The sequence below is a fragment of the Struthio camelus genome, chromosome W, assembly GCF_040807025.1.
Source record: "Struthio camelus isolate bStrCam1 chromosome W, bStrCam1.hap1, whole genome shotgun sequence".
Taxonomy (NCBI): domain Eukaryota; kingdom Metazoa; phylum Chordata; class Aves; order Struthioniformes; family Struthionidae; genus Struthio; species Struthio camelus.
Window position 1 is genome coordinate 15,726,382 of NC_090981.1, and position 144,179 is coordinate 15,870,560.

General features: G+C 41.2%; 1 protein-coding gene and 1 non-coding gene across 4 annotated transcripts; both read left to right on the forward strand.

Annotated features, from left to right (window-relative positions):
- Nucleotides 1-22,172: 22,172 nt before the first annotated feature.
- LOC104153744 (E3 ubiquitin-protein ligase UHRF2) lies at nucleotides 22,173-119,242 on the forward strand. Of its 3 annotated transcripts, none has more exons than XR_011137303.1 (17): nucleotides 22,209-22,791; nucleotides 46,041-46,286; nucleotides 61,069-61,331; nucleotides 74,428-74,646; nucleotides 83,149-83,258; nucleotides 89,406-89,592; nucleotides 94,818-94,941; nucleotides 95,295-95,402; nucleotides 100,062-100,166; nucleotides 109,497-109,603; nucleotides 112,201-112,363; nucleotides 112,989-113,126; nucleotides 113,947-114,070; nucleotides 114,436-114,596; nucleotides 115,232-115,278; nucleotides 116,865-116,963; nucleotides 118,125-119,242. XR_011137303.1 is itself a non-coding variant. In XM_068924885.1 (17 exons), the coding sequence occupies exons 1-17, from the start codon at nucleotides 22,639-22,641 to the stop codon at nucleotides 118,269-118,271; spliced, it is 2,442 nt and encodes an 813-aa protein (XP_068780986.1). In that variant the 5' UTR covers nucleotides 22,209-22,638; the 3' UTR covers nucleotides 118,272-119,242. The 3 variants fall into 3 exon arrangements, 2 of the variants coding, with proteins under 2 accessions (XP_068780985.1, XP_068780986.1); XM_068924885.1 differs by lacking the exon at nucleotides 115,232-115,278 and adding an exon at nucleotides 89,642-89,696 and having other exon boundaries at nucleotides 89,406-89,525; XM_068924884.1 differs by lacking the exon at nucleotides 115,232-115,278 and having other exon boundaries at nucleotides 22,173-22,791.
- LOC138064359 (U1 spliceosomal RNA) lies at nucleotides 68,637-68,796 on the forward strand. The gene has a single exon (XR_011137605.1). It is a non-coding gene; the product is annotated as a U1 spliceosomal RNA (small nuclear RNA).
- Nucleotides 119,243-144,179: the final 24,937 nt, after the last annotated feature.

Sequence of the window (144,179 nt, forward strand, 5' to 3'; positions counted from 1 at the left end):
TCCAAGCACTGATGCTAAGTCTAATCAAGGTTATGCCAATGGAAATAACAGTAGTTTTCTTACAGTCATTGATGAATAAGTTAAACAATACTGGACCCAGTACTGACCCCTGGGGGACACTGCTAGCTACAGGCCTCCAACTAGACTCTGTGCCACTGACCACAACCCTCTGAGCTCTGCCATTCAGCCAGTTCTCAATCCACCTCACTGTCCACTCATCCAGCCCTCACTTCCTGAGCTTGCCTATGAGGATGTGATGGGAGACAGTGTCAAAAGCCTTGCTGAAGTCCAGGGAGACAACATCCACTGCTCTGCCCTCATCTACCCAGCCCATCATAGAAGGCTATCAGGTTGGTCAAGCATGATTTCCCTTTGGTGAATCCAGGCTGACTACTCCTGATCACCTTCTTGTCCTCCACATGCTTAGTGAGGACCTCCAGGAGGAGCTGTTCCATCACCTTTCCAGGGATGGAGGTGAGGCTGACAGGCCTGTAGTTTCCTGGCTCCTCCTTCTTGCCCTTTTTGAAGACTGGAGTGACACTGGCTTTCTTCCAGTCCTCAGGCACCTCGCCTGATCTCCAGGACCTTTCAGAGATGATGGAGAGTGGCCTAGCAATAACATCTGCCAGCTCCCTCAGCACTCGTGGATGCATCCCATCGGGGCCCATGGATTTGTGGATGTCAAGTTTGCATGAATGATTTCTAACTGGATCCTCCTCAACCAAGGGAGAGTCTTCCTTTCTCCAGCCTTCCTCTCTTGTCCCCAGGGTCTGGAATTCCCCAGGGCTGGCCTTAGCAGTGAAGACTGAAGCAAAGGCGGCATTCATTAATTCTGCCTTCTCTGTATCCTTTGTTACCAGGGCCCCCACCCCATTCAGCAGCAGGCCCACATTTTCCCTAGTCTTCCTTTTGCTATTGATGTACTTGAAGAAGCCCTTCTTGTTGTCCTTGACATCCCTTGCCAGATTTAATTCCAAATGGGCCTTGGCCTTCCTTGTCGCATCCCTGCACACTCTGACAACGTCCCTATATTCCTCCCAAGTGGCCTGTCCCTGCTTCCACCCTCTGTATCCTTCCTTCTTTTGTTTGAGTTTTGCCAAGAGCTCCTTGCTCATCCATGCAGGTCTACTGCCCCCCTTGCTTGACTTCTTGCTCATAGGGATGCACTGTTCTTGAACCTGGAGGAAGTGATCCTTGAATATTAAACCAACTCTCTTGGACCCTTCTCTTCCTTCTAGGGCCTAATCCCATGGGATTCTTCCAAGCAGGTCCCTGAAGAGGCCAAAGTCTGCTCTCTTGAAGTCCAGGGTTGTGTTCCTACTTTTTGCCCTGCTTCCTCCTTGCAGGATAGTGAACTCCACCATCTCATGGTCACTGCAGCCAAGGCGGCCCCCCAACCTTCACATCTCCAATCAGCCCTTCCTTGTTTGTTAGTACAAGGTCCAGCAGCACACCTCTCCTTGTTGGCTCCTCCATCACCTGTGTCAGAAAGTTAGCATCAGTACTCTCCAGGAATCTCCTGGATTGTTTGTGCCCTGCTGTGTTGTTCTTCCAGGAGATGTCAGGGTGGTTGAAGTCCCCCATGAGAAACAAGGCCTGTGATTGTGAGGCTACTTCCAGCTGTCTGTAGAAGGCCTCATCTACTTCCTCTTCCTGATCAGGTGGCCTGTAGCAAACACCCACAACAGTATCACCCATGTTAGTCTCTCCCTTATCTCCAACAGGCTGGAGAGATGGGCAGAGAGGAACCTCATGCAGTTTGAAAAAGGGAAGTGCAGAGTCCTGCACCTGGGGAGGAATAACCCCATGCACCAGTACAGGCTGGGGGGCTGACCTGCTGGAAAGCAGCTTTGCAGAAAAGGACCTGGGGGTCCTGGTGGACAATGAGCCAGCAATGCGCCCTTGTGGCAAAGGTGGTCAACAGCATCCTGGGCTGCATTAGGAAGGGTATCCCCAGCAAGTCAAGGGAGCTGATCCTTCCCCACTGCTCAGCCCTGGTGAGGCCGCATCTAGAGTATTGTGTCCAGTTCTGGGCTCCCCAGTACAAGAGAGGCATGGACATACTGGAGTGAACCCAATGAAAGGCCACAGAGATGATTAAGGGACTGGAGCATCTGACATAGGAAGAGAGGCTCTGAGAGCTGGGATTGTTTAGCCTGGAAAAAAGAAGGCTGTACTGGTCCTAACCAGAAGACTATTGTATATTGAAGAGTTAGTGATCCGCACAACAGTTGACTTGAATATTTGCAGACCTGTGCTGTGCTGTACGTATCACTTGACTGCTGGATGAACCTAGCTGACTAATTGTAACAGAGAAGCCTGTACACAGCTCCCATTTGGTACCTGGTGATTATGCTACCTGCATATTTCATCTTATCTTCAAGTGAAGTAGCATGTTTTCTTATAACATCCTTTTGCTTGACAGTAGAAATGATGAATAGAGTTGTTTACTTCTAAGAACATTCTATAAAAGCTCTGAAGACTACAATGCTGGCAAACCTCACCATAGACAGCATCTGTGCAGCATGCCATGCACTGATTAGAGGCCCATCCAGTGCTGTACAACTCAGGGTTCCCAGCACCTGAAGGGATGTAAGATTATCTATGCTAACCCCTTTTCCCTTGTTGTGTTAGCTCCAATAAATGGTATTTTAATCAATACCTTACGGAGTCTGAGTGCCATTATTACTGGGATCCATGACAAACACCTGCACCGGTGCATTACAAGGCTCAGGGGGGAAATCTTATCAATGTGTATAAATAACTGATGGATGGATCTACTTGCCTTCCCGAGTACCAGGATGGATCATTTTTGCGCTCGGAAAATGCTGTCCTTAAAGACCTGCCAGCTTTCCCAAGCTCCTTTGCCCTTCAGTGCTGCCTCCCACAGGATCCAACCAAGCAGTTCCCTGAATAAGCCAAAATCTGCTCTCCTGAAGTCCCAGGTCTGTACTGTGCTACTCTTTGCTCACTCCCCTCAGTCTTGAGCTCCACTATTTCATGATCGCTACAGCCAAAGCTACCATTGATGACCATATCCCCAACCAGTTCTTCCTTGTTAGCGAACAGCAGATCCAGCTAGGCGTCAGCCCTGGTTGGCCCATCTAGTCCCTGTATCAAGTTATCCCTGGCACCCTCCAGAAATCTTCTCAACTCCTTGTGTCCCCTGTGTTGCCTTTCCAGCAGATGTCAGGGAAGTTAAAGAACCAACCCCCCCCCCCCCCCAAAGAACCAGGGTCTGTGAGTCTGTGATATAGAGACTTCTTCCAGTTGCTTAAAGAATGCTTCATTCATTTCCTCACCCTGATCAGGTGGTCAGTAGCCAACTCCCACCATCATGTCACCCTAATAGCCTCTCCTCTCATCCTGACCCACAAGCTCTCAACTGTACTTTCATCCATCCCATAGAAGAGTTCCATACATCCAAGCTGCTCCTTCACATAGAGGGCCACCTCCCTCCCCCCATGTCTTCCTTGACTATCTTCCTTGAAGAGCCTGTGTCCATCCATCACAGATTTCCAGTTGTGCATGCTGTCCCATCATGTCTCAGTTATTCCAATGATGTTGTAGATTTGTGACTGGATGCGGAGCTCTATTTCCTCCTGCTTGTTTCCCAGGCTGAGTGCTTTTGTGTACATACACTGGAGGTGGGCCCCCTTCCACCCTGTTTTATGGTTCTTGAGGTCTCTCTTGTACCCGTCACCTGACACCCTTTGTTTTCCACCCATGTTCACTGCTTCCTTACTTGACTCTGGCTCATCATCTCCCTCCCCCATCATTCCTAGTTTAAAAGCCAAATCCCTATCATCAACACCAGCTGTGCAACCAGGTGTTGACCTGCAGGATCCATCCCCTTCTCCTCCAGCCTTTCCCCTTCATCAGGAGGATCAAGAAGAAAACCACCTGGCCCCCTTGCCCTTGACCCTTGCTCCCAGAGCCACGTAGTCACTCTTGATATGCTCAAGGTCCCCCTGGCAGTGTCATTGGTGCCTATGTGGATGAGCAGCAGGGTGCAATAGTCCAAGGGCTGGACAAGCCTCCACAGTCTCTCCACAACATCCCAGATCCAAGCCCCCAGAAAGCAACGAAGCTCCCTAGACAGCAAGTCAGGTCAACAGTCAGAGGCCTCTATCCCCTGCAGGAGGAAATCTCCCGCTACTATCAGTTATTGCTTCTTCCTGGTGCTGCTGCTGCTGCATGGTTCAGGCTTAGCTGGCTCTGATATTCTTTCAGACAGAGCTTCTAGCCCTGTGGGGATTGAGGCATGAACCTTGCGTGTAGTGAAGCAAGATTGTTTATTTCATATTTTGTCCTCTCTTATATACCGGACCCTTATTATGTGAGAATACAGCTGTGTTCACTGATTAAACTTGCTTTGCTACATTACTACAAGCCGCATTCTGCATTAAGATTATCTTCCCTCTCTCGTGTCCTTGCCCTAGTTTCAATATGCCCGTCTTGGCACTGACACAAGTCTTCATATTATGCGCATTTTCCCAGGGCTTCTGGCACTGAGGGAATACTTTGCTGCTGCTCCCAGTCGTCTTCCGGTACACATCACCCCCGACATCTCCCCCTTTTTGTTTTAACAAAACTGCATACGCTTGTTGATTGAAGGCGCCATCTATCATTCGTTGCACGCATTGCAGAAGACAGGGAAACAGGCACAAACAGACTAAGATCATCAATAACATAATCAAGCCACTCTTCACAATAGTTAATAACCACCCTGTAATCCCTCATCCTGAGAATACTCGTCCCAGTCAATCATTGTCGTCTAACCTCAACTTCGCTACGCTCTCTTTCAATCTTAATATACTGTCGTGAATAGATTCCGAGTGATCTGACAAATTCATACAACACATTCCTTCCAAAATCTCACACCCGTGGCCATGCACCAATAATAAAAAATCTATAGCTGCACGATTCTGCAATGTAGCATGTGTTATAGAATCAACATCAGTAAGCAGCCCTGACAGTGCCGTTGCAGTATTATTAGTCTGCTTGGCAAGCCAACATCCTAATTTATTTAAAATTGCTAAAGCATTTGCAGCAGCAACCCCAGGAGTAAAAATGTATGCCATAATAATCTCTCCTGGGTTCCAGAAGGTAAAATCATCTCTACAATCTTTTTGAAAAAGATGTGTAGATCGTCTAGTGCGACTTCGTCGTTTTTGTAGAATCATTGTAGAATTGGGCAAATACATTCCCAATGTTACATTACACCATAAAGTTGTGTTGCGATAAACAGCTAAAGTAGCATTAACAACAGTGATTGCCCTTCGAGAGGAACTTCGTCCTGTATAATTGAAATATATACACTGATCCATTTGTACAGAACCTAACAACTCTATTTCTTGTGGTTCCCCAGGTAACACCGGTAGGTAGGGCGTCCAACCATCCCAAACATCGCTCCACCGACTACAGCCCATTAGGGCGGCCAGGGTACCATTACAAACTTGATATACTTTTCCGTCTGTCGGAAGACCCACCAGACAAGTTTGAAAAGGGTTAGCAGCCGAAGCCACAGACAGGCAAACAGTGTCCTGTCCTGTGGCATTGGCTATAGTTACCCAAAGATTAGGTCGTTCGGAGACAGAGGGCCACATCCCTCTGCCTACGTCTATTGTTCCCCCAGATATAACACAAAGGCATATTATCGCAGAAAATAACATGTTATTTCCCAGAACTACGCCGCGACTTCTTCAGATTCTCCGCTATGAAATTGGCGTTGTACGTCGTAGGGCTTAACACACTGAGTAGGGAACCAATGAGGCTGGGTACCTGTAGAAACACAAGCATAACCCCTCCCCCAAGTTATCATAGAAAAAGGTCCTTTCCATTGGCCAGAGTCCAGATCACGGACCATAACTTGTGCTTGTCAAGGCCTTTGCCACTCTCTCTTGAGGAGTCCCATACCCCTCGGTTCCCCCTTTTTGTTTTGAGAGCATCTGTTTCAAAGTACTATGGGCACGTTCAATTAAGGCTTGCCTGGTAGGGTTATGTGGAATACCAGTTAGATGTTGAATTCCCCAGGCTTGAAGAAAAGAGTGAATTTTCGCAGAGACATATGCGGGCCCATTATCAGTCTTAATGGTACGAGGCACACCCATAAAAGCAAAAGCTTGCGTCCAGTGAGTGCAAACATCCCGAGTGCGCTCTCCGCAATGAACACTGGCAAACAGTAAATTAGAATAGGTATCCAGAGAAACATGGACAAAGCAAAAAACACCAAAGTCTGCGATGTGAGTAATATCTGTCTGCCATTTGTTTTAATAGAATTGTTCGAGCTTCGGAATTATCCACTTGTCTTTCTAATGCAGTATTAAGGCGGTCCACGAACTGCACGTAGCTTTCAGTAGTATTCTGCTTGATCATCGCAAATGACTTGGATCCTTTCCCATTTTCATCAGGGAGGTTTAACAAGGCTCTTAATGCCTCTCCTTGGCTTTGTGCCAACACCTCTCGAGCAATACATAGCTGTGCTGTATGTTCCCAATAGGGGCCTTCCCCCAGAAGTACCACGGTGCCTACTCCATACAGTGGATCCCCTTGTTGCTGATCTAAATTAGCTGTAGCCACTTGATCGCAATTATTCCGCCACTCCTGTTGCCATAACATATACTGCGTTGGGGGGGGGGTCAACAAAAGCTGAGCCAGCGTACAACAGTCATTAGGTGTTAAAAAATCATATCATTAAAAACCGACTGTATCAAGCCTCGCACATAGGGAGCGTTAAGTCCAGAGTCCTTGATACTTTTTCGAAGTTCCTTTATTAAACTAAAATTAAAACCTTCCCAGGTGGGGGCTTGACCTCCTCGTAGGAGGACAGGCATTGTGAGGGCTTGAAGGCATTCAAGGTCTCCTTCTGCCAATGCCTGGGCTCGTACTTCTTTCCACCGATCTACTGGAGGTACAGGCGTAACAACCGGCATTGATATAACAGGTTCAGGAGTTTGCAGAGGGAATAGATCTGGTTCTTTCTTAGGGTCTACAGGGCCAGGGTCAAATGGGTCCGCAGATTCACTGCCCCGCATAGGAGGAGCAGAAGGTGTCTTAGCCGCCTTCTGCATACTTTCCTGGTGATTCTGATCTAATGCATTAAATACAAGTTGCCAGGTAGTCAACAAGGAAGGGGCAACAGGATCATCCGAGGTTGCAGCATTCCACAAACGCACCCCCAATGGTATCCCAAGTCCCCTTACTATATATATTACTTGTATTAGCTTCTTCAACATGCGCTGAGATCCAAATTAAAAGCTCCTTTAATTTTTCTGCCTTTACAGATTCTTGCCGTTTTTCTAAAAAACGCTGCATGACCTTGTACACAGATTTATATTCTGCTGATACAGAATTTCCCATGTTTCCAGCTGCTTACCTTCCGTGAAGGCAATTGTAAAAAATGCTGCGCAGCCTCTATCGAGTTCAGCTGGGCTCCCCACCGGATTTCACTCTTCAAGTCCCTGTTCGGACGCCATTTGTGGGGATTGAAGGCACGAACTTTGCGTATGGTGAAGCAAGATTGTTTATTTCATATTTCGTCCTCTCTTATATACCGGACCCTTATTATGTGAGAATACAGCTGTGTTCACTGATTAAAGTTGCTTTGCTACATTACTACAAGCCGCATTCTGCATTAAGATTATCTTCCCTCTCTCGTGTCCTTGCCCTAGTTTCAATATGCCCGTCTTGACACTGACACAAGTCTTCATATTATGCGCACTTTCCCAGGGCTTCTGGCACTGAGAGAATACTTTATTGCTGCTCCTAATCATCTTCTGGTACACATCGCCCCCGACATAGCCCCTCATCTGCTTCCAGAACACCAAAGCTATTCTGTAGATCTAAATTTGCACATTGAGAAGGAGCCTGCCTCCTATTGCCAGAAATCATAAGCCTCCAGCCTTCCCCATCTTAGGAGTCTCCATTTGCTACCCCAATGAGCATCGACTCTGGCTACTCCTCCTTTCTTGCAGTTAGGAGGTTCAGGCTCTCCATTCTGCAGGGTTTTGGAGAAGATCCTGTCCATCATTTTGTCATCCCTAATGCTGTACAATCTGCTGACCTTCTCCTACAGCTCCTCAACCTGGCAAGACAGTTCAACCAGCACAGATATCCTACAGTCAAGGACACTATCTATCTCCCTTAGCAAGAGGCCCCAGGCACCCCTTGTAGCCCAAGATCTGAACAGATACATCCTCCCTCCTTGAACTCTGAGTAGACCTTTGATATGCTAGTAGTAGCTAGTAGTTGCTCCAGGTGATGCTGGGCACCATGCTCTGTGGTGCATCAACACCATTGTCAATCAGCCATACAGAGCCTTTAACCATTTCCAACCTCCTTCTGCACAAACAGCTGTATATGTTCACTACTGTTAAGTCTGGGCCTGAAAGTTATATAGGCTTCTCCCTAGCAGCAGCTGAAAGGGTGCTTGACCCTCCCTAATCAGGAGTCAGCTGAAACAAAAGGTCAAAGCACCCTTTGATCAAGAATAGCTGACAGAGCTTCTTAGAAGCTGCTAGAGTTTGATAGAAGTCAAAGTCTCCTGTAGCTATCCTTTCCTGGCAGCAGCAGGCACCCTGAAGTTCCTAGAAAAGTTCCCAGAAGTCCTCTGATGATCCCAGAAGAAGTTCCCAGGAGATCTAGAAGCAGAGCTCAGAAACTACTGCACAAACTGCTGTGACTGAGGCCAGACTCTTCTCCGTGGTGCCCAGCAACAGGACAAGAGGCAATGGGCACAAACTGAACCACAGGAAGTTCCATCTGAACCTGAGAAAAAACTTCTTCACTGTGAGGGTGACAGAGCCCTGGAACAGGCTGCCCAGAGAGGTTGTGGAGTCTCCTTCCCTGGAGATATTCAAAACCCGTCTGGATGTGATCCTGGGCAATATGCTCTAGAGGACCCTGCTTGAGCAGGGAGGTTGGACTGGATGATCTCCAGAGGTCCCTTCCAACCTAAACGATTCTGTGATTCTGTGATTCTGTGATATGCAACAAAGCTTTTTGTGAAGGTCTTAGACTAATCACCACAGGTAATAGATTGGCCTCAACTCAGAGCATAAGGTTTTATATTCCTTCCAGAGCTTTTTTCCTTTTCAAGCGTTATCAGTCTATGTATAGGAAGCAAGACCCAGGAGATGACTGAAAATGAAAAATAACTTGATATGTGTAAATCTGTGCATCTTCTAAAGCATCAAAAAAAAAAAATGTTTCTCTCTAGACAGTAGTTGAGGTCAGCTCTTTCAGCTAAACTGCTCTGTCCACTTGTTTTTATATGTGATCACAACATGTTGCAATGCAGAACTAGGCCCAGAACTAGGCCCAGATACTTGATGTTTTAGCACAAAGTATTAATTTACTTTGTTGTTGTTGTTGTAGACTTGGGAACAATCCATAACACTTATTTCATATTTATTAATTTAATATTGCATCTTATATGTGGAGTCTCCCTCCCTGGAGATATTCAAAACCCGCCTGGACGCAATCCGGGGAAATATGCTCTAGAGGACCCTGCTTGAGCAGGTGGGTTGGACTAGATGATCTCCATAGGTCCCTTCCAACCTCAACCATTCTGTGATTCTGTGACTGTTGGCTGCTTCTGTTAGCTGTGGTGTAATTAGCTGCAATTAAGGCCTATTGTTGCACTCGGGCCCTGACAGTAGTCCCCCTCCCATCGAGGTGTGTCTTCACACCTTACAAAGACCTGAATTCTGAGGGGGACTTGCTATGAGGTGATTTGGTTGCTCTGGGTTGTCATAGGGCTATTCCAGGGGGACACAGAGCCAGAGCTGGGTCATGATCATGGCAGGGACATAGAACCAGGACAGCGACATGGCATGGGTGACTTGGAGATGGGTCAGAGACATGGAGTCAAGATGAGGCCCCAGAAGCCAGGTGGGGGTCACACCGCCACTAAAGAACCCCCAAGGCCAGGCAGGGGATGGATGTGTGTGTCATGCTGCTATTGAGGAGCCCTAGAGTCACTGGCAGATAGGATATGGGTGAATGGTGATGGGGCAAGGTCCATGGCATTCCACTTAGGAGGAGCCATGGGGGCAAGGTCCTGCACATTCTGAGGGCCACACTCCACAGTGCTCAGCTCAGGGCTCAAGAAGACCTGAGGTAACTGTCAGGGAGCAGCAAGAGCAGGGCTGCTCCATGAGGGAGGACAAGCCAGGAGCCAGGGGCAAGCCCTGCCCAGGCAGTGCCCTCATCCACCAGGATGCAGTCCTGCAGCATCTGAGCAGGGTAGGCAGAGCAGGGTGCTGATAACAGGTTCCATTGACAGTCCCTGACAAGGTGAAATGATGAATCAAGGCCAGCGCCCATTTGGGGAGCCCAGTCAGGATCCAGGGCCAGAGACAGGACTAGAGATGAGACTACAGCATATGTCCAAGGTCCATCCAGAGGTACACAGGTACACCTACTGAAGGCCTAGGCCTGAGCTTAAATGAAGCTCCTGGGCCCATGAGTGGAGGTCTGAGGTGAGGCTGGTTAGGACAATAAAGGCCTATTGGTACACTCAGGGACCTGAAAAAAAATGTTTTAAAGCATATTCTGAAAGACTGTAATAGCAATAGGAGTCAGACTTCATTTCTTGCACATCTCTCAATAAATATAATTTTGATTAGGGGATGTATACAACTCTAACTGTACACTAATATCTGAATTCAGGGTCTAATAAATGTATTTATTAATAAACTCTTATAAAAGAGCATACCCATAGAGGTCAGTAATGAAATGTGAAGCCTTAAGTGCTATGAAGACAAGCCTGGAGTTTTAAGCAATGAATATGGGGAGCCTAATACAAAGTGAACATGACTGGAAACTAACAGATAACAAATGGCTTGGGTTATCTGGCTCTTACAAGGGCCTGAATTATGTCAGGCAGCATGTGAGAAAGGCATTACCCACTTCATCTTACATTTCCTGCTTAGGTGCTGGCCAGTTTTATTGTTGGTTCCTAATATGATATTGTCTTAACTATATTATAATTAATATATGTACGTGTGGCTGTGTGTTTGCATGTATCACATAATTTTCAATCTTTAGAAACAACAGTATCTTCTGTCTGTATTATAATACTAGATTTCTATTCACAAACTGCTGCTGTTATATGCAAATACAACTTTCATTTCTGTTTATAAATTAGCAGTACTGATGCTTTCTATTTTTAGCATTTTATTTCTTCACTTTTTTTAGAAATACTTCAAAGGGCAAAAACCACACTTCAATACCTTAGTGTCCAGTATATCTAGACTAAACTAATTCATCATTATTTGCATTTTCTCTGTCTAACGTATACCCTCTAACAACTATTTCTGGGATGCTGGATGTGGTATCTTTTTTTTTTTTGGTGGAGATTAGAGTAGCCCATCTGAGGTAGGAGAAGAGTTCCATAATAAATAAAATACTCCCACAAATTCCTTAATTCTCTCTCTTTTTATTTCTTTCTTCTTACTTCTTGACTTTGCTTTCCCTCTCTTTACAAGCAAAGAATGTAGACATGCCATTAACTCAAATGGCAATGAACAAGATAATCTCCTTTTCAAGTATATAACATACCTACTGTAAGCTGAAAATAATTTTTATATCACTATCAAAATTTCATAAAGTTGCAATAAAATGTTATCTCTAGTGACTGATGAACAGCACAGGAGAGTACATTCAACAGGTGTTCTATAATATTACTACTTATATAGTAGATGTGGTTATCTCTCTCTTACTGTTTCCAGACTAGTTTCCTCTATTTCATAGTTAAGTACTTGCATATTTCCCAATTTTGCACTTCAAAAATGAGATCTGCCTATAGGGAAGGATTTTAGGGTGCATATGGCTAGCTACAATACTAGCACTTATTTTGGACACCAGTCATTTCTCATAGAGAAACCAAATCTTCTTAGGTAAATGCTGTCAAAAAAAGGAATAGGAAAGGAAGGAAAAAAAGGAAGGAAGAAAAAACTTCTTTACTGTGAGGGTGACAGAGCATTGGAACAGGCTGCCCAGAGAGGTTGTGGAGTCTCCTTCCCTGGAGATATTCAAAACCCGTCTGGATGTGATCCTGGGAAATATGCTCTAGAGGACCCTGCTTGAGCAGGGAGGTTGGACTAGATGATCTCCAGAGGTCCCTTCCAACCTCAACCATTCTGTGATTCTGTGATTCTGTAATTTGAACTATAAGAAACATTAGGCCAGGAGACAGGATAAAAAGAAGACTTGGAATTGAGCAAAAGCAATTCAAAGGAAGGTGAGTACAACAACAGAACATGGCAGAGCTTATGGTGGTGGTTTTTTTAGCCTGAGGTATCAGTGATACAGTATGCAAGACACAGTACAGAGACAGCAGTGACACAATGTTCTGAGAACGCTGGGCTTGATCAACCACCTTTTTACTCCAGTTTTACATTGATGTAATTCCTCTGAAATGCTTGGGTTTTAGCATGCATTTTTGAAGATAGAGTTGTTTTGGGGAAACTTTATTTCCATCCTCTTTGTTTGGGATGAGCAGTAACTTTGTACATAAAGCGAACAGTGTTAAGGTATGCAGGCAGATGACTAGGCCCTGGCCTGAGGTTCAGCGACCTGAACAGGACATGGAAAACTACTGGATGTCACATGAGAAATTGCTGGACGTGACATATAACAGTGTGAAAAGCTGATATAAGTTACAGGCAGCGCTGGGGGGGGGGGTGGCTGATGGCACAGGTGGTTAAGGGGGAGTGATGTGAGAAATGGCCAGACTTCACAGATACCTGGCAGGGAGCATTGGGGCCCTTTTGGGGAGTGGAACCTAATAGCATATAAGGCTGAGAGTGCCTAGGGAACGGCATCAGAAATACCAAATTTGGGTACAGATGTAGCAAAACTGGGACCACTGGGGAAAAAGTAATTAGAGGCAGGTTGTTTATTTGGGAGGAGACTGGGGCAGAGAAAGGGAGGGATCAAGGTAGATGGAAGAAGAACAAGTATGGGAAAATGGAGAGAAGGGCGGGAAAAAGGAGCTAGTCACATGTAAGCAAGCTGATGGTCAGTATGCTTGTCTGGGCAAGTCCTGCATCTAATCGCTGCAGTCTGTCCTATCTTCTTATTAAACTCTATTCCTAACTCTTTTCTGTATGAGCATGCTCTCTATTCTCTGTGTGTGTAAGTATATGTATATTTTCTGCTAGTGAACTTCAAGTTAGACTAGCTGGTGAGTAGGAAGAGCCCAACATCTGGGAAAACCCATGGCCAGTGACTGGGTAAAGGGCCCAGAGTCTGGGCATGGATATTGAATGGACCTAAAGTCCATGCCAGTGTTCAAGGGACCTGCAAATGAGAGTGTCTGTGAATCAGCAGTGAGGGTGTGTGTATGTTCCACTAGCGAACTTTAATCCTGATCAGCCAGGATGTCAGGGTCCTGAGTACACTAATGGGTCTTAATGGCCCTGACCAGCCTCACCTGTGGCCTCTACTCATGCCCTCTACCCATGGGCCCAGGAGTTCCATTTAAGCTCATGTCTGGGTCTTAACTGCATGGCCTATGACTCTATACCTGTTTGTAACTCTGTCTCTTGGCTAGACCTTGGACATATGTTGTAGGTAGCTCATCTGTAGCACTATTTGATGTTACTTCTGATTGGGCTCCCTGGATGGGCCTGGGGCCTGATTTGTTACTTTGGCTTCTCTAGGATCTGTCCTTAGCACCCCTGTTCAGATCCTGTGGGATTGCCCCTTGGTCAGTGAGGGCACTACCCCTGGTTGTGCAATGGTCACCCTCAGCTCCTGGCTTATTCTTCCTTGTGAAGCAGTCCTATTCTTGCTGCTCCCTGGCAGTGAGTTCTTTTAGAACATGTTTCTGGGAATACGAGGGAGAAGAATGATTGGGAGCAGTCAGCATGGATTTGTGGATGAGGGGAGAGCAGTGATGTCACTTACCTCAACTTAATGATGCTTTCAATGCTGTCTTCCACAACATTGTATCCAAGTTATGATGTTACAGACTGAATGGGTGGATAACTAGATAGGTTAAAAAATTGGTTGGATGATTGGGCTCAGAGGGTAGTAGTTAATAGGTTATTCTATCTGGAGACTTGTGACAAGTGGAGTACTGTAGGGGTCTATCCTGGGACCTGTCCTGTTGAACATCTTTATCGATGATCTGGAGGAGGTGAAGGAGCACACTCTTGTCTTGTCTTGGCAACCTGGTCTGAATTCAGTGTTGACCCTGTGCTGAGCAGGAGGTTGGACTAGAAACCTCCTGAGCTCCCTTCCAACCTGAATTCTTGTGATTCTAAAAGGAAATACCATTTTGTGGTCTCTTGATAGAAAACTGAGCCACAAGTCTAATCTGGGAGGCCATCTCTGAAAACATCTACTGGACCAGGTTCTGTAGGGAATGTAGGTAGGTAATACTAGTTTGTGATTCTTGGTAGTTTTGTGCCTAGCTGCTCAGCCTGAATGAAGCATTAAGGTTAACTTAGATCTAGAAATGCCCAGAAACAGACATTTAAACCCTTACAGAACACTTCTGATGAGGACATAAGTACAATTCTAGTTTGACAGCACCTGAAAATTGGTTCTGAAGATCTCCTTTTTTGGATTTTATGCACCTAGTGAAGCAGTCAGACAAGAGTCCTCTATTGACTCTGACCTTTAAATGCAGTATAAGTCAATTTATGTTGAAGTTGGTCCTAAATATGTAACACATTAAAGCTTATTCTCTTTATTGTTCTTTCCAAAGATGACTTAATGACTTATGCTGTGGTTAGTTTAATATAGACATATTTAAACTAGGGTTTTAGTTTTTGGTTGCGTGAAGTACAGCTGTTCAAATATTTATCCAGCTATTTGAAGCCCAGAATAGGCTGCAAAGCCCTTTCACACTGCAGTAGCTGGACTGCTGATATGTGAGCTAACTTGTTTAAAGCAGATGTACCCCATCTCTTGGCCCTCATATGTGTGTGCCCCCCCCAAACCCAACCTGAATTGCATAACTCTCATTGCATTTCTCATGTTGAATTGGATTTATCTATCTACCTACACCCATTCCTATTCCTCTGCTCACCCATCAGTCTTCTTCATTCACACACACTAAACATGGAAGCAGTCAGGATGCCTCCTTGGAATAGAATAGCTTTTTTGTCTTAACATGACTCAATTGTGCCTTTAAGTTTGGCTTTACTCCCCTTTGGAATAAAAAGGCTAGAGTTGGTTTAAAAAAGGAGGGGAGTGACACAGTATGAAGGAATATTCCAGAAGTTCACACCTTCATATTAAAAATGACATAAAGTGAGGCTATGTTCTCTCTTTCAAAGAGAGACCAGTTCTTCTCTTCCGTTTTCCTCATTGAAATCAAAAGAACTAAAGTAAATATTCCCCAAAACTACAAGTCATTTATGCTGTAGAACTCTATTCCAGCTCTTCTGAATCTCCTATTTGGAATTAGTAGTTTGTTTTCTGCATGTATGGAGTCAAAACAGATGTTCAGAAGAAATGCAGTTGGATGAGATTCATAAGGAACTGGCTTAGGTATTTGCATTGTGTGTCTGCATCTGTCTGTTTATTGTACTTCATCCTTCCTCTCCTTGAATAACTTTTGAATCCACTGGTTAATTTTTAACCAAATTTGGCAAGTGGGTTCCTATAACTTCTGTGGAAACATTCCAGAACAAGTGTCACTATTTTAAGTTATTCAGGAACAGGGATCATGCATTAAATTAACACCTTACAAGTATTTCCCAATCTGGACACCATTAAAACTATTCTTTGAAACAGTACAGTAGGGACTGTAACATCTTATGCATGCGTTCAGTGTGTAGATTGTGTACCCATTGGTCACTGTAAGGGCTTCTTCTATGTGTTAGCAGCCCTAAGATAGGCACAATCAGAAATGATACATACTGTGCAATTGTTAATTTTGTGAATGTATTGGGAAGGGTTCTCTTCTGAGACAAACAGTCATATCTTGCATGACTGCATAGTTTTATTCCTGGCCTGTAAGTGACATCCTCTCATTGTTGTAGGATATGGCCTTTGTGGTATATGATTATATGGGAAATGAACAGGCAGTAAATTGAACAAATGAGAGAGTCATGATGACTAAAACATTTTAAGTTCAGAGCTCACTTCAGTCCTAGCAGGTGGAAGACCATGTCAAAAGTCAGCATCTAAGAGCACTATATTGTATATTAGTATACAATAGTCCCTTGGAGATGCATTTGAGCTTGAACGTCCTCTACCTGTATCTTCTTTATTTTTGCATCTGTCAATTGTTATCTTTGTAACATTGCCTCTGTTAGGAAGTGATGGGATGATGTCCATGCCATTAGACCTGGAATGGACACTGACATGGTGATACCAGGATGCTCGATTCATCCGTCTGGGTATTCCCCTGTTAGCCAGGGAACTCCATCCTCCTGGCTGCAGAAGGTGGTTTGACACATGTGGTATGTTCAGAACAACAGGCTTGGTTTATTGTCCTGATCTAGGCTGTAGTGATCAAGCATAGGGCTGCCCCCAGATAACCCCAGACAGCCCTGGGTCACATGACTTGCATACCTTATTATCCCTTTTCCCATTTTTTGACCCTCCCTTTTGCTACCTTTGTCCCTCCCTATCTCTGCCCCAGTCCCCGCCCAAATAAACCACCCAGCTCTAATAAAATTTTCCCTGTTGGTCCCAGTTTTGCTATGGCTATACCCAAATTTGGTATTCCTTCTACCATTCCCTAGGTACTCCTGGCCTTGTATGCTATTACTGATACATCAGGTGTCTGTGAAGTCTGGCTGTTTCTCACATCACTCCCTCTAACCACCTGTGCAATCCAGCCATCCCCCATGGCACTGCCTGTAACTTTTGTCAGGTTTTCCCTCTATTATCTGTCATGTCCATTAGTTTTGTGTAATATCAGAAGAATGAAAAACATTAGTTTCAGCTCAGCAATTAGAACAGAACAAAGAAGATGCCAACTACTATTATAATAGTATTCAGGAAGAGCCTGGTTTAACAGTCTAGTCAGTAGTAGCTAGGTCATGCAGGAGACCTTAAAGGTGATCTGGAATTAAGAGGAGAAGGAAGAGGAAAAAAATTGGAGTCTGTACCTTCTACTTCCTTAGATATGAAAGGAGACCTTGAACAGAATTTTGAGTCATAACATTGATAATCTTTTGACATAATGAAAACTAAATACTTATTCCTAATTTTTTGATCCATTATAATAAATTGCAAGAATTTTACTTCTTATACCTAGGATTTTAAGTTAATATTTAAGCTGCTGAGAAAGATGTATTTTAAGAACTGCAGAGCTATTTACTGCAGAACTTAGGGTCCAAAACAGCTTAGAGCTTGGTGAACTCAAAGGAAAATGTCTCTCAAGAGTAAAACTCAAGGATGCTTTCTCTGTTTTTTGTCAGCTTACATAACTAACTGGCAATGAGGGTAGCATTAGCAATAAAATATAAAGTAGTGCTGTCTCCCTAACTGGAGTATGATCTAAATAATGGTGGAAGGTTGTGGGAGAGGATGAAAAGATTAGCTGAACTAATCCAGAACATTTCAAAGACTGACTATTTTCTGCACATGCCAGAGGCCCCATTCCCTAAGAACTTTTGTGTAGTGGATAAAAAGGAAACTCTATGGCAGACTACAAAAATAAGAGAACTGTGATAGGACTCGGGGAGGGGGTTGGTTGTGTTTTTGTTTTCCTGTTAATTTATATCAGCAAAAGAAACATGCAATAAGTTGGGCACACAGTTTAACTGTTTCTGCTTGTAGCCCTAATGCATTCACCTCACAGAGGGGCACTAGGGAGAGCTTGGTGCAGGCTACTCATGTATGTCACTCTGTGTGTGTGTGTGTGTGTGTGTGTGTGTGGCAGGGAGAATGGTGTCATAAGTAGCAGGAAAAAAATGAACCTGGGACCTCTGGATTTAATACATGAACTAAAAGAAGTAGATAATAGCAAGCTATTCAGACACTATGGCTTTGCCACTACAAGAGAGGAGAATGATGCACAGAGTAGATGTGTACTACATGAAGAGCAGTATTTTCTGATATGTGAAACAATCCAAAAGTTGAAAGTAAGGCATACTTTCTTTGGTTCTTTTACAGAAGAAAACATGTAACATTATTTCAGGGTTTGTAGTGTCAGGGAGCAGCAAGAGCGACTGCTTCGCAAGGGCAGGGGAGCCAGAAGCTGAGGGTGACAGCAAGGCAGGCAGGGGCAGTGCCTTCACTGACAGGGCGCAGTCCTGCAGCACCTGAGCAAGAAGAGCAGAGCAGGTCCAGTGACAGTAACCAGGGTCAGCCACAGTCCAGTGATGGCCAGGCAACTCTGTAGTGACAAGACAGGGCCAAGGTCAAGCCAGGCAGCCAAGTCAGTGGGTCGGGGTCAGTGAGGGACATGGCTGGGTACAGTATACCTACAGTGTAGCTCAGGCAAGGCCCAAGGACGATGGCCTGAGCTTAAATGCAGTCCCTTAGAGAAGGAGGAGCCCCCACCAAAGCTTCTCCCAATTCTTTCTCCCACCTTAGCTGTTTTCCCAGCAGTCTGATCCCAGATTACATGTCTGTACCATATCAGAGCTGCCCTTGAGCACAGGTAGCCAAACCTCACAGAGGGGGGAGGTTGCCAAGTCTGTTGATGCCCTCAGGGCCCTGACAGATGGAGATTTTTTTTTTTTTTACCTTCTACTCTTCTTGTTCCTTGGAAGAGAGATGGGCACATCCAAGTAAAACATGAAGGAAACAACCCTGCAATACACTACAATGTCTGCAAATCATCTAGAGGCTCTCAATCCTACAGTAGATTTGAAAAATAATCCCTTACAAAGATTTCCTGTTTTTTCCCTCCTGGTTCTCTGCTTCTCTTCCACAGCTCCTCCTTCAATCTTAGTGACATACATTTCTTTCTTCCACTGCTTCTTTTTGCTTCCTTTGTTTCATATTATGCTTCTAACCTTCCTTTCATGTGTCCCATATGTTCTTCTCTTTGTCCTCCAAGCTCACCTCTGGCTTCTTCTCTGTCCCCATGATTTTACCCATGTTGATAACATTCAATAAAAATAAACAGTCTCCTGCTGACAAACTGTAAAATATTTAGGTCTATCATCTCCTTAATTTTTAAGATTTCAGAAAGAATTTGAAATACAAAAATAAACAAACCTCCAAATAACGAATTATCTTTATTTATATCCTAGAGCAATCTACCTATGGAAAATTATTCAAATGCCAACAAGTGCAAAAGCCCTGTCTTCCAATAGCTCCCATGCTCCACTCTATATTTTTAAACTACTGACAATTATTATGTAAATCACGTCAAAGCCAGATTATCCTATTTTCTCATATGTGAAAATAAAGCAAAAGCACTGGGTCCACTCTCATCCAAACTAATGTTTTACAAAGATACTGCATTCCCATACCAAAAATGGCATGCATCATGATTTACTTTTTGAACATTTCATCTTCAAACTTTTTCTTAAATATCAAATTTCATGTTTATGGTTATGTTATTCCTCCTTCTGACTTTCTTCTAGTTTTGTCCTAGAAAAACTAGCATAGTCTACTCCCCAATCTCATTTTAAATTTTGTTTTTATATATGTCTTTATACTTCTTTGTCATTAATTTTTCTTCTCAGACCCAATCAGATCTTATTCTTTGCTTTTTCTTCACTACTATTATGTTTTACTATCACTGCTTCCTGGCTCCTTTTCTCTGTTCTGCTCATTCTGTGTTCATTCCTATTAATTCTCTCATGTTCTGCGAGCCTATCCTTACTCCCTTTCAATAGTTCTTAGTCAATGCTTTTAAAATAATCTTTCTTCCTTCTTCCAGCAACCCCCAGAATATCAAGAATTGTCTTTTTCTTATTTCATGTTGCATTCATTTTTCTACATACCCACAAATCCACTCATTTTTTGCCTCCTCCTAGATCCTCTGGCCTTTCCATCTCATCTGTTCTCTGTCTCAAACCTTATCTTTGCTGCCACCTAACTGCATTATTGCTCAATACATCAAATGGCTCAGCCATCTAATCTCCCCATTCAATACTTTCTCTAAGAAATTCGTCTCTCCTACCCTCATTCCAGTCCATAATGAATACTATGCTGCTCAATTTCTTTTATTAGTACATAATTTTCTCAGTAGCATACCCAATCAGGACATTATCAACTTCTAAATAATTAGCTCACTTTTCCTCTAACCTCCTCAATAACTGCCTCTTTTTCACATCCTCTCACAGACTAGCAATAAAATACCTTTTACATTCTTTCTTTCCCTTTATATTCTAGTCTCTAATTCCATTTTGCATGTTACAAAACAGGCCACCTACAATCACTCCATAACCATGTGATCTTTCTAATCAGTAACCCCTGTGCTAGCAACCTGATCTCTGTTTCTTTACCACCCCAACCATATAATGGATTTCCAGATATGATCTTGTAGCAAATTGATCCTCTTTCAGTCTGTCTCCCTAGCAAAAAGTGTTTCCTGTTCCAGAAAGCTGATCCTGTGCTTTCTACATAGGCTCCCACAAAATATTGATCCTATTTCCTCTAACCCAGTAAAACTGATCCCATTTCAAAGTCTCTTCAGAACTTTTTTTTCTCCTCACTCTAGAAAAGGGACACTTTCTATTGTTAGCAGTAGCTTCAAAAGAAAGACTGTGATCTGCAAAACAGAAAACACTGTAAAGGGATTATAATGGGACTGTTCCCTTTACTGTGGTGGTGGAGTGGAACTAGGACAACGCTGAAGACAGCTTGATTTATCTCTTTTTAGTTATGACTATTAACCCACATTCCTACTGTATTCCTCTGCATTAATTATCTTTGAATGTTTCAGGGAACCCAAGAAGGCTGGCACCCAAAGATTCAACTAGATCACATGCACTACAGCACTTGAAACTGAGCTTGTAACACCACCAACAAGCTATAAACCAAACTGAATTTGTGCATCTCTGACACTGGTGTCGTGCTGTAGTAGGTATAGTTACAGGAAGGTGTGTGTTATCTCAACAACAGAGATGAAGATAAAAAGGCAAGGAGCAGATTTCCAGGAGGACTACGTAACTCATTTATTTCAACTGCCTTTGCACTCATAAATCAGGCCTTCAGTAACTCAGCCAAGGCCACAATGAGAATTATATCAGACCTGAAATTAAAATACAGGGATCTTTGCTATCATCCTGATACAAAAAGTCACAAAATCACATATCTATCATTCGGAACCTGTCAGTCTGTCAGTTTGTTAGCTCAATCTCCAAAGTTTTATTACTCAGGCAATAAAGCTGCTGCAAATTCTGCCCAAAAATGTAGGCTTCAATGTTCCCATGTGTAATAGCATCACAAAAACCTACTTCCATAAGCTGGATCTGACTTGGAACAGCATCACATACATTTTTACAGTACCATTTTAATGGTATACATGAAAAGTCCAGACTTTTTCAGTGTTGTGGACTAAAACTACTCTACTTGGAGTCTTGAGCAAAAATGTGGCAAGTAAGACCCATGCATCCGATTTGTGGTAAAAAGGAGGTTTGATGTTTTAGTCCTGGCCCACATCTGCACTTTTTTGATATGATAGGAACAGACAAATCTATTCTGTATTTATTAGGCAGACTCAAATCTGGCTGAATTGAGATTTTGACAGCACTTTTGTACTGGGAAACATTGAGGCCTAGATTTCATTAGTGGATGCAAAGCAGTTTTACTTGCTTTTTATTTATGCCATATCAGGTCCATGCTTTTGTGTCACTGTGACAGCTGACATGCTGAGTCCTTATTCTGTGTCTGAAAGGGAAAACTGGAAGCCCAGAGTAATTTCCTATGTCATCAGTATAATTTGGGACCTCCTTCAGGAGATCCAGCAGGACCCCCCCTCTCAAAGGTTACTTCTTAGGAGGAAGTCCAGCTGGCTCCTAACATCACCAGGTCTCGTGGTCAGAATAGGCCGCAAGCTCTGCAGGCCTGAGACTAGAGACGCTTTGCCTTGTGAGGGAACGAGTAAAAGATGGTCCCGCTTGGCCCCCGTAGAGACGATAACGGCCGCTTCTCTACGTGCGCGCTAACCCATCCCCCCTCAAGTGCTTGATACAACGACAGAGCAGGAGGCAAAAGCCGCTGGCCAGAGAATACTCAAAGGGCGGGGTTGGGGCGTGACTTTGTATAAAAACGAATGCGGACTGAGAGGTGACGATACCTATCCTCCTCCTCCCGCTTTCCGGTGTTGTCTCTTTACGGCGAGGGGCTCTCGCGAGATCAGCGTTGGCGCCGTGACCTCCGTATGAGAGCGGCAGCGACTAGTAAACACTGAGGTTCGGTGATGGCTCCTGGTGGTGTTCGTTAAACCTGGCTGTAGTGGTTCCCGCTAGACCGTCTCATGCTGGCTTGGAGATCTCTCGGTCCCGTTTGTGTGATACGGTGGGTACGCTCGGGGAGTGGAGGAAGATCGGATCAAGTCTCCTTTCCTTTCCACGCCCCTCTAAGCGAGGCCTGCGGGCGGGGAGGCTCGTGTCTGTTCCGCGGGATTTAAAAATCCTGCCTCCATTGAGCCGAACAAAGGAGCGGGAGAAACGTCCGTTCCTCTTCTCTCCTCGCACACCCGGAGAGCGAGGACCACCCCCCCTCCGTGAGTGGCAGAGCTAGCAGAAGGTGCGCACAATGTGGATCCAAGTCCGTACCATAGATGGCACTGAGACTCATACTATTGATGACCTGAGCCGTCTCACCAAGATCGAATGCCTGCGGGAGAAGATCCAGGAGACCTTTCGAGTGACTCCTGACCGCCAGCGCCTCTTCTACCGGGGCAAGCAGGTGAGGTGGAGATGTCCCTACCTGGTGAATAAGGATAGGGATGGAGGGGAGGTTCTCTCCTCTATCTCATGCTCCCCTTTAGCTCTGCTCTCTCTGTGGCTGGGGGTAGAGCTCCTCATCCCCTTCCATATAGGAACCTCTGGCTCTGGCTTTTGTTTCCTCTTGCTAAGCCTAGGAGGTGGTGAGGGGCAAGGAGGGGAGCTAAGCCACCTGGCATGATGAGAGGCTCTGAGTTCAGCTCTGGTTTCTTTCTCCTCTTCTTTCTTCCCCACTTTCCAATGGTAAGTGGGTACTAGTGAGGCCTCTTCTTGTTTTCTCCTCTGTACTGAGGGAGGCACCTCCACCTTATTGCATCTAAGTGACAGGGCAGGCAGTGGGGCATGGAGAGGAGGAAATCCTCTGCTTTCCTCTTATGACCAGGCAAGAAAGTGCAGTTGTTCTCCCAGGATTCCTTCCCCCTTCGCCTGTCCTCCCGGTTCTCTGTTTTCTTTATACCCGCCTAGGTATGTATAAAGAAAACGTTTCCCGCGTGTGCCCTGCAAGCGGTTTCCAAGGCCTAGGTGCCGCGCCAGAGATTAACGGTTCTCGGAGACTGTGGACTCTGAACTCCTCCCATCCCCCCCAGAAGGGGAGGGAGTGAGAGAGACTTACTCATTAGAATCCTTTCTGGAGGTGGGCACGTGACTGTATGGGCGGAGGAAAGGGGGGGGGGGCCTACAGCTGCGGCAGCTTCTTGCCCGCCCTGGCTCCCTTGTATTGAAGCCACGTGAGTTTAGTTTGTGCAGGCATGACTTGTGTGTTTTAGTCCTTTTCGGTGTTGCGATTATCCCTTTACAGAGAAGGATATCAGTTGTATCTGATATCTCAAGAAGTGCTTCATCTAGACCTGGTTCCAACAGTATTGGGGGCTACTGATTAAAAGCTTTCTGTGAGTTGATACTTCCTTTCCTCACCAGTGTAGGGTATGCCTTTATTCAAAAAGGTTGCCTCAGGCTGTATTTTTGCTGTTGAAAGGTGTAGCACTTCAGGCTGTATTATATAAATGAGGTACATACAATGCTTTCCAAAAGGAAACTAATAGATTTCATGTCATGTTGGCTCTGTTCTGAGTGGTCTTGTCACTCTTCCACAAGGAAGATGGGAGCCAGGTTTTGTGAGTGCATATCCAAGTAGGTGGCTGCAGACAAACCCATGCTGCTCTAATATGGCCAGATATGAACAACATCAGTCTTCAAGTTGAATAGTTTGCTTGCTCTTTTCTTATGTCTGAGTCAACATACCTCTTCAGTACAGATCCTGGTGAGTGTTGCAATTTAATATGTGCATGTATGTGTATTGTTAAGGGTATCATCACAGATCATTGGGAGTGTTAAGAAGAGTGATAGGTCAGTTTAGAACAAAATTTGACTAGACTGATGTTCATTAACAAGACACTTTTGTGCTAATAGCTAGGTTTTACTTATTGTTATCACTGCATATTCAAAGCAGTTCTTAACAATCAAGTAGGTGACTCCCCCCCCCCCCCCCCCCGGGGTTTCAGTTCTTGTACTCCTGAGATCACAGAATGGTTGAGGTTGGAAGGGACCTCTGGAGATCATCTAGTCCAACCCCCCTGCTCAAGCAGGGTCCTCTAGAGCACGTTGCCCAGGATCACATCCAAGTAGGTTCTGAATATCTCCAGGGAAGGAGACTCCACAACCTCTCTGGGCAACCTGCTCCAGTGCTCTGTCTCCCTCGCAGTAAAGAAGTTTTTCCTCGTGTTCAGATGGAACTGCCTGTGTTTCAGTTTGTGCCCGTTGCCTCTTGTCCTGTCACTGGACACCACGGAGAAGAGTCCGGCCCCATCCTCTTGACACCCTCCCTTCAGATACTTGTAGACATTGAGATTCCCCTCTCAGTCTTCTCTCCTCCAGGCTGAACAGGCCCAGCTCTCTCAGCCTTTCTTCATAGGAGAGATGCTCCAGTCCCCTCATCATCTTTGTAGCCCTCCGCTGGACTCTCTCCAGTAGTGCCATGTCTCTCTTGTACTGGGGAGCCCAGAATTGGACACAGGACTCCAGGTGAGGCCTCCCCAGGGCTGAGTAGAGGGGCAGGATCACCTCCCTCCACCTGCTGGCAACACTCTGCCTAATGCAGCCCAGGAGACCATAGCCCTTCTTGAGCCAGCAATGTGCCTTTGTGGCCATGCTTAACTTGTTCACCAGCACTCCCAGGTCCTTCTCTGCAGAGCTGCTTTCCAGCAGGTCAGCCCCCAGCCTGTCCTGGTGCATGGGGTTATTTCTCCCTAGGTGCAGGACCCTGCACTTGCCTTTGAACTTCATGGGGTTCCTCTCCGCCCATCTCTCCAGCCTGTCCAGGTCCCTCTGAATGGCAGCACAGCCTTCTGGTGTGTCAGCCACTCCTCCCAGTTCAGTATCATCAGCAGACTTGCTGAGGGTGCACTCTGTCCCTTCATCCAGGTCCCTGAGGAATAATTTGAACAAGGCTGGACCCAGGACTGACCCCTGGGGGACACTGCTAGCTACAGGCCTCCATCTTGACTCTGCACCACTGACCACAACCCTCTGAGCTTGGCCATCCAGCCAGTTCTCAATCCACCTCACTGTCCACTCATCCAGCCCTCACTTCCTGAGCTTGCCTATGAGGATGTGATGGGAGACAGTGTCAAAAGCCTTGCTGAAGTCCAGGGAGACAACATCCACTGCTCTCCCCTCATCCAGCCCATCATAGAAGGCTTGGTTGGTCAAGCATGATTTCCCTTTGGTGAATCCATGCTGACTCCTGCTGATCACCTTCTTGTCCTCCACATGCTTAGTGAGGACCTCCAGGAGGAGCTGTTCCATCACTTTTCCAGGGATGGAGGTGAGGCTGACAGGCCTGTAGTTTCCTGGCTCTTCCTTCTTGCCCTTGAGGGAGATGAGGACTGGAGTGACATTGGCTTTCTTCCAGTCCTCAGGCACCTCTCCTGATCTCCAGGACCTTTCAGAGATGATGGAGAGTGGCCTAGCAATAACATCTGCCAGCTCCCTCAGCACTCGTGGATGCATCCCATCGGGGCCCATGGATTTGTGGATGTCAAGTTTGCATGAATGATTTCTAACTGGATCCTTCTCGACCAAGGGAGAGTCTTCCTTTCTCCAGCCTTCCTCTCTTGTCCCCAGGGTCTGGAATTCCCCAGGGCTGGCCTTAGCAGTGAAGACTGAAGCAAAGGCGGCATCCAACAACTCTGCCTTCTCTGTATCCTTTGTTACCAGGGCCCCCACCCCATTCAGCAGCAGGCCCACATTTTTCCCTAGTCTTCCTTTTGCTATTGATGTACTTGAAGAAGCCCTTCTTGTTGTCCTTGACATCTCTTGCCAGATTTAATTCCAAATGGGCCTTGGCCTTCCTAGCCCCATCCCTGCACACTCTGACAACGTCCCTATATTCCTCCCAAGTGGCTTTTCCCCTTTTCCACATTCTGTAGACTTCCTTCTTCTGTTGGAGTTTGGCCAAGAGCTCCTTGCTCATCCATGCAGGTCTCCTGCCTGCTTTGCTGGACTTCTTACTCAGAGGGATGCACCTGTCTTGAGCCTGGAGGAGGTGATCCTTGAACATTAACCAGCTCTCCTGGACCCCTCTTCCTTCTAGGGCCCTCCCCCATGAGATTCCTCCAAGTAGGTCCCTGAAGAGGCCAAAGTTAGCTCTCCTGAAGTCCAGGGTTGCGATCCTACTTATTGTCCTGCTCCCTCCTCGCAGGATCCTCAACTCCACCATCTCATGGTCACTGCAGCCAAGGCTGCCCCCAACCTTCACATCTCCAACCAGACCTTCTTTGTTTGTTAGTACAAGGTTTAGCAATGCTCCTCTCCTTGTTGGCGTCTCCACCACCTCTGTCAAAAAGTTATCCTCAATGCTTTGCAGGAACCTCCTGGACTGTTTGTGCCTAGCTGTGCTCTCTTCCCAGCAGGTGTCAGGGTGGTTGAAGTCTCCCATGAGAACCAGGGCCTGTGATTGTGAGGCTACTTCCAGCTGTCTGTAGAAGGCCTCATCGACTTCCTCTTCCTGATCAGGGGGCCTGTAGTAAACCCCCACCACCGTGTCACCCCATGTTAGCCCGCCCTTTAATCCTTACCCATAAGCTCTCAACTTGCTCTTCATCCACCCCTAGGCAGAGCTCCACACATTCTAGTTGCTCCCTCACATAAAGGGCAACTCCACCACCTTGCCTTCCTGGCCCGTCTTTCCTAAAAAGCACATAGCCATCCATGACAGCATCCCAGTCATGTGAGCTATCCCACCATGTCTCTGTGACTGCACACAGATCTCTAACTCTTCCTGCTTATTCCCCATGCTGCGTGCCTTGGTGTACAGGCATTTCAGAGAGCCAATTGAGCATGTAAGCCTCTCAGGAGAGGTGCAAGAGGATGTTTGGGTTTCTAGACAAACAGTTTTTAGCCTTTGGCCTCCATCTCTGGGCTATGTGCTGCCCAATGCTCGGGGTGGGGGGAGGGGTGGCTACTTTACCATGCTTTAGCAGGTGCCTTATAGCACTAGTAACTAGTGGGGGGAGGATGTCAGAAGAATTGCTCCCATACAAATAAAATCAGATGTAGAGAAATGTTAGCAGAGCAATAAGTAAACAACTGTTTCAGGGATGTGGTAGAGACACATAGGCCTTCTAATTAAATGGGAGGTGAACAGCAAGTAACGTATTTTGCTAAAGGAACAAAGGAAAAACTGTGAAGGGTTAGATGGACTTAACCCCCCTGTGACAACACAGGCTGGGGAGCGGCCTCTGCTGAAAAGGCCTGGGGGGGCCCTGGTAGATGGCAAGCTGAATGTGAGCCAGCAGTGTGCCCTGGCATCGAAGAAGGCCAACAGCATCCTGGGCTCTGTCAATAGAAGTGTAGACAGTAGATTGAGGAAAGTGATTGTTTCCCTTTACTCAGCACTCATTAGATCACATCTGGAATACTATGTCTGATTTAGGTTCCTTCAATGCAAGAAAGATGCTGATAAACTGGAGTTAGTGCAGTAGAGGGCCACCAAGATGGCCATCAACTGGGAGGTGATTAGATGCATATGCCCATGCTCTATAACTAGCAGATGACAAAGAAATACTGTACTTGATTACATGTTAGGAGAAGCTGTGCATGTTACTAGTCTCTTCCAACTTCCCTTGGACATGACCCCTTCACTGACGTTAAATTGAATTCTCTTCCCCCCCCCCCCCCCCCCAATGTAGCCTGGCTTCTCTTGGTGGGAGTGTTAACAGTAATGGAAAGCCTGATTTATAAATATGCCAATAGGACAGCCTTTGGTTTACCTATAAACTTTTAGACAAGACCTCTTCAGCTTCCACTGAAATGGGCTGGTGTGTGCATGGTATCAGGAAGCAGCAGGAGCAGGGCTGCTGCTCCACAAGGGAAGAAAAGCTGGGAGTTGAGGAAGACCACAGCACAGGCAGGGGCAATGATCTTGCCAACAGGGCACAGTCTCTCAGCACCCAAGCAGGATAAAAGAGCAGAGTTGGTGAGAGTTGCAGGTTCTATTGACAGGCCAGTTATCACCAGACAAATGTGAGGTGACAAGCCAGGTCCAGGGTCAATGCAGAAGCCTAGCCAGCAAATTGGGAGCAGTAGGAGACAAGGCTAGGCCCGGGCCTGCCTACAACATGGCTCAGGTAAGAGTTGGGTTCCTTGGTCTGAAGCTTAAATGCAGCTCCCAGGCCCCTGGGCAGAGACTGTGAGTGAGGGTCCCAGGTGAGGCTGATCAGGGATATATGATGTGATTCAGGATTTGTTATACTGAAATGAGTTGCTTGTTATACTTATTTTTAATAGTTATTAATATCAAGTATTAAGGATTATTAGATTGTTAACTGTTATTTAAAACATCTGAACAAGCTGAAGGAAAATGTTCAATACAGTTGATAGCAATATATGCTTCATGATGATTTGTAGATATGGCTTCAATATTAAGAAATTAGACTTTGTCATTTCTTACAAGTAATATTTACTATATTCTTCAAGGTTGTATGCTGTGGCCTGTAAACTGGATTTTATAAATAAGCTTAGCACTTATGTAACTTCATTTTGAAGCTCTTGCAAACTGAATGCTTTTTCTAACAACTTAATTGCAGAACATACCTAGGGAAACTGCATATCATATACTAATAACTGGATGGTGAGTTTTGCCTGCAGGCAATGAAATATGGTCAAATGTTGGTATCTTCTATATTGATGGAAGCTGTACTGAGATGATTCCCTTTAAAAAATGTTCATTAGATATACCTTAATCATCTAACTATGAAATTATCATACTAAAGCAATTTTGATTAACTTTACTCTTCCCTGTGTACTTTAAATTTCTGTCACTGATTACAGAAGATCAGTCAATAACCAGTTCTTCATTGCAGGCAGGCATCCTTAAAAGTTGCTGATAGTCATTTATGCTCCTTATAAAAACATCTTTTTCCCAGAAACATCTTACCCAGTAATAAGGGAAGAAGGTGGTTGCTGTTGGTTGAACATTGGAGCAGGTTGCCCAGGGAGGTTGTGGAGTCTCCATCCTTGGAGACGCTCAAAAATCCAATTTGACATGGTCCTAGGCAACCTGCTCTAGCTGACCCTGTTTGAACAGGGGGGGGTTGGACTAGATGATCTCCAGAGGTCCCTTCCAACCCCAACTATTCTGTGATTTTTTTTTTTTATTTTTTTTCTCCCCTGTGTGTGTGAAGAAATCTTCAAAACAAGAAGTCATTACTGAAGAGTTGAACTCGGAGAAGCTGCAGGCTTGAACCTTGTTGAGTCTCTGTCCTTGTTGGAGGCTAAGGATGGCTGCCTTAGCCTTGGTATTCTGATTAAGTCAAGAATTCCTTTCTTGCACCTCTTGATCTCCAGCCCTAAGGGCTTGTACTTAGTCCTAACCAACACTTAGGCATTCTATGGAAACTTCTGCAGTGATGTTTTTTAAACTTAAAAAAACACACAAAAACTGAAAACCTACTGAGGAAAATTGTTTCAAACTGTAAGTTTCTATATTTACATGTAGTTATAGAACTTCAGGAAAAGTGTGAGGCTTGGGGGGGAGGGCATCTTGGTGTCAATATTGCTAATGTATTGCCTATCATGGTATTTGTCCTGAAGTAGGTTTGTAACTTCAGCCAGTATCAGGATATTGTAATTTCCTAGGCTATGTGACTTTGTATAGTCTGATAATACTGCATGCCAAACTGTCTTGTGTACAGAGTTGAACAAGGACATTGAATGCACACAATTTGCACTATGACCATAGTGGCTGGATGTCACTAATTCAAGAAAAGCCATTCTTAAGTGTTAGAAGGATCCAGACCCTTCCTTTGTAGGAACAGAACAAGTGGAGCTCCTTTGAACAAGTATTGAGAGTCACCTAGAAGACTAAGGTACCTACCTAGATAAGCCCACTTACTCCAACTAGTGGTTAAAGTGGTATTTGTCCTCAACTCAAAGGCTTAATGATAATGAATAACTGTTTTGTTTTGCATAAGCAGTCAAAAGGAGCATGATCTTTGATCATAAACTGAGTTGTATACTTGGTATGATTTGGGTGGTGTAACTTTCACATCTTCAAGCATATTGGCTGACTACTTCAGAACATGAACCTCTTGGCGAGAAGAAAGGCAGAACCGAGACTGATTTAGACAGTGTTCTAAATCATTAATTTTCAAAGTTCTCAAGTACTGCAATTTATTTCCTGTTTTGGAGGGAATATGGATCCAGAGTTTGTCTGACAAGTTTCTTGTCAGGATGTCTCAGCCTGCTCGCGTATTCCATTCTGATTTCATCACTCTGAAGAGTATTAAGGGAGAGCAAACAAGACAAAGCAATGTGTGTTTTTTTTATTAATTTTTCTCAAAGACTACATTTAAAAAAAAATCTCCCCTTTAAAAAAGGGGGGAGGGAGTGATTTGTCATCCTGATCTATCTGCTATTCTCAACAGCAACTGAAGAAGTCCAAGCTCTTAAGAAATAAAAAGCTAACCCTAAATCTTTGAGAATATGTAATTGATGGCAGGACTTCAATTTAGAGTTTTGTTGGAAGCATTTCTAGTGCCAATCAGTATAAATGCATGGTTTTAAAGTGTCAGTCCCTTTCTATTTGAACTCTGCTTTCATGGAGGACTTTGCCTCTGTATGTAAATGCTTTTCATCAGTGTTTTTTCCACTACTGTAAAGTATTTCTCATCCCACAAGACCAAGGTTGTTTTATCTTGGGAAGCTAAACCTTAGCTATAATTAATATTTGTAACATCCATCAGTTTCTTAAAGGCACTATTAGAATCTGTTTTTTGCTAGAAATCCCCACAGCGAGGAGAAATAGGTGGAATCAGTCATGAGTGCTGTAAGGGTAAGGTGGGGGTGATACCTGGACTTGTGGCAGGGACAGATACAAACACAAGGCACACTAGGGGCGATACTGAGTGTTTATTACCTCTGCATCTGAGCGGGGGTTCCACAGCGATTTCCCAATCGAGGCAATAATGGAGCGGGAGAGTCCCTGGTGTGGCTGAGGGTCAGTACAGGGCGAGGAATGCCGAGGGGGCTGCTATGTGAGGTTTTTATGGACTATGCACATGTGCAGTAAGCATATTGAGCTCATTGCTATCTCAATTCAAAGCCCAGGTGTAGCGCCACACTGGCATGGGCTCAGCCGCGTGACTATGGGTCAGCATGCCCCGTAGATGCTCCTTTTCCCACGGAACAGTCTGGCTAGCTTCCATTGCCTGTCTCCACAAGAGTCTTCCGCATTTTCCCATACACTCCACCCCTGCGATGGAAAGCTAGTTACAGGCCGTCCCAATCTTCAGAAGGGCACGGGGTATGAAGGCAAGGGAGTTTACAAAGCAATGAAATCAAAACATAACATAATACAAAGCAAAAGATAAACAAGAGTCCTCCTTGTATGAGGCGGCCCAGCCATCCCATTAGGGAGCCAAACCAATTAGCCAGCCAGGCATCTCCGTCGTGCTGCCGGATATGTTGGATAATATCTTGTAAGTGGCTGATAGCATTCTCAATAGACGCTGATTCATCAGTGATGTTAAAACAGCACATCCCGGTGAAGTCATGACATCCATGGTTGTGTCGCAGTAGGAGATAGTCGCTCACTAGCTGGCTTTGCAGTGTTCCCTTGCCATACTGCTCCCAACTTTTATTTAAAGAGGCAATAGCTCTAAATGTCCAATTTAAGCCTTGCGCACAGGCAACACACTCTAACTGTTTATAATTGTTTGCCACTGCCCCCGGGATCCCAACCAGGCTTAACAACAGGCCTAAGGCTTCTGCATGAGAAAATAACTTTATATGGGGGGTGGGGGGGGTGGTTACAAGTGGCAGCCAGGATATGCCATGGGGTCCTTCGCCGCTCTGGCATAAAGGGAAGGATGCTTAAAGTAACACGACCTGCAGTGCGTGGGCCACCTCTGGCGTTGGCCAGCACATAGGTATATGCTGTAGTGCCCCACAGAAGGAACCCTCCTAGTGGTAGTATCAGGTGAGCAGATGCATAGGTAATAGTCATAGTGTCATTACAAATTAAACTGTGTATTGGTTACATTCTGCAGAACAGAGGTAGCATTTACAAAGCGAAAGCAAATATCTGCTTTAGCAGATAGGAGACTTTAGAGTAAGTCCAAGGTGTCAGCTTTTGGGAAACGATACCCAAATCGTATAGATTCATGGGAGTTACAGACATAGCAAAAATTTTCAGAAAAGCATAACTCTGCAATACCACGAGTGGAGCTGGTACACCTATGTAACACATAGTTAAGCCACCATCCGCTGATCCTCGTCCTGCAATGCAGAAAGCAGAGAGGTTAGCTGATCTTTGTGCAAGCCAGATCCATGTATTTACATGGGAGGCTAGATGGTCTTGTGGATCAATGGCATCTGCCGTGGTCAGCAAGAGGCAACAGTCCAACAGCAACTTACAGATGCCGGCGTGACAGCCTGTTGATGGGAAGAGAGAAAGGCATGGTCTCGCCATCAGGAAGAACTAGAGCAGTGGCTCCTGGACCATCTGCTGAAACAGTGCCAGGCCGTTTTTCCTTCTGAGGAGTTAGTATCCCCACACTGGCTAAAGAGTGCATTGAGGATGTTTGCTGAACTTGAGGCACTCCGGCACTGCGGATCAGCGTTCCTCGCAGCATTGGTGCTCCCTGCGAGACGTTCCCTGGCGTGGATACGGATACCTGGAAAGAGAAATCTTGAGGCGAGGTCAACAAGAGTGGGGCTATTTGAACAGGTATTAAAGGTGTAAACAGCCATACACACTGCGAAGGGCAGTCAAGTCTTAAATGTAAGCTTGCAACTCTTTGCTCAGTAATCATCAGTTGCTCAGGTGTATAGAATTCTACCTCCCTGGAGGTGAGCATGTGGGGGGGGGAGGGCAATCCCCCCTTCCATTACAGATATCCGAGCAGGGATTGCTAGGGTTGGTTTGGCTTGTACTCGCTCATAGGGAGTAAACATTCCCACACGCCCGTTGTTAAGCATAAACAGCGCTTGTGGGAGCATGCTCGCCCACCCCCCCCCCCGCCCTCCTTAATGTCTGCGTGGTGGTAAGTTTTCAAATTTGTTCTTTTAGCAGGCCATTCATTCTCTCTATTAAAGCACTAACTTGAGGGTGGTAGGGTATATGCAAGACCCAGGTGATCCCCAAGTCCTTTGCCCATTCTTGTACTACATGGCCTGCAGAGTGGGTGCCTTGGTCACTCTGTAGTTCTTTTGGTATACCATAAGTATACATGAGCTGCTCTAAGCCCCGTACAGTGGAGGATTGATTCGCATGGGAGGTAGGATATGCATACATAAGGCCTGTGTAAGTGTCTGCAGCAGTTAATACATACTTTCGTCCCTGTGAGGGGGGCAATGGGCCTACCTAATCTATTTGCCAGGTTGCAAAGGGTTGCTCGCCTCGCTTGATGTGACCATATGTGCTGGTGAGAGGCACTTTTGTTATCTTCATACAAACGGAACAGTTAGCACGTGCTGTCTTATACCAATGTAACGCTAACATGGGATGGCCTCGTGATAGATCCCAAGCCTGAGCTGCGATGGGGCCTCGATGCCCTAATTGTTCATGTGCTTGCCAAGCTTGCTTTAACTCTGAGGGAGTTGCCATCTGGTCGACTGCTGTGTTATGCTGAGTTTCGAGGGTCTCCTGTTTCTGATGAGCGTCAACATGTCGCACAGACACAGCTTTAGTTTGCACAATGTCCCAAATCCTTTCCCACAAGGGCCTCCCCCAGAGTTCCTTATCACGTATCTTCCACTGTGCGGCAGCCCATGTTGGCAACCAGGTTCGCAGGCCCTTGTATACTACCCAGCTATCCGTATAGAGGTAGCGTGCATCTCCCTCATCAAGCACTATAGCTGCAGCCTTTAATTTGGCCCACTGACTTGAGTATCCCATTCCTGAGGCAAAACAGATAGTATCCGTGGCAGGATTATATGCTACAGAGCGCCACACTCGCTCTCCTGCCCAGGAATACACTGCACTGCCATCAGAAAACCAGGCCCACCCTCGTTGCTCAGGAGATAATGTCTCGAAAGGAGGCGCCTCTTGGACAGGTGATGGCTCTATTGGGGGAGCAGGGAGGGGCAGCCCCTCTGGCTCAGACAATAGAGGCATGTGCTCAAAACCTACTTCCCCTAACGAAGTGGTGCGTAGGGTACTCATGTCCTTTCTTCCCCTCCTTAAACGGGGCTTGTAAATAGTGTTTCCATGTCCACTGAGTTGCAGCTTGGGCCCCCTGCCACATGGACCCTGACTGTATCATCAGTCACCCATGCCTGAATGGGGATGGGGGTGTGTACAGTTGCCGGGTCACGTCCTGTAACTCGTTCAGTATCCTGCAAAGCCCACACCACAGCCAAAAGCTGTTTTTCTAGAGGTGTATAATTTGCTGTGGCCCCTTGCAGGGAACAGGACCAGAAACCTATAGGCTTCTGCCTTGCGTGGGCACATTGTTGCCCCAACCCCCAAGACGCCATATCCCTCATAACTGTTACCTCCAGCTCAAAAGGTTGTCCCTCATATGGAGTGAATAGTTCGGAGTGTTGGACCACCACCTTCTTGCCCAGGTCAAAGGCTTGCTGCTGTTCTTTAGTCCATTGCCAGTGGCTACTTTTTTTGGTCAAACACTGTAGCGGCCACATTAAATATGCCAGATGGGGTCTAAAGGTCTGCCAGAACCCCAAGATGCCCAAGAAAGCTTGTAGTTGTTTTACAGTAGTGGGAATGGGGTACTGTTGAATGGTATTGTGCACTTTCTCAGGGATAGCTTTTGTCTGCCCCCTCCAGACTATCCCAAAGACTTGCACGCTAATGTCTGGCCCCTGCACCTTCTTCAGGTTCACAGCCCACCTCTGCTCCTGTAGGGTCTGTACTAGCAACGATAGCTGTTCATGTACTCATTCTTTAGAAGGTCCCATTATCAAAGTATCATCAGTATAATGATGGATGATACACCCTGCAAGGGGGGAAGGGAGATCAACTGAGACCATCTGGTGGCAAATGGTGGGGCTATGCTTATAGCCCTGAGGAAGAACTTGGAATAACAGGCAATATACGTTTCATGTAAACACGAATTGATCTTGCGATTGCGGGGATATAGAGATGGCGAACAATGCATTCACTAAGTCAATGACAGCTTTCCATTCCTGCAGATGTTTCCCTACTCCTTCTAGCAGAGTTACCATGTCAGGTATTACAGCTGCTAATGGTGGAGCAATTTTATTTCGCTCCCTATAACCCACAGTCATATGCCATGAACCATCAGGCTTCCAAACAGGCCAGATAGGACTATTGAAAGTTGACAGGGCAGGGTGTATTGTTTGAGTCTTCAATAAAGCGTCTAGAGTTTCCTGAATCTCCTTTTCCCCACCAGGAATCCTATAGTGCTTCACTTGCACCACAGTGGGGGGAACTGGTAAATCCACTGGGTCCCATTTTGGCTACCCTCTAATCAAAGTAATGTATCACAACTGTGGTAACACAGGATTTTTTTTTTCCCAAAGGAGAACAATCCTATCAGGGGCTGAATAGTTCTGCCCAGTAACACGTCGATCCCCAAGATGTACTCTTGAATCGGTGCTAATAAAACAGGGGTAGAAAATGGGTTTTTTTGGCCAATTGCTAACATAACTACAGCCCATACTGCTGGGGTGGCTGATCCTCCCAACCCACATATATGGGTAGTGGCCTTCCCCAGAGCTACTGTGCTATGTAATACAGTAACTTCTGCCCCAGTATCTACTAAAGCAAGCACAGCAATTTCTCCTCCAGAGCGCCAGTGAATTCGCAGGGGTACATAAGGGCATCTGTCCCCTCAGTGGTAAGCTGCAACTGACACTCGTATTGTGGGGGACCTGCCTCCCTCTCACTTTCTTTTGGCTGGCAATTTCCACACTGTGGCTGGGCAGGTGGGGCAGTAGGCTGTGTTGGATATTGTTGATTAGCAGGTAACTGCTGCCACCCCTTAAACAAGTCAGCAGTAGAAAGACCATTTATCTCATCACATAATCCCCCTGCCTGCAGCAAATCAGTCCACATCTGTCTCCTTGTTACCTTTCCACTCAATTTAGTAGTCCCTGCCAATTTTTTCACCTTGGATGTCTGAGCTGCTCTCACTTGCTTAGTATCTGGTCCATCAACAAGTGCCAAATCCCTCATATTGTTTACCCAAGTCCCTGCTGTTCCAGTTGCAGGCATTACTGTGCCAAGTAGTAACAGCTTTAAGGCACTTGGAGTCCCCTTTAATAATTGGGTTTTCATCTGCTGCATTATTTACACACCATCCGGTCTGTCTCCATCTGCTAACCCAAGAGCTACCCCTAGCTGCCACAGTGCGTTGATCCCTCCCTCAGAAGTACGCCACGCCCCCACTGTAGTGGCTAATTCACCTGTGGATGGGTAAGCACCCACCACAGCAGTGCCTAACCATTGACATAATGTTGGAGCGTCAATAACATTTCCTGCCCCATCCCATGCAGAAGTTAATTGGGTAAGATAATACTGTACTTGAGCATCAGTTGATAAGGGCCTCATTAAATTCAGCTCCTCCCTTAAGAGAGTAAGTGATCCCATGCCCTCACTAACCAGGCTAACAAAGACTCCCCAGGCTGCTGCTGGAAAGTAGTTAAAAACTCACGCAATTCCTTCAGGGTATACGTCCTAGAGTGCTCCACTGTATTCCCATCTACTTGCCTCTCCCCCTTCAATTGCACAAGAGGTGGGTCCTGGGGAGTAGTCAGTTCTCCTTCTAATCCAAATTCAACCTCTGAGTCAGATGAAGTGCTCCAAATATTACCCTCCCACTCCTTGGGGTCCCAGGAGGGTCTAGTTATTATTGCGCTCACCTGGGCAACTGTAGCTGGGACTTTACCATAGCGCACACACAGTTTGTTAGTCATTCGTAAAGCCAATCGCTCTACCCTATGGGTTAATTCCTGAGTCTTTTCAGTTTGGGTTGTAACAACTCCTGTGCTACCGCCTTCGCGTCACGCAACTCCCCATTCTCCTTCTCCAGATCTTTTACTCGTTGCTGCAAAGATGATACCTCATTATCTAAGGCTCGAATGCCCATCAACAGTGACCACCCTAATTGTCCAGCTAGCTTCCGAGCTGCTTCCGAAGCAGCACGGAAGGGCATAGCCTGTAAAGTGGTTTCACCTGCCTTTGGGGTAACATTTTCCCCCTGTGCCAACTCTGGCCAGTCCTTGGGGACTGCCAGAGTGGCAAGCAATGAGGCTACTGGCCCCCACCGCTCAGTCTGGGGCCATCCTGGCAGCCACAGGTGAGCAGTCCCTCCATGGCTCTCACCCTCACCCTTGGCTCTCCTTGGCCATGGCATTGTCATTTGTGTCTCCTGCTGACTACGCCAATTGCAAGGGTAAGGCGAGGGCAATACCTCGACTCGCGGCAGGGACAGATACGCAAACACAAGGCACACTAGGGTCGATACTGAGCATTTATTACCTCTGTGTCTGAGCGGGGGTCCCCCAGTGATTTCCCAATTGAGGCAATAATGGAGCGGGAGAGTCCCTGGCACTGCAGAGTGTCGGTCCATGGTGAGCAACGCCAAGGGGGCTGCTATATGAGATTTTTATGGACTACATGCATGCGCAGTAAGCATATTGAGCTCATCGCTACTTCTGATTCAAAGTCCAGGTGTAGCGCCACAATGGCACGGGCTCAGCCGCGTGACTATGGGTCAGCCTGCCCTGTTGATGCTCCTTTTCCCATGGAACGGTCTGGCTAGCTTCCATCACCTGTCTCCTCGACATTCTTCCGCATTTCCCCATACAAATGCTAAGAAGAAAACAGTAGGACAAGAGTCTCTTTTTGACTGCCCAATGGATATATTTATAAACTTGACCGAAATGTTGAGCTAGTCAAGTCCTAATGCAATTTCAAAACCATGTCTTCTGTAGACAAGTGATTAAGATTCCCTGAACTTTGTGGATATGCAGTATATGCTTAAAGATGTTTGGGAATATGTCTGTGTTGATGTTCTGTTATGATGAACTGAGTGAAGTTCCCTTGTGCAAGCCTGAGAATACCTTTATGGCCTTTTGAGAACATCACTGATGCATCACTCCTGGATGTCCTATAGGCAAATGGGAAAGAAGGTGAGATGTTATAGAATGATCTAGAGAAAGTGCTTTTTGATAGAGCAGCCTGTATGGGAATTGGAACATCTGTCATAACTAGCGTTGCTTGAGGATATAGTGGGTCTACTGGAGCTATGAACACATTAAGACAGCACATCTTAACCACTATAATTCATAGAAAGATGATGATTTCCCTTGTATAGTCAGCCCCTGAATTGCCTTTTATTTAGTTTTTATTTTGGTGAGAGTTAAGTGTACTTCAGGAAATGGTTCCAGTACAAAGGTGTTTTAAAGACAAACATTGCATAAAGTACTCCAGATATGGTTAATACTTGTATTTAAAGCTCCTAGAATCGTAAAATATCACCTTCATATACTGTATTCTAAGCCTTGATTCATGCAGTTTTGCCTTATGTGATGTATAATGCTTTTCAGGTTCCCTTTCAGTGTTGGAAGCATAAGCAAGAACTGCTTAGCCATTTAGCTTGTGGACACTTGTCGTGGGCCAATATAGCTTACCCAAAGGCTTTTGAAGTTTCAGCAGCCCCCTAGCACACAGAGCTATAGGAATCTGGTAGCCTAAGGGAGACAAGGCTTCTGTAGCTCCATATGCCCAGGTCCAAGCAGTAGTGAGGCTGAACATGTATTTCACAGGAGGCACACATATACAACACTTGTACATACACGTGGCTGGCTGTGCCCATCAACATGGACAGAAACACTTGCCATTCAGACAAACTGCACTAATGGCCTCATCTTGTTCCCCTCTCTGGCGAAACAGGATGAAGGTCCATTAGTAGGAAATATATAAAATGTAGATCCTTCCAGTAGCTGGGCTTAGACACTCAAGTCTAGCTGGCCCTGGATCCTCAGTCTCCCTGGTTGCCGGCAGCTGGACATGTGAGCCCCTGAGGCCTGCAACACCATTCCAGCTGCTGGTACACATATGTACCCCCAACATATACCAACACAGACACATATGTTGTGGATCCTTCCAGTAACTGGGCTTAGACACACAGTCCATCCAGTAGCTGGCCCTGGATTCTTGTTCTTCCCCTGTTGCCTCGCATACATATAAAAGGGGTTTTTCAATCACCCCAACCCTATGGTCTCTAGGGCAGTTGGCCTAGACCTCCTGGTCCTTCCAATAGTCAACTCCTCCACGTGTCTCAGTCCCAGAGATGCACCTGTATGCCTGGCTCCCAGGCCACTTAACCCACTTGCCAGCTAGTCTGGCTGGATGTTTGCTAGCAGTCACACACTGACACGTGTACCCTTGCTTACTTGCAGATACAGGCCCCTATGACATGTGGTCCTACTCTAGTTGCTGGCATTTAGATCACCATACATGCATATGCACTCAGGGCAGAGAGACTCTTCACCCAGGAAAAGTTAGAAATTGAGTTTATTGAGAAGACGGGACAGACTGCACTGATCAGGTGCAGGGCATGGCTGGACAAGTATACTGACCAGCCATCTGTTTGCATGTAACTGGCCCTTTTTATTCCTTTATCCCTCTGTTTTCCCATGCTTGTGCCTCCCTAAACCACTTTGATTCCCTCCCTTTGGTTCCTACCCTAAACATCCCATAATAAATCTTGTACAATCCTAAAATGCTCTTTCCCTGTATCCAATAATGTGTTCCATACCCCCTAGGCAGTAACCTCCCATAGTCTGTGAGGTGATCCTGTTGACTCATTGTTATGGGTGTCACCCCCCCCCCCACACACACAATGACTGCAGGGCTGATGCTCTCCTGTGACAGCCCTGGAAGGAGCTAGGGCAGGGGCTCTGTTTTAACTTTCTAAATTGTAAAAACTCCTTAGAGGTATGTTCAAATACAAAGCCTGGGTGACTAGACCTGTGGTGTTTAAAATGATGTTGGGATCTAGATATTAAGTCCGATTTTTATCCCCCCCCCCCTTTTATTGAAGGAGTAAATCTTAGTCCTGTCAAACACTTGCAGTTCCTTCCATAGGGCTGGCTGCTCTGCCTCATCTGGAGTGCTTTGTTTATATACTATAGGTGGATACTGACCACCTTTTGATTTGGTTTTCTGGTGATATTCTTTATTGCAACTCTGTTACTCTAGGGCTCCTCTGAAACATCCTTGAAAGGAACAGAAATATAGCTCTTGGCCAGGTAAATGCATTGGCTAAGTAAGTGTTATGTTTCTGTACAAGATAGTTACTTTATGTAACTTTTGACTAGAGCAAAGCCTTCATTGAGGCTTGTTCAACAAGGAACTCTCCTGCTGTGTGCTCAAGGAATCAAAAATCCTGAACTCCTTAACTTCTGGAAAAGGTTAGATGGAAGTGACAATCCCAGCAACCTTCTTGCATTTCAGGAAGAGCAAGTTCTGTATATAAATCATGAGATTGGTTATAATAGAAAGTCTAGAAGCTCCACTGAACTTCACTTATATGGGCTACATTCTTTATGGATTTAGTGTGGATAACTTCTGTAAAGGACCCTGAGCCAAAGTTTTCTTATTCAACTTGAAGCTATTTACCCATATGTCTTTTCTGTTCAAGAACTCTATTTTAGGGAGCACATAAGACCTGAACAGATTAAGATTTGCCATCACTTACTCTTCTCAACTTCAAAAACAAACACATGGAAGAACAGGAGGGGGTAGTAGTCTGAGAGTCGGACAAGCCTTGGCAGTCCCTTTACAACATCCTGGATCCTGGCCCCTGGCAAGCAACAGACCTCCTGAGATGTCAGGTCAGGTCTGCAAATAGGTGCTTCTGTCTCCCTTAGGAGGGAGTCTCCAATGATTATCACTTGCTTTTCTCCCTTTGTACAGACAAACGTTTGGGCTCAGCTGGCTCTGATGCATACCCTGAAGGGTCTTGTTTGTCCTCACCAGTGCCCAGGGCAGTTGCAGGTCTGCAGGAGGAGCCTGTCTTCTATTGCCAGAAGTCATAAGCTTCTAACCTTCTCCATCTTGACAGCCACCCTCTGTTACCTGTTCCACCATAGTCTCCAGCTGTCTCTCCTTCCTTGCTTTGCGTGGCTCAGGCTCTTGTCTCTGCAGAGTTTCTGCAAAGATGCTGTCAATCTCCTCTTTGTTTTCTCTGATGGTGTGCAGCCTGCTCACCTCTTTCTGCAGCTCCTTCACCAGGTGACTTAGTGCCATGGCCAGAACACATCTCTCACAGGAGATGTCGCCACTGTCCCCAGTCCCAGCAAGAGTCCCCAGGCACTCTGTAGCCCCAGACCTGGGAAGCAGCATCTTCCCCCCAGAGCTCAGTTTGGGTCAAAGCCTCTGATGTGTTGTGCCAAGGACATTACACAGAATCACAGAATCACAGAATCGTTTAGGTTGGATGGGACCTCTGGAGATCATCTAGTCCAACCTCCCTGTTCAAGCAGGGTCACCTAGAGCATATTGCCCAGGATCACATCCAGACGGGTTTTGAATATCTGGTTCAGCAGTATTAGCACCAGTTAGTGCTGGAGAATGTGCCCTGTTGCATGTTGAGACCATCCCATGCAGTCTTCAGCAGAAGTGCCTGGCCCCTCCACGCTACAGCTGTGCTAACTGCTGTGACAACTACCATGTCTCTATCTGCTGCTGTGAGCCTGATCCTTCCTAATCAGGAGTCAGCCTTTCCCAGCAGTAGCCCAGATCCAAAGATGACAGAAGAAGCTCCCAGCAGAACTGGTAGCAGAGCCTAGAAACTGCTGTGCAAACTGATAGCAGCCCCTGCAGTGTAGGGCACGCTGCACCACAAACTGCCCCTGCTAATAGCCGTGCCCGTTTGCAGCGCTCTTGGTTGCTGTGCAACCTGGGGAGCAACTAAATAACAGAATCATCTCATGCTTTGTAGAAGCTAGGGAATTTCGATGTTTGGAGGATGTAATCTTTTTCTTGTACTTGTAGATGTTTTGTATACTGAAAAAGTGATGATAGATGCACCAGGTGCAACTGTTTATTGGTGGTGCATCAATCAAAAGATGTTAAGGCTCTAAATTTTAGAAGCATGCTAATCATTAACAGGAGGAAAAAATGTAAGTGAAATTTACTACTAAGGTTACTTGACTGCTTTCTGAATTACTGGAGAACAAATCTGTTCAGTTACTCTTGTTTTAGTACATATTCTAATATCCCTTTAGAGAGTCATTACTGACTTGTATGAAATACAGCTTGAGTATCTAATTATTTGCCTGTTGACTTCGTAAATGTAAATTATGAACTGGTGACAAGTTCTTTAAAATATTATTTGAGATTATTTACCATGTGTATCTTTTAGTTTAATATATTGTCTAGGCATCCTCATTTTGGGGGAGTCATCTTTGAGAAAAATTCATCCCGATCTGCTATATAAACTGTTGTTAGATTGAATATTCTATCAAGCTGATAGGGGGATGTGCTGTTCAACACCCATTCCCCAAAGCTTTATTTCAGAGACAAATTGCAGTACTTATTTTGATGAAAATCACCATTTTTTTATGTTGAATACTTAATTTGTCTGAGGGGTTATTTGTGACTCAGTTTAGTAATGCTTTCATGATTTCTGGTGACATAGGAGCTGACTACTGGGAATAAGAACTTTTTTTTATAAGTAATACTGTGTGCAGTAAGTATTTAAAGCCTCAGTTGTATTAGTTTCCTTTAGATGTGCACAAATTCTCTTTTCCTTGTTTGTTCATATCTAGACCTGGGGCTAGATCCTGAATTTTCTACATCTGACATTGCTTTAGTACATCTTGGAAAGTTGTTCTACTGTGTCTGGCCACTTGGAACAGACCAGGAGGTGTTATTTTAATTGCGAAGGGAAGGGTACGCTGGAGAAAGTGGTGCTGTGTGGGTACTGCTGCTTCCTTGCATTAACTGGCTATAAGAATGTAGCCTTACTGGTTATGAGCTCCTTGAAATGTTAACTTTAGTATAGCGTATGTGCTTCAAGAAATCACACTTTCTTGTAGCTTTTCTCTCCTTCTATAATAGAGTACCTCAAGTACTGATTGTTTTCCAACTCCTATTCTTTTAAATCTTAGTGAAGCAACAATGGTGGGTATAGATATGCAAATAAGGTACTGTTAACTCCAGTGGTGTAGGTGGTGTAAGAACTTGAGCGTGTCAGTTATTTTCTGGTAATTCTCCTTTATTGTCCACAAAGATGGGCACTGTTGCAGATTAATTGACTTGCTCTAAGTTTGCACCTTTGCTGATATTCTAGGAACTTGTTTTTGCTCATACCAGAAACAAATAGTTTTGCCCTGAGTATCATACTGCTGAATGCTGCATCCTGCTTTATACCTTTTAAGTCTTTAGAGAAGTATGCTTGCAGCAGTCTTCTCTCTAGTGTTCTAGTTGCAGACTTAAATGTGGTATTAATATTCATAGAATATTCCTGTAAAGAACTGATTTCAAAAAAATTACTCAGACAGAGAATAGAATATTAATTCATTGTAAACTAATATAGTAAAATAACTCTGATAATCAGCTTAAGAATCTGCTAATCATTGAGTTACTGTTAGTCAAAGGTGAGTGTGCCACGTGAAGGAATGGATGATTTGCGTATGGTGGTGGGTGTGTGGGTGATTGGAGAAAGTGTCTTCCTAGTTGAGGCACAGCCTAGATAGGCATGTCTGGCTTTCTGAAAGCATTAAACGCAACTATTCCTGGACAGATAAACACCACAACTTGTTAACTTTTCCGTGTTGTCTTCTTCCTTTGCCTCTTTCCTTTCACTCCCTCAGTAAAAGGGATTAAATTGTGGATTGAGGATATAACTTATTCTACACTGATAGCTGGTATACAGACCACACTGACTAGACACAGGACCTTTTTAGCTGAGTAACTGTTGATACTGGGCAGTTTGTAAGGAGACTTATAAGTTAGTCATAGCTGGGGACCAGAAGTCTAACTGTTATCCTCAGTAATAGAGGCATTTTGGAATAATTAAATACCTCCTTCCAAATACATGTTGTATTGATGGAATCAAGATTATGTCAATTAGATGGTGTTTTTTTGAACAGGTGTATTTACAAACAAAGCTAAGATAATGCTCATGCCCTATAAAGTCATACCCTATAAAGTCAGTTTTTTTTTTTTATAAAGTCATACCCTATAAAGTCAGTCATGCCCTATAAAGTCAGTTTTTAAATGCATACTTGCTGTTCTTCTAACCACTGAAGAATGAAGATTTAATTTTCTAATGAATTTACTGTTTATTGAATTTTAAGAGGTGACTAGCTTTTATGTAGGTTGAATGGGCATTTCCAGGAACAGATGATGCAGTGATAAATCACTTGAGTGAGTACGTACTTTTTTGGTGAACTGCAGTTGAACTGGATTTTAATAACATTCTGTATAGTTAAATAACATTTGTATTCTTCCTTTTATCAATGCAACAGGACTATCTGAGTTATAATTTCACTATTTAGGTGTGAATAAAACTAAATATATGAAAAGCTCCAAGAGAATTGTTAGTTTTTGATAGTCAATATAAGTCACTTTTCTATTGCAATTTGTATTTTAATCTTAAATCTGTATAACTGTTTACCAGGAACAGTGCTCTAAGAAACATCATGGGTTGGGATTTTATAGATAGGAAAGAAATACCAAGTATTCTTCAGTCCTTGCCACCTTTCTACATGAAAAATGCAACTCCTAAATAGACTATAGGAAAATGACTCAATTAGAATGTCAGGTAGTTCACTTTTGCTTATTCCTCTTTGGTCATGACTTAATTTATTGTTTTCCCCAGTACCAGGACTACCTCTTGTTGAGTTCTCCTGATAGCCCAGTTCTATGTATGTTCTGCAAGAGCTGGTTGCTTCTGGAATATAGTGGAGTCCTGACTTCTAAAGTTATTTGAAGCAATACTGTGCAGTGCCTGCTTCTATGGTTAATTGGCCAGTTAAAGATTACTATTTAAAAGGTTTGCTTGCTGAATAAATCCATATGTTTGATCCTTCTTGAAGTTATTCCAGAATTCTTTGCAGAAACTTAAAGGTCCAGTGCATATTTCTGCTGTAGCCTTTCTCTAAATGTAATAGCTCTTGCACAGTACTTTCAGATCTTGTTGTTCTAAAAGTAAATGGTATTATTTGTGTGTGGGGGTGAGTTTTTTATGTCTAGATATTTTATTTAGGAAATAGTATGTGAAATACCAAGGGAGTATCAAATAGAGTTGCTTCTTAGAGAAGATCAGGAAAGAGCAAGTTACGAAATTACATAACATAATGTACATAGCATGATGATTGTTAATAATAATTAAAAAATCATGTTTACCCATGATTATTCCATAATGGTATAAGATAATGTAGTTCCTACCTGTGGTCTGGATAGAAAATACCTGCAGTACCTTAAATATCAGTCCATGATTAAAACATCTAGAGTCTGTAAAGATGCATGTATTTAAGCCTATGAGAGATCTCATTGGGTGGAAATCATGCTCCAGTTAGCTTGATAGGAGTTGCTGTTGAGTTCACTCAAGATACAGGATTTTATAGATTTACCTGAAATACATGGCTTGTACATGACTTCAACTATGAAGCAAATTTCTGGTCTGTGAAAATATCCTCTCTAAGAGGGAGGGCTACATACTTGTATCAAGGTGGAACTTTACCAATATAATTTTTTTTTCTTGACAGCTGGAAGATGGACACACTTTATTTGACTATGATGTTGGACTAAATGACATAGTTCAGCTTTTGATACGTTCTGAATCTGAAGCTCCCACCACTTTTTCTGTGACAAATCAGGATGGAGAGGTCAATCCCTGTGCTGTTTCCAACTGTAAAAACAAAGTCAAAAGAGCAGCAAGTAGCAGATCACCGAATCAGCCGTCTACATCAGCTCACTCATTTCTTATAGATCCTGGCATTGGATTGTACAAGGTACGTGTAAGTTTTGAATGCAGGATCCTTATCTTGCACCTACCAGTTTAATTTTATTGCTTATACAAGCACATATCCTCAAACAGTTTTCTTTTATGATCAATTTCAAATTTAAGTCAATGGGACTGAGTGCAGATTTAAAGGTAGGTATCTCTACAGTTCTTAAAAGCTTTGCTGTCAAATGCAGTGTGCAGATTAAACAAATCTCAAACTGAGTTTACAAATCATTTAGAAGCTACAACTATTATATATCTAAATGACAAAAAAAATGTTTTGCGTCCTCAAACTACACAGGTAAATTTGCTGTGATAGAATTCAGAATTTGTTCATGATGTTTAAGACCCAGCTCTGTCAAAAAATAAACGCTTGTTTAAAGCTAGCTATAGTATCATTTTTCAGTTACCCATGCTGGATAATCTGATTTTGTAGGAGTAGCTTAGCTTGGTGGCAGTGTCAAAGCAGAACTTCTTAACTGGGCTCTATCCAAGTTATCTCCTATAGAATCACAGAAGCGTCTCTGTGCTAGGATCTCCAGTGTTGCAGATTTTAGGATGGGTTCATATACTCAGATACAATGCCAGCAACATTTTGTGTGTTCTCTAATAAGTTTACCACTGAAACAGAAATGGCTTTCTGTAGAAAGATAAAGCCAATTGGAATCTGAAGCTATGGGAAAGTTCTCTAGTTTCACCCTATTTATTTATTTGCAAGTATGCTGTGTTGTCCATTAGAACAAAATGGAGAAGCAATTATAAAAGTTTCTATTTGCATTCAGTAGGGTAGGTTTCTTAACTCAACATGAGGAAAAGAGAATGTAAAGAAGGTTCCTTAAGTGATATCACAGGGATCATAAGTTGTACATTTGAGAACTCTTGGGGGGGAATTAATAGTTACTGATGTGGGGTTTTTTTGGAGCTAAACAGTCTAAGGAAAATTAGAATACTTTTAATTCTAATGTTTTTCAGTATTGTATTACAACAAGATAAATTGTGGGAATATACACTTCCTTAAGATTATATGTGATGCAAGGATTGATATTTAATTATAGATTGTTTAAGAATTATATACATCTTATTTCTTGCTAGTTTTGTACCTTACTATTTTTTTCCATGTTATCACTTAGGTATGCACCAAAGGATCAAAAGTTCAATTTAAATAGAAAATGAGTATTTTCCAAATTGCTGGCTAGTTGACCCCTTAGCAGGATGTGCATGTAGGAAATAGTAGCATTTTTCTGCTTTTTCAACTGTTTCTCTCTGGTAAGAAATCTTCATGATAGTGCTTATTTTGCTGGAAAATGTCTGAAATTATAGGAAAAGAAGAAGAGGCTATGACCACCATACCTGTACATCTGTTTCAGTTAGAGGAATGTTCTTATTTAGACCTATCCTCCTCCTGACATGAAACTATCTTAGTATGTCACATAAACTGTTGTTTGAAGTTTTTTTTAAGGATTAGTAGTATATTTTTTGTTATAAATCACTCACGCTCTCTTCTAGTAGCATTCTGTACCATTAGCCTTATAGTTCCATCTCTGAGGAAGCAAGGAATCAAAAAGTCAGCAAATTTAATCAAAATGCACCAGCTTGCCTGCTTCCTACTCAATCTTTTATCCCTATTGTATGAAAGGAAAGAAAAAAAAGCTCTTCAGTTCTTATACTTTTTTACATTTCATATTGATATATGAAATATAAGAGAGGAGGAGGAGGGAGATCACCAAGATGATGGAGGACCACAGAAAATGATGGATTGATCAGAGGAGAAGAGCATTAAACTATATATTTTCAACAATATTAATAGTGATATCAGCTTATCTCTTGGCTGCCTTTTTTAGGCTTAAAAAAAGGGGAGGGGGTTTGCAATATTGTCTCATGTACTTCACTTGAACCCTTTTCATGGAGTCAGCTAGAAATTTTGCTCTCTCTAATCAAATCCCAGATAGAGAAGAAGATGCAAAGTCCCTAACATTATTTTCAGCCAGCTGATGTTTTCAATATGTAGAGAAATATTTTCTGTAGGGGTAGAGGCATTCTGTTCTTTACTGTTTGTAGATGATAATGGGAACATTTTGTTAAAAAGCAATCACTCCTTACAGAGTCAGGAAGCTTTAAGTACGTATTTCAGCCAAGAAAGTAAGTCAAAAGTAGCAAATTTGTTTAATGTAAACCACTTAAAGTATGAATTAAGCCATGCTAGTTGCCTAAAATTATATATAAATTTTTACATTTTGGTGTTTCTCAAGCAATAAGAAATTCTTTAGGTTCAGGAAATCAGAGTCATTTGCTTACAGTTTTTTTTTCTTTAATAGCTGATCCTTGTTTGAGAACATTAGCAAAATTCTGTGCCTCAATGTATCTGGGTCTAGATTCAGCACACCCCTCCCCTCCATACTTGCTGCTTTGTTCTTCAACCTCAATTATATAAATAATTTTGTTTTTATATATGTGTGTGTGTGTGTGTGTGTGTATATAAAAAAAACCTTGCTGATGGAAGTTTTTCTGTCCTTAAAGCAAGCTGTCTCTAGAAGGGCAGTCAGTGTTGAACCTATTTTAAAGAAGTGATAGAGATGTTGAAAATTGTAGATCAGTAATGAAATAATCAGTTTTAGTTACCTTGCAATAATTTTAAATAAATTACCTCCTTACAGTCTCTGTATATGTTAAACACTTGTACTCCAGGTTTGGAAATCAGAATACCTTAGCTAATAATATATTATGATTGCACCTGTTGTTTGATGTTCTTATGGGTTGAGTCTGCCCTTCCCCCAAAGGACTGTTAGTGGGTGGAAATCCTAGTCAACTCCAGTTGAGTCTCACTGTCATAGGTAGGAGACTGACCTTGGTATCTGGTTGGAGAACTGCATCATTATAAGCTCTTTATGAATGTTGTTAAAAATGTATAGGTTTTGGTCTCAGATTTGGGAGTTTTATTCCAAGCCAATTAAAAGTCCTAGGCTAAAGTGTTTGGACTACAGCATGAGATTATTTTTTCCAGGAAAATTTATAAAGCCTGCCTCAGAATCTGAAGGTAAAACATGCACACTTCTTAAAAATAAACTACTACACAGAGACTGCTGTTCTTGCAACTGGTTTATTCCATTCCAGGGCTCTTGGTTCTGTTTTCTTCAGCTCTAGCATATTCAGTGTTAATTCCAACTTCTGTGTCTGTCTACCTATTTTTGATAGTGTCTCCAACACCAGGATCTCTTATGCCATAATTGCCATTAGTTTGTTCTTGACTCTAGCACCAATGGACTTTGAGTTCACTTTTCATTAAGTTCCAACTGAAATTGTACTGGTGGACTTCACGTGCACTGCCTGATGTTTTCAGGTATTTGTACTCCTATGGTGGAGAAGCCAACTTTGTCATAGGTAAAGCAGCTTATTACTGCTTCATACCATGTCATCTGCCAAGCCTGTATGGACTAATTTGGCTTCTGTAGAAAAAAACTCCTTCAGCTATAGGGGAAAAAATCTACTTGGAACTCTGACTGTTACTGGGATTTATTCCTTGAGAAGAAATTAACTTTCTTCCACTGCTGGTGTTGGTGCCTAAATGATAGATAAATCACATAATGAAATCACAGTGGGTCTCAGGGTGGCTAACAGGCTGGTTTTATAATCATAGATATAGGTTCCTCAATCAAGTTAGTCAAACTTTAGAACGAGACCCAGAGAGACTGTGGTATCTCCATCCTTGGAAATATTCAAACTTCAAGTGCACAAGCAACCTTCTCTAACTTGATTGTGAAAACTTTTTTCCCTAAAACCTAATTGGAATATCCTTTGTTGCAAATTGTGTTCCTTGCCTCTCATCCTTTCACTGTGCATCTCTAAGAGTCTGGTTCTATTTTTCTTTGTACTCTCCTGTGAGGTGGTTGAAGAAAGCAAAAAGATTTTCCACTTAACCTTCTCTTCTGCAGGCTGAACAAATCCTCTTCTCTCACCTCTTTTATCATGTACTCCAGCCTCTTAATTATCTTGGTGGCTCTCCATTGAACTCCTTCCAGTATGTTAATATCTTTCTTGTACTGGGGAGCCCAAGATTCAACACAATACTCCAGGTGTGGTTTCACAAGTGCCAAATAGAGGAGAAGGATCACTTTCCTGGAAATGCTGGCTACACTCTTACTAATACAGCCCAGGATGTGGTTGGCTTTTTTTGCTGCAAGGGCACACTGCTGCCTTACATTCAACTTGATGTCCACTCAGGTCCATTTCTGCAAAGCTGCTTCCTAAACAGTCATCAACCTGTATTGCTGCATGGGGTTATTCCAGCCCAGGTGCAAGACTTGGCCCTTCCCTTTCTTGTACTTAGAGTAGAAGTGGACTCATTCAGTGGGTCAAGACCTGGCTGTGTGGCTGGTGTCATGTGTTGCAAAGGGGTTGCCAAGGCTTGTTCAGCCCTCAGACTATTACCCCTTCCTGCTCTTCCATGTGGGCACCAACAGTACTGCCGGGGTAACCTTGAGTGTATCAAGAGTGACTACAGAGCTCTGGGGGCAAGGGTGAAGGGCATGGGGGCCCAGGTAGTGTTCTCCTCAATCTTGCCAGGGAGGGGGAAAGGCTCAGGTACAAGTGGGCTTGTCCAGCAGGTCAACACCTGGCTGTGTGGCTGTTGTCACAGGCAGAACTTTGGCTTCTATGGCCATGGAATGCTCTTTGAGGAGCGAGAGCTACTGAGGGAGGATGGGGTATATTTGACAAAGTGAGGCAAGAGTGTCTTTGAAAACAGGCTTGTTAACTGAGTGAGGAAGGCTTTAAAGTAGGTATCCCATGGGAGGGTTACCATAACCTGAAGAGAAATGAGGGCACAAGGGGCAGAGCAGATGTGTCTGGGGCACAGCATTACAGGGGAGGCTCTAACACTTCCCCTGTAAAAGCAGCACAATTTGGGGCCCATCTCAAATGTCTGTACAGAAATGCATGTAGCATGGGGAACAAGCAGGAGGCATTAGAAGTCCATGCACAGTTGCAGAGCTATGACCTTATGGGGATTACAGAGACACAATGGGATAGCTCCCCTTATTGGAGTGCTGCAATGGAGGGATACAGGAAAGATAGGGTCGGCAGGCAAGGAAGGGTTGTGCTCTATGCAAAGGAGTGGCTTGAATGCATGGAGTTTTACCTTGTGACAGGTGACGAAGCAGTAGAGAACTTGTGGGTAAAGATTAGAGGGCAGACCAGCACAGGTGGTGGTGTAGTAGGTGTCCGCTACAGACCTCCTGATCAAGTGGAGGAGGTAGATGAAGCTTTCTTTAGGCAGCTGGAGAAAGCCTTACAATCACAGGCCCTGGTACTTATGGGGGACTTTAACCACCCCAGTATCTGCTGGAAGGGCACAAGCAATCCAGATTCCTGGAGTGTGTTGAAGACAAGTTCTCGATGCAAGCGATCAATGAGTTGACTAGGGGAGATGTTCTGTTGGAACAAGGAAGACCTTGTTGGGGATGTGAAGGTCAATGGCAGCCTTGGTTGCATGGCCATGAGAAGGTGGAGTTTAAGATTCTGAGAGAAGTGAGCAAGAGAAATAGTAGAATCACAGCTCTGGACTTCAGGAGAGCAGATTTCATCTTGTTCAAGGATCTGCTTGGCAGGCTCTAATGGGAGACTGCCCTGGAGGGCAAAGGGTCTGAAAAGAGCTCGTTGACCTTCAAGGACAACTTCCTCAAAGCGCAAGAACAGTCTGCTCTGACATGGAGGAAGTCGAGCAAGTGTGGCAGAAGGCCAGCATGGATGAAGAGGGAACTCCTGACTCAAACCCAAAAAGGAAGTGCACAGAAAGTGGAAGCAGGGCTACTTGGGAGGGATCCAAAGACATTGCATGCGCAAGTAGGAATGGACTTAGGAAAGCCAAAGCTCAGCTGTAGTTGAACCTAGCAAGGGAGGTGAAGGGTGACGAGAAAGGTTTCTCCAAGTACATTGGTAGCAAAAGGGAGGCCAAGGAGAGTGTGGGACGATTGCTCAATGGGGCAGGGGACCTAGTGACAAGCTTCAGGGAAAAGGCTGAGGTACTCAGTGCCTTCTTTGCCTCGGTTTTCTCTGGTAAGATTTGCCCTCAGGCCTCCCAGGTCCCCGAGCCTCCTAGCAGAGTCTGTGGGAGTGAAGCAGTACCCACAGTAGAGGAAGAAAGAGTTAGGGATCACTTAACCCACTTGGACATACACAAGTCCATGGGACCAGACAGGATACATCTGAGGGTGCTGAAGGAGCTGGCTGATGTCATTGCGAGGCCACTCTCTATCATCTTTGAAAGGTCGTTGCAGTCAGAGGAGGTTCCTGATGACTGGAAAAAGGTGTCACACCCATCTTCAAGGAGGACAAGAAGGAGGCTCCAGGGAACTACAGGCTGGTTATCCTCACCTCAGTCTCTGGGAAGGTTATGGAGCAAATAGTCTTAGAAGCCATTTCTAAACACATGAAGGACAAGAAGGTGATTGGGAGCAGCCAAAATGGATTTACCAAGAGCAAATCATGCCTGACCAACCTCATTGCCTTTCCATAATGAGGTGACGGGCACTGTGGACAAGGGGAGGGCAGTGGATGTTGTATACCTTGATTGAAGAAAGGCCTTTGACACACTCTCTCACAATCTCCTAATCACCAAATTGGTGTGATATGGGCTCGATAAGTGGGTGAAAAGGTGGGTAGAAAATTGGCAGGTCTGCTGAGCTCAAAGAGGTGTGATCAGTGGTGCAAAGTCCAGCTGGTGGCCAGTAACTGGTGGTGTCCCTCAGGGATCAGTACTGGGACCAATATGTGTAATGTCTTCATTAACGACCTGGATGAGGAGATAGAGTGAACTCTCAGCAAGCTTGTGGTTGACACCCAATTGGGGGGAGCAGTCCATGTGCTAGAGGGCAGGGCTGACTTTCAGAGGGACCTGGAGAAATGGGCTGATGGGAACCTCATGAGGTTCAACAAAAGCAAATGCCAAAGTCCTACACATGGGCTGGAATAACCCCATGCAACAATATAGGCTGGAGGCTGACTGCCTAGGAAGCAGCTCTGTAGAGAAGGTCCTGGTGGACAACAATTTGACCATGAGGCAACAGTGTGGCCTTGCAGCAAAGGAGACCAACAGCATCCTGGGCTGTATTAGTAACAGTGTAGCCAGCAGTTCCAGGGAAGTAATCCTTCCACTCTCTTAGCACTTGTGAGACCATATCTAGAGTATTGTGTCTGGTTTTGGTCTCCCCAGTACAAGAAAGACATGGACATACTGGAGCAAGCCCAGCGGAGGGCCACCAAGATGGTCAAGGGGCTGGAGCATATGACATAGGAGGAGAGGCTGAGAAGTGGGTTTGTTCAGCCTTCAGAAGAGAAGGCTCCAGGAGACCTTATTGCTGCCTACAACTACCTGATTGGAGGATAAAGAGAAGAAGGAGCCAGACTCTTCTCGAAGGGGCTCAGTGATAGGAGAAGAGGCAATGGACACAAGTTGGAACATGGGAAGTTCTGATTAGATATAAAAAAAAGGGTTTTTTTATCATAAGCTGGAACAGGGCCCAAAGAGTTTACATGATCTTATCCTTGGAGCTATTTGAAACTTGACTGGACAAGGCCCTGAGGAACCTGATCTAATTAGACCTGCTTGGAGCAGGTGGTTGGACTAAATGACCTCTGGAAGTCCCTTCTGATCTAATTCAGTCTATGATTTTATGAGGTTCCTGTCTGTCTGTTTCTCTAGCCTGCCCGGGTCCCTCTGAATAGCACCCCTGCTCTCCTGTATACCGACTACTCCCCCAAATTTGGTATCATCCCATGAACTTGTTGAGTGCGTGCTCTGTCCCATTGTCCAAGGTATTGACAGAGATGTTAAACAGTATCAGCTCCTGTATTGATCTCTGAGGGATGCCATTGGTAATTAGGTGCCAGTTGGGCTGTACCACTGATCATAACTCTTTGAGCCTGACAATCAGGCCAATTTTCATCGACATTATGTCCTTTTATCCAGTCAGTATGTTACCAGTTTAGTGATAAGGAAACTATGGTAGACTGTCAAAGGCCTTTCTTCAGTCAAGGTATATATATGACAGTCACTGCCCCCGCCTTTTCCATAGAGCCAGTCATGTCATTATAGAAAGCAGTCAGGTTGATTAGGTATGATTTGCCTTTGGTAAATCCATGGTGGCTGTTCACAATCATCATCATGTCCTGTGTGTGCCTGGACATGGCTTCCAGGAGGATTTGCTCTCCACCTTTCCCAGATTATGAGGTGAGTTTGACCAGTCTTTATTTCCTTGGATTCTCCTTGAAGATGGGTGCGATATTTGCCTTTTTCCAGTCATCAGGAGCCCTCAGGCGCATATTGTCTGGTCCCATGGACTTGTGTATGTCCAGTTTGCTGAAGTGCTCCCTAACTCAGTCTTCCTCTACTGTGAGTAATACTTTCCTGCCCAAGAGTCTGCCACTAGGCTCAGGGACCTGGGAAGACTGAAGGCAAACCTTACCTGTATAAAATGGAAGCAAGGAAGGTATTGAGTTCCTTAGCCTTTTTGATGTCTTTAGCTATTAGGTTCCCTGCTCCAGTGAGCAGTGGGCATGTGTTTTCCTTAGCCTTTCTTTTGCTGCCACTGTACTTATAGAAGCCCTTCTTGTTGCCCTTTACATTTCTTTCTGGTTCCAACTCCAGCCAAACTTTGGCTTTCCTAACTAAATCCTTATGTGCTTAAGCAGTGTCTCCATATTCCTCCTGGGTAGCCCATCCCTGCTTCCACCTTCTGTGTACTTCTTTTTTGGTGTTTGAGCTCAGTCAGGAGTTCCCGGTTCATCTATGCTGGCCTTCTGCCACACTTGCTCGGCTTCCTGCATGACTGAGTGAATTATTCTTGTGCTTTGAGGAAGTTGTCTTTTTGAGGATCAACCAGGTCTCCTGTGTCCTTTGCCCTTTAGAGCAGTCTCTCATAGTATCCTGCCAAATAGGTCCTTTAACAAGCCAAAATCTGCTCTCCTGAAGTTCAGGGTTGTAATTTTGCTATGCATCTTGCTCGCTTCTTTCAGGATCTTCAGCTCCACCCTCATTATGGCTGCCATCAACCTTTATGTCGCCAGCCTGTTCTTTGTTTATGAGTGACAGGTCCAACATCTTCCCCTAGTTGGCTTGTTATCTCTATCAAGAACTTTTATTCAACATACTCCAGAAAATTCCTGTATTGCTTTTGTCCTTCCATGTTGCCTTTCCAGCAGATGTTGGTGTGGTTGAAGTACTTTGTGAGTACCAGGGCCTGTGATCGTGTGGGCTTTTTCCAGTTGTGTAAAGAAGGCTTCCTCTACTTGCTCTTGATCAGGTAGTCTGTAGCAGACATCTCCTCAGACATCATATGTGTTGGTCTGTTCTCTGATTTGTACCACATGTTCTTGACATGCTCCTCCCCTGCTCTAAGTCAAAGCTCCGCATGTTTAAGCTACTCCTTTGCGTAGAGCACAACCCTTCCCTGCCCCTTGTCCAGCCTGTTCTTTCTGAAGATCTTCATCTATCCGTGGCAGCACCTCATTTATGTGGGCTATCCCCCACATCTCTAATCCCAATGAGATCAGAGCTCTGCAACTGTGTACAGACTTTTAATTTATCCTGTTTTTTTTTCCCATGTTGCATGCAGTTGTGTACAGTTGAGATGAGCTCCCAGTTGTGCTGCTTTCACAGGGAAAGAGAGGGCCTACCTGTCCCCTGGGTACTTCCTCACTGTCCCTATTCCTTTATTTCTCTTCCGGCTTTGGTCACCATCACCTGACAAACCTAGTTCAAAGTCCTCCTCCCCAGGTTGGCAAAGATGCCCCACTTTGTCAGGTGTTTCTTGTCCCTTCTCAGTGGTCCTCTTCACTCAATTAAGATCCTGTGGACATTAGCTGTGCAGCCAGCTGTTAACCTGTAGGATGCATCTGCCCCTACCTGAGCCTTTCCCCTTCACCTGCAGTATTGAGAAGAACATCTGGGCTCCATTGTGCTTCTCCCTTCTTCCCAGGGCTCTGTTGTCACTCTTGATTTGCATTAGGTCTCTTTTTTTGCAGTGTTATCAGTGTCCACATGAATGAGCAGTAAGGGGTAATAGGTCAAAGGGCTGGATGAGCCTTGGCGGTCTCTGTAGTATCCTGGATCTGGGCCTCCAGCAAGCAACAAACCTGCGACAGACCCCCTCCTACAAGAAAACAGAGCCAGGCTCTTCATAGTGGTTCATGGTGGGAAAATGAGAGGCAATGGGCATAAGTTGAAACAAGAGAGGTTCAGACTGGATATAAGGAGAAATTTTTTCATGATGAGGTCAATCAAGCAGGTTGCCCAGAGGGGTTGTGCAGTCTCTGTCTTTGGATGTTTTCAAGACCAGACTGAATAAAGCCCTGAGCAACCTGGTCTGAATTCAGTGTTGGCCCTGCTTTCAGTAGGAAGCTGGACTAGGGCCCTCCTGAGGTCCCTTCCAACCTGAATTATTTGATGATCTTATGTCTGCTCAGCAGATGGGTGCCTCTGTCCCCTGCAGAAGGGAGACTCCAACTGCAGTCACCCAGTGTTCCCTCTTGGTGCTAATGCTCTTTCAGAGCTGGTTTCTCCTCTTTGACTACCAGGGCACTGTACCAATTCTGTACATTCAGATCTGCAGGCAGAGAGGGAGCCTTTCTCCTGCTGCCAGAAGTCACAAGCTTCCAGTCTCCCCCATCTTGGGAGTCTCCATCTACCACTCGTTCAAAAGCATAACCTCTAGCTGTCCCTCCTTCCTTGCATCACGTGGCTCAGGCTCTTGCCTCTACAGACTCTCTGTGAAAACTCTGTCCGTCTCCTGCTCATCGTCCCCCATGCTACCCAGCCTGTGCTAATTGCCAAGTCTCTTAGCTGTGCTCCCGTAACTGCAAACTTGCTTAGTGGTTAAATAGGTGCTCCTCTGTAGCAGATATGAGTCTGACCAATTTTCCCACTGTTTTAGCATATCTCTTAGGGAACTGGTTATTTGTCTCTCTTGGTCTTTGTTACTGAATTGGTCTTCCAGGGATACTTTGAGGTGTACTTTGACAGCAAGTTTACTGCTTCACAAAACACATTATATCAGTATCTTTGACATATGTAGTATGAAAATGAAGAATTTTTTTTGATAGTCATGATGCTATATGTATTGTCATGGTTGCTGAATGAAGTGGTGGTACCTTCTGTATCTCCATTAGATGGTTATACATTAGTCCAAAATCTTTCATAGAAAATATTGCATACATTGGAATCCTAGTCTAGACAATCAAGGATTAAGCTCTTGGGTGCTTTTTCATTCTGCCTGTCACTTGCTATGCCTGTGAATTAAGGAGTATTAGTGCAAATATTTTTATCAACTATTTTTTCATTAGCAGAAACTAAGGATGTTAAAATATTTGTCGTCTTCTTGCATGATTTGAATATTTACATTCTTGTCCAGCCCAGATGTTAGTAATCAAGCAACTTGGGAAGAGAATAAGTACTTCGAAGTGTTTTTAAAAAGAAGTTAAAAATGCTAGCTGAAGTTTGAGACTGATAGCTGTATTTAGTATTTTATTCCAAATTATTTTGCTCTGTACCACCTTCCAAATGAACTAGTTACCACTTGTATGTATGGGTGGCAACGAATAACTATAATGACATGATATGAGGAATTAGCTAAGGTTCTGGGAGAAGTATAGCTGTACTACAGTAGCATTGTTTGTAGGCTTATTAGCACCATTGCCAGATCTAATTAACTGTGCTGAAAACTACGTTGCACTAGTACAACTATATTGTTCTATTTCCAGCACTAACTTGGGGTGTCTGTACTGTACTCCATTGTGTGGTGGAGATGGGCTATGTATTTTTTTATTCTTGCTTGCACCTTATATTTTTCTCCTGTGCAAGGTCTTCCTCAGGTTAGATGGCAGTCTTGCATCATCATTACAACATATGACCTCATATGTTGCTTGCCTTTCTTAGTTTTGTTTTCTATTTTGACATCTTTTAGAGTGTATTGATATTTCTTTAATTTCTTTTTGTATGGCTCTTTGCACATTAGCAATATGAACTACTTAAGTGTATTTGTCATCTTTCCTCTTACCCCTCAGTCCCTTCTAATTTCAAGGTTCTCTTTCCTAAGAAATGAGATGGAGTCTATTGGGTCTCTTTCCTGTACATATGTATGCTGTATGCTTGCACATAATATTTTTCTTTCACTTCTGAATGTATGCTAGTTAATGTATTTAGTGATAATCTGTTCTGTATTTTTATCAATGTGTTTGCAGTAGTGGTTTGGGCTGAAAATTTAGAAGCATTTTTGCATGTCTCACTTAAGCAAACTTCCATGGTAACTGAATATTATCCTGAGCTGCATACTGCTACAGCTTAAGTTTAGGTATTGTTAATGGTTTGTTTCTTATGAAGACTGATAATAAGCTTCTGCTGCAGTGAAAATAAGGGTATAGCTCCTCTAAATGTTTCAAAGGAAAGCAGAGGTAATGTGACAGTAAAATAGCTCATAATGTTTCAAATTATCAAGGACAAACATGGGGTCTTTTTACACTCCAGCTGATGTAATTCTCATGGAGAGCAGGATCTCATAACAGTTATACAGTTTAAAAAGGCTTTGTGGTTATACCAGTGATTAACATTCTTCTTCTGAATGCCTTAGTTTTTCTTTGAACCCCTCTGCTGGAGTCTACATCTTTAGTTCATCGGCTATAAATAGGGTTGTATATAAAATTACCATGATATAGTCCTTAAGGGTTTATACTCGTAATTATTTGCTTTTACTCTCTATGAAGCTGAGAAGTCTATTGGTGAAGTGCGAGCATCACAGTATAAAAAGATGCATTTGGGAGCAATGAATACAGGAAACTTAAACTGGCTTCTTTCTGGCTCTAATGGTTTTTGGCTTGAATAACATGACTTCTCTGGCATCTTCATAGCTTGTCTCAAGAAGTAGCTGCAGATGGGGAAACATCAATAACATCTGTGTCTCAACTGCATTTTCAGGAGGTGGAATTTGAGAAGCACTGTAAGCTAGAACTGATTCAAACGCCTAATGGTTACGTAGGGATGTTTTACTGAGGTTTACTTACAGAAATACCCTCCAGAGTTTGTTCCTTATGTTTAAAATAGGTCAACAGACTGACTTAAAACAAGGTGATCCTTTTATTTATTATATGAATTAATGTTTATTTTTTTAAAAAGTATACTTTGAATATTGTGGGAGTTGAGAATAAAAATTTAAACTGAATGTTGGGATTATACATGGGGGAAAAAGGAAAGGTTGAATTTTTGGATGTATTTTTTCACGGAAGTGTGTTAAAAGTAAGAAAAAATAGACTCAATAGGATATATGCTTTATGTATTACATATTTACCTTTCACTCTATCTCTTGGTAAATTTGTTAGCTTAGGGACTGCCTTCATTTGTACTTTCAAATTACCTAATGATTGTTTCAGTTTAAATACTGATAATTAATATTATTCATGTTGTTTTGTTTATAGTTGCTGGTCTTTGGGTGTAGTAAGGAAAAAAAATCAACTGCCACTATCTTGCTGCTTGATTAAGGCTATGTTAATATGTTATCTTTTGGCCTCAATTTTTCTGTTTTTTTTTCTTTAGAAGAGACATTTAGATGATCTTTAGAAGATCTTTATTTATTTTTAAAAAATTAGAAGAAAAGGATCTTTTGCAAACAATACTATAAATACAGCCATGAAACATTCCTGTTAAAATATTACTTCTGAAATGAGCTCTGTAGGTAAAAACCAGTTCCTCCAATTTGATTTTATGTTAATTGAACCCATTCTGAGCATTTTTAGAATTTACTTTTAATTTTCATCTTATAGTCCTCTTCCATGTGCTTTATCTTCACTTGGTATGGCTTCTTTGTAGTTCTATTGCAATAATGTTCTATTGCAATATTTGGTGTACAGTGTACAGAGGTGTTCCTTAAGTGATTCTTTTATAGACACTGTTTTAATCAAGTTAATATTTCAAAGAAAGTAACTTTTTACACAGTACAGTTTTTAAAAGAATGCCTGTGTAACTGAAGCGCTGTATACCCCAGTGGCTTAATTCTAATCATAGGGAAAACCTTGTGTTGTTGAAGTAATACGTATTTAATTAGTTGAAGGCTTGAGAAAATGTGTTAGGATAATGAATGAATGAAACATGCTTTAAAATAGTAGAGTAGCTTCATTACTTAATAGCAGTATTATTGTGAGTACAGAAAGGAGAAGGGTCATGAGAGAATTCTGTTTCTTACAGTTGAAAGATTTATGGAAGCATCAGTCTTGATTGGTTATGGTAGCAGCCTTGTTAGACTTGGAGAGCCCATTTCTCTCTGTCCCCTTCTTTCTCAAACTTTGAAGGATTCAGAAGCAGTGCAGGTCAAAAAGAAATGGGGTTAAGTAATAATTTCAATTTGGAGGCCCAGTGAAATCTTAAAACCTGGCTGTGGGCTAATATTTTAAACCTCTAGAAGTATATGTGCTTATTTTAGTCATAAGGAACAATTCTATGAAACAAGAAAAAGATCAGTGGAAAGACAGATTAAGCTAATTTGTAGGTTAAAAAAATCAGCCTCAATTTTTTAAAATAAATTGCTTACAAATTGTATTCATAACAGATCTTATTAAGAGTACAGGAATAAAATGCTTAAAGCACAACACCTGAATGACTGAATGTTGCTCTAACTTATGCAAGTCCAACCAGTTGAAGTCAACGGTGTTGAATTTGTTTCACTGATAGTGAAATAGTTCAGTCAGTTTTCCTTTTTTTTCTTAACCAGGATTATAGAAAATAAATATTCATTATCAAATTTTCCTTTTAGATAAACGAATTGGTGGATGCCCGTGATGTCAGCATTGGAGCCTGGTTTGAAGCTCATATAGAAAGTGTTACTCGAGCAACAAAAGGACGTAAGAATGGTAAAGCTCAAGTAAAGAGTGGCAATTCTTACAAAAGAACTAATGGAAACTTAAGTCAAGACCATTCTAGAGAGAATGCAAATAATTTGGACAGTACACCATCCACATCTTACTCAGACTGTATGGACACTGATGAAGAAGCTATTTATCATATCAAGTATGATGAGTAAGTGCTTCTGATATTATTTTGAGGACATCATATGTTATTATTTGATGTGTATAAACCAAGAATTTTATTGAAGAAACTTGGAATCAAAGACATCAAGTTCAATGCAACCAAGGAAAGAAATATTAAAAAGCCATGATGTCTTTCAGTCAGATGTAACGAATATCCTGGGAGTAATGAGATTGTTTTATTCACGAGTTTCTGTGATGTATTAACTTTGTCTCGATTTTATGAAACTCAAAATCCCTATCTCTAATATAAATTGGATTTTTCTGTAGTTGTTTTTCTATGTAAAATATAATTTATTTTCTTTAAAAACTGCTCTGCTCATATTCAGTTCCTTTCATTGAAGTCTAAACAAGTTTCACGAGAGCAAATTCTGGTGCTTGAATTGTTTAAATTTTGTTTTAAAGTAATATTTATGCATGAGATTACAGGTCTTCATTTCAGGTAGAGGTTTATTGTAGAGAATCTAGTGACTGGGAGCATGAAATCAGTTCTGAGTGAGGGTACAAAGGGATTTTTTTTTTGTCTATAGTAAAAACAAATTTCAGAACCTACAATAGATGTTCTCAAGTAGACCCTTTGTTCTGTAAACTCAGTGGGATTTGCAGGGATTTCTCATCACTAGACAACTAGTCTTGTTGAGGATAAATCCAATTCACATTTTCAAAATATTTTTAAAGTATCTATTTCAAGTTTTGTTGTTTTTAATAATTACAGTTTAATCTGGCTTTGCTATGGAAAAACAAGAATGTTGAAGGCATAAACTGAAAATCTTTTAGCTGCTCTTGGTAATACTAGATATAACTTTTCTTTATGTACTTACCTTGGAGGATCATATAGCTTTTGTCTGCATGTGGAGTTCAGATGCAGTTTTATATTTGCAACTATCAAATTTTATATCTGCAACTATGTTTGTCCACACAAAAGAAAAAGATAGCTACAGTGTTGAAAGCAAAAGTTTACTTAAAAAATTATTGAAATGCTTAAATTCAGAACTTTCTCACAACTTTAGTCATGCAGCATGGTTACAGTGAAAATATCGTCTCTAAAAAAATGTTAGATGTGCATTATGTTATGCTTTCAAAGATCTAGTTTTAAGATTGATTAATTTTATAACATTGCAGAAGTATTTAATTGAACAATGGGCAAAAATTTGTGAGAAATAGCGTTTGTAATTCTTAGAGTTAAATTATGTTCCTCTTTTGTAGATACTGTCATTTTAAGTGAGTTAGAGATTTGAGGGGGAAGCCACCTGTGAAGTAGAAAGTATAGTCAAGCTGATCTGACTTGCATAGGTGTGCCCATGCTTACAAAATGTTAATTTTATTTCATGCGTACCTTAAGATCTAGCCATGCATTTCCAGTAGATGCAGACAATCATCTTAGTCCTCCTATAACGTGATCTGTCACAGCTTTGTGTTCTTAGCCAGTTACCATCTGAAAACATTATGTTTTCATGTCTTATCTAATTTTACTTACATCATGGTCATTTACTTGATTGTTCTGAAATGTTAAAAGTTTGAGCTTTTGGGGAGAAAAATTTTAAAACTTTCTAGCAAACAAGATCTATGCATTTATCAGCTAATAGAAACTTAGGTAAAAGTTAATGGCCTACATAAGAAAAAACAGAAGGCATCATTTGGGACACATGGTATGAATCTTTCAAGGTCCCACTTTGTCCTTTGAGTGGTAGTTAACATGCACATTCACATGGTGGTTGGTTGTGTACTCTGTGCACATGTACTCTGTGCATGCACACACTGGCATCAGACATTAGTGTTTTTGCCTTCTTGGTATCTGTAGAGCACATGTATCAAGCATTAGGGAGGAAGGATACATGGATAAATAGGGTAGTGTGTACTGTGTCCTTCAGTTCTTCTCAGTTCCAGATGTTGTTATCCCATTTGTCATCTCTTTGTGCTTGTTCTTTGAGGTTCATATTCTACTATAAGTTCTTGCTTCTTCTGTGCATGGTTGCTGTTCCTGGATGCTTAGGTTTGGGCTAGGCTGTGTGGCACCAGTCCACCTTGGCAGTCTTTCTTACTTGTCTTTTCTTACTATGTTCTTCATTGAAGTATCTCATTTCTTCTTCCTTCTATCCCCTATAGATGATTTCATCCAGGCTGGAGAACTTTAAGCTTCTTGCCCACTTTAAGCTCCTTGCCCACAGGAGCATTCCTGCCAAAGATGGAAGCAGTTGTTTATTCTGCTTTGGGAAACTGCATGTTTCTGATGAGCAACCTGCAGATGGAGAATATAAGCCTGGTGCCCATAAAGCCATAAAAATTTCTTTCTTGTATTATGGAGAAGACTATGGGGTTTGCCTCTGACACAGATTGGGAACTGCTCAGGTCCTCACTGAGACTGGCTCAGTATCTATACTGGTTCTCCTTCACTGTTTGTTTTATCTTCTAGTCTGGGGAAACTGTCCACCAAGAAGGCTACAGCTGAAGGACAAGCCTGTTGTAATGCTTTGAGATGGGGTTGGGAAAGTAGAGTAGACCTACACTTTGCGTCTGAGACTTCATGTTACTGCAAAGATAGTTTGATACCCAGCTATTGTGGCAGGTCTAGTCTGACAATGCACATGCATGTGCAAACACACACAAAATTCATTTTCTTTCTGTCGATGTCTCAAACTGACTACTTGGTGATGTTTATGCAGGAGATACCAGAAAGCTATTCAACCTTAATCTCAGCACCAAGCCCTCCACTGTCATAGGTCTAGTTCTTGGGACCAAGTTTTCTAGTACAGATCTAGTTTTCTTAGCAGTCTTCAAAACCCAAAGATCCCACAGGTCTCTACTTAAAGTCTAGAGCTGTTGTTTCTTTTTTTAGTTGTCCCGTTAGTATTGACACTGGTTTAATCTTGGATTCAGGAGCAAGTTGAACATTGTCTGACATCGTATATCTTGCACCACTGTAGACGAGAACCTAAGTGTTAATTATGTCTAAAGGTGAAGCCTCACCTTGATCATCCTCTCTTGAACTGTGCCTGTCAGGGAAGCTCACCACTGGACATTAATCAGTTTAATTTATACTGGAGCATGTTTGCACTTCTCTCTACTTTGGAAATTGGGGGGGAAGATCATGTTAAGAGGTCCTACCAACCAAGTAGTTCTCTGCTGAAAGATCTGCAAAAACTTATCATGAGCTACCCCCCTGCAGTATCAGTAAGAGATAATGCTGCCCTAGCCAATGTAGACCTTTTGGCCCTAGCCACCCGCTCCTGGTTAGCCAGTTTGGATCCCACTTCTCTTGATGCACACCTACAGGACTGTCTCCGTATTTCAAGCTGCATCCTTGAAAGCAGCCACAACATCATCAACAGATTTTGGGTCTCCTCTCACCATGGTAACTTTTAAATTCTTCCATGATCTCCTAAGAATAGCTGTTCTTAGAGGATGAAGCAGAACTGGAGTATTTGCCCCTTCTTTAAGTGAGGAGGTTGGTCTGGTAGATCTGTTTTACATAAATACTACGTGAAACAAAGGCATTTTCTTGCAGTTAGGTTTGCCAAAATCCACTTTGTTCTAATCTTTTGACTAAGCAGGTTGACGAGAAAGATTATGCCTCCTCTGAAACATTGAATTTTTGATTGTTCCTTCCTTCTTTTTCCTATTTAATTAGTGGTGGTTACAGCAAATGTGAAGGGAGGAAAAATAGCAAAGCTCCTCTAGCAAAGAATGTGATGAAGACAAATTAGACTTTCTGGGTAAGTGCTCAGTTATACTCCAATTGAAGATTGCTAATTACTAATCCCTCATGGCTAAACATAACTCTTCTCCTGACTGTGACCAGTGCAAATTGACTGCTACATCCTCTTTCTTTACTTTGTAAGAAACAGAAAGATGCCCGAGTTTCATTGCAATAGCCCTAGAGGCAGGAGATATAGCATATCATTTCATTGTTACTACAGTAGCTATGAGACCCACCCACTTTTGCAGAAAGATGTTTCAGCTTGTAGAAAACTTGCTGTTATTTGAAGTAACAGAACTTCTCAGTTCCAGAGTAGACAGTTCTTAAAGGCCACGCTGTGCTCTTTAAGAGCATTGTCCTCAACACTGAGGTAGAGACCAGAGTATCAGTTTTATCATTGCTAAGGTTCTATAAGCCTTTGGGTACTGTGAGGGAGCAGCAGTAGCGGGGCCACTCCACAAGGGAGGATGAGCCAGGAGCTAAGGGTGACCACAGGACAGGCAGTGCCCTCACCAACTAGGGTGCAGTCCCACAGCGTCTGACCAGGGTAGGCAGAGCAGGGGTGCTGATAACAGTCTATCAACAGTGCCAGGCAAGGCAAGGTGATGAACCAGATCCAGGGTCCATTCAGGGAGTCCAGTCAGGAGCAGCGGGAGACAGGGCTAGATACAAGACTGGAGATAAGGCTACAACATAGATCTAACGTCCATCCAGGAGACAGGGCTGGAGATAGCTATATCTACAACATAGCTTAGGAAAGGGCTGAATGCCCAGGCCTGAGCTTAAATGGAGCTCCTGGGCCCATGGGCAGAGGGTATGGGTGGAGGCCCCAGGTGAGCCTGGTCAGGGCCATTAAGGCCTGTTGGTGCTCTCAGGGCTTCCAGTAGTGGTCCAAGTGCTTTTGCAGTATAGTCTTGTGCATCCAGCTCCTGAAGGCAGCTTTTTGCCTTGAGGCAGCACGTTTACAGGTGCATTCCTACTTCTGCTGGTGTCTTCTTCCTCCTTTTCTCCCACTTCTCAGGAACAGATGTTTCCATTTCAGCTTAGCATGTGTTGGTATCACAGTGGAACAGTGGGTGCTAAAGACTTTTTAACTCATAGTGCACTATAAAGTTTTGTATACTTCTATCTTCCAATTCCTCTATCCTGTCCCTTACCAGGAGCCTCTTGTATAAGATGCTGTTTCAATAGGAAGTTACTTCATTCTGTATGTTTTAAAGGCAGTAGAGCAAGTTTCCCTTCATCTCAAGGGAAGGTCATTCTCCCCCACCCCCGCAAATATCTTAATATCAAAAAAGATATGAGGATGGGAACCTGTCTTGGACTTAAGAAAGCTGAAAACTTTTATTTACAAGGACTCATGGTAAATCTGATATGCTTAGTTTCTTGAGTTAATTGAAGTAATGGTAGGTTCAATCTCTGCCATTGCTTGCCAAGCATCAATTCCAGATTAAGCTACTGAGATGCCCTACTCATCATGTGTGTGCTCTAGTCACCCAATAAAGACATATTTCACAATACTGTGTCACAGCAACCTGCCCTTATCTGTTACCTTATACCATTTTGCATTTACTGTGCATATAACATTGACTGTTTACTTTTAGGGAAACACTTCCCTCAGTATGTGACAGTTTCTTGATGGTTAGGTCTTCCCTGAGGTAGAAGAATGACTTTTTGATCTACAAACAAATGCTGTTTTTTCCCCTGCCTTCTCTGTCCAAGGCATTTGTAATGAAGGTCTCCCATTTATTTAAGGAGGCTCTCACACTGGTGACATGAAGGCTAGTGGTGCCTGCAGCCTGAGAAAAATCAATCTGCTTATCAATACGCTAAGAACTCAGTGTGGTTCAAGTGTATGTAATTGTTTTATTCAAGGCCATCACATTCTGATGATGATACTGCTATACGAAATGGTATGAGATTCAAATTATACCCTTGGGTAATATCATATAATGCAGAGATAAGGTACACCATTCTGTGGTAAAACTTCCTAGGGCTCTAAATACCTTAGCAAAAGGTATCATCTGTTTGCATCATCGTTTGTAGGAGTTGTAGAGTGATGTTCTCTGAGCTCTTTCAATACTGGAAGTACTACGAGGTCCAACTCTTCTTTTTTGATTCCAACAAGATATTGTAGTCCCTCTGTTGCTTAGTTAGCTTGTGTTAGCTCTGTCAGATATATTCCAGACCCAGTAGTCAAGAAAATATGTGCGTCTGATGATCTAAAGGACTCTTAGAAGCCTAGCTTAGCCTAGTTAAGACAGTTTGTGTAGCCAGATTTTCCATTTCTGTTAGTGAGGATTCCTAAATGCTTATTTATGTTCATGGATCTATACAGGAAGAAGTTGGAGTTACTACACTATTCCAAGCCCCTACACTCTCAGATTTCTTTTTCCCAGGTTCTGGATGTCTCTCCTTGCTAAAATGAATCTGGTCATAGTTTGTGAGAAGCGTCCTTATAAGTAACAGGAAGACTTCAACAGGGTAGATGTAAGTAGCCAAACAGATCAGGTTTCCTGTTTGTTGTTCAATCATGTCCCTTTTCTAACAGACTTGTATATTGATATTTTTGATTATCTGATGGATCTGAAGGATAATCTACCCATTAAGTTGGTCAGAGTTCTTCCTGCCTTTTCAGCTTACCTTCCAGTGATGGTTTCTCACACTTTTCTCATTGGGTCTGGTGAGGATTTTCTTGTTTTTGAGGGATCCTGATCATTAATATTAGCGACACAAGATTGATGATAGCCTTCAGAGTCTGTGGCAAACTGCATACTACATCTCTTCAGGAAGTTGGTTTTCTTAATTTCTGTTGCTTCTGCATTGAGAATAAGGGCTTGTGTGTGTGCACATGGCATTTTGGGTGCTGTGTGCCCCTCTGACAAGATCTCTTTTGGGATCCAAACTAAATTTGAATCTGATTTTCAATTTGATTCAGAAAAATAATTTTTCTGTATTCTTCTAAAGCTTTATCTCTCTTCATATGCTTGATTTAAAGTAGGCCTTGTCATGCTTGCACAGGACCCAATCTTTCAGATGGTCCCCCTAGATATTTGTGTCACTAGCTGAAAGATCAAAAGATACAATAATCTCAAAGAGGAGTGAACTGAACATTGGCTATGTTTCAATATATATATCTGTTTCAAGACTGCAAAGGCAGAATCACCCTTGGATTTGAGCATGCTCTCCATCAGTACTTAAAGTGTGTTGGTAGCTTTTTAAAAGAATATCTCAATTCCGGACATCTGTAGAATGGTCACATGGAGCCCCATTCACAGTCTTACCAAACAGTGATGATTACATCTATCTGGAAGTGATGCTGTCTTTGGATCCGATTCTATAATTATTGTGCAATGAAGAGCTCAGAAACCCACTTCTAGGTAAACTGTGGATGTGAGGGGCTACTGGCTGTGTATGCAGACTATAGCATCAAACAGAAATAGATTACTTATCAGTAACTGGATTTCCCTGAGATGTGTTGTCCATGTGCATGTTCATCTTTTGTCCTCCTGGGAGCCTATGTACTCTTTAGGATTTTACAGTTAAGAAGAGCCAAGGGCTGTATTATGCATACAGTCCTGATTAACTCTGTGTTGCATGCAACCTATCAGGGCAGACATATGGTCAAGAAGATCATTTTCCCAGGGTGAGGTTTATCCCTTGCATTCTGGGTGTGCTGACCCCTGCAGTTTCCACAAATATGGGAAACTCTGCTTACATAGTTTGTGGTAGTGGGAGACTGTGTTCACTCACCCTCCTGCTATTAAAAAAGAGGGTGGGGGAATGTGTACAGACCTATGCCTGTTATGAAGAGACATGATTTGGGGTTTGTTTATAGGGGAAAAAATAAGGATCGTAAGAAATTGTGCTTTGGCCCTAATATTGCATATTGTACTAGGTGTGTGGGGGGGTTGTCCCTGACTCTGTAATTTGGTTCCAGTATATGAATTTAAAGAGTCATAACTTTCTAGTTCCAGCTGTTCTACTAAGAGCTGGGGAAAGGATTAAAGGATGCATCGAAAATCCTCAATAACCAGAAAAGACTTATATTCTGTGTATATTCTGACATAGGGTTAATATGTTTCTCTATATCACATTTTAGGAATGCTTAAATATTGCCTATAGCCAAGGAATGATGCAATTTTTCTTCTTGGATAATGGATTGCTAAGAAAGGTTTCCATAGAGATAGGAAAATGTTCATATAATTTCCTATGCTAGTATTAATACTTAAAATTAGAAGGAAGGTACAGCTCCACAATAAAGATTAGCTTTCTTATAGGCCGTATTTTTAATGATTATGCTTTCTGAATGTTATATGCCAAGTGTATTAAAAAAATATGGGAAAAGTGTGAACATTTTTGTGGGTTGAATTTTGTGTGTCAAATCAGCAACATTTGAATTCCTCCAGACTTAAAGTGATGCGACTAAGAACAGAATTCAGTGTTATAATCACTGAATTATATGAGATTTGAAATCTACTGTGAAGCATATAACTTCTGTTGTCTCTTGAGGGTCATCATAGGATTTTAAAAGAAAGTCAGTAAATAAGAAAACACCTTTACTAACCATATTTGTGTCTAGCAATTTTTTTTTTAATTCAAGTTTTACTGGCATGGATTCTTTAGTGAAACTGGGAAAACTTTGCAGTATTTTCTTAGTTCTTGAGGCTTTTTAAAAGATTATATTTGTTCTCTTGTATTTGTTTGATTTACATAGCCCTACATATTCCCATTTTCTGATACCTTAGTTACATACTCATCTTGTGTATTTGAGAGTTTAGATTTTAATCTAACATCATGGTCAATTATACAAATAATATGTTAAAATATAGGATGAAATTTGACATGGAGTAAGTAGCATTATCTAACATGGATCTGTTTTTCTCTGTGCTCATTTTGATTTGTTACTTAAGACAAGTGAAAGGGAAGGAGAGAAACAGTCTAGATGGTGGAGGTCATAAGATGGAAAATATACTATTTCTTGTGGAATTACAATATTAGATATATTTGAGGTCAGAAGTTTACTATAAAAGTACAATTTATTCATTACTTAATGTAATGAGGAATAGCATTATAGTGCTTAATGTATTTAGGTGCAACTCCAAAAGCATGAGTTAGACTCAATCTCAAAGGCTTGTGACAAATGCTCTTCCAGTTATAAGCAGATATCTGGATGTTCAGTCTGTGGTGTTATGTATGGACAAATATGAATGCTAGCTGCTTCTCTCCTGTGTCCCATTGAATATAAATATTGCTGTGCCTTAGCCCATTGAAAGGATTCCTTAGGCCAGGCATAAGGTGAGTGATGATAACTGTAAAAGCCTGAGACTTCTTACATATCAGGCAGAAATTGTGATCTCTAGAGGGTAAAGATGTATTCAGTTGACACACTTTTTGCCCTCATATCTATAAAGTTAGAGCATCCCATTACTAAAAGTTGTAGAATAAAGTGATGGAGAACTCATGTAAATAGTGTGTTTTTTGCAGTACATAAGAACATCCTTGTTTTTTATCCTTGATCAGCTTCTAGGTAACAGAGGTATTGATTTAGACTAAAAACAGTTGAATGGCTTGATTCCTCTAATAGATTGGCTTTTTAATTTCATGAGGTGAATGGGTTAAAAAGTTACATGATTTTTTTCTTAAAAATATATTAAAATTATACTTTATTCAAGCCATGTCACTTTTTAAATTTTTCCTTTTTTGGAAATCAGGAATTTTTTTCCGAAATTGATAATACTATCCGAGATCAGATGCCTGTCTGTGCTGATAGAGAGGAAGGTAAAACAGAGCCGTAATGAATGCTTCTCCTATAATGACTTCAGGACTAACTTGGCATTCTGGGGAAAGCATGCAGTAATAAGGATGAACATTGTTCCTTTACAGTTCTCCTGTTGTCTGGAAGTTCAGAATTCAAACACAAATGAGTGAAGTGAAGGGCTCCCAAGTGTGCTTAGTTTTTGTTAAGTTTCTTAATGCACTCCTGGAAGACATGTAGTTCAGGGCTGATGGAAAAGTTTTTAAAACTTTTTCACTTTCAAAAGCCTGATTTGTTGGGCAGTTGGTTGTTCCACTCTAGATTTTGCATGATTTCTAGCAAAATTTTCTGTGGCCTGCTGAAAAAGAATTAATTTCAGAATAAATTCTGTCCCCATAATAGACCTTCAGATATGCACTTGGAAGCAGCATTCGTTAGAGAGGCATGTAAAAGGCTCTGAAACATCCAGCATCTTGTGAAAACTTAAAGATAAATCTTCTTTACAACATTCTACATCTGGAACCTGATGCAAAAGAAAATTGGATTCTGAGAGGGAAAGTTTCACCCGTTTTTAAGCTATCTGTTCCTCCAAAGGAAAGTTTATCAACTTAAGTCTCTGAGCTGGCAGTAACAGAAGAAACTCAGTGAAAACTACCTTCTTTTTTTCTTTTCTGGAGAGCAGTTCTTTTCTGTCTATAAAATGGGATATTTTGGGTGCCTGTTTTTGATACATGATGTTATTCTATTCATGCCTTCCAACAATCTTCTTTGAATTCTTTTCATTGGATGCTTCTCAGAACAGAGATGGAATAGCTGTTAAGGTTAAAAATGCTAGAAGTGCATCAGTAGTACAGCAGGAAAGATTCTGTTTAGAGTTCTTACTGGGATCAAAAAGATGGCACAGAACTGAATCTGGGACAAAACAACTCTTAGTGTTGAGTAACTCTTATGTACCAGAAATGCTATAAATCACACTTGTTTAAATCATGTGCTTGATAATGACATCAGAATCTTCTTAATGTTTATTGGTTATCTTTCTAGCTACACTTTATATATACTGTTTACAGTTAGTCTTCAGTTGATTTTTCTACTATGTACATAAACTGTATTTCTACTTTTTTTATCTGTCGTCTTTAGTATCCTGAAGTTTAAGTCCTGTTTCAATTTCAGAGTTAAAGTAAACTGATTCTCTCTCCACTATATGCTACTTTCTTTTCTCCCATGATTCTCCCCATAATTCTATGAAAAGGTTTATTGCAAGATATGGGCTAAGTCAAATCGGTATCTTAAACTCATCTGTTTTCATTTTTGGAAGTCTGTTGGACTATAATACTATGTCATTATCCAGGCCCTGCTATAAAATAGAAATTATCTTATAGTTGCTTTGTGCATCATTTTTTTATTACCTGTAGATGAATCTGCTTATTGCTTCTATGCATATTTTAATTTACAGTAATTATTTTGATTAGCACATAGCTATAGAATAGTTCTGTTCTTTTGAAGGAAAACTGTAAGACAAAAGGGAAACACAAAAACAAGTAAAAAATGTTTTAAAAACCATGAAGAGTTATGTCACATGAGACTGTCATTTGAATAGCAGCTCTATCCCAAATACCTCTCTTTGTATGTCATTTTTATTCATATCCTACAGTTTGATAAGTTAGAAAGGAGCTGTGAATGGTGGGGAAAAAACACTTTTTGGGTTTAGCATTGTTATTAAGGATAGATGTGTTTATTATTGGGCCATTGGTTTATATAAAGATGCAGACAATGTTAAACTATCATGGTTCCTGGTGGAGTGTTTTTTTTTCCCTCCAATTAAACTTAAATAATACTTCAACAAATTCAAGCCAAATTCTATGTAGCTGTCCAGTAGAAGACGAACAGAACTGGAGACAGAGTATTAGTTCTCATTTTTTTCCCTAACTTATCTATGCAGTAACAGACCAGGTTGTAAGATTTAATAGAAGATAACTAAAGCCAAAACCCACTCAGTTAAAAGAGAATGTTGCAATTATTTTCAATGGACCTTGAATTAACTGTTGAAGAGTAGACATCTGACTTTGAGATAGTTTGTCAGAGCCCTCATATTTAAGTTGCTAGCAGTAGCAGGAATTTCTTTATGCAGCAATTAAGTAAACTACTGTGTATATTTTTTCTAAGACCTCTGAATCATGTTGTTCACTACAGATAGGCATGTTGGAAAGTGATTGAGTCATGCTTTCATTAATAAGATTAGAATTTTGTCATCATGGTCTAACAAACTATGCTAGCAGTTTTCTCCAGGCAGTAGGTGCTTTCTCTTCATCTTTTAAACTTGTGCTGTGACCTTATTGTAAAACATCTAATTTTAAAACCTAATACTAATTTTATGATGGAAGCCTCTTTTTACTGTACAGCAGCAGAAATGAACTTAGCCTGTTTTAGTTTAAGAGGTTTTATTTCTACCTTTTTATAACAGTACAGCTTCCTTTTCCTGCAATTTTTTTCATGATGTCCACATTGCACGGTTTTTCCAGAACATAGGGAGGCTATGCAACCTCTACAGTCACTGCTTTATGCAGAAAATTTAAGGTTATGTTGTTAAACTGAAATTGGCATCTCCAAAACCTTAAGCATGTCTTTTTTATTTGTTTCGTACTCTTTAATTGTAGTACTGTCCAATTTAAATATCCCTATCTTAATTGTTTTAAATTAATGCTTCTCAACTTGAAAAGGGAATGGAGCTCACTAGAAATTATTCACAATATAGCTGAGGAGTTCATCAGGTTTCTAATTTAAAAAAAAAACCCTGCCAAATAAACCAAAATTCCATGTCTTCTAGTCTTTTTTCTTTCTTTCTATTTTTATTTCTTATAATGTTGTAACCCTTACTGTATCTTATTAAGAGAAATCCTGAAGTAATGCTTCTCTTGTTTAACGTTATAGATTTTTAATTTTATAACTGAAGAGGGGAAACACTAAAAATTTTAGCTGCCATGTCTAATAGAAAGTCTTAGAAATAGTCCTGTTTTTTGTTTATGGGATTCTGCAGTTAGCCATTTTTTTAAACATTATTTGGTAAGTGGAATTTGAACTTGTGCTATGTTCATCGCGTTTTTTTTTTATATGCTGTGTTTGTAGGGTTAATTTTTTTTAAATGAGCTGGTATTATCCTAAATATGTTGCTATTGAAGTTGGTGGAAGTGTAACAAATGTATGAAAGCAGAGTTAAGCTAGAATTGAGCAGTTTTGAAAATTCAAGTTTTAATTTTTGTTGCTTTTTCACTGTTGGCTTAATTGGGACCTTTGATTTTACTGAGATCAAATTTGATCTGTGCCTATGTTGAAACTTGAATTTGAGGGCATTCTTATTAAAAAAAACATCTAATGCTAATGGATTTTTTTTTCTTTGGATTCTTGGAGGCTGTTTTTTTTTTTTCCCCCATATGAGATTAGTCCAGTGTCTGGCCTGCATTCAGACTAAGATAAAATTTAAAAAAACATACTAGGTCAAATTTTTAAACACACTTAAGCATTAACACTCCCAAAAGTTATTTTGAAAATTGTGCTTTTGAAAAATGTTTTCTTTATCTTACTTCTTACTACTATGGGAGTACTAATTGTCACTTCTGTTTGGTTTTGCCTTTCAAGGTATCCAGAGAATGGCATAGTAGAAATGGACATCAATAATCTTCGACCACGAGCAAGAACCATTCTGAAGTGGAGTGAACTAAAAGTGGGTGATGTGGTAATGGTTAACTACAATGTTGAGACTCCAGAAGAAAGAGGATTTTGGTTTGATGCAGAAATTACGTCTTTGAGAGAAATTTCAAGGACTAACAAAGAGGTTCATGCTAAAATTCTGCTGGGGTAAGATTTCTTTGACCACTTTGGAAAGTCTATTTACATTCTTAAACAAACAAAAACAAAAGCTTTTAGGTTTTGATTACTACTCATCATTAGAGTAAAAATTAGCATACTACGTTTCCATAGCTGAGTCATGGAATTACACTGTATGATTTTAGAGTATGGAAACTATGTCATGTAGTTGGAATTTTTGCTTTTCATAAGATAGCTGAAGCTAGATGTGGTTTCATCTATGTTTCCAATTGATCAGAGTATACTGATATAGATATATTTAATTGTCAAGGCTGAACCATCTGTTTTCAGTAACTTTTGAGTCATTTGGGAATCTGCAGGTCTTACCAGATGTTGTTTATCTCTTGCAGTTTGAATAGGTTTCTTAACTGGCTGACTGAATCTTTAAAACAAAAAACCTTCATCAGAAAAATGTAGTTTGTGGTAGACTCTTAACAGAGCGTTAGTGGAACGGGGGAGGGGGGGTTTTCATGCAGACAGATCCAAGGTTTTTTGTTTTGTTTTTATTTTCCTGTTTATTTTAGGAACTTGGGTATAGTTCTTCAGAAATTGAATGTATTTTTGCTGAAATCCACAGGACAATTTTAAGTAAGCTGCAAGATCACTTATTTTCCCCATCTTTAAAAATGCAGTCTTTACACTCTCCTTGAAAAATTCATTGCTAGTCTTCTCCTCTCTTGCTGGCTTTCTTTGTCCCTTTGACATGGAGTCCTGTTCTCACTATATCATATTCACAAAGGAACTAAAGGCAGTTGGATCCAGTCTGTTGTCTCCATCTCTGTAGGAGGGTGAAGACACAGGGATGCATGTGCACCAAGAGTGAAACTGATGTTACAGTGTAACTTGGAGCAAAAATTTCTTTAAATTTAAGAAAAAAATTGATTTAGTGGTGGCACCTCCTAAATTTAACCACAATGAAAACTATTATAATTCTAGAAATATTTTTCTTAAAATGAATTCAACTATTCAGGTTTTAGAATGCTTTTAAGTGTAAGAATGGAGGAATGTGAAATCTTTATGAACATTTCTAATGTAGGACATGATTGGGAGACTAGTAGTAGATTTTTATGATGAGCTACAATTTAATATTTTATTTATATACCAGAAATAATTGTATTGTTGTATTTTTGAAATGTGAAAGACGTTGAGTTGGTAGCTGTTGCAAGCATATGCAAATCTGTTTTGAGTATTGTTTTTAAATTTAGGATAGCAGTAGTGATTTAGAGGAAATATTTCAGTGTATTATGGCTCCCTGGTATTCAAATGTAAAGGAGGCATGTGAATTCATTTTGGAGACATACAATTGTCATTTTAAGAAAAACACCCTCAAATCTAAAACAAGGAGTAGGAAATTTGAATTATTAACCACTAACTTAGCAAGGGAAAAGTGGTGGTTTTTTTTTTTTTTTTTTTTAAGCCAATCCAGAGATCGCAAGATCATAGGTCTCTAGTCCAACCTCCTGCTCAAAGCAGGGTCAGCCATGAGGTCAGACCAGGTTACTCAGGGCTTTATCCAGTCTGGTCTTGAAAACCTCCAAGGATGGAGACTGTACAACCTCTCTGGGCAACTGCTCTGCTGCTTGACTGACCTCATGGTGAAAAAGTTTTTCTGTGATATTTATTGTAATGCATTTAATATGTGTATGACATTTGGTGAACTGGAAAAATGGACTTCGTGATCTGCAAAACAAAACTGTCCAGTGATTTATTTATATGAACCTCTGATATGAACCTCTGGCTATTTTGATAATGTTTTTAAAACTGCTGTTTAGGTTTTTTGTGGCAGGGTGTTTTTGGTCTTTCCCCTTCTCTATTAAAATGTGATAATCAAAATATGCTTTATATTGGCAAAAACAATTACATATTTCAGGTGGTGCTACATTATTTAAAAACTCTGTTCATGGCAGAAATTTTATGGGGTAACCTTTTTTTTTAAACCTAAGTAACCTGATAGTTATGTTGAAAAAGCCACAATGGAGAAATACTGTATTCCAGGGTAGTGAATTTATTTGGCCAAATGAAGTCCATTTTCCAAGTAGAATATTATTTATTTCAACTAATATTCTGCCTGACTAAAAGTTCAGGCTTCATGTATGTGTTAATAGCTTATATACGTGGCCAATCTACTAAGACAATATCCAGAAAGCAAAATTTTCTGAGTTCTGCCATTTCTTGTGATTCACCAAGGTATAATTCTGAGTTACCTGAGTTACCTTAGTCATTCATCTCAATTAATGGTAAAAGTACAAGATAAACTTCCTGGAATTGATAAACTTGTGTAAAGAATATGCTGCAACAGGAATTACTTGATTTCAGGTGTTTGGATTTGTAAAATCAATTCTTCAGTTTTAGTATTAGTTATTAATTCCTTTCAATAAAAACTGTAATTTATTATGAGGGACTTATTTTTAAGTGATTAATTATGTTAACTACTTAAGAAGAAAACTTGGCAGGCAGTAAAGGGAGGCAGAACGCTTTCAGTTGTTCCATTCACTGACTCTTCTCTTTTCAGTATTATGTTTAAGAGGCTTTGAATATTTGGTTCAAAATAATATAACTTTTTATTTATCTTTGTTGCTTTTGACAAAGGTGTCATGGTGTTGGCACAATGACAGGAAATAGCAAGGGCATGTATGTTTACACTGTATGTAGTGATGCTGTAGAGTCAATAGAGCTTGTGATGAGGAAAATATATTTTTACTGTATTTTTTTACATGTATTTTTGACATGCATATCTGTTATGTGGTATTTCTTTACTCATGTCTCAGTCAATCTCTAATGGAAAAATCTTGATAATTTTGTCATCATTGCTTCATTTTTTGGGAAACAGATAAATTAGAGAACATTATCAAAAAGAAGAGTGAAACTGAACAAAGAAAAAAATATAACTGTAATTCCAACCATATATTAATAATTCTTGTTTGTGCTGTATCTGCACTGCAATTAAAATTTGTGATTGTAGAGTTTCTAAAGCCTATCCAAACTGGACTTAATGTGGCTTAAATACAAATATCAGCAAAGCTGTGATGCCATAAGCACAGACCATGCAAGTCTGCCCAGGACTGTAGGTCTCTTATGACTCTGAGCATGCTTCATTATTTTCAGTTAGGAGTGGTCATTCCTGTTTCTCTGGTACCCCTCTGGATTGGTTTACAACTCAGTTTACAGGGTGTGCATCCATAACTCTGAACTTCATCTATTCTTCCTTTCTTTGGGAAGTATTTGTTTCACAATGAAAACAATTATTAGTAATTAGGATATTATTATTTTTCTTCTCTAAACTTTCAAGGAAGCTTATATGTGCCTGTTAGTGGAGGGTAACTGTGAGATGAACCTCTCATATTTTATCCAGACTTTGGTAGCTGGCTGACAATGAAAGTCACAACACATCAAATCAAAGAAGTTCAAATCAAATGGTGCTTTGTCTTTTTTTGTGTGCTAGACTTCAAGGTTGATGAAAATCAACTCTCACTTTTTCTTCAGTCAGTTAATATATTAAGGGCATTTGAAGGTTTGAATTTAGCAAGGGCCTCTCTCAATATCATAAGTTGTCTTATTTTAAATCTTTGGATTAATTCAAGGCTAACAGTAAAATCAGTTCACTGTATATTCATTATACCTCTTTCACCAATCAAATATTTTATGAATTTGAGGGCTTCATTAGAGTAGCAATAATGGAAGGTAGTGAGAAGGATCTTAAAATGTGTCATAGTTTTATACCTTAATCTATAGTTAGTTCTACAGATTCTGTGTTGGGCTTTCTGCTCCTAATCAGTGCTTTGCCAAGCATTTTTTCATTTTGTAGTTTGCTGCGTTTATATTGTGTTTTTACATTTAACCTGATGGATTTTGAGCCTTTCTGTTGTCCTCATTTAGAAACAATTTCTGCTTTTTGTAGGATACTTTATTGCTTCTTGTAATTTCCATTTCTCTGTTGTTTAGCCTTGCTTGGATTCCTTTTACTCACTCTTGAGACTTTGGTAGGCGGTATACATTTGTTCTCAGTGTCCAGTATGTTGTCTAAGTAGTCTTCATGCTGCCTGTACAGACTTTGCTATTAATTGCTTTTTTGAGCAAACTTTTGCATTTCTATTTAATTTTCCTTTTTGAAATTGGACGTAACTTTGGCTTTTCTTGCTCCTGTAAAGATACTGAATTCAAGTATATCATTACAGAGCAATGAACTAACGCAATGAACCAGGTATTGCATAGTGGGCCAAGTCACTCAGGACCAAGTCAAGAGTTCTTCAGCTTTTGTGGATTACTGACTAGCTGCTCCAAAGAACTGTCATAGGCAGTGTCTAAACATTTAATCTTGACATTGGGTCTATTACCTGATCTAGTACTGTTATGTTTCCTTCCTTCTCAGTATGTCTGATGGCCTTCAACATCTCATAGTTGCTGTTACCATGTTGTTTGGGTGCACAGTAATGCAGTCCTAATACTATATATTTTCTATTTAGGCCTGGAATTTCAGTTTCTATAGATTCTCTTACTGATGGTTTTACATTCATATGGTATCACAGAATCACAGAATGGCTGAGGTTGGAAGGGACCTCTGGAGATCATCTAGTCCAACCCCCCTGCTCAAGCAGGGTCACCTAGAGCATGTTGCCCAGGATTGCGTCCAGGCGGGTTTTGAATATCTCCAGGGAAGGAGACTCCACAACCTCTCTGGGCAGCCTGTTCCAGGGCTCAGTCACCCTCACAGGAAAGAAGTTTTTCCTCATGTTCAGATGGAACTTCCTGTGTTTCCGTTTATGCCCATTGCCTCTTGTCCTGTCGCTGGGCACCACGGAGAAGAGTCTGGCCCCATCCTCTTGGACACCCTCCCTTCAGATACTTTACACATTGATGAGATCCCTTCTCGGTCTTTTCTTCTCCAGGCTGAACAGGCCCGGCTCTCTCAGCCTTTCCTCATAGGAGAGATGCTCCAGTCCCCTCATCATCTTTGTAGCCCTCCGCTGGACTCTCTCCAGTACAGCCGTGTCTCTCTTGTACTGGGGAGCCCAGAACTGGACACAGTACTCCAGATGTGGCCTCCCCAGGGCTGAGTAGAGGGGCAGGATCACCTCCCTCCACCTGCTGGCAACACTCTGCCTAATGCAGCCCCAGGATACCCTTGGCCTTCTTGGCCACAAGGGCACATTGCTGGCTCATGCTTAACTTGTTGTCCACCAGGACTCCCAGGTCCTTCTCTGCAGAGCTGCTTTCCAAATCCTTTTCTTTCTGTATCCAAGATAATCTCTTTTTTTTTTTCATGTAACGCCTTTGGTACTTGCTGCTTGAGCTTTGAAAACATGTTTTTGGTGAGATGCACAATGTTAACAAGACTTACTTTTGGGTCATTTCTCAGAATAGCTTTCATACTATAGGGGCATTTATTCCAATAATCTGCTGAAACATTCTTGACCGGCTCTCTTAAAGTTCACTTGTCAAAAATCCTGTCTGCAGACTTTTTGCACAGACACACACATAGCTTATTGTATGTATAAATATCTTGGTGAGCAGTGCAACACAGTTCAGAAGCCTTAGTGGCTTCTGTGCTGTATACTTTTAAATGTTACTATGGTTTCTTAAGCTATTCATAAAAAGCGCCTAGTATTTAGAGGAAAGAAAAGTTTTGTTACTGTTTAGACATTTAAGAAGTGAGCAGTGAACCTGCATATATTTATGGTCAGTGGTGGCTCTAATGCTTTTAATGCCCTCTCCATTGAGGGCTCCTGTGCAGGCACAGTGTACTTCCTGTGCTGGTGTGCTGTGGTGCCTGACTTAGTGCTGTCATGTGTGCCACTGCTCTGTGCAAGAGGAAAGCGACACAGAAAGATTTTACTGAGGTAACCCTTGGTAAAGTTCTGGTAGGGACAGACTACCCCCTCTTGTCCACAGCGTAAGAGCCACCCCTGCCTACAGTCAATTTTTAGATTAGAAAACTTGAAATTTTGCTATTGAATAATAGACAAGTCAGGTAAGTGTTTTAAGGTTCAGACTAAATAGTATTGAATTTCTTAAATCTAAATTGGCAAATAGAGTAGCAAAAATTGACCTTTAAAAAAATCTGTCTGTAAAGCTTGTTGAAAATATTTTCAAGCTCGTTCAGTGTCTGTGTCACTGAATCATGCATGTTGTATAATAGGATTTGCAAACTGAATATCTTGAGTTTATTCTGTAACTGCATGTTTCTGGGGCATGGGCTCTCACCTAAATAATCTGGTTCTTCTGAAGTGTTTTCATTCCAGTTCATGAAATACTGTTTACTCACTTCATATAGAATTTGAATCAAGAATAGCTTAATTCTTTTTTTTTCTTTCTAATTCAGGACTTCACAAGTATGTGCTAACACATGTCAAAGTCAGTGGGTGAGAGTAGTACATGCAAATTGGAAGAGAAAATTGGTTCTCTGTGGATTAAGTTCACTACCTTTTCAATTATTTAGTTACTATTCATTAAAACTTGTTAGTTGCTTTGAAGGAAAAGGAAACCCAGTCAAACAGAAGTAGTAAATATTAAAAGCCTCAAATGTTTTGATTTTAGTTTTCATGCTTATTGTCCATAAGATAAAAATGTCTCTATGAAGTGAAAAATAGGTTGATTTGAGTCTTGAGTTCTTTGCATTTTTTTTTCCCCTGGTGTGTTTGTGATACTGTCCTTTCTCTAATAAACACACACACAGGTTGAAACACTCAGTGTTTTCCAGTCTGCTTCTCTGGAGGTGATTTCTAGGAGCATTTTGAACTTTAGTTTGATGCCCCCACTCAGAAAAAAAAATGCAAAAGGAAGAAAAAGTACAGAAGAAAACAGACTTCAGTACAAAAAAGGGTACATGGTGGGCAGCAAAGTAGTAGGAAGAGAAGTGTAGAAATAACAAAGAATTAGGAAAAGGACTGGTGTTTAAATAAATGTATGTGCTATTTTATATTACTCTGTTACCTGGTTACTGTTTCAAAAGACTACATTTGTTTAGATTTATTTAAAAATAATACAGCCATCACTCAAAACATACACATAAGCACTAGGAAATTAATATTGCTATTATGCACTGGATAGGCACATGGATGGGGCATTAATATTATGCATGAGTACAATTGGCCAGCGTGAGCATTTGATGTCACTTTTCTAAAGAGAATTAGACAATATAAAGAATGAAAACTCTTCTCAACTAGCCCATGTTAATTAAGACTCCCGGCTCTCTGTATTTTCTGGCTTTCAGGAATGCTTGGCTAGATGCCATTCATGCTGTCACGAGCAGTAATGTCCCTAGATATCGAGCAAGCATTCTCTTAAATTACTAGCTCACATGTATATTCATACCATGAGTATCCATGCACCACTAATTTTTGAGGCTAAAAACATTTTTTTTGTGTCTTGTCAGCAGCATTTCTCATTTACTTTTGGTTTGATATGGCATGTTCTGGAGGTAATTCCATATGGGAAAAATTCTTTGTCCCTTTTTTGTAGGGGATACCTTCAGATCACATCCTTCTTTCCTCTTCTTCTTGCTTTTATAACATCTTTTTAAATATATATAAATATATGTATATTTATTTATTGCACAAAGCTTAAACATACCCAGGTTTCTGTGCTTTAGGGATTCTTCACTTGTTATTCTTTCTTTTCTAGAAGTCTTTTAACTCTTGATAGGATCCCTATTTTATGATTTTTATTACAGAGGGAGCTGGTTCTTTTCTTCATCTTACTTTTTGAACTGAGGTTGTCACTTCTTCCAGTTGGGTTTGAAAAACCTACAAATATAGAAGGCTGGCAAAATGTAAAAATTGGGAGAAAAATGTGCTATGCAAATGTGCTGAAATTTGACTGTAGCATAATGGAATTTGAAAATATATATAGGGAAAATCTCATTTGTAGCTGCAATGTCTGATTAATGCTGAAATTGTCAGTATAGTTTATTTTTCAATGAAATTTTAAATTATTTAATACAGTATGCCTCAGAATTTAAATAGATGCTTACTAATAGCCAACAATTTATTGACTTTGTATCTATTTTGACTTTTCCATATAGGTCTGCCTAAAGTTTAAGATATATTTATGTATCTATATTTTGCATTATACACACACACATGCATATACAAATATGCATGTATACATATATACTTTCAGTTCAAAGTTTCCTGTTATTTAGAAGGAAAATAAGGCATAACTGTGTGTCAGTTTAAGATAAAATCACTGCTGTGATGTGTATTATATTAGAAATATTCTTATAGGAATCAAGTTGGACAAAGAAACATTGTCTTGGGATGTTCCTCGTCTATGCCACTAACTAGACTGTACACTGTGTTTTAGTTTTGTTGCAAATTATAGCACTGCACTGAATTTTGTTTGTGAATTCAATAAAAACTATTTTATCAGTGGTAAAAGAGATGCCAGTTAAATATATTCCTTTGCTTAGGGTTTGTCAATTATAGAAGCTAAAACTGAGAAGCTAAGACTGAGAAACAGTGTTCAACGTACTTTATTAATATTTTTATTTTTCAGAGGCCCAGAAGATGCAATAAATGATTGCAAAATCCTTTTTATAGAGGAAATGTACAAGATTGAAAAACCAGGAGCTTATCCACTAACATTTGGAGATGGAGATTTCAAAAGTATGCTTTTTTATTATATATTTCAGTCTGTTAGTTAAATATTTGAATGGCATTACGAAATTAAGGGATTAGAGTGCAGACTTAATTTAATTAAAGATTGTTTTGTACTTAATAAAAGAATCATTATTAGACAGATTTTTTGTTTGAAAAGTTTTTGCTATAATGTAACTTTATTACATGGAATATTCAGAAATACATTTTTGATGTAATATAGCAACACATTAGTGCTATCAGTATAAACTCTCATGAAGGTAAGTCTGGATAGTCTGAGATAAGTTCCGAAGCAGGTATCCAAATCACAAAAGCTGCTTTCATAACTGACATCTCATTTGAATTCTTTAAAAATGCCAAAGACTGAAAGAGTCAATACTGCTATCCTTTAACCCTGACGTTATCTAAGAATGAAAAAGCATTAGCTGTGTAGAGCAACAAAGTTTGTTTCAAGACTGTTAGAACTATGAAAAAACAGATATTTAATCTCTGGATTATTACTTGACCACTTATGTCCTTCAGAACACTAAATATGTCATGTACGGCTGTCTCCCCTTAAAAAAGAGTTCTCTAAAAAGCAGTTTTAACATTTTATCCTAAATTTTAAAATATATGGAAGTTAAAAAATAGGAGTGATAATGTGGTGTTTATATTTGGAGCATTGAGAGGTTGATCTGTGGCATTATTGATAGATATTACTGAATTTAAAAAGAAGCAGATTTATCACAATTTAGGTTCCATTGATAATCTAAGGCTAATATCTGAGTCATTGCATATAGGTGTCATTAATGCAGAGGAACTAACCTTACTGTTTATTTGCAGTGTACTATTAAAGGAATGAGGTCATATTAAAAATCAGTGTTTTTTAAAAAAGCAAATTCCATTTGCAGCTGTATTCATAAAAGTAGAAATGTAAATTTCAATTTTAAGCAATTGTTTTTTTCATTATTTATGGTTTATTTTTCTCAGATTTGTCAATGAAAACTAACCATCCATTCCATTTATGTTCTCTTGATCACTTTAGGGGTTATTCTCCACATTTTAATAATATTTTTGTTATAAACTGAGAGTTTGAGGAATTTTAAAATTTAGAGATAGTGTAAAGCCAAGTTATATCTGCTTTGCATTTATGTACCTAATTACATATTTTGTGAGGATATTTCTAGTTTATAGAACTGCTTTTAGAGGGTATATAAAATTGTTACATTTCATTTAATTACACACACACGTGCACACACCTACATTGCAGTGGAATTAAGTTTAAAAAGTCTGTTTAATGTAAATTAATGATTAATTTATCACTGACTTTAGATCATGTAAAATTGAGTCTACTGTGAACTTCAAATTTGGCTTCGGGCCTTATTTATTTTGCATTCTATATTTTCCTGCACTGGTTTCCTGTTTTACTGTATAAGAATAAAGCTCTTCATTTTTACTTACAGTTCCTACTATCACATCTTATTTCTTTAATTGTCTCCATATTTGTAACCTGTTCTCAGACCTCTCACGTAATTGCTATCTTTGTATAAATCTGCATCTGTATGGGTTTTTATGCTGTTCCTGATCCCCTTTTTATTTCTCTTAAGATTAGTTTTTACTAAATGTATTAAGTGTAATTAATTGTAGCACAAAAATATTAACTTAAATTTTAACCTCAAAGATTTAATTGTTGATTTACTTCTGGCTGTGTAACTTTATTCCTTTGTCTTCATCTACTCTTTTTTCCCCCCAAGTCCAACATCCTCACTGCACTGTTCAGTTCATTTTCTCCTGCTGTTATTCTGATCTTTTTTTTGTAAGCTGTCCTGAATTTGTTCTGTGAAGCACAATGCACTACAGTTTTCTTACTGCTTATGGCTCAACTGATTTCTTTATTGCTTCTCTGTACTTACCTCCCTAGTCCTACTCTACATTTAAAAATTTGCCATCTAAATACATACAGCTAACAACTTATTTGTATGCTAAGAAAAGCAGTAGACTGTTTTTTTAATAACAGTAGGTAGAATTCAAAGAGAATTAATTGGCCTGAAATGCTCCATGAGTTTGTTATGAAGAGAATGTGCTGAATATATTTTTGTCTAGACCAAGCCACTCTCTGTGTCCTTTCCAAAAGTTAACTACTTTGGAAATATTCTTCACCAGATAGATAGACAGTATAGGCTAGTTCTGCCAGGAAATGAATACTTCTTAAATTTGCTAAAATTGTGATAAAATAGATAAATATTGACAAATCATGCACATTTTTTGTGTAGCTATTACATTTAAGAATAAGATTAATTATTAGTTATATTGTATTAATTGAAATCTAAATACTGCAGCCCCCCCCAAATGGTAGGGGTACAACCATGGAAAATTAAGAGCTCTCAAAAATGTTTTAGAACTTTTTATGCAAAACAGAAAGAACTAGTCATCAACATATGTTACTTTAACTTCTATCAGAATTAAAATTTGTACTACAAACATTAGATAATAGTCCTTTCCTACAAAGGAAGGGAATATGAAAGAATCTATGAAACTAAATTTTACAGTGGTGGTGGGGTGAACAGGCTGGTTTCCATTTGAGCAATGGTGCAAATATAATCAATGCCATTTGATTTATTAAACCAGTTTAAAACAGAAATGGGGAAAAATACAAGTCACATTATCAGCAAGACAGCTTTATAGAGGTTTGTATATAGAAAAGAAAGTCAAACTTCAGATACTGTTTATTTAAGTGCACCCGCGTGCACGCACACACATACACAATATATATTGGTATTTGTGCTTATCTGACTAAAAAAAGTTTTTAGTAGTAATCCTTGACATAAGTCTGGTATTGTAATGGCCTATGTGGTTTACTCTCTGTAGTCCTAGACAATCTATGAAGGTACAGATATACAAAAAATATGCAAAGTCTATGCTTTTTGTTTACTGTTCATCTGACTAGATAGACTAATGATTTTCTTTAGGAGTGCTCAGTCATCAGTTTCAAGATTTTTTCATTAGCTAGACCAGCTACTTGTTATTTCTTTTGTCTGACTTGACTTAGATTGATGTAGACACCTTGGATTGTTCACTGAGTACTGTCCAGCCTTGTAGAAATTATTAGGTAGATCCATGCACAAATTCTTTCAACAGTAGTCTTAAAATGTCTCTTTTTTCCAAATGAAACCTGAGAGAGAGTCTCAGACTTAGAAGGTTACTTCCACTCTCATAGTATGTAGAAAAATCTCTTAGGCTAGCTTTTTCTAGACGCAATATACCGAGAGAGTCTGACTTCCTTTTTTTCACTTCAGGTGAGTGACCTTTGACACTTGAGACTTAGACAGCTGGTGTTAGTGGCTTTATCCCTTTGTGCCTAAGATTTTCAGGTCAGCACATTTCACTTAGACCTTCCATCCCTAGCTGGTAATTTTGCATCTTCAGCAATTCTTTTTTGAGGTCTATTTTTTGTGTTTTTCTCTGAAAAATGTAGACTTCGGTTTTATAGCATCTCTTCCACTTGTTGAGACAGTATTACCTGAGATCCTCTAGATGGATTGTAGGTGCAGCACAATACTCAGCATTCTAGTTTCCTTTTCTTATATGTCTTTCAGGCAGGAGTTTCTGTCTAAAGAGGTTTTACTCTGAAATCTTACCCATGTGGAATAAATTTTCTGTCAAGGGTCTGTCCAGTCAGAGAGGACACATTTTCCCTAGAAGGAAAGGATTGGAGTTTCCCCAAATCCTTATGTCATACCTTTCCTTCTCCATATATCAGAAACTTCTTAGTTAGATTTTCTTATAAACCCTTATTCAAATTATATTCCAAGTGTTGGTATTCCAGCTAGCTCTGTTTCTGAACTAATAGAACTTATGAATGTCTTTTTTTTCTGGTACAGACCTCAAAGGATGTTTTCTTGCCCAGTCCTTCCCCTTCCTTTCATTGAGTTTGCATTGAGATTCCTCTGTTAGAGGACATGAGGAAACTCTTGCAAATTTATTGTTATGAATAATAAAATGTCTATACATTTATTTTTTCTTGTCTGTCTTAAACTTTTTATTGTATCCTTTTACTTTTCTCCTAAAGTAGTAGTAGTAACAGGAGCCAAATGTTATCTGGTAGGCCTCAAGATATATCACTTCTTCCTTCAAAAGGAAGAAAAGGCTATTCTTAATTTATAGCATTTCTGACAATCTACAGCTACTTGGCAGCTTCAGAAAACAGTTCTGTTTATCCAAGTGATAATTAAGTATTGCAGTAGGTCCAGAGAACCAGGAGATCAAGTTGTAAATTTCATAGGATGATTGAAGAAAATGGGATATGGGAAAAAGAGAAGTTAATTTAAACTTTAAGACTTGTACTACTCATTTCTCCATTATTAGCAAAGGTGTCTTGGTTCTCCAGCTTCCTGCTTCCAACCTCAAACTCTCAAACAGTTGTTCCAGTTCCTCCTTGTCCTCTGATTCAAGGCCCATTTCTTCACTGAAGAAAGAAAAAATGTTTCTTTAGCAGTCTAGAAGTACTCTAGTCATCATATTACTTAGTTATTATCATATTCTGTATCACATCATCATAGTTTAGGTTGTCAGATTCACTTCCATAGTCTTTCTTGATGGTTTTCACACAGAAATATGCCAAAACTGTTTTCCTTTAATGTTATAGTACTTTGAGCTGTGGTCAAGTACTCTTAAGTCTTCTCTCACTTCTAAACTTCCACTTGTTTCAGACACATTCTCTGTAATAGTTAATTCTGCTACATGAATTCAATGTAGCTTCTCTCTCATTCGTATCTAATGTTAGGCTATTGAATGTTCTCCTTTTTCTTTAAAAGCTTTTCTTTTCTTAGCTGAGGAACCAATACCTATGCTGTTATTATATGGAGGAGTCATTGGTCCAAATTCCCAAGTGAGCAGAAACAGAAGGGTAGTATTAATTCAATTTCTGTACAAAGCAACTCTATGAAAACTGATGATCTGGGATCATCTGTGGTCCTTGATTATTAATTCTTTTATCCACCTGGATATTAAATTTGGAGAGGGAGGGAATTTTTCTGATTTATAATTTGTTCTTCATAGGTCTTAACAGCTATCCAATTGGAATTTTTTCATATCTATATTTAAGAAGACTCCAGCTGAAGAATGTGCCAAGAGCTGATCTGTAGAAAGAGTATGCAGGTGGGGTAGTGGTGGTGGGAAATCAAAGAAGCTGCTGATTGGTCACTTTCATTGCTGCTTGTACATGTGGCAGAAGAAATTCCACTAGTCCAGGTAGTCAAATACCTCATTATAAAAGCACCATTTTCAAGTAGAGATAGTGCTCATATGTGCAAAGAATTGAGTCCTATTGATGTAGTAATGCATAAAACCAAATTTCAGTAAACAAACATGATTAAACGTATTCTTTCTTTTGCCTGTTTGAAGAGAAAAAAATGATTTATTATGAAGATTAAAGATGAAACTTGCCTATTTTTTCAGATGTAAATAAAAGTGATTTTGAATTGACCAAACTAGACTAAAGCTGAGTTATTCTTTATTTGTCAACCCTGTGCCTTTTTTTTCCTATTGCAACACCAAAAAGGATTGTAAGTTCACAGTTTTGTTAAGTCCTTCTACAGACAGCTTTTGGATCTAGTCCTGCCAAGACAACCTGCAGAATTATCTCTTCTCTCATGACCTAATCCATCAAATTAAGTATATTCACTCACATTAATAGATACTACTTTAGTCTTTTAAGACTAAATATAATAATAAATATTATAAGTGCCTATAAAATTGGGCAGTTATAAAGGACTCAGTGCAGTGAATTATGTTGCCACTGTTTGAGTGAGTTGAACTCCTTTTTTTTCTTTTTTAAATCATCACCCCCCCCATGATAGCCAGGGTAGCAGAGCAACAGGCTAGGTTGCTACCTAAGCAGGAAAATGACAATGACCCTTTCATAAATGTTGGGCTGAAGGACACAAAATGATATTGTCAGTTGCTCCTTAGTCATGTAGTAATACATAAGTGTTAAATAGGTATAAACTGTTCCTGTTAGCTTGATCTTTTTAAACCTAGGCTTCATGGTAATAGCAAAATTACTGTATCCATGACATGTTCATGTGGACACACATATATGTTCTTCTGCCATTATGTTGTAATTATAAAACTGAAATCAGTTTTCTAAGACATGTGGATTTTTATCTTTTTTGATAGGAAAGAGTGGCCCTGAATGCAAGCACTGCAGGGCTGACCCAGATAAGGAATGTCGCTTTTGCTCCTGTTATTTGTGTGGTGGAAAACAGGATGCTCACATGCAACTCCTTTGTGATGAATGTAATATGGCTTATCATATATACTGCCTGAACCCTCCCTTAAGCAAGATACCAGAAGATGAGGATTGGTAAATATACAAGGATGATTTACTTATATATATTCCCATTCTACACAAGGTACCTCTTTGTTATTTGCAACTAGAGGAATTACTGAAGAGCTTTTATATTTCTGGTATGTTTTTCATCCTTGCGCTGTATGTAAACATATTTATATTTTATGTTAAGATTCTATTTATAAATATCAGTCATAAACTATTAGTAATAAGCATTATTGATCATTATAGAATTTCAGAAATTATCTTGTTCAGTGACCCTCTGTGACATTAACTGATGTGATTAGACTTTACCTACAGTGGTGATTCCCCAACCTTTTGTTTGTTTTATTTGGGCTTCATTGCTTCTTCTCCTTTAATCCTTTTCTTCCCCCTCAATCTGAGTCCTTGTTGCTGCCTCCTTGCCCTTCCTTTATCCTGTAGCTGCCTCCATTCATGTTTCCTGCTGTGAGAAGACCACCACCTTACTCCTACCCATTTCCAGTAATTCTGGCACTGCCAGCAAGAAAGCCAAGCTAATAAGCCTTGCTGGACTCAGCTAACCGCATTCTGAGCTGACTCTGCATGGAGCCAGCATCAGCCTGTTGAAGCTTATCATCTTGAGCTCCATGCCACGTATCACCTGTATCAGTTATTTACAACTCATAGCCTTTGTATTTATAACCTGCTTTTAACATATATTGGATGTTAATCTTATAAGTGACTTATAAATAGAAAGTTTTCCATTATGAAGATATCAGTATATGTCTATGGGCATGTTTTATAGAAATGCTTTGAACTGTAGATTTTAGTGGAACTACACACTTCTAATAAAATATTTTAAGTACTTTAGAAGTTTTAACATTCTCTGGAAATAAATAACTCTAGTTTACTATAATACAGCAGCTGCCTCATTGAGTAAGTTTGTTTATAGTTCAGTGCCTAATGCTATACCATTTTTCCTGGGCTAATATATTGCAATTTCTCCAGACTCCAGCTATATTTATACATACATGTAGCTTAGATTGAGACTATTAACATTTGGTGGAGATTTTTGCATTGGGTACATGTACCCACTGAGATACTTCTGTATGGCCATTTCCTTTTCAACTTCCTGAACTGAAAAGAGTTTTACTCATATTTGCTCTGCTTGGAGAAACTGCTGACTTTGAACACTATCTAGAAAATATTTTCAGTATATATTGCAAATATTTATGAGTTGTTGGAACTAAATATAGCACTTATTGTCTGTGTGCTTCCCATTTCTTGTATATGCAAAATGATTGTGTGCACAGGTATATATAATCTTTATTCAGTAGTGTTTGTTGGGCAGCATGTGAATCCCAACTATCCCCAGGTTTTCTACTGTTGTGCACAGAAGGCTGATCTGCCCCAACATCCACTCACTTCCTACTAATTGCCTGTGGAAGTGAGCTGAAGATCTTAGTGCTTCCAAATCATGTGTTAGAAAGCATTCTCAATGCTATAGTGCTTTAAGAATTGATCACAGTCCTTAAACAGTGTTCTTTTGTGACTGCACTGGACTTTTGGGCATAACAACTGAGATGTTTTTTGACTTTAGTCATCCTGAATATTAAGGGGGCCAAAATATTATTTAGGATTTGTTCTCTGAAAGTACAGATCTTTTTAGTGCATCCATTCTTCTTCAGGTCCCCTTACTCCCAAAAGACTCTATACCAGTACTCTCCAGCAACAAAAAGTAGTTTTATGTTCCAATATTAATCACAACAACGATTACAACAAAGAAAATATACGTGCTCCAAGTTTAATTTAAAAAAACTCAACAACCCTCAAAACACCCTTTGCTCTCCTTAGAAGAAAACTTTATTCTGATTTATTCTGTATCATCAAACATAGAGCAGGTTTTTTAGGTTAGACAGGAATGCTGATACTGTAATCTTACTGGTGTCTCTAGTTTGCACTAGGATTATCTTGGCCTGTTGGGTGCTGCAAATGATTTTCAAGATTATGTAAAACAATTCTTGTCTGTACTGATACCCTTTCTGTTTCAGGAGCACTTCTTATGAGGCACTCCTGTGAGTTATCCTACTTTTTTAGCTCTCAAACAGAAAAAGGTCAAAGAATACAAAGTTTGTCAAAGTATTACAATCACTCTTCAGTTAGGTCTCCTTAGGCACTTCCAATAACATGACCGAAACTGCTTTGCGTAGATCCCTGGGAATGTTTTCCTTCATACAGAAGACTTAGTAGAGGCCCAGATAAGAAGTGAACTGACTGACAGTTGGGACTTTACAAGCCCTCAAGTTGGGGTTAAGTGCATCTACAAAACATTTTGGCCCTTCCACTTGCATTCTTGGCCAAAAGATTATGAATTTCCACACATGATAGAAGCTAAGTCCATATGATTAAAACATCTTGAAGAGCAGTTGTCAAGCTATTTAACTTGGTTTTGTTTGCTGTATGAGCTTTAAGATTTATCATGTAAGTAGATAGATGGTTCTGTGCATGAACCATCAGTGGGTGGGAGCGGTATGGTTAAGGGCCTGTCTCCTGACAGTTAATTTGGGGATATTTAGTGATGCTAGCCCTATGCAGTCTTAATGCTTGCTGGTCTTAATGCATGCCTGTCTATAAAAGGACTACAATTATTCAATGCAATGCAGTCATCTTTATAGGAGTGCAACAGAAGAGCAGTTCTTTGTTCTCTATTCTCCTTGCATACTAGCTAAGGGTCATGGCACAGTCTGGTCCGTAGTTTCTTACCAGAGTTGTTGTTTGTTTTAAAAATTGAATTTTTTTCATTTAAAACTTTAATAGTGTGCAATGTGGCAACCTCCTCCTAGGGGCGCAGCCTGCAGTTTCTCACATACAAATGAAAATCACTCTATATGTTAAACAATAAATAATATCTCATACAAAATTCAGTTAAGAAAAATAATAAGAGAATGTGGTTAAGCAATCGTAAAGCGGGAAATGCCAGAGTTAAATTTACCCTCTTATGAGCTTACATTGTGACATGTTACAGAGAAGACGGAGCCAGACTCTTCTCAGAGGTGCACAGGGATAGGATGAGAGGCAACGGATGCAATTTGGAACACAGGAAATTTCAATTAGATATAAGGAAAAAAATTTTCATCCTGAGGGTGGTCAAACACTGGAACAGGGGCCCAGAGAGGTTGTGGGATCTCCATCCTTGGAGATAATCAAACCTCAACTGGACAAGGCCCTGAGCAACCTGCTCTAGTTGGCCCTGCTTTGAGTCAGGGGTTGGACCAGATGATCTTCAGAGGTCCCCTCCAACCTAAATTACTCTGATTCTAAGAAAGAGTGATCATAGGACTTGAAACTGATTTATTGAGTCTTTATTAAGGATGATGATGTATGAACAGGGGAGAACATAGCTTGAAAGTCAATGTCCAAGTGGAGTTTCCCTAGCTGAAAATTATGGAAAATTTCTTCTTTACCTTTAAATTGAACAAGTATGATCTGGAAATGGTTGTATCAGTCTATTTTTTTCAATTTTTAGAATATTTTTACATTATTTTTTGGTTTTGGTATAGAAAGGTACTTTAAGAGTACCAAGATCCCAAGTGTTAAACTGAATTGTGACTTGTGACTGTGTTTTCCAATAAGTATCCATATGAATGATCTCTCTAGGTTGCAAATAAAAACATGATTTGAGGTGGCTCCCATCTTCTTGGAGGGTTGAGAGCTTGTATACAGGCAATTATTATGAAATACCTGATACACGGTGACTTGTTGCCCTATATGGTAGCTAGCTCTTCTGCTCATACTCAAAGATTAAAGATATATAATAAATGTAAAGTGTTAGTAGTAGTAGTAATCTAAATATATTATCAATATTGTTATAGATCAGACTTCACAGAATCACAGAATGGTTGAGGTTGGAAGGGACCTCTGGAAATCATCTAGTCCAACCTCCCTGCTCAAGCAGGGTCCTCTAGAGCATATTTCCCAGGATCGCATCCAGACGGGTTTTGAATATCTCCAGGGAAGGAGACTCCACAACCTCTCTGGGCAGCCTGTTCCAGGGCTCAGGCACCCTCACAGGAAAGAAGTTTTTCCTCAGGTTCAGATGGAACTTTCTGTGTTTCAGTTTGTGCCCGTTGCCTCTTGTCCTGTCACTTTGCACCATGGAGAAGAGACTGGCCTCATCCTCTTGAGACCCCCCCCCCTTCAGATACTTGTACACATTGATGAGATCCCCTCTCAGTCTTCTCTTCTCCAGGCTGAACAGCCCCAGCTCTCTCAGCCTTTCTTCAGAGGAGAGATGCTCCAGTCCCCTCATCATCTTTGTAGCCCTCCGCTGGACTCTCTCCAGTAGTGCCATGTCTCTCTTGTACTGGGGAGCCCAGAACTGGACACAGGACTCCAGGTGAGGCCTCCCCAGGGCTGAGTAGAGGGGGAAGATTACCTCCCTCGAGGTGATCTTCTTCCACTAGTGGCTTTTGGGCCAAACTCAGCCCTTGGAAGCCAGAAGGAATGGCAGTTGCCGTTGCCTTGGCACTCCTGCAGTGGGGAAAAAAGTGCTGTTAGAAGCAATACAAGGATCTGTGTGCTCCCTTCCTCCCTTTGCCTTAGCCGCTGCTTCCCACAATCTCCTATCCTTTTTCTACCATAATGGTTTTATGGTGGCTACAATGGGTCCCAATGCCATATGATGCAAGGGAATATATAGAAATGGTGTTTAATTCTCTTCCCATTTGTTCTGTACTGAGTCTCATTCCAGATGCCTTAGGCATGGTGGGGTAGGATAAGGATGTATGCAATTTCCATGGTATCCTAGCTCTATTCCACATCCAATTGTCTGAAGTGAGATTTGGTGCAGTAAAAGCAGATGATAAGAGTGGGCAGGATGTGGAAATTAACCATGAGCATTAGTCAACAGTATATTCTCATCTCAGTTCTCTCCCCTGTGATCTGAACAAGCAAGGATAGGAAGAGAAAATGAGGGAATATAGGAAACATGGGGACCTATCGTACATCACATGAGAAAAGAAGAGTGAAATGTTTTGTATCTATCACTCACTCAAAATAATGGAATGTCTTGTTTTAGAAGTGGACAATATTTGTTCTTGTTGGGTTTGTTTTTTCAACCTGAGTCCTCAGCTGTTTAAAAGTGGTGTATATTTGCTAACTTCAAAATATTCAGTCAGGATGAACAAATTTAACACTATTTTGCCTAGAAGAAATGTATTGCCATTATTGCTAAGTAATTAAGAATTTACTGAAGATTTACTGAAGCTTTTTTTTTTTAGGTATTGTCCTTCCTGCAAAAATGATTCTAATGAAGTCGTAAAGGCTGGAGAAAAGCTCAAACAGAGTAAAAAGAAAGCAAAGATGCCATCTGCCAGTACTGAAAGCCAGAGAGACTGGGGCAAGGTAGAGTGCCTTTTAAAAATAGCTCACCATTTATGTATGTGTTACATCTATAATTGCATTTATATATGCACTACACAAAATTCAGTACCAGATTGCACAGACTATAAAGCAATGTTGAATCCTGCCCACTGTCTACTGAAAGTTAAAACATCTGAAGAATTATTAAGGTGACTAGAGGTAAATAAATAAATGAAAATTAAACACACATTACTTAATTAAAACTACTGTTGACAATTTTTATGTTAATATATTTTTGAAATATGTGTTTGTTATAATTGGTTTTCTTGGTATCTGCATCAGCTTTTACAAATTATTTTAAATATGATAAAATTCATGATCTGGTATGTTTTTAGGGCATGGCTTGTGTTGGTCGTACTAAGGAATGCACTATTGTTCCTTCTAATCACTATGGTCCTATACCTGGTGTCCCTGTTGGAACAACCTGGAAATTCAGAGTTCAGGTATGCTGCTTTCAGAATTGTAGTTGAAATAAATCAGAATAATATGTATGGTTTGGGCATAAAAATGATTTTTGGATTGGTAATTGTCATGTTCACTAGGAATAAATATAGCGAGTGCATTTTAATTCTAATATTTGAAATACTGCTAAGTATAATGAAAATTGAAGTATACTGATTTGAAAATGCAACTTAATTCCTATTGTAAAAGTAGTACTTATTCTTTTTAAAGGGGAACCTACTGTAATTAGGTTTAACTTATGTCTCACATGTTAAACTCCCAAGTGAAATAATTAGAAGTCAAATATTTTCTAAAGTCTACTGCTGTGGAACATGAACCAATCCATCCCACTCATGGATATAGACTACAGACTTCAGGAAATATTTTATTGTATCCAGTGGTGTCTCTAATGCTTATTAGCTGGTTGGGATCCCCACTGAGGGCTACTGTACAGGTGCAATATCGATCCTGTTTCAGTGTGTACTTCTGTTCCAATGTGTTGTGGTGCTAGGTTTGGTGCTAGCATGCATGCCATCCACACTTAGCACAGGAGAGAAATAAGATTTTACTGAGAGCTGTAAAGTTCTGGTGAGGGTGGACCACACTGTCCCTAAGGTAAGAGCCACCTCTGATTGTATCACTATAAAATGTTTACCTGTTCCTTTTGGGTCATACGCAACTGGCATCAGAACCTTCCTTTAGGCTGATGAATATTTTAAAGCTAGTATAAGCCAGTACTGCTACTGAAAGAAGTAGTTCACCTAGCCTTGTCCACTTCTTGCACTGTCCCTTCCATTTTCTCTCACAAATATTTTCTCAGGCCATATGATAAACTAGATTGGAAACTAATCTGGCAGAAAGATAATCTTTTTGTGGGGAGAGTAATTTTCCCAATCCATTCTGTGATTCTGTGATTTCACCTTGTGGTTATACAAATACTGTGCCAGCACAAAGGTGGCAGGAATGAGCAGTGTGGAGAGGATGGAACCACATATTTTGGTGCTAGTGCTAATTTTATGCAATTTTGAAGTACCAGCAAACTACAGCCTTCTTTTCTTTTTTTTTTCCCTCTGTTTTGCCTAATATCAGTGATTTTGGCTTTTCTAATCAGGGAAGTAGATGCTGCTTTATTTTCAAAATTGGTTAATCCTTTGCCTCTTGCACTGGAGAAATAACATAATTCAGGAGCATTCCCACCATAGCCAGAGGAATAGAAGCAGACATTTTCTTTCCTTTGGGGAGGAGGGAAATGGCAAGAACCAAAAACCTTTTCTAATATGTTTTCTGAACTCTTCATCCCACCCATTGCCTTCAGAGAAGAAAATGGATGTTTTATCTAATTTGCAGGAAAGAGTACTTATCAAAAAGACTTCTTATGGAAAATGGGTGTCTGAAGAATTTTGGATTTGGAATGACATGCAAGTCTTAAGTCTAAAATGGTCAACAGTGAAGGTTTTATCCCTTAGCAACAGTTTTCAGTTTCTCCTCTTAACAGAATTTACAGTGAGGCAGTTTAATACTAAACTAGTTTCTTGGATCTTGTCTGACTTCGCTGCTAATGTGAGCACTACCACCAATACAGATATTAGAGAATAATGAAGCAAATTAATTTTGTAATGTAAAATTAGTGTTCATTATCTCATTGATTTTACACACAATTACTTGTTTGAGAAAATTAATTTCTATTTTGATGGTTTTTGTGATATTTTGATTTATCTCTACCATATTTGAAGAACTTTTCTGTGAAGCAAACTAAAATAAATAGTTCAAAACATATTTATATTCTGACAATGTACCTCTGTAATCATTAATCTTTTAATTCGCTTCCAGATCAATTATATTCTCATAAATAAAGGAAGTTTTAAAAATCAGTTCTGGAAACTCAAGGTCTCAGAGTCAAATTTTATTCTTACTGGATCAGCCAGTATCAGCAGGAATAAAAGTTATGAGTTCATCTCTTTAAGAACTCCATTGGTGACACACAAGCTCGAATAGATTCCAGATCTTTCTAGTGCTGATCGCAAACAGAAATATAAGTAGAGAGGTTTGTTATTGTCAGAAAATTAAGCAGACAAGACTTATAGTGTAAGGAGTAGCTATTAAAAGAAGAGTTATCATTTGTACATAATTACTTAACAATGGCTATTTATTAACTACATACTTTGAAAAAAGATCAACATTTTTTCCACATAAAAAGTTGCACTTATTTCTGATTTGACTGCTCTTTTGTATGAAAAATGGGCTCTTAGCAGATTTACGAGAGTTTAGAAGGAAAATGCTGTGAATGCTGTCCCATGGTTTTAGTTTTTTCACATAACAAGCTTCTTAAGAATATTTAAATGTGATGTATTATGTATTATGCATGGTCATGTAGTTCTAAGGCTTACAACTCTCTTTTCCCTAGAAGGAAATTGACTGAGAATTGTTTCTGGATACAGCATCGAAATGGCAGAAATTAAATTTTTTAAGTCAAATTCTGGATACCTCATGAACATGAAAGAAGGGAGAGAGGAATGAATTAAATGATATTTAATAGAATGGGAGAGAACAGAGTGCTACTGAGGCCTGTGCTGTTCAACATATTCATAAATGATCTAGAAAATTTGACAAATAACTGACAGTTAAGTGGCAATGCTAAGTTGTCATGGATAGTAAAGATGAGGGGGAAAAATCATAACTTTGCATATTCAACGAAGGGCTTTCAGATAATTATTTTCATTTAAGAAGGAGGACTTGTAATAGATAATTCTGTGAATATGCCATCTTAGTGCTCAGTAGTGGTCAAAAAAGTATATCAAGTGTTAGGAATTATTAAGAAAGGAAGAGGAAAAACAAAATATCATTATGAAGAACAAGGATGGTTAAAGGTATGGAATGGCTTTCATACAAGAATTGTAAGAAAGATGGTATGGTACCAGAGGTCTATTAAAATTGAAGAAGGTAAATAGGGAACAACTGTATATTCTTTTTTGATGCAAAAGGAGGGGGCGTCAAATGAAATGATCAGGTGACAGATTTAGAATGAACAGAAGCAGTATTAGTTCATACAATATGCAGCAATGCTTTGAACTCTTTGCTGTAGGACATTGTGAATGCTAAGAGTTTACAAGATTTCAGAACTCAATTACATAAATTAATAACCATTGGTTAACTTTTTTTCCATGAAATGCAAAGATTATGCCTTTGGCTCAGGAAATCTGAGCCATACATAGCTGGAAACTGAGAAATTCACAGAATCACAGAATGGCCAAGGTTGGAAGGGACCTCTGGAGATCATCTAGTCCAACCCCCCTGCTCAAGTAGGGTCACCTAGAGCACATTGCCCAGGATCTCGTCCAGGCAGGTTTTGAATATCTCCAAGGAAGGAGACGCCACAACCTCTCTGGGCAACCTGTTCCAGGGCTCAGTCACCCTCACAGGAAAGAAGTTTTTCCTCATGCTCAGATGGAACTTCCTGTGGTTCAGTTTGTGCCTGTTGCCTCTTGTCCTGTTGCTGGGCACCACGGAGAAAAGTCTGGCCCCATCCTCTTGACACCCTCCCTTCAGATACTTGTAGACATTGATGAGATTCCCCTCTCAGTCTTCTCTTCTCCAGGCTAAACAGGCCCAGCTCTCTCAGCCTTTCTTCATAGGAGAGATGCTCCAGTCCCCTCATCATCTTTGTAGCCCTCCGCTGGACTCTCTCCAGTAGAGCCGTGTCTCTCTTGTACTGGGGAGCCCAGAACTGGACACAGTACTCCAGATGTGGCCTCCCCAGGGCTGAGTAGAGGGGCAGGATCACTTCCCTCGACCTGCTGGCAACACTCTGCCTAATGCAGCCCCAGGATACCCTTGGCCTTCTTGGCCACAAGGGCACATTGCTGGCTCATGCTTAACTTGTTGTCCACCAGGACTCCCAGGTCCTTCTCTGCAGAGCTGCTTTCCAGCAGGTCAGGCCCCAGCCTGTCCTGGTGCATGGGGTTATTCCTCCCCAGGTGCAGGACCCTGCACTTGCCTTTGTTGAACTTCATGAGGTTCCTCTCTGCTCATTTCTCTCTCTTATGCAAGAAAGTATCACTGTGCCCTTGCATAGTCAGTTTTCATACTGTGCACTAACTATCTGCTCGTTTGTTGTCAGTGAGAGGATATTTGGCTAGCTGGACCTTTGGTCTGATGCAGTTTGACCACTGTTATATTCTTATGAAAGTAGAAGCCTGTAGCAAAGGAATGTAAAATCTTATAAAATTGCATAAAAGTGTGGGTGGGGAAAAAAGTATAGGAGTTGGACAGAATTGGAAAAAGAGAAAATGTCTAGATATGAAGGAAGGCTGTAAATGTCATTGCATTTCTCTGAGTTGGTCACAGATTAAGTGTGTTAACTTTGAACAGTACTCGGCATAATTTTCACAGAAAAATTTGACTCACTGATCTTTCTTGCATAATTACTTATACAAATATAAAATGCTACTGAGTTAGAATGATAATCTGTATCTGCTTTGGGCTGGTCTAAGTAAAAAAAAATCTATAAAATTCGTAAATTTCTTTCCTCTAATTGCAATCTTGTTAACTTACATAAACATACATAAATAATTTTTAAGCAGAAAATTGATTGTTAAAAGTGATTGCAGGTGGCCAATTGTTTCAAAGTTATTTAAAAACTTGTTCTTTTTTTAATACTCAAGGTGAGTGAAGCAGGTGTTCACAGGCCCCATGTTGGCGGAATCCATGGGCGCAGTAACGATGGAGCTTATTCACTTGTACTAGCTGGAGGATTTGAAGATGAAGTGGTATGTCATTTATTCAAACCACTAATATGTTATTTTAAAGTTTATAAAGATGGGAAGTTGTGTTTGTTGCTGATCCTAAAATTAGTATTTATGAAAATATGAATATGCAAAAATTACTACTACCCAGTATCTAATCTGCTATTTGTTACTATTTTTAGAAGATATATTCAAACAATTTTTTCTGAAAGAATATTATTAGTCTCATATAAAGTACTTCAATTGCAGCTGAATTTTAAAATGTTTATGGAAATTAACTTTCATATACTTATATAGTTTGAATTTATTATCATTTAAAATATGATACCATAAATCAGTGACTTTTGCAAGTGATGTACTTTAAATTCTGCCCTGGTCATTATTTTTACTGTTGTCAAATTAAACAGATAGATGCTTCCTCTTTTGGAGTTGTTATACCTCTAAAGTTAAATACATCATGTATTTTAATTTTAGTGAGGTCAGGATAAAAGATGCATGTGACTTGATCCTATGAAGTTCTGAAGGTTCTCGACTCCCATTGATGTAATTTACAGATCAGGGCTCTCAGTACTTGATAGGAAAGTCTCAGTATCCTGTATTGTTATTACCCAAGGGAAGATGCTGGAAATTTTTTTACTTTGATGTCAACATCTAAAGTAATCAAAGCAGTTATACTGCTAAATGAAATAATAATTTTGTCCAACTTCCTTCCTTCCTTCCTTTCGACCAAGATTTGTGTGTGAATAGATTACTGTTTTCTGTAATCATGACAATGTTTACATAGGGTACTTCCCTTTTTGTAGCTCTATTTTATCAGGTGGAATTCTGAATCATGCTTCAGGTGAAGAATAAAGCATTACAAAACCTGTATAAAAACACAGGTAACTGTTAATTGCAAGGACAAAGGCTGTAGACAATGAAATTAAGTAAACATCCTAAATAGCATCAGAATGTTATATATTCTCTGCCAACAGCATTTATTTGCTACTGTAGGAGATTGACTCTGAAGGCATCATTGTCTCACTGTTGGGGAAATCATGTGAGGAGGTATTTAGTGTTGGTACATTAAAACATCCTTGGAGTCAACCTGAACACAAGCTCCAGGGCACACAGCTATTGCCTCCTAAAAAACACCCTGCTGCTCAGTAGTTATAATGGGTAGCTTGGGATGCTGCAGCTTCCATTCTTTTTTGGTAGTGATATTAATGTTAGCCTTATTCCTGCTGCTCTAATGCTTCAATTCTTAGGATAGAATAATCTCATTTGGATCCTTGGAATGTCCTTTCCAATTCAACAAAGTGCTGGTATGATCAGGTGCTTCTGAGGACAATTGAGTAATGTCATAGTCTTGTCGACATATAGTTTGGAAAGAAGAATGGATAGGGAGAAATATTACAGGTGTGACTGTGACTTGTGTGTGACTGTGACTTGTGTGACTAAGATTTTTTGCAGTCCTTTGAGGATGCAAAGGAAACAGCTTGGGGGGGTTTTTTCAGTTGGTGTTAGTTTCTTCAATTCTTTTTTCCATATACTAAAACTCTATTTTCCAGTTTATTTCCATTTTCCAAGGTTGGTTGAAAGAGGTTGAATTTTAATACCTCTAAGAACACACAGGGGAAGATTAAATTTTGTACTTACAAGTATACTAAACACAATATCCCTTTTCTCCAACAGAACTTTAATAAAAATACAAGTAAAAACTTTGGATCCCCTCCAACCACTTCCTTTTCTTGCTCTTGTACAATCATGGTGAATTCTACTGGAATCTTAGTAGTATGTTATAGTTACTAGTTAATAACTATAGTTAATAGTCTTTATTAACAATCATTATTAACGATTAATAGTTTTTATTAACAATCTAGACAATGGGACAAAGTACACTCTCAGCAAGTTTGTGGACGGAATCAAATTGGGGAGAGTAGTCAATATGCTGGAGGGCAGGACTGCTATTCAGAGGGACCTGGACAGACTGGAGAAATGGGCTGACAGGAACCTCATGGCATTCAACAAATGCAAATGCCAAGTCTTGAATCTGGGCTGGGATAACCCCATGTAACAATACAGTCTGGGGGCTGACTGGCTAGGAAGCAGCTCTGCAGAAAAGGACCTGGGGGTCCTGGTAGACAAGTTGAACGTGAGGCAGCAGCATGCCCTTGTAACAAAGAAGGCCACCTGCATCCTGGGCTGTATTAGCTAGAGTGTAGCCAGCAGGTCAAGGGAAAGGATTCTTCCCTTCTATTTGGCACTTGTGAGACCACATCTGGAGTCCTGTGTCCAGTTCTGGGCTCCTCAGTAAAAGACAGACATGGACATATAAGATAGACATACTGGAGCAAGTCCAGTGGAAGGCCACCAAGCTGGTCAGGGGGTTGGAGCACATGACATACACGGAGAGAACTGAGTTTGTTCAGCCTTAAGAAGAGAAGGCTCGGGGAGATTTTATTGCTGTCTTCAGCTACGTAATGGGAGGATGTAGAGAAAACAGAGCCAGACTCTTCTTGGAGGTGCACAGTGGAAGGATGAGAGGCATTGGATGCAAGTGGACTTAGAGACCTCCAGAAGTCCCTTCCAACCTAAATCATTCTATGATTCTATGAAATAAGTACATTTTGGAAGACATTTTACTGTATGTTTATAATTTCTTTCAAACTTTTTCTACTCACTGCCAACATGCTACCTCTTTAATGGTCTTTTTGGCTCTGAATGAACAATTTATCATTGAGTAAGAGTACTTTCAAAAATATACTGCAGGAAATAGAAATTCACTTTGGCTTTTTTGACAAGAGCTCTTTTCAGCTCTTGTCTTTTTTATGATTCACATTTGAAAGCTCATGATCCTGCAAACAGGCTTGTAAGGGACTTTGCTCACCTGAAGTGTTGGAATGCTTGGTAATAACAAATTGCATCAATACAGGATTGGGCCTCAAAATTGAGAAGGAATAAGGTTGTGCTTTGCAAAATTAGCATTAGGCTAAATAAAGTTTAGCTTCATATGTAAAACATTCTTAGTTACATGCATCGAAAATGTTTATATGTTAATTTTTCTCTTGTGAATGTTTAACCTAGGTTTTAGTGACAAGGAATTTGGTTACCTTCATTACCTGATTTAAGATGCATTACTTACAGTGCTTAGATTTAGTCTTGGATTTGTTAAAATTGCAAATCAGGTGGTCCTGTTCTTGATGCTTAATAACTGTAATGGACATATTAACTGAAGAAATATCAAGAATTCTTTTGTGAATTTGAAATCTAAGAATTTTTTCAGAATGGATTAACATTTGTAACCCAGATAGTAGATACTTTCAGCTACTGTGAAAGGTACAATCACAATCCTCATGGTTAAATGATTTTGAAGCATCTGTTCATCAAATGAAATGACTGAAGAGATTTCACTTTTTCCTTGAGTTGGAAAATTGTCATTCTGGTTGTTGTCTCTGCTTTTGAGTTAGAGTCAAAAATGATGTTTACTCTCTTTTTGTAAAAATATTGAGATCCTTGCTTCTGCTGGATTGGGGTAGTGTAATTAAGATGATAATTAATCTTCCTTCAGTATTCTTCAGATTAACAAAGTTTGTTTCTTCATTAAGTGACTTTTGCATATAGGTTCATATGGTGCCTCTTGATATTGAGGTTTAGAATCGCTTAGAGAATAGTATCTGCTGTGATTCCTCACATCCTCTTGCAGAAGATTCTGAGGGTGTGTGTGTGTGTGTATGTGTGTGTGTATATATATTATACATATATATAGTAGTTCTAATGACTCAAAAGGGACTCTAAGCTAATATACTTGTTGCTTAGATTCTTTGATTAATCCAGGTCAACCAAATCTAGTGCCTGGAATGTGGCATTAATGAGCTACTTTATGAAACAGTCCACTGTCCATTTTGTATAGTCTGTGTATCCACATCAATTTTGTGTTTCGGTAGTCAGTTCCAAGGTGTCAATATACTTGTGTTCTACTTGCTTGAAATTGTCCAGTTAGAGCATAAATGATATTCAGATCTCTAGATTTATCTAGGGCTTATGATGAGGATCCAGCACTTCTGAATCATTGCTTAATATTCATTGCTCAATGAAAATACTATATCATTTCCACCAGTGCCAAAGATGCAGTGCCATGACTGATGAATTGCTTATTGAAATGGTTTTAAATACAAATGAAGTGGCAATAGGCGCTTCAGATTTGAGTCAACACTTGTTATATCCAAAGATCTGGGTAAACTGCTAGTCAAAATGGTATGTATGATCTGTATCTATGCTAGCTAGACACCTATGTCATCTGGATCCAGTGTGAGACCTGTTACTGATGTGCTAGGTACAAAGGAACTGTTGTATCACATATAAATGTCTTGAAATATCATGCCCTGCTGACTCTGTTGCTGAGGGTGCAGGTCCTTTGAGTTTTTCTCATTTCTGTTTATATTGCTGGGAACAAAAGCTCATCATCAGAAGCTCATTACAGTCATTACACTGACTAGTAAAAGTAACTGACTGAATCTGTCTAGCATAAGTCATTTAAACTGATTATGGAGCTGAAAACCTGACACTTGTCCATTTCTATAGATGCTGTCATGTTTCCAAGATCTCTTTAGTGCCATACTGAGTTGGCGCCTATTAGTTTGGAACTCGTGTTCCAGTGTGAGACATTTTGAGTGTTCTCTCTACTATGGTAATAGCTACCAAACATCTTCCCGTTCATTCAGATTTGTTATCTGCTCCCTCTTATCACCTATGATATTAAGGGCATATTTGACATTATTTTGCTGTGCAGTATTTTTAAAATTCATACTTTCTTGTTACTGGTATTTCAGATTCTTAGGCAGACTATTATTTTCTGTCCTACAACAGCCTCCTCTCCACCTTCCTTTACGTATTGTTCCATATTGTTGTTACCTTTCAGTTTATACAAAATGCTGCTACTTAAAATTATCTTTCTTGCATCATTTTGTGAAATCTCTCCCTGTCTCCTGATCTTTAAACCACTTATTGTCTCCTCGTTTGTACTTGCATTGTGTTCAAGGTTACTTTCACAGCCTGAAAAGCCCTATTATATCCTTTCAAACAAGAGTCCTATATTTAAACCTAGTCTTGGCTTTAATAGCTTCTTTTTTTTTTAAAGAAAGGACTTTTGTTTTTGTGATACTAATGAAACCTTTAATCATAGAATATTTTATTTATTGATAGATACAGTTTTTATGTGCATATATGATACTGAACTTCAAAATCTGAGCATATTACTGAAGATAGATATTAAATGGAAAGGAAATTGATTTGGAACCATCTTCAGATAGCCTAAATTCACATAACTTGTAGTAACTAATATCCTTGTGAACTGCTGCATGACTTCAGAGTTGAGCCTAGCCAATAGGAACACTATGCTTGAGGACATTAGTGGAAATTAGTGTTACTCTTTGATTCTCCATTATTTGTTTGTTAGATTCAAAACTGGCTATACAACAGAGGAACCATCATTGAAATAGAGAAATGTGATTTAATGTAATCTTACTTTGTGACTATCTTGCATTCTCTGTCTTGTATGTTTGAGGCTGAGTAGCTTGTTGAGGCACTCCTTTGAAAAATGAACTCACATCTCTAACATCTCCTATTGAGATAATAGAAAACTTATACAGAGCAGTGGCTCATTTGGTCCAAAACACTTTACAAACAGGACAGTTAAGAAATAATTTTATGGAGATGACATAAGGAAAGAGAGAGAAAGACAGAAGGCATTAAGAGAAGAGAGAATACCGAAAAGTCTTGTTAGCTGCTGACAGAAAGTTTTGGTGCAAGGAAGTGGAATCAAGCTTTGGAAAGCAGAAGAGAAATAGGAGAAAATTACCTATTTTAAGGTAGGAAAATTGGAGGGGAAAGGTAGGAGGAAGGAAGAAAGGAAAGATAAGAATGTGTTTTAGCAGCATTTTTTTGACAATTACGTTGTTTTTAAAGAGGGACTTCAGGCCTCTCACAAACAGTTGGAATGCAGATGCCACTAACAAATTTCCTTTGCTGAATGTCACCATTTTCAATCTTTTATTTGCCTATCCAATCCAGATTTTACAGCAGTATCAGTATCTTGAGCTCTGCCCTTTGAGCCTGTTAAAATTTAAGCAGCCTTCAACCCTCACCTGTCACATACAGGCTGTCAGTTGAACATTACGGAGATTGATAGAAATATCCTGAATTGTCTGTAGGTAGGATCATAACTCAAAGTTATTGAGGAATCATGGCTTAATGAGTCACTACCCATCAGCAGATCCTTAGTAGTTGGCTGTGTGTATATTCCTGGCATACTCCAATTTCAAAGTAAAATGCATTAACTCCTGTGGAGGTAGGTTCTGTATGTCTTCCATTCCTCCCTCCTACTCTGCAAGTATCACTCCTGCGTGCCACAAACTGTATGTATGCCCATACTTACCTTACTCTAATGACTGTGTCGCCCCATTTCTTGCCAATCTAGGCTTCTTTCTCTCTGCTAGCAATTACATATTCTTCCAGTCTTTCTCCCTCTCCCTATTCTGGGGTTTCCTATTTGTATATCCTGTTTCACCTTAAATCAGAGGTTCAATGTCCTTTCCATTTCCCCCCTTCCTCCAAATCAGCACCCCTGTTCTTCTTTACTATGATGAGGACTTTAAGTTGCTCATCAGTCCTGTTTTCCTCCTATTCCAGGAACTGTCATCTTTCCCCACAGTTTGTTTTTTTTTTGGGGGGGGGGTGTTAAGTCAATGCATTGGCATGTGTAGTTCTTCTGAGAAGATGAGCCAAATGAGATAAGGGGTACTGTTATACTGAAAAGTGTTAAGGGATGCCATCCTCTGGTTATTTGATCTATAACAATTATGCAAATATTTAAAGCTGTAATTTTGCTAAAAAGATATCAGTGTTCTATTTGTCCCCCACTTTCCTTCTCCTGGATTTCCAGTTTGCCCCAAATCTGTAGGATTTTGCTCATTCATGTGTAGAACACTGAAAGGGTGTAGGATCTTTTCAACAAGTGAGTATGTATGCGCAGGCCTTACATCTATCGTATCTCTTCATTAAGCCCAATAGCTTGTGGCTAAAATATAGGTTTGGCTAAAGAATATCTTCCAGAGTCATCTAGTCTTTGAAGACATTAAAAGTTTGAGAATTCCCTGGTTCCCATGGAAATTTGTTCTAGTAGTTAATTATAAATAGTTACATTTGTGCCTTCTCATTTGAATTTGTTTGGCTTAAGCCTCTAGCCATTTGTCCTTGATTTATGTTTGTCTGTTAGATAAGTCTTTTTGTATTCAGTATTTTCTCTTAATTAAGGTACTTGTACATACTCTTTTTTGCTAAACTAAACAGACTATACCCTTTGTCTCTTGTGAGTTTCTCCAGTCTTGTTCATTTGTTTCCTTTTTTTCCCTCCAGTTTTTTGACATCCTTTTAAATATGCTATTCCAATACTTGTTTCAACAGTGCTGTAAAAGAGGTAAAAACACTTTCCAGTTTCTGCTTACCGCTCTCTTTATATACATCAGCAGACTGCATTAGCCTTTTTGGCCACACTGCTGCACTGTGAGTGCATGTTCATTTTTCTCGTTTGTTATGAAACCCAAATCCTCTTGGATTCACAATTTTTCAGGATGGGCCTTTCCATTTTGTGGGTTTGGCACATGCTTCTTACTTGATGTTAAAATGCAATTTGTTCGAATGGGCTCAATTTACCAAGCAAATCCAGTTCAATCCATGTGAGAGCCCTGTTCCTGTTACTACTACTTATTCCAGTCATCTTTCTGTGATCTGCACATTTTATTGGCAGTGACTTAATATTTATTTACCAATCAGTGAAAAAATTAGACATATAAGAGCTCAATTCTGTGATGCCTCATCATTTTATAAATTTCTAGAACTTTTCTCAGTAAACAGTTCTAGTCTTTGCAGTCTGTCTGTCTTCAGAAGTTGTTCCGTTTTGCCCATGTATGACATCCTTTTATATCTGCTATATCTTACTGAAAGTTCATTGATTAGAAATAAATATAACAATGCTATTGTATAAATCCTGGTATATCCTTTCCTTAAATATTCTATTTTCAATATTTTTTCCAACACAAATGTTTACTTTCTAGGGTTTGCTTTTTGTTATATCTAAATAAATCTGAAGGAGAAATACTCTAGTAACTGTTGCTGAATTTGTTAAGATTTTTTTCTACACAGAATAAAGTAAATACCATTTCTATAGTTACTTTATGGCCCTATACAACCAGCATTTCTCTGTCATGATATTTCTCTTGTTCTGCTATTGCCAATCATAAAATAGCTATAATAATCTTGCTGTGGATTTGTATTAGTTCCATGTTGATGTCAAACATTTAATAGTGGTAAGAAATTGACTAAATTTTACTATTGCATACCAGTATGTTTAGATTTTTTGGTCTGAAACTGCATATGAAAATTACTAATTTACTAAGTATTCATTTTATACTGATGCTTCATGTTTTGTAAAAGATTTGCATTTTAAGAGAGAGAGATTATTATAAATATATTTGTGTCTTTTCTAAAATACTTTGGTTTTTTATGAGTTGTAAATTTGTGACATTGTCTAAAGAAAAAATATTAATAGTGGCTTCACTTAAGTGCTATGTATATTTTCATTATTTTTAAGGTTTGTGTTAAAAGAAGGTTTAATCAAACTTCATTCATTTTCAAAAAATTAATTGTTAGGAAATACAGGCTACTGCAAAATTATGTTAGTTCATGAAATTGCATCTAAATGAGTCTTCTAAGCTCTTAGTAGTTCAGAAAACTGAAATTGAAGGGGGAATGACCTCTGTAAATGAAAAAAAAACCTAAAACCTTAGACACCTCCTTTCTGTTTGTGTTTTTTCCTGAATTTTTTGACTTGATAGTAAATGAGTATAGTGTTATTGAAGTAAAGTACCTGTCTTGTACTTAAGTACAAAGTACTTTAGAGCTCAGTCCCATGCACAAGTGGAAATGAGGCTTCTGAGTGATGTATTACATATTTTCCAAATGTGATTTTCTTGTAAGCTGTGAAGTTAGAGAGAGAATGAGTAAACACTAACTAGAATACATTCCCTCCATCAGAAATATTTGTGTAACTAAAAGTAATGTTTGAAGAGTTCAAAGAATTTTGTAAGGCAGTTATATTTTTATTATCTCTTTCTGATGAATATGTTACATCTGGACCAGTGGCTTTTTGCTGGCACAATTACTCTGAAAGGAGAATGATGTTGAAACTGAGCACACGTTTTTCTTTGCCTCAGGCAATTGTTCTTGTTTGAGTAAATAGAACCAATGAAGGAGCAGGTTTTCAGTTCAAATGCTTTATTTAGGAATGTTAAAATGGAGGATAATTTTCCTACACAGGACCGAGGAGATGAATTCACTTATACTGGGAGTGGAGGTAGAGATCTTTCTGGCAATAAAAGAATTGGAGAACATTCGTTTGATCAAACATTAACACACATGAACAGGTAAGTTTTGAAGATTAAATTAAAAAAATGTTCCAGACCAAAGAGTTGAGTTGTATTCCTTTAATTTAAAAATAATATTTTGCAAAATTTGTTCCCTCTTATACATCTACTGCTACTGTAAACAGTGGTACCTCTTGCTATTTAGAGGCATTTTGTCAAGCATTGTGTTATGTTGATTTAAAGAAGTATTTGTAACTGATTAAAATATATTGCTGTATTACAGGTGCAGGTGGTAGCTATGTCTCTATAGTTGAAATTCTCCAACACTTCCTATGAGAAGACTTGTTTTTCAGCTGATTAGAAGTTTGCAAAACTTAAACCTCTTAGGTTGAAATTTTCTGTGCTGGGTGTTTGCCTCAGATTGTTCTTATAAAGTTTCATCTTAAATGGTTTAACAATTTATGAAAGTTAGGTATGAAGAAAGTATGTTCATTTGCCCATACTAAAAGAAATCTTGCATATTTTTGATAGCCTTTAGTGCCTTCATGCTTTGTATGAAGAACAAGGAATTAGTTTTGCTTTGCCTTTAGGTTGTGTGTTTTGATGTCCCTGATAAAAGTTGGCCTATTTTTTTGCCAAGTTGTAGGCAGAAAAAATTGACTGAAGAAAAAAATGCCTGAAAAAATAAATTAGACATTTGCTTAAAGTATATTTATGTTCTGTAAATAGCCTGCCTAAACTCTAGGAATTCTACATCCCTTTATATTTCTAAGTGTATACCACCTCCACAAAGCAACTGACCACGTACCAGATATGGGGTGCTAAGGTTGACTGGGACTTTCTCTGCCAGATCTGCCATTGGATGTGATGTGCTGCTGTCATGCACCAGAACTGAGTGGGGAGGAATTCTTTCAGACTCTCTGCTGGTACTTAGAGAAAGAGGAAAAGCCTGACTTGGATGCTGAGGGAGGAGGAGATAGAGGATGAAACAAGAGCAAGAGTGTGGAAGGAAGAGAGACAAAAATAGATTTGGGCAGCAGGTTTATAATGGCTTTTAATCATTAAAACAAACTTTTTATTGGAACCTGGAATAAAACCTAGACTCCTTAGTCTTGCCATTCCTCTGCTCTCAGCAAATGGTTGTGAAATCCACTGGCAAAGTGTGTGTCTTGTTGCACTGTAGCAGTTGATCTACATGGAGTATAACATGGTGCTACCAGTTATCCATTTTGATTGAATGGTGGTAGTCTTTGCTTTGGGTCTAATGTTCTCAACCCTTATGATGATTGAAGCAGGAGTTTAGTATGGTTCCATGTAATAGAATCAGAACTATTTTTTCATTTGTCCAGATTGTTTATTTTATCTTTATAAAATAAACATTTTAAAAACCTGCATTACTTCACCTTTCCTTACTTTTCTGTATAATACGGGCTGTAGATTTTGCCATATTTTTCTAAGAGCCATTGTTTCTTTTGTGGTCCATGTTGGGTTTGATTCTGATTCCAGAGACTTTTGTTCATCGACACTCAAATCAATATATGGTTATTAAAATATTTTCTGTTAAAACTGTTTAGTCAGGGAGAGATTCATACTATCTTACTCCAAGTGTCTAGAATAGGGCACCTATATAGTTAGTGGATAAAAGTAAGTACTTCAGGAGAGACTCAGAGCAAGCTAGAGCTTATTTCTGCCCATTTATTGTATGGAGCTCCAGATACCTAAAGTTATATGATATAAATACCATTACTTAATGTAATAAATACTGTATAAAAAGAAATGCCGGCTTTCTCCCTGAGATTTATTTCCCTGTGATGCTTTTGGAAGGATAAGTGTTTATCCATAAAGATTTTAACTTCCTACCCCAAACAATACTTTTCCCACTTCATGCACATCCATTCTTATTCTCATCCATTCTTAAGGCTAAAATGTAAATGTGGGAGATGCTGCAACTAAACAAGAATGAACCTTACTGTGGTGTTTACTGATATTTATTCTTTTCTGTATCTTTGATGATCCATCTATATTCTTCTAGATATAGAAAGAATGGCATTAGATATAATAAGGGTATATAGAAATATTAAGATTAAGGGTATATAGGAAAGACCATTATGGTTTCCTTGTCTTTGAATTAGTTCATGTCATTTAACTCCTAATCTTAGACAGTTTATGGACTAAGAAGAGTAATGTTTGTTACAGATATCTTTTTGGATAGTCATTGTGTACTTTTTTCCATATGTTACTTTTCATAATGTTTATCAATTCATAAATACTTAAAAAGCCTAAAAATCTGCAGTAATGTGGAATAGTGAGAGGGAAAATTTGGCATTGTTACAACTTTTTTAATTCCTTCTATGTTATTTGAGAAATAATAATTTTTAAAAATGAAAAACATTAAACCTGAAGGTATTGGTTTCTTTTACTTAACTATATTAGCTGAGTTTTCATTATAAACGTTTGGAATTAAATATATTGTATTCCACATGGTAGAGTTGATCTCAGTGCTTCCATCAGTATTGTAGTCTCTTGAGGAATTCACTTCTGCTGCTGCTTGATAAAACATACTTAGACAAGACAAATAAATTTGATCTTGTCACATTGATTCTCAATAGTATGCTATATGAAGCAATCTGTTCTATGAAGATTTTTGTGTTTTTCAGGGCATTGGCCCTTAACTGTGATGCCCCATTGGATGATAAAAATGGAGCAGAGTCTAAGAATTGGAGAGCTGGTAAACCAGTCCGAGTAGTGCGCAGTTCAAAAGGACGACGGATCAGCAAATATGCCCCAGAAGAAGGCAACAGATATGATGGCATTTACAAGGTATTGTGATTTCTACTGCATATATAGCATTTTATTTTTCTTAAGACATTTTTTAAGATTCTTTTGTGTATTACATAGCAAACTTCATTATTGCTTTTGAAAGAATAATTATTTTGTTACTGTGAGGATGGTTTAGCCTACCTCATTCTGTAGTGAAGTGAAATTAAAGTATTCAGAGCAGTGATAATAGAACACAATCTATAATAGGATATATCAAGTTGAATATATAAGCTTATTTTTGTGTGTGCTTGCTGAGTCATATTCATCCTTGGAAATCAATTGATTTCTGCACTCCTTCCAACTACCTTTCTGGCTTTTCATATACTTAATATCTTCTCAGTATCTGGAATAAAGATGTGCATCTTTTAAAACAGTATTGTATTTATCAAAAGTACAAATGTTTCCCAACTGAGAGAAGAGATACTTTAAAATAATAACATATAATTCAAAATTTCTCTCTTTGCTTTGAGCCAATAAAGTATGACTACCTGCATGTGTTTGGTTTGTGGTAAAATAATGACTGCCTAGTAGAATGTCTGTTGAATATTTGGACAGATTTTTTTAAATTAAATTTGAGGATCTAGTGTTATAGTTAAAACATAAAATTGTTGTTATTTACCCTTAGGTGGTAAAATATTGGCCAGAAATTGGAAAATGTGGGTTCTTAGTTTGGCGCTATCTTCTGAGAAGAGATGATATTGAACCCGCACCTTGGACTTCAGAAGGGATGGAACGGTCAAAGAAACTGGGGCTGAGTGTACAGGTCAGAATCAGTGTTCACAAAGTTGCTCTGATATGCTGTTCAAGTAAATAGAGTCTTACTTAAATTTTAAAACTAGGAATCAGAATTTAACTTAAGCCCTATTTTCATATACTTCACTGGGGCAGGGTCTAAGATCAAAAAATATTTTGGATCATCTGTAATTTGAAAAACCCTATGATATTGGCAAAGCAGAATTATGGATGAAGCTTTCTGCCTTAACAGTGAACTACTCTATATATGGATCAGAAAATTATGACTTTGAATCCAGTTTTGTGATCCTTACACTTGATAAGATTTATAAATGTAACTCTTGTAGTAGAGTCTCTTCTGAGAACTTAGAAAAAATATAAGTTTTTCTATATTTTTCTCTACTTGTAATCTATGATTGAGGAGATAAATAACATATTTCAGGCAGGGAGATAAAACTAGCCTGTGGGGACTTTGGCATTGTGAAATTTGTGGAAGATGGGAAGAATCAAAGTAGTATTTCTTTTCTCAGCAAACCAATCTTTTCCTTTGGGTGGGTTGTTTTGCTACATGACATCATCTTCAACTTTAGCTTTCTGGTTTGTGTAGTTGGAGGGATGTAGTAGATATGGATATAAGGTGCCTTTTAATAAAATTCATTCTAAATCAGATTCTTTCACTTTACAATTTTCTAAAAATGAATATTAATTTAAAAGCTTTCTTGTTTATATAGAGTTTTTAAAATTATTTTGATACTATTTCAATTCCTTTAGAAATTAGTCTTGTTGGTATTTGGGAATTCCCAGATGCCAGTGAATTTTATTTTAAATCTGTTTTTGGGGGTTTTTTTTAGTATCCAGAAGGCTATTTGGAAGCCATGGCTAGTAAAGAGAAAAAGGATAAGGTTAAGAAGCAAACTGTGAAACAGGAGCCAACCAGCCAGAGTAATGGAAACCAGAAAAGGACAATTGATGATGGTATTTCTTTTTACTTTTTAGTGTTAGAGCTCTGTCGAGTTATGTATATTGAGTCAATAGTATGAAAACACTGAGGAAGTTGGAAGTCATTTGGAATTCAAGTGTAAAGTGTTATATGCTCAGTAATAAAATGGGAAGCTGGGGATCTTATGGTTCTGTTCAATACTCTTAAGGTTTCTTTTTCTTAAGCTCCATAGAAAAATGAAGTCTTCTATGTAATTGTATGCTATAGTCCAAATAAAGCTGAACAAATTGAATTGGAGCTTCATTGCAGCATTACATAGATGCGATTCATGTTTTAGCCTTCTAGAAACAATTTTGTCTTCCCTACCACTGTTACTGTATCTTGTCATAATTTTAAACAGGTATAGAGGAACCTACAAATACATCCAAAGCCATGAGAATGGGAGATGGAGGGAAAGGAGAGGCTTTCCAACTGACCCAACAGCAGCAGTGGCTGATTAAAGAAGACTGTATGAACCAGAAACTGTGGGATGAAGTACTTGCTTCTCTTGAGGAAGGACCAGTATGCTTGCAACTTGCTTAAATTCTTCATTTTTAACATTTCTTTATATAGAGTTAGGAGAAATGAGGCTTTGTTAAAACCTAATTCACTTGTTAAAATTTGCTGAATACATAGTATTTGTTTAGAAACAACTGATGATGGGGCATGTAATTTCCTTCACTTAAGGAGATAGAAGAAATATTTTCATTTGGTATCTAAGTCTCAATATGACAGTATTTTTAACCCAAGTTTAGTTATTCCTCTCACTATAGAGGGAACCTTAAGTAAAAAAGAGGAAATACTTCCCTCCCCTAAATGTAAAGAAAATAGCAAGGATAGTTCAAGTTTGAAGAGATTTGTGGAATTTTTTTTTGTATTAGTCTCTAAAAAACATTAGTCCCCCAAAACATTAATTAGTTTTATTGATGTTCCAATTCATAGTTATTTTAACTGTTTTGCAGAAGAAAAAGCAATCAAGATATCAAAATGTTTAAGAAATTTGGTAAAGGTTACTGTCAAGTCAATGAAAGACCAAAACATTACATAGAGAATGGATGCCTAAAAATGAATGTACAAAATCACTTTATTTGGGAATTGCCAGGGGCTATCTACTGTGAAAAAAAGCATCTGGTAACTCCTTGTTCTTCCACTTACAGTACTACTATTGCTATAATGCTACTGCACTTGTATAGGAGCCGATACGGTAAAGTTATAAGCTGTTTATCTGCATGTTGTCCAATGTTTGTAAATAATTAGACTTTCAACTCTTAATTATATGTGACAAATGGCAGTAGATATGCATTTCTAAAGCAACAGAAAACAGTATCTTAAGAGAAATTTAGTTAATGGAAAGTTATTTTCCTAGATTCCTGCCCATAACCATATAGAAATTTCAATCAAAGTTATCACCAAAGGCAATGGGAATCATGCAAATACCATTAGGAAGCTTGCAATGAAAATGTAAATCTTGATGATTGAAACAACAACCTTTCCACTTTTACTATATAAGTTTTGGGTTGAGATGAATCTGATATTATTAAAATGATTGCAAAGAACTGTATTTTGAGTAACTTCAGATCGGTTTTTACACTTCTATAACTGAGTGGGTATTCTTGAGACTACTGAAATACCAGAGAATAAGGTCTGTGCAAGAATGCTTGTATGTATAAAATATATGGCACAAAATTTATCCCACATTCCTCAGAGTTGCTCTGAGAAGACTGAAAAACAGGAAGGTTCTTTTACCTGTTGCAGAGTATTTCAGAGTGAGGACAGAAGAAACCAATTAAACTAGCCATAATCACTTCAGCAGGTGCAGAGGTGAATTTCTTAGTGAAAGAGGTATAAGATACTTTGCTTCTCCCTTTGCAAAGTAGTAGTGATCACTTATCTGTCATGGATGTGCAAAATTCTAGCAATATTCACTAAATACAGATATTAGCTTCCAAATTCTCTGACTTGTGCTAAGAATCAGGCTTGATGGGCTCTCTTTGTTTTTAATGATACTCACATACAACCAAATAATCTTCAAAACCTTAGTTCTCTGACTTCTGGAAAAGTGGGGAAATGAATTGTTCATGGCCTTGCTTTCTGAATATTTTGTTAGCCATACTGCTTCTCATGGATGTGAAGGATTTAAGATGAGCCTTCCAAAATTTTTTAATGTAACAATTTATTAAATGTATACTTTGCACTGAACACGATAGAGGTTCACTTCTGAGGAAATAAGAATGAACAAGCTGTGAACAACAATATAACATGGGGAATGAGCAGAAGACAGGTAGAGGTGATAGCAGCAGAGGGTGTGGGAATGCCTTAATGTAAAACGTCCATGAATATAGGAGTAATGCTGGTAAGGAAATCTGTAACTTGGACTGAGACTTGAAGATTGCAGTAGAAAAGTTTCAGTGTAAGCAATCTCCTTGTAATGTCTAGCTGTCCTGTAATCACGCTGAACGTCGGATTTGACAACTCCTAGCACTTGTGTAACATTATTAGACCATGCTAAATGTGAGTTTGGGAAAAGAGTAACAAGGATGTTAAGCAAGTATCTTATGAATGTATCTGTACATTTACCAAATGCTATGAAGGCCAAATTTTTTTTCTCAATTTAGGTCTGTGAATTTGGCCCATAAGCTTGTACATAATTTAAATATATGTAATAATTACAGTACTTAGGCAAATTAGTTTTTAAAAAAGTTTAGTAGGTTTAAATAAAAATGCTTTTTTTGCATATTTGTGGATCTGCCTCTAATAGTTCTAATTTTTTCTTCTTTTGCCCTATACTAGAATTTTCTGAAGAAACTGGAACAATCTTTTATGTGTGTCTGCTGTCAGGAGCTGGTTTACCAGCCAGTGACAACAGAGTGCCTCCACAACGTCTGTAAAGTAAGAATAATCCCTGTCTTGCTCTGGGCTGTATTCTTGGCCCTGAGACACCAGTCACCAGAGCCAAAATATATTTTAGGAAGACAATAATTATTGCCTAGCATTCTGAGCAAGAAATGGAACAAGCTTGCTTCCAGTTTTGTGGTTGTCATATAAGCAATTAACCTTAATTTTATGTAAAAATTAGTGGAAATGTATTTGGTATAATTTCTTATAGACATAATGCTTACCATTGCTGTCATTCCATTGTAATTAGTGGAGTTACGCTAGAGATTGGTTTGGTCCAGGAGCTAGATGTTGGTACAATAACATTAAGTTAATTTTATGTAGTTAAAGAATGAGAATAGAGCAAGACTGTTCCTTTAAAGAGCTGCTTGTTACATAGAGGTAAAGTATTATGAAGGGGTTTAATATATAGTGATGGAAATTGAAAAAACATGGTGAACAAAGTTTAATGGCAACAACCTCAAAGAATAGAATCTGAAGCTATCAATGACAAATCAGAAAATAACATCCATATACAATTTTAAGGTATAGAATGACAGTCAGACACTGTTGTTGTTTGGGCAAAATTGGCCCTCATAAATTTTTCATGTTTAACTTATATGCTTGGACTTATCTGCAGCCTAGGAGAACCAAAGAAAAGAGGGCAACATTAATAATCATCTGTTAGAGACTGTGTAGGCTAAAATCTATTTTATTCTACTCATGCCTTTGAGGCTTAAAAACTGAATCTTGTCATAAAGATGAAGTAGCTATAGATTGTTAGATAAAATGCTATACACCTGTGTATTCAGCTAAATCTTGAAATGAAGCCCTGGAATACTTGAGCAATCTAACAGAAATGCTAGAAAGAAACTGCAGACTCTGATCCACAGGGACACATTAGGGGAAATGAAGTATCTCATTAGTGAAACTTTTTTTAATTCCTGCCAAACTCACTGCTTTGTATCCTATTCAAAAGCAGCAGAATTCTTTGGTTAAGTCATTTAGTTGTAAAGGCAGAAATATGACAAGAGAACTCAGTGAGAACTTGCTGTTTTTGGAAATGTGGGAAACGGCATCTTTGGTTCCTAGTAATTGCTTAATTTTTGCTAGCTAAATTTTCAATATAAAGCAAAAGCTGTAACACTTTAACTTCTTTGTCTTTGTATGTCCTAGAGCTGTTTACAACGCTCTTTCCGAGCTGAAGTCTTCACCTGTCCTGCCTGCCGCTATGACCTTGGAAAGGGATACACCATGGTTCCTAACAAGATATTGCAGACACTACTTGACCAGTTCTTCCCTGGTTACAGTAAAGGACGATGATGTGTTCAAGTCCTTTCATACTTCTCCCATTGACTTTATAGACAGTAAAGGAGAATAAACATGGGAAAGTCAACAGTGAACCAGCCAGCTTGATGAGATCTATTGTCACGTTTTGAAGCAGCTAACCCTCTTCCTTCCCTCCCCCCCATCTTTCGTTATGTAATGAGAACTCTAATTCTCAGCTGTCTTTAACATCAAAGGTAGTTTTGGTGAGTTGACAAAAAAATTTTAAAGGAAGGAAAAAAAAAACAAAAACCAGAAGCTTTAGCTCTAAGTGGTCAGGCCTAGCTGATGCTTAAGTTATGTTTTGGGGGTTTTTTTTGTAACTACCTCAGGACAGAGGAAAATAAATTGTGGGGATGAAAAAAAATTCATAAAGTTTTAGCTACGCACTGCTTCCTTAATATTAGTTGTGCCTAGTCTGTGTGGTTTGATTCAACAACAACAAAGCCCAAAAAAACTAAACACCTGAAACAAAACAACAAAAAACAAACAGCACTTAAGCCAGTTGGTTTAAACAACAGCAAATACTGTGGTGTGCATAATCCTTTTTTGTCTTTCTTCCATTATGGTGTATTTTTTTGCAAGAACAGGCTGATGTTTAGTCTATTTTTGTGAGCTTCATTGTGCTTTTTCTTGTATCTTATGCAAGTTGACTACTTAAGGACTAAGGAACAATTTGAATGCATTGTTGCTACATTAGTGTAAAGTGATCTGTGGTTTTTTTGCACTTAGAGGATATTCAAGACACTAGTTGTGTAAAAAAACATTTCATATGAAAAAGCCACTTTTGTATTAGTTAAAACTGTATGCTTTTAGTAGGTCTTGTATCAGTGGCATTAAATCTATACAGCATTGAAGGCAGTGCTAGCTTGAAGAGGGTTCAAATTGCTTCATATGGTAATCTGAAATTTTATATACAATATATTCCCCTGAAATATACATTATTAAATATTTTATGATTCAGAAGAGTTGCTAATTTTGTGGGTTTTTTTGTATTATCTGAACTTGTCTAAATTATGACATTTAAAGTGAAGATACTTTTTTCAGACTACAAATATTTCCTTTAGGTGGGCAGCTTCTTATTCTTCAAATATGAATCTTTATTTTCCTTAATTCAGTCATCAAGAAAACAGAAGAATGTTTGCTCAAACTAATTTTTGAGCCCCCCCCAATGCCTTAAGAAAAGTCTAACCTGACCTATATTCATGGTCTTACACACCAGATGATAGATATTTATCCTGTAGCAGTGCCTGTGCTACAGGTGCAGCTATTCAGGCCTCTAGTTGAGGCAAGCATGGGTAGTCCTAGCTCCATATACCAGAGCAGGAGTCCTGGGACCTGTTGTAGGAGGGAGCCTTTCCTTCCCCTATTAGCATTGTCTAAGGCCAGAGCCAGCTTTAGGCCGTTGCGTACTGTGGGATCCCAGCACAGTGATCAGTAAAGGGTTGTCTAAGTAGCCATGGGGTTGTACCAACACTGTGTAGTCTACAAAGAAGATATGCCATGATGTATTGGGAGGGGGACTAGGTATTATTTTTGTGTCAATTCACAATTGGCAATGAAATGCAGGCTCAAAACAATATTTTGTATTATATCAATAAGGTATAATCTTTTATTTGTTATTAGTTATGTAGCATGATAACCCCCTTTTGAGTGCTTGTCTACATGTACATTCATACTGGAGAAATATGCGCACATGTTTCTCATGACATTCTCCGATTTAATACCTTGCCTTCACCTCTATAATGAATCAGACAAATGTTAATTGTTCTTTTTCATTAAGTTAGCTTTAGCTAAAGGATTTCAGTTACACTGTACTAACGCATAATGCTTTAATGTTGGTAGTATCTCAAATCACATAATATTGAAGAAATGCATTCTTGAACAACTTTGAAAGTTAACGCTTCAGCTTTTGATCTTTTTCTATACTTACTAGAAAACGAGGTTTCAGCCACTATGCAATAAGTGTATTTAATATTAAGCATATAGTTTGAGAACTGTAGATGGTTTCCTAAATCCTGTTGAAATTCCCATAGATTTCCCAAATTGTAACCTAATGCTTTTTTTAAAATGGTGAAAACAGATTTAATTCTACCTTTGTGACCAGCACATCAGTCTGTGCAACATGCATGTACCAAACGTCTACAGTATTTATTACCTTTTGATGACCTTTTCAGTATGGTAGCTTGTTAACAATTGATGGGTGAAGTAAGATACTATAAATGCACCATTTTATTAGAGAAGTCTTCTCAAAACTGCTTTGAAAAAGGCAATTTTTAGTCCACGTTCCTGAGTCTTAAATTAAGGTTGGTAACATTCATCTAAACACACAAATATCCACAAAATAAAAATCTGAACTATTCACCTTCTCTGTTAAACGTTTAGCAAGAAATTGTTCCAAATGTTAACTTATATTTTTATTATTCAGAAGAATGACTCGATTACTAGAGAACTGGGCTTTTTCCCTGATCTACGTTAATTCAGTGAGTTTACTTTTAATCTGCCATTACTCAAAGTTTAAGGCCAACCATAGGATGTTTCTCAATTTTTACATGTTTTTAGATTAACTAATTTTTTCAGACCATTTTAATGACTTAGGCACAATCATTTGTAATTAACAGAGTAAAGTAGCTTGACAAGACCTTGGATAGTCGGCGGCAACTGAAAACATGTCCACTGCTTTCCCCTATATTAAAAATTCAGTTTGCAGTAGTATTTCACAATTTTATAATCCCTCAATGCTATACCAATGTCTTTTTCAATATTATTGAAGAATTCTAAAATTGTCTAATGCTTAATCTCTGTATACATTATCTTAGGACACTGATGTGAAAAAAACTGCATCAAAATTGATTTCTGATACAACCTTCTTTTAATGAAATGCGTTGTCTGTCTCCTGTCACTTTCATATGATGGTGCAGCCTCTGTCAAATTAAATTCCCTTTGGAAGTCACTAAGTAGGTAATGAAGAGTTGCAACTCCAAAACCTTCAATATAAAGGGCACAAAAGTAGAATATTTAAAATAGCTCTATTAATGCAAGCCTCATTTGTGTCACTTCAAAAAAGCCCCCAGGTATTCGTGTACCTGTATACCATAAATCACAGAATCACAGAATTGTTTAGGTTCGAAGGGACCTCTGGAGATCATCTAGTCCAACCTCCCTGCTCAAGCAGGGTCCTCTAGAGCATATTGCCCAGGATCACATCCAGACGGGTTTTGAATATCTCCAGGGAAGGAGACTCCACAACCTCTCTGGGCAACCTGTTCCAGTGCTCAGGCACCCTCACAGGAAAGAAGTTTTTTCTCAGGTTCAGATGGAACTTCCTGTGGTTCAGTTTCTGCCCATTGCCTCTTGTCCTGTTGCTGGGCACCACGGAGAAGAGGCTGGCCTCATCCTCTTCACACTCCCCCTTCAGATACTTGTACACATTGATGAGATCGCCTCTCAGTCTTCTCTTCTCCAGGCTGAACAGGCCCAGCTCTCTCAGCCTTTCTTCATAGGAGAGATGCTCCAGTCCCCTCATCATCTTGGTAGCCCTCCGCTGGACTCTCTCCAGTAGTGCCATGTCTCTCTTGTACTGGGGAGCCCAGCACTGGACACAGGACTCCAGGTGAGGCCTCCCCAGGGCTGAGTAGAGGGGCAGGATCACCTCCCTCCACCTGCTGGCAACACTATGCCTAATGCATCCTCAGGAGACCATTGGCCTTCTTGGCCACAAGGGCACATTGCTGGCTCATGCGTAACTTGTTGTCCACCAGGACTCCCAGGTCCTTCTCTGCAAAGCTACTTTCCAGCAGGTCAGCCCCCAGCCTGTACTGGTGCCTGGGGTCATTCCTCCCCAGGTGCAGGACCCTGCACTTGCCTTTGTTGAACTTCATGGGGTTCCTCTCCGCCCATCTCTCCAGCCTGTCCAGGTCCCTCTGAATGGCAGCACAGCCTTCTGGTGTGTCAGCCACTCCTCCCAGTTCAGTATCATCAGCAAACTTGCTGAGGGTGCACTCTGTCCCTTCATCCAGGTCATTGATGAATATTTTGAACAAGACTGGACCCAGGACTGACCCCTGGGGGACACTGCTAGCCACAGGCCTCCAACTTGACTCTGCGCCATTCACCACAACCCTCTGAGCTCGGCCATCCAGCTAGTTCTCAATCCACCTCACTGTCCAATCATCCAGCCTGCACTTCCTGAGCTTACCTAGGAGGATGTGATGGGAGACAGTGTCAAAAGCCTTGCTGAAGTCCAGGAAGACAACATCCACTGCTCTCCCCTCATCCACCCAGCCAGTCATCCCATCATAGAAGGCTATCAGGTTGGTCAAGCATGATTTCCCTTTGGTGAATCCAGGCTGACTACTCCTGATCACCTTCTTGTCCTCCAGATGCTTAGTGATGACCTCCAGGAGGAGCTGTTCCATCACTTTTCCAGGGATGGAGGTGAGGCTGACAGGCCTGTAGTTTCCTGGCTCCTCCTCCTTGCCCTTTTTGAAGACTGGGGTGACATTGGCTTTCTTCCAGTCCTCAGGCACCTCGCCTGATCTCCAGGACCTTTCAAAGATGATGGAGAGTGGCCTAGCAATAACATCCGCCAGCTCCCTCAGCACTCCTGGGTGCATCCCATCAGGGCCCATGGATTTGTGGATGTCAAGTTTGGACAAAAGATCTCTAACCTGATCCTCCTCGACCAAGGGAGAGTCTTCCTTTCTCCAGCCTTCCTCTCTTGTCCCCAGGGTCTGGAATTCCCCAGGGCTGGCCTTAGCAGTGAAGACTGAAGCAAAGGCAGCATTCAATAACTCTGCCTTCTCTGTATCCTTTGTCACCAGGGCACCCGCCCCATTCAGCAGCGGGCCCACGTTTTCCCTAGTCTTCCTTTTGCTATTGATGTACTTGAAGAAGCCCTTCTTGTTGTCCTTGACATCCCTTGCCAGATTTAATTCCAAATGGGTCTTAGCCTTCCTTGTCGCATCCCTGCACACTCTGACAACGTCCCTGCTTTATATACGTCCCTGTATATAAAGCTCTAGTAGTTACTTTTTTGTGGATGATGTAAAATTGTGCAGTTATTTCTCCCCTCTGAATATTACCATAGTAAATACTTCCTGATCTGCAGCACTTCTACTTTATGTAGTGACAAGCTAACTCAGCTACAAAGAAACTCACTTGATTGTGTTAGAAAAGGGAGTTAATTTAGCTCTAGCCCAGCTTAGCACTAGTGCCTAAAGTAGATGAAGCCTGCAGGCCGCAGGAGTGAATTGTAAATGAGCTCGAGAGACATTGCTGAGGATGCCATTGCAAAACCAGCTAGAACCAGCCCTCAAAGATACAGCACACAATGGACAGAGGTAACGGTTAACCTTCGGATAAGATAAGGCACTATGAAACAGGAACATAGCAACTGTCCTGGGATGTAGACACGAACCAATCAAAAGGAAAGAGACCACCGACTCGGTAAAGAAGATTGGAAGAGACTGTCACTGGCAGGCAGGGAAATAAGACTGTAAGGAGTATAATTAACCCAGATTTTCTTTGTTCGGGGTCCCTCCCCGGAGGCACCCAGCTCGAGCTGTTACTTTGCTGTACTGTCATTTAAATAAATAATTAAGTTTGCTGTTAGACGTACGTGAGACTCTGCTCCTCGGAAACCTAGGGTCGAACTGAGTGTTAAACTTCCTTGAGCAGATTCTATAAGACGGGCTCGAATCCCTCCCTTGTTGCAACCGCGCGGTAGGGTGTGCAGCCTGATCAGTGTAAGGCGCACGCAAGGTTTAAGGGTGCGCAGCCTCATCAGCGTAAGGCACACATAACCAATTTTCTATGGGAAATGTACCCGGCATAAAAAAGGGGATGCCCTTTGGCCGAGGTTTTGGAAAATTGAAAAAAGATAGATGGTACAGTAGGCTTATCCAGAAAGTGCACAATTACCTTATGTCAGGAAGATTGGCCATGTTGGACCAGTTCAGGGGGCTGGCCGGAAGAAGGATCCTTTGATTCCGAAAAATTAACTACACTACAAATTATATTGGAAGATGAAAAGCCTCACCAAATGGAGTATTGATATGTGTGGGATAATTGGGCATGAGACCACCAGCACCCCAGTAAAAAGAAGAGGGGAACCCCGCGAAGAGTCTTGCCATAGCAGACGCTAGTACCCCGAGGAATGCAACCGCTCCACCCTATACCTTCGCTCTCACCTCCTGAAGATTTATCCGTTGCTCGCTCTCTCTTTCTCCTACTTCTACTCTACCAGCTGTTGTACTCTATCCTATGGTTTCTAATGTTTTATCTATATCCGGCAGCATTACAGCTGGGCGTAGCAGGGAGAGCTAACCCACCCCTTCCAGTGCTGCATGTATTTACTAACCAGCCCTGGAGCCCGAGTGATTTAGCATTGTGGGGAAGCAAAATGCCCAGGTTGAGGGAAGACATGGAAAGGTGCACTCAGCTATTTTCTAATATATGCACTGGGTAGTAGTATCACCAATTACTTATGGAGGCATAGAGTGAACCCAAGTCCCTTCTTGGAAGAACGGGCTCATGGCAATTAGCATAATTGGGAAGCTGTTGAAGAATTCCTAAAGGTAACTAGGGGCCACACAGCAGATAGAAAAGGGAAAGGCATTATCTTCAAGATGCTAGGTACTTGTTTAGAAACTGCATATCAAGAAACGGAGAATAGGAATAGAAAGGTTCCTGCAAAGCATTGAGGATAACTTTTTGACAGAGGTGGTGGAGAAGCCAACAAAGAGAGGTGCGCTGCTAGACCTTGTACTAACAAACAAAGAAGGTCTGGTTGGAGATGTGAAGGTTGGGGGCAGCCTTGGCTGCAGTGACCATGAGATGGTGGAGTTGAGGATCCTGCGAGGAGGGAGCAGGGCAATAAGTAGGATCGCAACCCTGGACTTCAGGAGAGTTAACTTTGGCCTCTTCAGGGACCTACTTGGGGGAATCTCATGGGGGAGGGCCCTAGAAGGAAGAGGGGTCCAAGAAAGATGGTTAATATTCAAGGATCACCTCCTCCAGGCTCAAGAGCAGTGCATCCCTCTGAGTAAGAAATCCAGCAAAGTGGGCAGGAGACCTGCATGGATGAACAAGGAACTCCTGGCAAAACTCCAACAGAAGAAGGAAGTCTACAGAATGTGGAAAAGGGGACAGGCCACTTGGGAGGAATATAGGGACATTGTCAGAGTATGCAGGGATGCGACAAGGAAGGCCAAGGCCCATTTGGAATTAAATCTGGCAAGGGATGTCAAGGACAACAAGAAGGGCTTCTTCAAGTACATCAATAGCAAAAGGAAGACTAGGGAAAACGTGGGCCCGCTGCTGAATGGGGCGGGTGCCCTGGTGACAAAGGATATAGAGAAGGCAGAGTTATAGAGAAGGCAGAGTTATTGAATGCTGCCTTTGCTTCAGTCTTCACTGCTAAGGCCAGCCCTGGGGAATTCCAGACCCTGGGGACAAGAGAGGAAGGCTGGAGAAAGGAAGACTCTCCCTTGGTCGAGGAGGATCAGGTTAGAGATCTTTTGTCCAAACTTGACATCCACAAATCCATGGGCCCTGATGGGATGCACCCAGGAGTGCTGAGGGAGCTGGCGGATGTTATTGCTAGGCCACTCTCCATCATCTTTGAAAGGTCCTGGAGATCAGGAGAGGTGCCTGAGGACTGGAAGAAAGCCAGTGTCACTCCAGTCTTCAAAAAGGGCAAGGAGGAGGAGCCAGGGAACTACAGGCCTGTCAGCCTCACCTCCATCCCTGGAAAGGTGATGGAGCAGCTCATCCTGGAGGTCCTCACTAAGTATGTGGAGGACAAGAAGGTGATCAGGAGTAGTCAGCATGGATTCACCAAAGGGAAATCATGCTTGACCAATCTGATAGCCTTCCAGGATGGAATGACTGGCTGGGTGGATGAGGGGAGAGCAGTGGATGTTGTCTCCCTGGACTTCAGCAAGGCTTTTGACACTGTCTCCCATCGCATCCTCGTAGGCAAGCTCAGGAAGTGTGGGTTGGATGAGTGGACGGTGAGGTGGATTGAGAACTGGCTGGATGGCCAAGCTCAGAGGGTTGTGGTCAGTGGTGCAGAGTCAAGATGGAGGCCTGTAGCTAGCGGTGTCCCCCAGGGGTCAGTCCTGGGTCCAGTCTTGTTCAATGTATTCATCGATGACCTGGATGAAGGGACAGAGTGCACCCTCAGCAAGTTTGCTGATGATACTGAACTGGGAGGAGTGGCTGACACACCAGAAGGCTGTGCTGCCATTCAGAGGGACCTGGACAGGCTGGAGAGATGGGCGGAGAGGAACCCCATGAAGTTCAACAAAGGCAAGTGCAGGGTCCTGCACCTAGGGAGAAATAACCCCATGCACCAGGACAGGCTGGGGGCTGACCTGCTGGAAAGCAGCTCTGCAGAGAAGGACCTGGGAGTCCTGGTGGACAACAAATTAAGCATGAGCCAGCAGTGTGCCCTTGTGGCCAAGAAGGCCAATGGTCTCCTGAGGATGCATTAGGCATAGTGTTGCCAGCAGGTGGAGGGAGGTGATCCTCCCCCTCTACTCAGCCCTGGGGAGGCCTCACCTGGAGTCCTGTGTCCAGTTCTGGGCTCCCCAGTACAAGAGAGACATGGCACTACTGGAGAGAGTCCAGCGGAGGGCTACCAAGATGATGAGGGGACTGGAGCATCTCTCCTCTGAAGAAAGGCTGAGAGAGCTGGGCCTGTTCAGCCTGGAGAAGAGAAGACTGAGAGGGGATCCAATCAATGTGTACAAGTATCTGAAGGGGGAGTGTGAAGAGAATGGGGCCAGACTCTTTTCCATGGTGCCCAGTGACAGGACAAGAGGCAATGGGCATAAACGGAAACACAGGAAGTTCCATCTGAACCTGAGAAAAAACTTCTTTCCTGTGAGGGTGACAGAGCACTGGAACAGGTTGCCCAGAGAGGTTGTGGAGTCTCCTTCCCTGGAGATATTCAAAACCAGTCTGGATGTGATCCTGGGAAATATGCTCTAGAGGACCCTGCTTGAGCAGGGAGGTTGGACTAGATGATCTCCAGAGGTCCCTTCCAACCTTGACCATTCTGTGATTCTGTGAAAGGAGCAGGACCTAAAGAAAGAAATAGAAGGTAGAAAGGCAACTGAGTTGTTACTGTCTTTGAAAACTGAACAGCTGCAGAATATAATGAAAGACTAGGTAATAACGACCCCTGCAGTCAACTCCCTACATGGGCAGAATTAATACATGGCATCGTTAACCACAGCCATGAAATGGGCTGGGACGATCCAACGGCTGAAAAACCAAACCTGAAGCCCCAGGGATCATAGGGTGTGACCAGTGATACAGGCACCTCCACAGGGACTAGAAACTAAGTCAAAGAGAAATAAGCCTAAAGACCCACGAACAGAATCTCAAGAACTGAGGAATGGATTGTGGAGGAAAGCCTTAGCCCTAGGCATTCTCAGGTTGACCCTCACGATTCAAGGTCGGCCTACTGGCATTATCTTGAGTCTGATTGAAGCATCCCAGAAACAAGATAACGGCCAAAGAGGGAAGCGTACTTTGACTCCTCCAGTGCCAGCCCCAGAGAGAGAGAGCGACAACCCCTTCCTCCCCCTTAGGGAGAAATTGCAGGGCATGAAGAAGAAGAAAAAAAAAAAAAACGAGTAATGCCCAGAAGGCAATTGGGTCTGCCTGTCTGGCAAGTGGAGGCTTATCAGTGGATAAGTGATAACAGCCCATATATCTTGATTCCAATTGGTCCTCACCAACAATTGGTGAAGTTTTAATAGATATGAGCGCACAAATTTCAATACTGACACAAGACGCCAAGAAGCTGGGTGTGCGACCTGGATGGCAGAGAGTTAAAATTACCAGTGTGAACGGAGCAAGTGTTGTGTGCCAAACTGCCAAGGATTAATTTATGGCTCCCAGGCGAGAGGTGCATGTCGACTGTTTGCTTTACAGTTAAAGCTCACAATGAAAATATTTTAGGTTTTGACGTTTTAAATGGAGGAGCCTGGCGCCTGCTGGATGCCAGTGTGTGGTCCTTCAGCTCAAACATCGACCCTAACCCCAGTAGAAATAGGGAGGCTATAGTGCGGTACTTCGCACAGCCCCTGCACTCCCTGATTCAAAAATTACTAACATACTGCAATATCCGATTTCTACTGCAGCATGAAATGGAATTTCTGAAGTTATAGCTGATTTGGCAAAATGGACAAATTATCTCCAAAACCCACTCCCCATATAACTCACCTATTTGGTCAGTTCAGAAACCAGACAGGAAGTGATGTTTGAGAATTAGTTATCAGCGCCTGAATGCTAATATAGCCCCATTAACAGCTGCTATACCAAATATTGCTAACTTAACAGCTATATTACAAGCCGCTGCACACCCATGGATGGTGGTGCTAGACATGAAAGATATGTTCTTTATGGACCCTTTGAAGGAGGAGGATAAAGATAAGTTCACTTTCACTTGGGAGGGAATACAATATACCTTTAACAGACCCCCCCCCCCAGGGGTATAAACATTCACCCAAGATTGCTCACTTGCTGAACTTTTACAGATAGTCTCACTCCCTCAAGATGTGAAACTCTACCAATATGTAGATGATAGTCTGATCGGAGGAACTTCCCCTTAGAAGGTGGGGAAAGCAGCAGCAGCAGTAAGGCAAGCACTAAATAAAGCAGAAATTGAGGTTCCACCTGAAAATTGTCAGGGACCAAGCAGGGAAGTAAAATGTTTAGGCACTTGGTGGATAGCAGGCAGTGCAGTGATTCCTCCAGACACTTCAAGAAAAATCCAAGAGCTGCAAATGCCCCAATCAAGGAAGGAGTTACAACAGTTAATGGGAACTTTAGGATACTGGAGGAAGCATGTACCTGGATTTTCTATTATTGCTCGTCCATTATATTCACTCTTACAGAAAGACAAATCCTGGGAGTGGAAATTAGAACACAAAGAGGCAGTCAAAACTCTAACTGAAGAATTTAAAACATATCAGTCATTGGGACCAGTACACCCCCGCGACCCTATTATAGCCACATGGGGTTTCACTGAACATGCTTCTTACTGTAACCTGTTCCAAACTGGCTCTGATAGATTAAAAAGATATTTATTATTTAGCTCAATCACATTTAAGGAAACAGAACAACGATATTCTGAATGGGAAAAAGGACTTTTATCTTTAGTCCGAGCAGTTAAACAAATTGAGAAAATACACCAGGGACAACCTGTGCAAACTAGAGGACCACTTAATTTGCTAGAAGCAATCCTAAAGGGGACTGCTCCCCTGGAAGGAGTTGCACAAAAACCCACTATTAGAAAATGGTATGCCTACCTAACAGGAGTGCAGAAAATATGCAATTAACTGAAGAACATAGTAAGGTTTCCAAATTACAGGTGCCCGTGGATACAGACCCCCTTAGCATTACAACAACCTTTTAAACCTTCACCAATTCTGAATGCACTGAGGATGCACCAACAGAAAATATGTGGTTCACTGATGTCTCAGCAAAAAGGATAAATGGTAAATGGCAATATAAGGCCATTGCATTAACTATTACCACTGGCAAACAAGTAATAGAAGAAGGTAAAGGCAGTGCACAAGTAGGAGAATTAAGAGCAGTAGTTTTGGCAGCACAGAATGGAGCAAAAATCATATGGGTAGCCTCTTATGCTGTGTGGGCTGGTGCCATGCAATGGCTCTGTCAATGGAAAACCTTGAATTGGGAAATAAATAGATCTCCAGTTTGGGGGAAAGAAGATTGGCAACTATTACTAAATATAGCCCCAAAAACACCATTCAAGATGGGATGGGTGAAAGCTCATGCCAAGGATAGTCAACCTGCCACAAAGTGGATCCAAAAAGTGAATGAGTTAACTAAAATTAGGAAAATCACCTTTAAATTCTGAGTGGTATTCACTGAGAGAATGGTTACATCAAAACCTAGGCCACAGCTTGTCTTAACAATATGCAATGCTTCAGTATACACCATATGCCCTATCATTGTGCTAGGATTAAATCACAATGGAACTATACTCTATCTGTTGGAGCATAGAGTATGGGCCCAACGAAATGGAAACAAATGGCAAACTGTCGATGTCAATGCATGTATTGTACAGGAACAACAAGGATTTATTTGTGAAAGTAATACCATCAAAGCTCAAGAGATTTGTCTTGAGACTGAACAAAACATTTGTCATTTTGAAATACATCCTGATGAAATCCCAGAAACAGTACTTGTGTATATAGGAAAAGGATGTGTTTGTATGAGAACCCTTTGTGATTTTATATCTGTAGACAACATTACTGTTGGGGTAAGCAATCACTCAAATATTTGTATCTGTAGCTTTACGAAAATCCTGGGATGCGATTTTATTTACTCAGGTCCTGTTACATCTCACCAGCTGCTGCAGTCCAATTATACACTAATTCACGATCTATTGCCTACCCCTATCAGGATGACTCTCACTCTAGTGAGAAAATTGCTGCAACATGATGATTTGTACCAATTGCTGAAGCGCATCCGAAACAATGGACAAAAAAAACCCTAATCACCGTTCATCATGACACAGAAAAAAATACACCATGTTCTAGAAAGAGTGAAAAAAAAAAAAAGATGAAGAACATCACTGGTGGGAAACTTTTTGGATGATCGCCAACAGCAACGGGAATTTTTAATCTTATGCTTCACCCTGTAGTAATATTATTAACTTTGACATTGTTATGTTTACTGCTTATAATCATTCTATACCTCCATGTGTGGTGGTTATTGCGAAAAACACAAGCCCTGCTGTTGTATACTGAATTACTATATTCTGATTAGTAAGCACTGAGGTCTATTTATACCACGAAGGCAATAGGCACCTGTACGGCCACTGCATGAGGTTGATGGTTTGACTATAGTCGGGGGGAGAAGGTGGCAGGACCTTCGCCCTCCACTTTCCCAAGTGTTGGCAAGAACCTTGACACATACAAATGACTGATAGTAAGTCGCTAGCAAAAAGCTCAGGTGAGAAGTCCTCGCTTGAGAGCAAATAAGGCACTTCCTCCTAAAATTCGAAAGGTACAGAATCACAGAATCACAGAGTGATTGAGGTTGGAAGGGACCTCTGGAGATCATCTAGTCCAACCTCCCTGCTCAAGCAGGGTCACCTAGAGCATATTGCCCAGGATCACATCCAGACGGGTTTTGAATATCTCCAGGGAAGGAGACTCCACAACCTCTCTGGGCAACCTGTTCCAGTGCTCTGTCACCCTCACAGTAAAGAAGTTTCTCCTCATGCTCAGATGGAACTTCCTGTGGTTCAGTTTGTGCCCGTTGCCTCTTGTCCTGTCACTGGGCACCACTGAAAAAAGTCTGGCCCCATTCTCTTGACTCCCTCCCTTCAGATACTTGTACACATTCATCAGATTTCCCCCCCCTCAGTCTTCTCTTCTCCAGGCTGAACAGTCCCAGCTCTCTCAGTCTTTCCTCACATGAGAGATGCTCCAGTCCCTTCACCATCTTCGTAGCCCTTCGCTGTGAGTGTTAGAATAGAAATCGCTATCTACCCACTATACCCATCCCACTTAGTAAATAAAATCTTAGATTCTATGTCACTGAGTGATGTGATTCTGTCCTTGCAGCTACCCCACCCTAAATTCCCCCATGACAACATAGCAATGAAATTATCAGCTTATTAGTGAAGTGCCATTGTATGTGACGTGTCTGAATTCAATTTACGTAGATAAGTAATAACATATATAGAATCTACGGAAGACCTTCTTGATGCATTAATTGCAATATATAGTGTAGTGGAACTGGCATGTGGATGGACTCGAGGAAAAACAAACAAAATGGAAAGAAAAAAGATAACATGAATGGATTTTTAATAGTCACGGAATTTGGCATGGAAAAGCCAACAGGCTTAGCGCTTTCTGCAGCTTCAACATGTCTTCAGACTAATATAATACAGCAAGGACTCCATAGGTCCTTCTGGTAGAAAAGATAATCATGCCAGTAAAAATCAACCCCTGCCCCCGCTGTCAAAACCAGCAAGAAAAAATCCAACCATCTGCTATCATCATTTATTATAGTTTTTAAAGCTTGCTGAGGGAATGTCACACTTGCCCCAGAAGTCCCTCCTCTCTTCCGGTCACATGGTCTATGTACTCCACATCTTTTTGCCCATGGGGGGGGGGGGTCACCATTTGCTAAAATGTCATTTCCCATGTGTTCACAGACTGCCCTGTGATTGGCTGGCAGGACCAGCCACTTCTTCCAGTTTACCTGGAAGTACATCAGAATAGGAAGTCTTTTCCCATTATATACACAGGGGCCACCATTTTGTTTCAGCTGCTATTTTGTAGAAGGAGGCTACCATTTTGTAAAATGTCATAACCCATGTGCTTTCATACTGCTCTGTGATTGGCTGGCTGTCATTTTTTGAAACCATCATACCCACATGGTCTCAGAGCTCCCTCCGACTGGCTGCCTGTTTCCTTTGGACCAGAAAGTGCTCATAAATAAAATATATATACAATATATACATATATAGAAATTATATATATATAGGAGTGTATCAATATATATTTTATTTATTTATACATAGATACACTTTTATATATACACAAATATATATGTGCATATATCACATATATATATAAAAGCATATATAAAGATATATAAATTAAATATATATCCATAAAAGCGCAGGTTAAACATTCTTTAATAAGAGCTAATGAAATGAATAAACCATGGAAGTTTTGTATACAAAGGAAATCAAGGGGCCCAGCCTGCTTGATTTAGTCCAAGGTGTCCTTCAGACTCGTGCCCCTTCTAGTCTGAGAACATCTAAAGGCTGGAATGTTTTTATTAAAGCTGTGGCTGCAGTGAATGTCCTGTCTTCTGTCATACAGACATTCTGTATGATATTCAGACATCTTCACTGTCATAAAGTGAGCCAGTATCTCTTGGAACAACTAAAAGTGACTGAGGAGGACCGAGACACATCACAAACACCACCTAAGAAGAAACAGATACCTAAAGCCCAGTGGCTCACCCTGTAAAGTTTACTGTTGAAAATAAATATTCATAAAACCTTTCAACATTGTTGTCTGTAGTGTCCATTTAAAAAAATATGGGGGTGGGGTAAGGGGAATAACTAAAGAACAGCCACACATGGCCCTTCAGTTGGGGTGCAAGTTTTATTTACAAAATACATTTCTGAAAATCATTGCAAGAGATGCAGGTCTGGGTCTTTTGAAACATTTTACGAGAAGCTCTGGTAATGGGGAAAGCTCCATATTCTTTTTTTACAAAATGCATCACCATCTGGTCATTTTGCATGAAATCATCAGAATAAAGTATTAAAAGCTGTTCAAAAGGTAGCCCCTTGTTATGGTGATGTAGGAAGATGGCACAGTGGTAGCCACAGGCCATGGAAAGTGGATGCTGCAGTTGCTTCCTCTGGAAAGCAATATCTGTAACGTTGTGCTTTAAAAAGGACATGATGCTTTCAGGAAGGAGAGTGCTGTTTGGGGGGTAGCCATACAAGTCAAAAAAACTCTGTGTGGTTCTGATCTGTCAGGAAAATCCCTAGCCAGTGTTCGCCAGGATGGTTACGTGGATGCATATTCACAACCATGCTCGCTGGTCTTGGAGAAACATGGGCCCTAGGGAGCCAGTTGCTTGAGTACATGCCTGGAAATGTTTCTCTGGCATAGGGGGTCTGCTGAAAAAAAACTGAGAGCACTGTTTGGTGTCCATCCTCACATGTAGTTGAAGAGCACACTTCTCCTCCAGTTCGTTTCTATCATGTTTTCAAATACATTGTACATGATCATATTAACAGGGGTGGTCAAGGCCCTTGCAAAGTGTACTTCTGCTCTCAGATTTCCTGTTTTAATCAGGGAATAGTGATCAGCACATTCTTGGTCTGGAGACAGATCAAAGGCAAACAGGGTATAGCCATGGGCAAACTCTTCCCTGTCAACAAACAGGGAATGATCTTTCATATGGCTGCTGATCATTTGAATGAGCTCTGTGTATATTGAATTGAATGAGCTCTGTGTATATGCAGCTGTTCTCAAAATCAGGCTGCAGGGGTTTCACGGGTGTTTGTTCACCATCCACATACAGGGCCATAAAATTTATATCATAATGTTGAAAGGGTTCTTAGCTTAATTCCTGCTAAAAGCATCATTATTTATGAACCCAATAAGAACAAACCTGGGCACTTGTCCCATGTCATGGAAAGGTTTGGTTTAGGGGAAAAGTTAGGAAAAGGGGTTTTACCAAACAATGGGTATAAGGTACCAATCACGCTGTCCTTTTTGTGACCCCCCCCCCCAGTTAGCCTGCAGAAATCTCCCACTGGCACAATCTAAAATCATTGGTGGAGAGCTAATATGTAACCTAGAAGCCCGTACCTGTCAATCAAGCAGAATATTCCAGAAGGAAGGTGAGTCTACACGGTAGTATGCAAACAGGTGCGCATTATAATTAGGGATCGAAAATGGACCACTAAGAGGGAGGGTCTAGACAAATTTAACCAATCGCTTGCCAGCGGTCCCAAAGTGGGATAGGGATAAAAGGGGCACACGCGAGCCCAGAGAAGAAGAAGCAAAAGAAGCAGCAGCAGCAGAAGAGGAGGACGAGGACGAGGAGGAGGAGGAGGAGGAGGAGAAAAAGAAGAAGAAGAAGAAGCAGAGGAGGAGGAGGAGGAGAAGAAGAAGCAGAAGCAGAGGAGGAGGAGGAGGAGAAGCAGCAGAAGACCAAGCAGAAGCAGCAGAAGACCAAGCAGAAGCAGCAGAAGACGACGCAGAAGACAACGCAGAAGCAGAAGAAGATAAATAGCAGAAGAAGAAGTAGCAGAAGACAAAACAGCAGCAGAAGAAGCAGAAATAGAAAAATAAGCAGCTGCAGCAGAAGCAGCAGCAGCAGAAGCAGCAGCAGCAGAAGAGGAGGAGGAGGATGAGAAGTAGAAGGAGAAGAAGGAGGAGAAGAAGGAGGAGAAGAAGCAGTAGCAGCCACAGAAGCAGCAGTAGCAGCAGCAGCAGAAGCAGCAGAAGAGGAGGAGGAGAAGCAGAAGAAGCAGAAGCAGCAGCAGGAGAAGCAGAAGCAGAAGAAGCAGCAGGAGGAGGAGGAGAGGAAGAAGCAGCAGAAGCAGAAGAGGAGGTGGAGGAGGAGGAAGAGGAGAAGAAGTAGCAGAGGAGGAGGAGCACCAGCAGCAGCAGAAGAAGCAGCAGCAGCAGAAGAAGAAGGAGGAGGAGAAGGAGGAGGAGAAGAAGCAGAAGAAGGAGGAGGAGAAGCAGCAGAAGCAGAAGAGGAGGAGAAGAAGCAGCAGAAGCAGAAGAAGACGACGCAGAAGCAGAAGAAGACAAAGCAGCAGAAGCAGCAGATGAAGCAGAAGAAGCAGCGGCAGAAGCAGCAGAAGAGGAGGAGGAGGAGGAGAAGAAGCAGCAGAAGAAGCAGAAACAGAGGAGGAGGACAAGCAAAAAGCATCAGAAGATGACGCAGAAGCAGCAGAAGACTACGCAGAAGAGGAGGAGAAGCAGAAGCAGAAGAAAAAGCAGCAGGAGGAGGAGGAAGAGGAGGAGAAGAAGCTGAAGCAGAAGCAACAGAAGCAGCAGAAGGAGGAGGAGGAGAAGAAGCAGCAGAAGCAGAAGAGGAGGAGGAGGAGAAGAAGAAGCAGAGCATGAGGAGCAGCAGAAGAAGCAGGAGAAGCAGAAGCAGAGGAGGAGGAGAAGCATCAGCAGAAGCAGCAGAAGACGACGCAGAAGCAGAAGACGACGCAGAAGCAGCAGAAGCAGAAGAAGAAGCAGCAGAAGCAGAAGTAGAAGAGGAGGAGCAGCAGCAGCAGAAGCAGCAGCAGAGGAGGAGGAGCAAAAGCAGCAGAAGACGACGCAGAAGCAGAAGAAGATAAATAGCAGAAGAAGAAATAGCAGAAGACAAAGCAGAAGCAGCAGGAGAAGCAGAAGCAGCAGAAGACGAAGCAGCAGCAGAAGCAGCAGAAGAAGAGGAGGAGGAGGAGAAGAAGCAGCAGAAGAAGAATCAGAAGAAGCAGAGGAGGAGCAGGAGAAGCAGAAAAAGCAGAAGAAGGAGAAGCAGCAGAAGAAGCAGCAGAGGAGGAGGAAGAGGAGGAGAAGCAGCAGCAGCAGAAGCAGCAGAAGAAGATGCAGAAGCAGAAGAAGAAGAGGAGGAGAAGAGGCAGCAGAAAAAGCAGAAGCAGCAAAAGCAGCAGCAGCAGAAGTAGCAGAGGAGGAGGAGAAGTAGGAGAAGCAGAAAAAGCAGAAGGAGCAGAAGGAGAAGCAGAAGCAGAAGAAGCAGAAGAAGGAGGAGGAGAAGGAGAAGCAGCAGAAGCAGAAGAGGAGGAGGAGGAGAAGAAGAAGCGGAGGAGGAGGAGGAGCAGAAGCAGCAGAAGACTAAACAAGCAGAAGAAAAAGCAGCAGAAGCAGCAGCAGCAGAAGAGGAGGAGGAGGAGAAGCAGAAGAAGCAGAAGGAGAAGAATCAGCAGAAGCAGCAGCAGAAGAGGAGGAGGAGGAGGAGGAGAAGTAGAAGGAGAAGAAGGAGGAGAAACAGCAGCAGCAGCAGTAGCAGCAGCAGCAGAAGCAGCAGAAGAGGAGGAGGAGGAGAAGCAGAAGCATCAGAACGAGAAACAGAAGCAGCAGAAGCAGAGGAGGAGGTGAAGCAGAAGCAGAAGAAGCAGCAGAAGTAGAAGACGACAGCAGCAGAAGACAGCAGCAGAAGCAGCAGATGCAGCAGAAGAAGCAGCGGCAGAAGCAGCAGAAGAGGAGGAGGAGGAGGTGAAGAAGCAGCACAAGAAGCAGCAGAAGAAGCAGAGGAGGAGGAGAAGCAGAAGAAGCAGCAGAGGAGGAGGAAGAGGAGGAGAAGAAGCAGGAGCAGCAGAAGTAGCAGCAGAAGAAGCAGCAGAGGAGGAGGAAGAGGAGGAGAAGAAGCAGGAGCAGCAGAAGTAGCAGCAGCAGAAGCAGCAGAGGAGGAGAAGCAGGAGAAGATGAAAAAGCAGAAGAAGCAGAAGGAGAAGAATCAGCAGAAGCAGCAGCAGAAGAGGAGGAGGATGAGAAGTAGAAGGAGAAGAAGGAGGAGAAACAGCAGCAGCAGTAGCAGCAGCAGCAGAAGCAGCAGAAGAGGAGGAGGAGGAGAAGCAGAAGCATCAGAACGAGAAGCAGAAGCAGAAGCAGCAGCAAAAGTAGAAGCAGAAGAAGCAGCAGAAGCAGAATAGGAGATGGAGGAGGATGAAGAGCAGAAGCAGCAGCAGAAGCAGCAGAAGCAGCAGAAGAGGAGGAGGAGAAGAAGCAGCAGAGGAGGAGAAGGAGCAGAAGCAGGAGAAGATGACGCAGAAGTAGAAGAAGACGCAGAAGCAGAAGAAGACAGCAGCAGAAGACAGCAGCAGAAGCAGCAGAGGAGGAGAAGCAGGAGAAGATGAAAAAGCAGAAGAAGCAGAAGGAGAAGAATCAGCAGAAGCAGCAGCAGAAGAGGAGGAGGAGGATGAGAAGTAGAAGGAGAAGAAGGAGGAGAAACAGCAGCAGTAGCAGCAGCAGCAGAAGCAGCAGAAGAGGAGGAGGAGGAGAAGCAGAAGCATCAGAACGAGAAGCAGAAGCAGAAGCAGCAGCAAAAGTAGAAGAAGCAGAAGAAGCAGCAGAAGCAGAATAGGAGATGGAGGAGGATGAAGAGCAGAAGCAGCAGCAGAAGCAGCAGAAGCAGCAGAAGAGGAGGAGGAGAAGAAGCAGCAGAGGAGGAGAAGGAGCAGAAGCAGGAGAAGATGACGCAGAAGTAGAAGAAGATGCAGAAGCAGAAGAAGACAGCAGCAGAAGACAGCAGCAGAAGCAGCAGAGGAGGAGAAGCAGGAGAAGATGAAAAAGCAGAAGAAGCAGAAGGAGAAGAATCAGCAGAAGCAGCAGCAGAAGAGGAGGAGGAGGATGAGAAGTAGAAGGAGAAGAAGGAGGAGAAACAGCAGCAGCAGTAGCAGCAGCAGCAGAAGCAGCAGAAGAGGAGGAGGAGAAGCAGAAGCAGAAGAAGCAGCAGAAGTAGAAGACGACAGCAGCAGAAGACAGCAGCAGAAGCAGCAGATGCAGCAGAAGAAGCAGCGGCAGAAGCAGCAGAAGAGGAGGAGGAGGAGGTGAAGAAGCAGCACAAGAAGCAGCAGAAGAAGCAGAGGAGGAGGAGAAGCAGAAGAAGCAGCAGAGGAGGAGGAAGAGGAGGAGAAGAAGCAGGAGCAGCAGAAGTAGCAGCAGAAGAAGCAGCAGAGGAGGAGGAAGAGGAGGAGAAGAAGCAGGAGCAGCAGAAGTAGCAGCAGCAGAAGCAGCAGAGGAGGAGAAGCAGGAGAAGATGAAAAAGCAGAAGAAGCAGAAGGAGAAGAATCAGCAGAAGCAGCAGCAGAAGAGGAGGAGGATGAGAAGTAGAAGGAGAAGAAGGAGGAGAAACAGCAGCAGCAGTAGCAGCAGCAGCAGAAGCAGCAGAAGAGGAGGAGGAGGAGAAGCAGAAGCATCAGAACGAGAAGCAGAAGCAGAAGCAGCAGCAAAAGTAGAAGAAGCAGAAGAAGCAGCAGAAGCAGAATAGGAGATGGAGGAGGATGAAGAGCAGAAGCAGCAGCAGAAGCAGCAGAAGCAGCAGAAGAGGAGGAGGAGAAGAAGCAGCAGAGGAGGAGAAGGAGCAGAAGCAGGAGAAGATGACGCAGAAGTAGAAGAAGATGCAGAAGCAGAAGAAGACAGCAGCAGAAGACAGCAGCAGAAGCAGCAGAGGAGGAGAAGCAGGAGAAGATGAAAAAGCAGAAGAAGCAGAAGGAGAAGAATCAGCAGAAGCAGCAGCAGAAGAGGAGGAGGAGGATGAGAAGTAGAAGGAGAAGAAGGAGGAGAAACAGCAGCAGTAGCAGCAGCAGCAGAAGCAGCAGAAGAGGAGGAGGAGGAGAAGCAGAAGCATCAGAACGAGAAGCAGAAGCAGAAGCAGCAGCAAAAGTAGAAGAAGCAGAAGAAGCAGCAGAAGCAGAATAGGAGATGGAGGAGGATGAAGAGCAGAAGCAGCAGCAGAAGCAGCAGAAGCAGCAGAAGAGGAGGAGGAGAAGAAGCAGCAGAGGAGGAGAAGGAGCAGAAGCAGGAGAAGATGACGCAGAAGTAGAAGAAGATGCAGAAGCAGAAGAAGACAGCAGCAGAAGACAGCAGCAGAAGCAGCAGAGGAGGAGAAGCAGGAGAAGATGAAAAAGCAGAAGAAGCAGAAGGAGAAGAATCAGCAGAAGCAGCAGCAGAAGAGGAGGAGGAGGATGAGAAGTAGAAGGAGAAGAAGGAGGAGAAACAGCAGCAGCAGTAGCAGCAGCAGCAGAAGCAGCAGAAGAGGAGGAGGAGAAGCAGAAGCAGAAGAAGCAGCAGAAGTAGAAGACGACAGCAGCAGAAGACAGCAGCAGAAGCAGCAGATGCAGCAGAAGAAGCAGCGGCAGAAGCAGCAGAAGAGGAGGAGGAGGAGGTGAAGAAGCAGCACAAGAAGCAGCAGAAGAAGCAGAGGAGGAGGAGAAGCAGAAGAAGCAGCAGAGGAGGAGGAAGAGGAGGAGAAGAAGCAGGAGCAGCAGAAGTAGCAGCAGCAGAAGCAGCAGAGGAGGAGAAGCAGGAGAAGATGAAAAAGCAGAAGAAGCAGAAGGAGAAGAATCAGCAGAAGCAGCAGCAGAAGAGGAGGAGGATGAGAAGTAGAAGGAGAAGAAGGAGGAGAAACAGCAGCAGCAGTAGCAGCAGCAGCAGAAGCAGCAGAAGAGGAGGAGGAGGAGAAGCAGAAGCATCAGAACGAGAAGCAGAAGCAGAAGCAGCAGCAAAAGTAGAAGAAGCAGAAGAAGCAGCAGAAGCAGAATAGGAGATGGAGGAGGATGAAGAGCAGAAGCAGCAGCAGAAGCAGCAGAAGCAGCAGAAGAGGAGGAGGAGAAGAAGCAGCAGAGGAGGAGAAGGAGCAGAAGCAGGAGAAGATGACGCAGAAGTAGAAGAAGACGCAGAAGCAGAAGAAGACAGCAGCAGAAGACAGCAGCAGAAGCAGCAGAGGAGGAGAAGCAGGAGAAGATGAAAAAGCAGAAGAAGCAGAAGGAGAAGAATCAGCAGAAGCAGCAGCAGAAGAGGAGGAGGAGGATGAGAAGTAGAAGGAGAAGAAGGAGGAGAAACAGCAGCAGTAGCAGCAGCAGCAGAAGCAGCAGAAGAGGAGGAGGAGGAGAAGCAGAAGCATCAGAACGAGAAGCAGAAGCAGAAGCAGCAGCAAAAGTAGAAGAAGCAGAAGAAGCAGCAGAAGCAGAATAGGAGATGGAGGAGGATGAAGAGCAGAAGCAGCAGCAGAAGCAGCAGAAGCAGCAGAAGAGGAGGAGGAGAAGAAGCAGCAGAGGAGGAGAAGGAGCAGAAGCAGGAGAAGATGACGCAGAAGTAGAAGAAGATGCAGAAGCAGAAGAAGACAGCAGCAGAAGACAGCAGCAGAAGCAGCAGAGGAGGAGAAGCAGGAGAAGATGAAAAAGCAGAAGAAGCAGAAGGAGAAGAATCAGCAGAAGCAGCAGCAGAAGAGGAGGAGGAGGATGAGAAGTAGAAGGAGAAGAAGGAGGAGAAACAGCAGCAGCAGTAGCAGCAGCAGCAGAAGCAGCAGAAGAGGAGGAGGAGAAGCAGAAGCATCAGAACGAGAAGCAGAAGCAGCAGAAGCAGAGGAGGAGAAGAAGCAGAAGCAGAAGCAGCAGCAGAAGTAGAAGAAGCAGAAGCAGAAGAAGCAGCAGAAGCAGAATAGGAGGTGGAGGAGGATGAAGAGCAGAAGCAGCAGCAGAAGCAGTAGAAGCAGCAGAAGAGGAGGAGGAGAAGAAGGAGCAGAAGCAGGAGAAGAAGACGCAGAAGTAGAAGAAGACGCAGAAGCAGAAGAAGACAGCAGCAGATGCAGCAGAAGAAGCAGCGGCAGAAGCAGCAGAAGAGGAGGAGGAGGAGGTGAAGAAGCAGCACAAGAAGCAGCAGAAGAAGCAGAGGAGGAGGAGGAGGAGAAGCAGAAGAAGCAGCAGAGGAGGAGGAAGAGGAGGAGAAGAAGCAGGAGCAGCAGAAGTAGCAGCAGCAGAAGCAACAGAGGAGGAGAAGCAGGAGAAGATGAAAAAGCAGAAGGAGCAGAAGGAGGAGGAGAAGCAGCAGAAGCAGAGGAGGAGGAGGAGAAGCAGAAGCAGAAGAAGAAGCAGAGGAGGAGGAGGAACAAGCAGCAGAAGCTGAAGCAGAAGCAGCAGAAGCAGCAGCAAGAGCAGCAGAAGAAGAACCAGAAGAAGAAGCAGAGGAGGAGGAGCAGAAGCAGCAGCAGAAGAAGCAGAAGAAACAGAAGCAGCAGAAGCAGAGGAGGAGGAGAAGCAGCAGAAGAAGAAGCAGAGGAGGAGGAGGAGGAAGAGGAGGAACAGAAGCAGTAGAAGCTGAAGCTGAAGCAGCAGAAGCAGCAGCAAGAGCAGCAGAAGAAGCAACTGTAGAAGCAGAAGCAGAAGAGGAGGAGAAGCAGCAGCAGAAGAAGAAGAACCAGAAGAAGAAGCAGAGGAGGAGGAGAAGCAAAAGCTGCAGAAGCAGCAGCAGAAGAAGTAGAACCAGAAGAAGAGGAGGAGGAGGAGAAAGAGGAGGAACAGAACCAGCAGAAGGAGAAGCAGAAACAGAAGCTGAAGCAGTAGAAGCAGCAGCAGAGGTGCAGCAGCAGAAGAAGCAGCAGAAGAAGCAGCAGAATAAGAAGCAGAGGAGGAGGAGGAGAAGCAAAAGCTGCAGAAGCAGCAGAGGAAGAAGTAGAAGCAGAAGAAGAGGAGGAGGAAAAGAAGCAGCAGAAGCAGAGGAGGAGGAGCAGCAGAAGCAGCAGCAGAAGCAGCACCAGAGGCAGCACCAGAGGCAGCACCAGAGGAGGGGGAGGAGAAGCAGAAGGAGAAGAAGCAGAAGAAGGAGGAGCAGAAGCAGAAGCAGAGGAGGAGAAGCAGAAGCAGAAGAAGCAGAAGGAGGAGGAGAGGAAGCAGCAGAAGCAGCAGAAGCAGAAGAGGAGGAGAAGAAGAAGCAGAGGAGGAGGAGGAGCAGAAGGCAGCAAAGAGGCACAAGGCGGCAAAGAGGCAGAAGCAGAAGGCAAAGAGGCAGCAGCAGCACAAGGTGAAGCAGCAGAAGAGGAGGAGGAGAAGCAGAAGAAGCAGCAGCAGCAGAAGAGGAGGAGGAGGAAAAGCAGAAGAAGAAGCAGCAGAAGCAGAGGAGAAGGAGGAGGAGAAGCAGAAGCAGCAGAAACAGAGGAGGAGAAGCAGAAGCAGAGGAGAAGGAGGAGGAGGAGGAGAAGCAGAAGAAGAAGCAGCAGAAGCAGCAGAAGAGGAGGAGGAGGGGGAGGAGAAGCAGAAGAAGCCACAGAAGAAGCAGCAGAGGAGGAGGAGGAAGAGGAGGAACAAGCAGCAGAAGCTGAAGCAGCAGCAGAAGCAGAAGCTGAAGCAGCAGAAGCAGCAGCAAGAGCAGCAGAAGAAGCAGAGGAGGAGGAGTAGGAACAGAAGGAGCAGAAGCAGCAGCAGCAGAACCAGAAGAAGAAGCAGAGGAGGAGGAGAAGGAGCACAAGCAGAAGCAGAAGAAGAGGAGCAAAAGCAGCAGCAGAAGCAGCAGCAGTAGAAGCAAAGTAGCAACAGCAGCAGAAACAGCAATAGAAGCAGAAGAAGAAGCAGAAAAGGAGGAGGGGAAGCAGAAGCAGCAGAAGAGGAGGAGGAGGAGAAGAAGCAGAAGGAAAAATGTCGGGGGCGATGTGTACCAGAAGACGACTGGGAGCAGCAGCAAAGTATTTTCTCAGTGCCACAAGACCTGGGAAAGTGCCCCGAAGACTTGAGTCATTGCCAAGACGGACGGGGGCACGTGAGCTGGGCAAGGACGTGAGAGAGAGAAGAGACTCTCGATGCAGAGTGCGGCTTGTAGCAATGTAGCAAAATAACAAGTAACTTTAATCTGTAAACACAACTATATTCTCACATGATAAGGTGCATGTTCTCACACAATAAGGTATATAAGAGAGGATGGAATATAAAATAAACCATCTTGCTTCACTACACGCAAGGGTTGTGTCTTCAATCCCCACAAATGGTGCCCGAACAGGGACTGAGAATCAGGACTTGAAGAGAGAAATCTGGTGGGGAGCCCAGCTGAACTCGAAAGAGGCTGCAGCAAGTTTTTCAATTGCCTTCACGGAAGGTAAGCAGCTGGGAACATGGGGAATTCTGTATCAGCAGAATATAAATCTGTCTACAAGGTTATGCAGAGCTGTTTAGAAAAGCGGCACGTAGCCGTAAAGGCAGAGAAATTGAAGGAGCTTTTAATTTGGGTCTCCGCGCATGTTAAAGAAGCTAATACAAGTAACATATACAGTAAGGAGACTTGGGATACCATTGGGGTGTGTTTGTTGAACGCCGCAACCTCAGATGATCCCGTCGCCCCTTCCTTGTTAACGACCTGGCGACCTGTCCTCCTACGAGGAGGTCAAGCCCCCACCTGGGAAGGTTTTAATTTTAGTTTAATAAAGGAACTTCGAAAAAGTATCAAGGACTCTGGACTTAACGCTCCCTATGTGCGAGGCTTGATACAGTCGGTTTTTAATGATATGATTTTTTAACACCTAATGACTGTTGTACGCTGGCTCAGCTTTTGTTGACCCCCCCCCCCCCCCAAACGCAGTATATGTTATGGCAACAGGAGTGGCGGAATAATTGCGATCAAGTGGCTACAGCTAATTTAGATCAGCAACAAGGGGATCCACTGTATGGAGTAGGCACCGTGGTACTTCTGGGGGAAGGCCCCTATTGGGAACAGACAGCGCAGCTGCGTCTTGCTCAGAGGCGTTGGCACAAAGCCAAGGAGAGGCATTAAGAGCCTTGTTAAACCTCCCTGATGAAAATGGGAAAGGATTTAAGTCATTTGTGACGGTCAAGCAGGGCGCTACTGAAAGCTACGT

Excerpts from the sequence above, each read along its gene's own strand:
- LOC104153744 (XM_068924884.1), top strand. The coding sequence starts at position 22,639 with ATGTGGATCCAAGTCCGTACCATAGATGGCACTGAGACTCATACTATT. Across the intron at positions 95,403-100,061 it reads CCTGGAAATTCAGAGTTCAG|GTGAGTGAAGCAGGTGTTCA; the intron begins GTATGCTGCTTT and ends TTAATACTCAAG. Across the intron at positions 112,364-112,988 it reads GATATGATGGCATTTACAAG|GTGGTAAAATATTGGCCAGA; the intron begins GTATTGTGATTT and ends ATTTACCCTTAG.